Source organism: Rhinolophus sinicus, linkage group LG02 (assembly GCF_036562045.2).
Source record: "Rhinolophus sinicus isolate RSC01 linkage group LG02, ASM3656204v1, whole genome shotgun sequence".
Taxonomy (NCBI): domain Eukaryota; kingdom Metazoa; phylum Chordata; class Mammalia; order Chiroptera; family Rhinolophidae; genus Rhinolophus; species Rhinolophus sinicus.
The window spans coordinates 173,213,323-173,330,642 of record NC_133752.1 but is presented as its reverse complement, the minus strand read 5'-3'; the positions used below and the strand labels follow the sequence as shown (position 1 = coordinate 173,330,642).

General features: G+C 41.3%; 3 protein-coding genes and 1 long non-coding RNA gene across 5 annotated transcripts; 3 read left to right on the top strand and 1 right to left on the bottom strand.

The window, feature by feature from the left end:
* Positions 1-16,394: 16,394 nt before the first annotated feature.
* Positions 16,395-21,929, top strand: CDKN1B (cyclin dependent kinase inhibitor 1B). The gene is made up of 3 exons (XM_019744772.2): positions 16,395-17,765; positions 18,299-18,428; positions 20,594-21,929. The coding sequence occupies exons 1-2, from the start codon at positions 17,291-17,293 to the stop codon at positions 18,418-18,420; spliced, it is 597 nt and encodes a 198-aa protein (XP_019600331.2). The 5' UTR covers positions 16,395-17,290; the 3' UTR covers positions 18,421-18,428; positions 20,594-21,929.
* A 3,483-nt stretch (positions 21,930-25,412) lies between these two features.
* Positions 25,413-65,850, top strand: APOLD1 (apolipoprotein L domain containing 1). Of its 2 annotated transcripts, none has more exons than XM_019744795.2 (8): positions 25,413-25,638; positions 27,292-27,368; positions 29,139-29,206; positions 50,227-50,393; positions 55,217-55,351; positions 59,130-59,197; positions 60,594-60,769; positions 62,093-65,850. In XM_019744795.2, the coding sequence occupies exon 8, from the start codon at positions 62,096-62,098 to the stop codon at positions 62,834-62,836; it is 741 nt and encodes a 246-aa protein (XP_019600354.2). In that variant the 5' UTR covers positions 25,413-25,638; positions 27,292-27,368; positions 29,139-29,206; positions 50,227-50,393; positions 55,217-55,351; positions 59,130-59,197; positions 60,594-60,769; positions 62,093-62,095; the 3' UTR covers positions 62,837-65,850. The 2 variants fall into 2 exon arrangements, with proteins under 2 accessions (XP_019600354.2, XP_019600349.2); XM_019744790.2 differs by having other exon boundaries at positions 60,594-60,776.
* On the bottom strand, positions 41,369-44,513 carry LOC109454298 (uncharacterized). The gene is made up of 3 exons (XR_002138456.2): positions 44,409-44,513; positions 43,118-43,196; positions 41,369-41,756 (listed from the first exon to the last, which is right to left on the bottom strand). It is a non-coding gene; the product is annotated as an uncharacterized LOC109454298 (long non-coding RNA).
* Positions 65,851-77,435: 11,585 nt separating the features above from the next.
* Positions 77,436-89,983, top strand: DDX47 (DEAD-box helicase 47). Its single transcript, XM_019744770.2, has 12 exons — positions 77,436-77,576; positions 78,270-78,363; positions 81,914-82,102; positions 82,357-82,428; positions 82,634-82,752; positions 83,348-83,419; positions 83,565-83,681; positions 84,228-84,374; positions 85,137-85,274; positions 87,259-87,329; positions 87,849-87,978; positions 89,421-89,983. Exons 1-12 carry the CDS (start codon positions 77,493-77,495, stop codon positions 89,550-89,552), a joined length of 1,365 nt encoding a protein of 454 aa, XP_019600329.1. The 5' UTR covers positions 77,436-77,492; the 3' UTR covers positions 89,553-89,983.
* Positions 89,984-117,320: the final 27,337 nt, after the last annotated feature.

Genomic DNA, 117,320 nt, shown 5'->3' with positions numbered 1-117,320 from the left:
ACTATGTCTTCTAGAATCCTCCTTGTTCCACTAACTTGTGGACTTCCCAATTTTCAATTTACACATCATGGACTAAATGTGTGGCATTTCTGCCTCTCTGTTTACAAACGTGCATATATGTTCACACTGTTTTAAGGAAACTTCCTCCACTGCCAACAGTTCTGTCTTTCTAGTATCAAGTGTGCTGTACCGTTATTGCCTTAATTTACCTTATTTCCCCCATCTCCTTCCGACTGCATTACCTTAATTCATTGTCTTGGTCTCTATTTAAAAAAATTTTTTTTAAATATTAGCCCCTCATATTTATTCCTTTATGTCGCTTCCAGTTATCTTTCCAAATACATAAAAGTCATCACCCTTATTTTAAAACCTTGATCGGCTCTGCCACGCCCACTCCTTCACTGCGTGATTCGCTGTAACTTCCTCCTGTCACACAGAATTCACGGCCAATATGTAAGAACGGAGAGAAGGGACGATCATGCAGGTATGTGGAGTTGTGACCGCAAAATCTCGAAGAATGTAGTATTTTGTGCTTGAATCCATCGGATCAGCGTGACCGACCTTTCTCAAGCGCCAAATTTGGTTGGCTATAAGCAGGCAGGAAGTTTTGAAAGTTTTTCGCGCTAAAATGATTAGTTCCACGCAGGCGCAAACGTACACTTGGGGAGGGGGGGCGCTTTTCGCGCAGGCACATCTCGCGTTGTTTGGGGAAGCCGGAGAGTAGAAATGTTTTCTTGCGGCGTTGTGAGGCCTTTTTTTTTTTTTTTTTTTTTAATGGAGCCCAGATGGATTAGTGCTACAGTAAAAAATAACAATAGAAAAAAAGATCAAGAGTCGGTGGCGAGAGCAAATGAGGTTAGTATAACTAGCCGACTCTAGCGGCAGTTCTCTGGGACCAAGGAATTCTACGGACGACTTCTCCGCGAGGCCCCGGAGGCCGCACAGGTTCTTCATAGACAGAAAGCCAGGAATACGTAAAAGCACAAAAAGCCAACTAGTTTATCACCTCAGGACGCAGTGTTTTGTTTTATTTTTGCACTTTTCACTAGACGAAAACATCCCATTGGCTACCGACCAACCACTTGAACATCCAGCTGCCATTGCGCCTGCGCAGGAGTTTGTTTACTAACTGCGGTGACCGCCCGGTCAGGCTTTCAAAGCGCCGGCGTTCACTGTCTTGATGTGTGTTTCATAATGAAAATCATGTTTTCAGTTAGGAACTCGGTTTGGAGGTTAAGAGCAGGGCAGTGTTAGTATAAGTCTGAAGCCAGTGAAAATACCAACGATAATGAAAACTGGAAGCACTCAGAAATCGTTGCCTTCTCAGACCGGTCGTGGAAGGTCTTGATCATGAACTTCACGAAGATGATAGCACTCTAACCATAACTAAGAAGTGATAAGCAGCAACAGTAAACCCCAAAGAGTAGGTAGTACTTAGGTACTACTTAAAATATGGACTCTTGTTATGGTAAAGATGCAAATACGCCTAAACCTGAGGCCAACCTCTAGCAATACTTGCATGATTAAGACTGACTCTTGAAGCCAAGTCAAAAAGGCAGCCATGCAAATTTTGAAACTAAAAAGAGATGACTCTAGAAGCAATAGCCAGAAAAAGCACCAACCAACGAGGATATTTTTAAAAATGGTTTTAAGTTCCCTTCAAAGAGTTTCAAATGGCAAGCTATTATACTTAGAAAATGAGAAGATAGGGTGAAATTTTTTGTCATACATAGGACTGGATCCGTTTGGAAACAAGCAAAAAAAGGCAGGCAAGCTGATTTTTTTTTAAGTATATGGAAGAACTTCTAATGATGCATTTTAATGTTCTCAAAAAGAACCTTAAATAACTAGTCGATTCAGCTAAACATTTATCTTAGAGTTAGATAAAAGTATAGATATTAACAATTTGGCAATTTTATTTGACTCTATTTGTCAGGTTTTAAATGATGAATTTGAAGACTTTAATGTGTAACAGAAGGTGAGATTTTCAAGTAGCATGCCATTAAATAGAGAAAATGAAGACGTGTGAAATGGGGCCAAATTTCCAAGGCTCTGGACGCTATCAGCATCATTCACAGAGAGCCTTCATCTAAAAAAAATCAGCTTCTGGAGTTTTCTTATTATAGTCAATATGATAGTAAAATTTAGTAAATCCAGCAATTTGGATACTTACCTATTTAAGTCAAATTTGTACCAAAGTCAGAAGTGACTTTACTTGTTTCATTTTCTTAAGGTACATTCATTTGGTTGAGGTAAGGCGGTAACCAGTTTTCAAAGACAGGGTTGAATTGACATTTGCTTCATGACTGGCCTTATGGTTCATACAAATCAGGCACACTTAAGGTGAATTGATTCCTTGTTCACCTTAATGATCTAGACTGACTCATAAAGATGGCTTACTTTGTCAAGGAAATCAACAACTGGAAAATAAGCTGAGTACTTTTGTTGCACATGATGAGATGGCTCTAATGAAAATTAAATATAGGAATTGGATGAAGAGTTAATAAAAGAACTGAATCCTTTGAGATGATTTGTGATGCAGTGATGAAAATGGTAGTGTAAGATTGGTAAGTGGTCAAATACAACTTCATCTTTGTTCACTGAAAAAAAATCCTTTGATGAGTAAAATAAACTCACTGGTGGATTGGCTTCCCATTCAATCTCTCATATGACTCAGGAAATATACTTACCAAAATTTCCACAATCAGTAGATGAAAAAGTTACCCATATCATTTCTTTAGCACCATTTGGGCATGTGCTTCCATGATTCTCCTGACATGGTAAAGCAGCAAAAAACTGCTGCCATTTGTATCTACATATTTATGTCAATCTGGGTTCTTAAATTATTGTGACCCCAAGATAAATAAGAGACACCGCTGAACAATAAATCTGATAGGCATTCCCAACAACCTAAAATTGGTTGAATAAACACAATATAATCTTACTTATTAAGTGAATGATAGAAACCTTTTTTCATGATAGATAACTATTTTTAAAATAGATAATAATTTTTTTAAAAAGTATTAAACATATACTTAGGCCAAATAGCAGTGTTTGTGCATGAATACTTAATAACAAACAAAGGACTTCAAAGAAATTTTCTGCTGCTTCTATCTCTGCACTCTTAGATGTTAAGAATAATTCCAGCATTCTTGTTACACCTAAGAAAAGAATGTTTCAACAGATGGAAGGGCATCCTGAGGAAGGGAGTAGGGGTAAATGGGAGGAAGTAGGGGTGAACTTTGGTTGTGAATATTAAGCAGTGCCCATTAAGGACATCTCTGCTGAAGCATTCTTCCTTCTGCTAGGGAACTCCACCCACCCCTGCCTCCCTCTCACCCCCATATTTGTATGGCTGGCTTCTTCATTTCACTTACATCTCTAATAAGGAACGATGCCTTTTCTGTGATCCACAATGTATTAAAGAGTCTTCTGTCATAGTCACAAGATGGCTGCCATAGCTCCAAACATCATGTTCTCATATGAAATGTTCCAAACAAAAAGGAAAAAGTTTAAGTGAATTTAAAAAACAACAACAAGGCTTTCTCTTTGTGGCCTCTCTCTTCTTATCAGGGCCAAAAATTGTTCCCATATGACTTAACAGACTTCCCTTTACATCTCGTTGCTAAAAACTATATTATTTGACTACTCCTAGCTGCAAGAAAGGCTAAGAAAGTATGTGCAAGGAAAATAGGTATGTTGTTTAAAATGGTTCACTAAAAATTACAGGAATTATGGGTAATACAGTGTTAGGAGTGGGTCACTCAAAACCTATGCAACTTTGTTACTCGAGGATCATAAAAATTACTGTGCTAATAAAAAATACTAACAATTAAATCTACACTGGCATTTGTACTCAACATTACAGTCATCCTTTAGAGCTATGCTGTGCAATATGGTAGCCACTAACCATATGTGATTATTGAGCATTTAAATATGCTACTCCAAATTGAGATATGCTGTAAATGCAAAATATACACCAGACTTAGTATGGAAAACAAGAATGTAAAATATCCATAGTTTTTATATTGATTACATGTTGAAATGTGATTTCACCTGTTTCTTTTTACTTTGAAAAAATGTGGCTACTAGAAAACTTTAAATTGGGTATGTTTCATATTTCTAATAAACTGCACTACTTTAGAACCTTTAACCCTGTAAATATGCTTCCTCCTTGGACAAATAGATCCTTGAGGGCTTCTAATTAAAAGCAGTTTCATCAAAATTAAAAATCTGATCCAGAATTTAGCCTTCTTGATCAATCAGCCCACCACACACACATGCACACACACACACACACACACACACACACACACACACACACGAAAATGATTTTACACCTTCATTTACATTGCAGCTTCAGCAGAAAATACTGTGAAAAGCTTAATCAAGCCTCTAAACAAGCCTCTATTTGCATTAAAGGAAAGTACTCCTGAAGAATTTTCTTTTTTTTCCCCCTTAAGGTCTTTATGTTGCTACGGTTTTCTATTTAATTTTGAGAAGGCCCTGATTCCTCAAAATGTGTATGCTGGGGAAAATAATGAAGAAATGTAATTTCTGAATTATATTGACATTATTTCCCCATTTACCAATTGCATATGAGCTAATAATGCTTTTATCTGGCATATAACGCTTTTATTGTGAGAGATAGGACTGCCAGTAGGCAAAAGGGAAGGAGAATTCCAATCTAATAGTTTTAAAGGGTTGGTATATGATTATGGGCTATTTTGGACACTGTCAATGAACAATAACGGAAATAAGATGACTGTTCTAGTCACCACGTTAACATTTAGTAAATTGTCCCATTTGGTTAACTCAATTACCCCCCCTCTCCCAGTTAAAATCTATTGGGTTCTTAAGATTCATGTCAAAAGCAACCTCTTTAGTCACTCCTCTGATCTCTAGAAACTTCATAGCACTTTGCTTATACCATCTTTTTATAGCACACATATTTGGCCTTGTATAAATGTTATTGTCTCTTTGTTTAATTTTTATATATAGAATAAAGCTCTCCCTATTGAAGACAGTGATTATATTTTACTCACTTTTTAGGCACATTTAAGTATTTGTTGAATTTAATTGTATTATATCTATCCTAAAATGATTTAAATAATAGAATATTTCTAAAATTTAAAGTGTAAGTTCGTATTTGATTCAAATCTCTAGTACTTAAAAAAACATACAACAGAACCCCCTGTATAGAATAGTATTAGAAAATCAGATTAAGCAGTTAGAGTATGTACTGGTGGATTTTTAAAAATTTGTTATATGTGACTATGACTAATCCACAGTAAATATAGACCTATCATAAATCTGGATCCACGTAGTGATGACTCATGTTTTATTTTTTATGTTTTTATTTATTAAATTTATTGGGGTAACATTGGTTAGTAAAATTATATAGGTTTCAGGTGTACATTTCTAAAATGCATCATCTATATATTGCATTGTATATTCACCACCCAGAGTCAGTACTCTTTCCATCACCATATACATATTTAGCCTCCTCTTCCCTCTTTTACACCCCCTCCCGCTTACTCTCTGGTATTCAGTAAACTGTTATCTGTGTCTATGAGTTTTTGTTTCTTTTTCTTGTTTGTTTGTTGCTTTCAGTTTTATATCCCACGTATGAGTGACGTCATACAGTTCTCGACTTTTTCTGTCTGACTTATTTCACTTAGCATGATAATCTCAAGATCCATCCATGTTCTCGCAAAGACTCATATTTTAAAAGACTGGTTTTCTGGGTCTCCTTCATTCCCCCCTTCAGTGCCTTTCTCCTTTCCTCCTCTAAAAGTGTTAAACTCCTAATGTTTTCCTTACTTCTCCATTTTGATAATTGCTGAAAACAAGAGCTCAGTAAGAGATGTCTAATTTTTAAGTCTAAAACATCATAACCACATTTAAAAGCCCGAGAAGCCAGCATTCATATTAAGTAATAGTTATGATGAGCTTAGTAACTGCTAATCCTGTCCATCTAATTATATCATTCTTTGTCTCAGTAATCGAGGCATTTGAGAACAATGATTTAATTCTGGTCTTTTCACTTGGGTGTGCAATATACTGACAAAAATCTCATGTTGACTGATAAACTAGACTTAGAAGAGCTTCATTAGTATGACTTAGAAGCAAAAAGAGAATTTACAATTTAGTCAGTCAGTATGCAATTTCCCTAAGTTTTCTATTATTTATTTCCATTCTTATATCATGTTCCTATGCCTTTCCCACTGAGCTGGGAGCCCCTCTAATACTTATTTGTCTCTATTGCTTATTTGTCTCTATGACTCCAGCACCCACATAATGCCTGACACAGTGTAGGTAACCAGTAGATACGTGAGTGAGTGAAGTACAGCTCTGATAAAACAATCACATGTTCCATGTGAGCTTGGTTGGGATTGAATATGTTCTTATATTGGTTATCGAGAGTATCTGTTACATAATTTGAACCAATCTCTGATTAAGTGGTGATTGAGTAAGGTCTTTTGGCTGTAAGAAATAGTCTCCTTTGTTACCTAAGTAAGGCGTGAAATGTGTGTGCATGGGTGTTCACATGTGTGACAGGATCTAAGCCATATTGCCAAGTCCTTAGAACATGGAAAGCCAAACTATGGGGCCCTCAAAGGGCCACATGTAAATGGGAATTAAAAGTTAATTTGGCACGTTGGAGTTGTAGACACCTTTGCCATGGCCTGTATCATTCCAGCACATAGTGACAAGGGGTCCCTACATGTCTTTTCTCTGTATCTGTCTGTTCTCTTTCACTATGACCTTGTGGTTCTTATTGTACTTCCCAGTCCTAATTCTTGAGTGAGATTGTAAGATTGGATTAGCTAATAACCATCTTCCTTCTTTTGGGCAGAGCTGTCTGAACCAGGCCCCATCAAAAACCACAGCTCTTGGTCAAGAGCCCATGCCCTTCCTTGTATGGGGATGGGGCACTTTCTCTTGGAAGGGGCTGTAGACTGATGCGTTCTATGACTGCCATATCTAGGACCCCCTAATAGAATGCAGTGGGAGCGATCTCTTTGGTCTTCACTGGCATGTGTATATTTGCCAATATCTATTGGTTGCTACCTACTTTGTATTTATTTTGTTTAGAGGGTCAAAATTGGCCTCACTGGAGGATTCAAAAAAGTTAAAGACTGTAGATTTATACCTGAAGTCAAGGTGAGTATGTCACAGAGGCAGTGTATGTGTTTGTGTGTGGGAAGGTATCTTTCTGAAAGAGTTAGGTTTAGCAAAAAATGATCAGGTTTAGGCTGATATCTTGACTTTGGCACCTACTTGCGACTGACCATAGACAAGTCACCTTTTATCTTTATTTGTACCTCCTGACTTGTGAAGGGTTACAATACTTTCCTTGACTGCACAAATGATTGCTAAAGCACTCTGCTATGATCAAATAACTGTTAAATTCAGATTATGTGAGTAATGTATTAAAATAATCTGAAAATGTTGAATAGGTAGAATCTTCGCAAATGTAGAGCTCAATTACATGTGGTGGGTATTCAAACTCTTGTGTATGCATTTAGAAGACTAGATCATAAATATGGTTGTAGTTTGGAATGTTTGCAGGGTTAGTTCAAGCTGACAGTCCTGGCCTCGTGCTGCCCTCCTGTGCGGCTGGTCAATTACAGTCCTGCTTTGCAAATGCTCTGTGGGGGAATTACATCTTCTGTCCTTATGCGGCCACAGAGGGCTGAACTATTCTGGATGTTTCTGTTTCTTTAGTAAAGGAAGAGAAGGAAATATTCTGGAACATTCTAGGTCAGAAATGTAATCTCATTACATTTTGCCTGAAGAAAAAAGGCAACAAATTACATTTGACTCTGCAGATATAATTGTTCCACTGATATTGGAAGACCCTAAGCAGATTCTTGAGGTTTGGAGAAAAATACCATTATGACAGCATAAGGAAAGGCTTTTTGCCAAGAATAAGTAGAAATATAACTTCTTGCCCTTTTAATTTGAGAATAATTTATAATAAAGTCTTACACTGTTTATTTCGCAAGTAAGACAGTCTATTATGGTGGGAACAGAAGATACTGTTCTACAATGATTTTCTAAGCAGAACATTAGCCAGTTGAAATATGAGACTCACAGGCAAAGCTAATTCTCAGCACATTCTTCAAAAGTGATTTCCTTTCAAAGAGGTTTAAGGTAATTTGTTGACATGACAATTTTTAGGAATTTATTTAAAAAATAAATGTAATAAATAAATGAATTAGATTGTTTAAATTTATTATGTATTGTACAATTATTAAATTGTATAAATTGATGTTTAGTAAATTTAGGAATTAAATAAATTGTTAAGAAAAGGTATCGATGGAAGCAGTGTGTAACCACTATGAAACAAGTAGAGAAGATAGTTAATGTGTAGCACCTTTTTAATTTGCTTACTCACCCATCAGTCAATTCCCAGACCTCACCCCTGGCCTGCTTCCAGACTGGTTTCCTGATATGAGAACCTAGCTACTCTATTTAGACTAGGTGTATTCGTGCACATTTTATTCATGTGGGTATACAACATGGATATACATGACTTTCTCTCTTTTTAGTCCACCCCAGTCAGGCTTTCATATCCTCCACTCTAGCAAAAGTACTCTTATCAAGAATGTCAATGAGACCTCCATGGACAAATCCAGTCTTCATCTTACTTGACCTTACTTGACAGCAACATTTGAACCACTTGCTCTCTCTCTTCTCCTTGAAGCACTTTCTTTTACTTGGTCTCTGGGTCACCTCTCAGCTCTCCTCCACTCCATTGGTGGCTCCTTTCCAGTCTCTTTGCCTAGATGCTTCCCATCTTCTTGATTTCTACAAGTTGTAGTACCCTAAGTCCTCCTTACTGCTCAGACTCTTCTCTTCTCTTCTCTGTCTAAACTCACTCCCTTGGTGGTCTTATCCAGTCCCGTCGCTTTAATATGATCTAAATGCTGAAAATTTCCAAATTTGTATCTCCAACACAAACTTCTCTCCCCTCAATTCCAGACGTATATGTACAACTGTTTATTCAACATCTGCATTCAGATGTCCCTGGGTGTCTCAAACTTAACACACACAAAGCAAAATGTGTTCATCCTTCAGTCAATCCCATCTCAGGAAATTGCCATACCTTTCTTCAGTTGCTTAGGCCAAAAAGCCTTGGAGTCATTACGGACTGCTCCCTCTCATATACACACTCTACTTCCAATCCTTCAGCAAATGCTGTTAGCTGTATCTTTAAAAACACATCTATCAACTCTACCCTTCTTTCTACCTAAACCACTACCACCCTGGTCTGAGGCAGCATGACCTCTTTTTAGATTACGTCAGTGGTCTGCTAACTGGTCTCCCTACGTCTTTCTTGCCTCTTTGAAATACTTTCCACTCAGCCGTCAAAGTGATCAAAGTTAACCGAAGTCAGATAAAAACTCTGCTCAAAGATAGCTTCCCTTCATCAGAATAAAATTCAGTCTTTATCATGACTAATAACGTTTACATGATTTGGGCTCCTACTTCCTCTCTGATGTCATCCCCTACCTCTCAGTCCCTACTTATTCTATTTCTGGAACACAGAAAATTACATGGTCCATGCCCTCATTTCAGTCAGGTCTCTACTCAAATACCCTTTATTAGAGAGTCCTTTCCAGTTAATATAGCATCTGCCTTCATTACTCTCTGCACCCTCAACTAGTTTATTTTTCTTTTTGGCACTTATAACAACATGACATACTATGCTTATTTATTTGTGTATTGTGTGCCTTCCACACTTGAATGTAAGCTCTATTCCATGAAAGCAGGGACTTTGGCTATCTTTGTTTTCTGCTGTGTCCCCAGAGAGTTTGGCATCTGGTAAGGCCTCATTAAAAATTTAATGAATGAAGGAATTAACAAATATTCATGTGAACAATTATTCAGAGAGTGGTCGGGAGCAGAAAATGGGCAGTTTCCAGGTTTTTTTAGGGGTAAGTTTATGTAAACTGAAGACTGAGATCAGAATTGATGGAGGTTTTCTCCATGTTTTTTCAATGTAAAGAATAGAATGTAGTTAACAACAGTGCATTGATCGTGTGAATTTAGTTTCAAATTCCATATTCTACTCACAGAAGTTGTCCACTTAGGTTCAATCATGGAAATTAGATCACTTATGTGGTCATGAACCCAGGTTTTGCTATTTAGTTCCTATTATTTATTTCCTGTGAAACCAGAAATACTGGTAAACCTGCATTAACTTACTGTATTTTACTTAAAAATGAAGATTTTTCTCTAAGTAAAAATGCCTGATGCAGTTTTTTTTTTTTTAAGTGTGACCCCACTAGATCCATTTTAAACTGTTCTTGAATCCAGTTTCTTTCAAAGATGCTATTTTTCCTTCCAGGAATTTGAATCTCATTTCCCCCAGAACATTCTTTTTATGAATAGTACATTATAGGTAAATTATGCCAATGATGCCTCCAAATCATTTGCAAACTCACCTAGTTATTGCATCTCCTACAAGAATTATCACAATGCACTCTGACTCAGCTTCAGAAGAGCAGGCACACTGTTCCTTGTGCCTTTTTTATTCTCTCTTGTGGCTTTGGAACACTCAGCCTTCTCTATCCCAGTTCTCCATAAGCAAGAGCAGATAATGGCATTTGTCTCACAACTGGGGTCTTTTGGGGATCAAATGTGATGACAGCAGAGAAGCTGCTTTCAAATATGTGTTGTGTTCATCAGGGATGTCTTGAGTTCAACTAACTGAAACAGAAACCTATAACAAACTGGGTTGGAGCAAAGGGGGAAATTGTTTTATATGCACAGGGCTGTTCCATGTAACTTAAGTGCAGGGAGTGGAACCTCATGAACTGCAGGATCTAGAAACTGGGGAGTCTTTGGTTACTAAAGGTTATCTATCTTTCTAAAACCTGTGGTCTCTCTTCTCTGCCCCTCTTCACATGTTCTTTTCCTTCTTCTGACACTACAGTCTTTATCTGCTTTGCTATAACACATGGCCTGAACACAGCTTTCTTAAATAATCTATAATCTATAATCAATCCCAAATCTATATTACATTATTAATCTCTAATTTACAGTTTACTAATTGAAGTTTCTGAGACCTGGTTCCAGATGTTCAGGAGAAAGAATTTGTTTAGCCCAGTTTGGGTCACAGAAACATCTCTCTCCTCATCTTGTCAGCTTCAGGAAGGGAATGGGAACAGTGTCATATAATCTGCTGTCGCTCAGCAGAAGAGGCTAAGGGAACAGACAGAGAAGGGAGTGTGGGACAGTGAATGTTGCACACCTCGAGTCTGACATAAAAACACTGAGAACACCATATGCCTCCTTAGTCCCTTACTTTTGTAATCTTTATCTACTCAGGATCTGACCTGGCCATACGGTTTATGGCACATTTGCAAATATGGACGGGTCTCAGAGAGCTGCATCCCTTCACACTATGTGTCAGAGTCACATCTCCAATATTATCTCTGTTGCCCTCTTAAGGAACGTAACTTCTCATTCTTTCTTTGCTTAGGGATCCAATTAATTTCAATGCATATCCTGACTGTATTAGGCCCAATTCTTAATCGTCCCTATTTCCTGTCTCCCAAACTTTTCCTCTGTATTAGTTAGGCTTGACTGTAAAATGTTATGACAAATGGATGCAAAATGTAATGGATCAACAAAACAGAAATTTATTTTTTTTCTCTCAGATCAGGTCAGAGACCCAGACTGATGGTGGCTCTTTCATCTTCAACATGTGGCTTCTGAGGTTGCACTAGTAGTCACCTTTACAGCCCATGGGAAAGGGGGAAAGAGGCAGAAGTGGAAGGGTCATGTGACAGATTTTTCTGCACTAGGCCTAGAAGACACATACCACAGTTATTATATTCTGTTGGAAAATACTTAATCACCAGGTCATGTCTAACTGCTAAAGAAGCTGAGAAATTTCATGTAGCTAGGCAGCTGTATGCTCAGTTGTATTTTTGAAGAAGACGAGATGGATTTTGATGGACAGCTAGCAGTCTCTATTACATCCTACCTCTCTAGTTAAAATACCCAAGCTTGGGTCCTTAAAGTCATACTCCATTCCTCCCTCTCTCCCTGACACCCTTATCTGTTCTAACTACCTAAGAAACCCCACATTCATTCCTTTCCTTCCTCCACAGCACTGCTTAAGGCTGTTGTATCTCTTGCTTGAGCAAATACAATCAGCCTCCCAAATTACCTCCCTGTGTTAGCCCTGCAGAGGCTCATCACACCCACCCTTTACTCTGCTGTTAGGTGCCACTTGCAAACACAAAGGTCTGATTGTCCAAGACACCTTGGGCACCTTAACAGTTACCTCTCTACTCACTGTCAAGGCTGTGAGCACCGCATACAAGGCATCTACTTCTAAGCCTTTGTAGCTTAGGGGATCACACCAGACTGCCTCCCACTCTCTGTTCCAAACCATTTCATCCTGGTCTTGGGGCCCATACTTCTCTACCTGCTTGCCTCACACCAGTACTCTGCCCAACTTTCAGCTACTTTTGGATTAACACCATGATGGGCTGTCTACCCAGCTTTTCATTTAGCTCTGTTCCTAGAGACTCTCTCTCAGGGTCTAGGCTTGCTCTTTGTTCAGGAGATAAGTTTGCTCAGTGATCATGTTATTATTTTCACCAAAAGCAACATCAGTTCCCATTGCTTATGAATAAAATATTTTTTAATTGCATGCCATTTATGGCCTGCCACTGTCTGATACCATCCCCCAATGACCACCCCTATCAATATATCCCTATAATCTTGACATTTTTCTCATTCTTCAAGATTTGACTCACATGTCACCTCCCCTATACAGCCTTCCTCTTTCTCCCTCCTTCATACTCCATCTTTGTCCTGCATTCATCCATGTATTGTTTTCTACCTCTGTAGTTTTTTGTGCACATGATGGTCCCCTTATGTCTTTGGGTGTATACGCCCTAAAGACAGGGATTGTAACTTGTCATCCTTTCACTCCCCATGCTGCTGAGAATAAGGCCTTGGGGAAATACTTTACACATAGTAAGATCACATCATTCCACGGCTGAACACCTCCTAATGCCCCAGTGGCTTTCCATATTACTCAGTCAGTGACAGAAACCCTCCCTAGGTCTGCATGATTGGATGTTCCTACGACCTCTCTCCCCTTGCTCCTTGCTTCCCCTTGAGCACATCAGTCAAGATCCCACCTCAGAGCCTTTGCATTTGCTGTTCCCTTTATTGGGACACTCTTTCTCCAGACATCGGCCTGGCTTGCTTTCTCAGTTCCTCAGGGCTTCTCTCCAATGCCACTTTCTCAATGGGGCCTTCCCAGACTATTCTCACATTGGGATGCTTGCAACATTCTCTTTCCCTCTCCCCTGCTTATTGTTTCTCCATATCACCTCCTTACATAATATATGCTTTCCTCATTTATCTTGTCTGTCTCCTCTCCCCCTCTACTAGAATGCAAGCTTCATCCTAGTTCAAATCTGTTTGTTTACTTCTGCATCCCCAGGATATAGCCTGGCGTATCAAAGGCACTCAATAAATATTTGTTGAAAGAAAGTAAGATTAAGCAAATTAATAGAAGGTGTTCAATAAATATTTGTTAAATTGAATGAAAAGCATCAGAAACAGATGATGTAAATTCCCAATTTCTAAAAATATGTCGGTTTAGGAGAATAATGAAATTGAGTGAAAGCTGCCTCATTATAAACATCCTAGAGGAAGGATTAAAATTGTGTAATTGTGGTGGGCGGGGCAACTGTCGATGTGTACAGTCGCAGAGTCGCTGGGGGCTGTTCAGCTATCCCCTGAAAGGACTGCAGCTGGGAGGCCCCTAACCCCACTGTTTGCCCAACCACCCTATTTGGACACTGTGTACCACACAGGTGTTTTCTTTTAAGTTATTTTGGTCTTTGCTCCTCTCCTCAGCTTGTGAAGGAGACAGCAATCTTAGGTGGCTTATGTGACACTTCTCAGCTCTCAGTAGGAAACTACCTACTTAAAGTGAAAATGACAACAAAAATATCACCCAGGACTAAATTCTGGGTCTTGGGGAGCAAAGCCCATTTTAGAGCTGTGCCGAATGGCACTTTCTGTCGTCTACCTAGGCTCCGCCTTGTCACTGTTTATCCGAAATGTTTCTCCCTGCCTAACTCTTTTGCAGCCCCCTCCTGCGCGCAGGAGGATGGCGCTCTGATCTCCTGTTCCTTCTTCCCGCAGGGACCCATAGTATTTTTTTCACGCTTCACCACTACTACGGCAGACGCCTGCCTTCTCTTTATTTGCTGTGCAGATCTCCCGTGCCTTGACTGTAAACAAAACACTTTAGATCATAGCAAGGTCGATGTAAGCACAGGCTTTCTGCTGGCAGCCAGACGTCTTAAGGTGGCGTGACTGACTCGTTTACTTTTCAAGATTAACAAAGCAACAAAATGGTGCTGCTGCATATTAACTGAAGAAAGATTCAGTGTGTAAGGGGGTAGAAGTATTACTTTTCCACTTTTATGTAGGCTATTAATTCCATGCATAAAATGAAACTGTGGTAAGGTGTCATACTCTAGAATAGCTCCACTTACATATATGTGGTAATTTGTGTATTAATGCAAGTGAATATGTGCTTACATATAATGTAGAATTCCTGTGTAGCCCAGCAACTTTAAAAATGTTGACAACAATGATCTAATTTCAGGGGTGGGGTATAAATTATGGTACTGAGGCCTACCCTAAGTGTCGAATCCCTTTCCCCCCTCTTCTCCAATCCAATGTTAAGAGGGGCATTAAATGTAGAAAAATACAGAAGAGGAGACTCCCTATTTTGATCCCAGGTGAAATATTTTCTGTCCATCAGGAAGGAAGTCCTAACTTTGAAACGCGTTTTGGGCACTGTCTCCTCGCTGCTCTCTTGAGTATCACCCCTGTCCTTTTGGAATCTGCAATTAGTGGATGGTGATACCAAAGGCCAATGACAGCTGCATTTAAATATCAGTGCCCACAGGCCACATCAAGGAAACATCTGCAGGCAGCCCAGGACACAAGAAGGAGCCATTGTGCATCACTTGTAAGAGAGGAGGACCCACAGATTACAGCACAGGTGAATCCAGACAAAAACTTGAGCCAGTTGGGGCCATCAGAAAGAAACAAAATGAACCAGCCTAAGAGAGAAAACCTGTGGTCTAATCCTGGCTCTGCTACCGACTGGATATGTGTCTCTGGATAGGAACCCTCCTCTCCGTCTCAGTTTCCTCAGCAGTAAAGAGATGGGTGAACTACAGGGTTCCGCAGGTCCCTCCCTGCTCTACCATTCTGGAGTGTAGGAGGTGAGGCAAGCACACAGAGTGGACAAACGATGTAGTTAAGAAAACAAGTAAAAACTCAAACTCATCTGTAGCATGGATGCATAAGACAACATTGCTTCTGTGGACCATTAGAACTGAATGAGATTAGTTTCCAGTAAAATGTATTAACTTTGGCCCAAAGCAAGATTGTGTGTGTTTTGGGGTGGGGTGGTGGTGAGGCGGTTAAAGACCCTTTGAGATTTGTCTGAGATCTGACAGCCCTGCCCATGCTGTTTTAACGTCTGCTACCCTGCTCACGACCAGATTGATAGGTAAATTTCAGGTTGCTAAGGGGGAGCAGAGCAATGCCTGAATAGTATCTGCCGTGAAGACATGGTTGTGGAGGTTTTATAAATCACCTCATAATCTGGACTTCCAGAGTATTTTCACCCTTCAACTACTTGTAGCCCTCTAAAAGCATTCACTTGGCGTCTGACTGTTGTTCTGGGTGGGAGGGAGCAGTGAATCAGGTAGGAAAAAAAGGTGGAGGAAGGAGTTGTAGCATTTGGCGGCGGGACGAAGGTAGAGGAAACTGCTACAATCGGGGAAAGAACTGAAAAATAGAACGAGGAGACGAGTTCCCGCACGCAGCCCATGTCAATTGCCTTAACTGCTTGAGAAGCGAGAACTGGGCCAGGGGTGTAACTTCGCTTTTGGAAACTAAATGTGTCTGAGACATCATCCAAGTTTATTAGGGACTTGGGAGACCAGGCGAGTTTTTGATCTTGAAATCTGACTTTTATTGAGGGAGAGCTTGGGTTCAGAATATACAGTATTATAAATGCTGAGCCTACTCCAGGCTAATTTGTAGAAAGACGTTCGCCCTGGCTTCTTCCCTAAGCCCCTGTGCATCCCCTAGAGCAGCAGAGATCCCAAGGTTCGGGGTGAGCTAACCACTGCTCACCCGGGGCTCTCAGCCCCTCAGCCAATACTTCTCCGCCTCCCCCGCAGTGCGAGAAGTTTGTGCAGCGGGTGAGAAACCAGCTGCGGGCAGAGCTCCCACCGTCAGCCTCCGCCCCCCAGCTGCCCGCAGTGCGGAGCAAACTAGATCGCCACCGAGGCACACATCGAGGGGCCAGCAACCTTCGAGATCTTCTGCTCCAGCCCGTTCGCTTCCCTGGCGAGGAACGCGAGGGAGGTCGGGGCTTCGGGACCGTCGCGCGCCCGCCAGCGCCGCGCGGGGACCAGAACCCAAGGCCCCGCCACCCAGGCCCCTCCCCAGCTTCCCAGCCGTTTGGCTAGCTTGTTTGTCTTATTTTTAATTTCTCCGAGGCCAGCTCGAGCAGGTTTGTTGGCAGCAGTAGACCTCCAGCAATCACGCGACCAGCCAATCTCCGGGCGGCGCTCTCGGAGTCGGCGCGCTCGGGGAGGCGGGGAGGCGGCGGGACCGCGCCGGGGCCACCTTAAGGCCGCGCTCGCCAGCCTCGGCTGGGCGGCTCCCGGCGCCGCGACCAATGGATCTCCTCCTCTGTTTAAATAGACTTGCAGTGTCAATCATTTTCTTCTTCGTCAGCCTCCCTTCCACCGCCATATTGGGCAACTAAGAAAAGGGGGCTCGTCTTTTCAGGGTGTTTTTCTTCCCCTCCCCTCTCCCCACTTTCTCGCCGCCCGGAGACTCCGACGCCGGCAAGGTTTGGAGAGCCGCTCGGTTCGCGGGACCGCGGGCTTGCACCAGCCTGGACTTGGACGGGCTTTGCCACCCCCGCCTCTTGCCTCTCCCCTCCCCTCCCCGCCCTCTCGCTCGCCGGTACACTTGATCCGCGGAGACTTTCGGCTGCCGAGTCCGGGCTTCCTCTCACCCCCTCCCCAGACCCAGCGCGCTCCTGGCGCTCGCCAGTTACTTGTTGGGGTTTGTTTTTGTTGGCTCCTAGGGCAGTCTCAGGACTTATAAGAGGGGTTCGGGCTGGGTCGGGGCGTTTTGTTTTGTTCGGTTTTGTTTTCCGAGAGCGCGCGAGAGGCGGTCGTAAAGACTCAGGAGGAAGATGTCAAACGTGCGAGTGTCTAACGGGAGCCCTAGCCTGGAGCGGATGGACGCCAGACAGGCGGAGTACCCCAAACCCTCCGCCTGCAGAAACCTCTTCGGCCCGGTGAATCACGAAGAGTTAACCCGGGACTTGGAGAAGCACTGCCGAGACATGGAAGAGGCAAGCCAGCGAAAGTGGAATTTTGATTTTCAGAATCACAAACCCCTGCCGGGCAGATACGAATGGCAGGAGGTGGAAAAGAGCAGCGTGCCCGAGTTCTACTCCAGACCCCCGCGGCCACCCAAAGACGCCTGCAAGGTGCCAGCGCAGGAGAGTCAGGATGTCAGCGGGAACCGCCAGGCGGTGTCTTTAATTGGGTCTCAGGCAAACTCAGAGGACACACACTTGGTAGACCAAAAGACTGATGCATCGGACGGCCAGACAGGCTTAGCCGAGCCGTGCACTGGGATAAGGAAGCGACCTGCAAATGACGGTAATGACCCTCTCAAAACCATAAAATGTCTGTCTGGGGCACCGCCTTGCCTGCTTGGGGGTCTTAATCTCTCAGTTTGCAGCGTATTCTGATGTAGCTTTTTGGGAACCCAGTTTCGTAATCTTAGGTTGTGAGTGCTATCTGACTGCTTGTCTGTCTATGATTTGTAAGTCAGAGGCCTGAGATTGTATTATCTGATAATTTCACTAAGCGAAAACATCGCTGTCCCCTCCCCCCCCCCCCCCCCCCCCGCCCCGTCTACACGGCAGTAGGTTTGGACAACGTTGGGATGTTTATCAGCGGCCTCCCTCTTCGCTATGGAGAGAGAGAGCTTTGGGGCGTAGCAAACACTGTTCTGTGAAAACAACCTCATTTTGTGCCCTTAAAGGCCACTCAGAGTGATGGGTCCAGGATTGTGGGTGGAGGTGGTGGGTTTTTCATCCCCTGACTACTGGGCCAACTTTTGTTAGCCATTGTTTTTTTGATAAAGATTACTTGTGTGTGTTCTTTTGAAAATTCCCTCTTGTCCTTAGATGCCTCTCCTCAAAACAAAAGAGCCAACAGAACAGAAGAAAATGTTTCAGATGCTTCCCCGAACGCGGGGTCGGTGGAGCAGACGCCAAAGAAGCCAGGCCTCAGAAGACGTCAAACGTAAACTGCTCGGTGGGTTGATTACTAAGAGCAAATTACTGACACCCGAATTGGGCTGCTGGAACTCGTGGCCTTTCAAACCTCAAGATACCCATCTTAGTTGCTGGCGGATGAGAGCTGTGGGTTGTTATTTTGTTTATATTTTGTGAAGTCGAAAAAGTAGGAATGGCTAGGAGTCACCGTGGGGATACTGTATTTCTAAACAGTTTCCACGTCCTGAGATCATTTTCCCCTGAAACACGAAAGGACTAGAGCAAGTGTTCCAGGCAAGTACTTGTAATCAGGACCCTGTGGATAGTAGGACGGTCAGTTCCTGTGAGCCCCACCAAAACATGTTGGGAACAATAGGGTCTTTCCCCATCTGAACAAGAGCTGGGCTGTGGTCTCAGTTCCTCTTCATGAGAATTCATTTCCCAGAGGTTTAAGTGGAGTAACACATTTTTGGGCCATACATGGAAAAAATGGCAACTGAATGATTACATTTAAATTTTGAGGGCATTGTTAGGTACACATGGCTCATATTTGGTTAATCAAATGGTTAGAAATGTGAAAAGAGAGCTATGTTGTGTTCTTTTATCTTTATCATTTTCATAAAAGGTCATTTTCCCTGTGTTCTTATAAGTTCTGGGGACAGAGAAGGAACCTTTGTATTTAAAAAAAAAAGCCAAAATAGAAAGTTTCAAAATACTAAGGTTCCTACAGAATTTCTGATAACACTAAAGTTTCAAAGCAGAAGTTAAATTAACTCTGCCAAAGTAAGCAATCCAGGAACACGTCAGCATGTGTATGCTAATCTTACTATAACAGGATGATTTGGATATTTGTAGGGGAAATGAATAGTAGATATCAGGGCTGGCAGGATAGGTCTGCCCCGCACAAGGGAAGTGGAGATTTTTCCATCTACTAAAATCTGATCAACACGAATAGCTAATTTGAATAATTCAGCCGCCAACTTTACGTGGATTGGCTATCCATAAAGATCAAAGTACATATTTTTTTCCCCCCAAAGTACGTGTATTAATAGTCTGTAAACATCTTATAGACAGAGACTGGGACTTCTTTTTTTTTTTTTTCCCCCCAAAACACACTCATAGCCTAGCATATAAAGAGATCTTAATACATATTGATAGTAACTTTTCAAATCCTCATTTATAAACATCTAAAAAGAAATGAAAGGACATAGGGATTAAGGTGGGATTCAAATTTGTTGTGTTTTTAAATCACATATGTAACTTCTTTACATACATCTGATATTTTCAGAGCTTATACAAAATGGCATTATAGAACTTCTGTATTATAGCTATATATGTAGTGGGAAAATTGAATAAATTGAATAAAAAATTGTTCTGACGCAACCTTACCATCTGCAGGCGTTGTTGGTTTGAAACTTGTGGCCTGGCTCATCAGATGCGCCAGAGTGAATCAGACCTACTGGATTTTGACCTGGTCCCATTCTGATTTAGAGAGGCATTTGTTAGTAAATATTGCCAGTTCAAAGAATACTAGAAATAGTAGTAAGGCCCTATGCAGAAGCATTCATGTGTATATTCTGCATATGACTAAGAAACTAGAATATTTTGAAAAAAAAAAGTGTTAATAGAATTTTCTTTGGAGAGCCTTTATAAGTTATATTTTCAATTGTTTTTCAAATATAGAAATTTTGCTACTCTTAAGTATTACAGTTTCTTAATTTTCCTATCTCTGTTTTTTTCTACCATGTTTGAGACCGGTTCTCTAGACCAAGTTTTCTCAACCTGTGCACTATTGACATTTTGGGCCAAATAATTCTTTGTTGTGAGAGGCTGTCCTGTGCATTGTCGAATGTTTGGCAGCACCTCTGGCCTCTCCAATTAGATGCAAGTACCCTTTTTCCCCAGTATGACAAGCAAAAATGTCTCTAAACATTTCCAAATCTCCCGGGGCGGGGTGGGTGGTGGGTGGGGGGGCGCAGTATTGGGAACCACTGCTGTAGACAAAAGTACACAACACAGAGGAGAGCAAAAATCCAGTGAAGGAAACGTTGGATGGAGAAGACTACAACCATCAACTATTAGTACATACATTTCTGTCACTCACGTATTTCCCAACCAAGACAGTGACAAAATAATTCCTGAACTTTATTGGTAATGTTATTTTAGTGGCATTCTCCTAATTCTTTCTTCTTGTTTCTTTTGCAGAATTGAGAGTATGTTTCCTTGTTTATCAGATACATCATTGCTTGATGAAGCAAGGAAGATATAAATTAAAAATTTTAAATACATATCCCTGACTCCATGGAATGGACGTCCTGTATAAGCACTGAAAAGAACAACATAACACTAAAATTTTAGGCACTCTTAAATGATCTGCCTCTAAAAGCGTTGGATGTAGCATTGTGCAATTAGGTTTTTCCTTATTTGCTTCATTGTACTACCTGTGTATATAGTTTTTACCTTTTATGTAGCACATAAATTTTGGGGAAGGGAGGGCAGGGTGGGGCTGAGGAATTGGCATGGGGGTATGAAGAGCTCGCTTCAATTTAGAGCAAGGAGAAAAATATTAGACTTGCATGAAGAGAAGCAGTTTGTGGGGAGGGGTTGAATTGTTTTCTTTAAAGATGTAATGTCCCTTTCAGTGAGAACTGATACTTCATTGTAAAAATCCTCCAAATTTGAACACTGGCTACAAATAATTGCTGTTTATTTTTACATGAAGCTATGTCTCATTTGGGAGCTCTGATGATTCCGTTATGTAGCAGCAAATGGCTTTTTTAAAAAAAATAACAAAACTATCCTTCTTCGTGCTCCCCACTAAACCCCTTTAAAATTTGAATTTACCAGTTAATTATTTAGCAGATAGGTAATCACTGCAGGTAATTCTGGGCAAAAATCTGGGAGGTGTATGGGGGTAGTTCTGAATGCTCGGACTCGACCATTTAATTTTTATCAGATGTGCTGAGAAAATTTCTGAATTTTCTTTTCACTTTGGGCTGTTTAGACACGGTCAAAATAATTCTAAATCATTGGATATTTAAAAAAAAAAAATCTGTTAAGTAATTTAACATAAAAAATAATGAAATAATTTTAAATTTAAAACTTTTCATTCTATTTGTTAATTTGTCCAAAGAACATTGTTTTTACAAAAGTGTATAGAAAAGAGTCCATATGTTATAAGTGAAATGGATACTACATCTTTAAACAGTATTTTTACATTGCCTGTGTATGTGTATGAAACAAAACCATTTGAAGTGTACCTGTGTACATAACTCTGTAAAGACACTGAAAATTATACTAACTTATTTATGTTAAAAAGAGATTTTTTTTTTAATCTAGGCAATATACAAGCCAAAGTGGCATGTTTTGTGCATTTGTAAATGCTGTATTGGGTAGAATAGATTTTTCCCCCTTCTGTTAAATAATATGGCTATGCTTAAAAGATTGCATACTGAGCCAAGTATAATTTTTTGTAATGTGTGAAAAAGATAGCAATTATTGTTACACATCAAACAATCAATAAAGAAAACTTCCATAGCTATTCATTGAGTTGAACTATGCTGTACTTTACTAAGCTTGAGGCATTCGACCTGGCATTCTACTCATATTTACAGTAATATAATATGAAGTGACAAATGTCGAGATAATTTAGGCCCACAACTCAGATGATGTTTATATGGCTCTGGATATAGTAGTCACTGTTTTCCACATACTTCTGTATGGGTGGACAAAGCTTTAGAAGTACAAAGTGGAAAAGCCCCATATTCATAGAAATAAGATTGTCAAAGTCTCCATTAGTTTAAATATTTATGTCTTCTAGGATATGAATGTCAGAACCAGAAATTCTTGCATAAGTGTACACTGATCACACATTTGCAAGATTGAAAATGAAAGTAACATTGATGACTTCTCTAAATTCTGTATTTACACATGCAAAGTGTTGTGAGGAGTTAGAGCAATTGTTCAGACCATCTAATCCACACCTCTTGTCCAAAATATTTAAATATATAAGTCCTTTAGAAATTGGCATGCATTCCACACTAATTTAGATAAAAACGGTATTCTTCAAACCAAACTGGTCATCACACACAAATTCCTCAGTGTCTAAATTCCCTGCTAGGTAATCTACCCAACCAAAAACATTAAATAACAAATCTGAGGGTTTTGAGTCCCTGTATCCCCATAGCAGAGAGAGATATTTTTTTACTTAAATAATAATAATTAAAAAAAATTTTTTAAGTCAGATTTACTAAAATGATTCCTGTAATTTCACACTTCAAAAATGTGGTTAAGGTGTAAAAGTAAATTATTTTCTCTAGGAATCTGCAAATGGTTAAATCGAAAAAATCTGAATTTGGGTTAAATTGTTTCCCTCAAATAGTTACATTTACATTGTTGCACCCCAAAAGGAGCTCTAAACAAGATAATTTCAGCGTATTTTGACTCGAAGTTACTTTTTTTTTTTTTTTACAGCAGGGTTGACCTTACAGCTGCCGGGAAGAGAAAAGTAGGTCCTTTGCTGGGCTACATCTTCCAAGTAGACATTATTTTAATTAAAGACTAAAGGGTGTTTTTGTGATTCTATTCAAAACACGCATACAGAGTGTTTTTCAGAAGACACTGAGAAATCAAGAAAAACAATTCAAAACAGGGAGGAAGGAGTTGAGTCAGGAAATAATGAAATAAGATTAAAGTTTCTCTGAGCCAAAATGGGTATTTTTTAAAAAAGTGTCTCTAACAAAAGGGAAAAAATCCTCTTAATATTTTCATGTACCCTATTTTCCTTTAATAAAGAGGCATCTTTAATGTGAATTTTTAGAGATTGCATTTTAGGAGTGCTGGGCCAGGAAGTGGTGGATGCTCGCTGCGCCAGGCACGTTCACCGGAACGCAGTCCCTAAGTCGCCGGGTCGATCCATTACACTCTGTGTCAAGTCTCCAAGTGCGTCCCCGCGATTCCGAGTCCGCTACCCGAGCCAATGCGCCGTCGTCTCCCCAAATGGCCCCGCAGCCCGGCGTCCGCTCCCCGCCGCAGTTGCGGGGTCGGGCTGGCCGGCGCCTCGAGACGAAAAGGCCATCAAATCTGGCTCCTGGTCTGAAACTTGCAGCTCCCGCACGGCCTGGGTCGCTGCGCGCAGTTCCCGCGCCGGGGGCGCCAGAAGGCCATGGAGGGCGGCTGCGCCTAGGCCAGCGCAGACGGGCTGGACGGTTTCTCAGAAACTTGCCTCCCTCATCCTCTCTCCTCTGGGCTAAGAAAGAAGCGAAAGCCCCCATTCCTCTCCACAGACCCTCCGCATCAGTATCCTGCCAGCTCCAGAGCGGTGGGAGGAAATGAGTGAAGGGGAGAATCTTTCTGAATTCGTGGACCCTCCAGGGCAGCAGCCCGCTCCCACCCCCACCCCCACACCGGGCTCCAATGATCCACAGCCCCGCGCATTTCGAAAGGCTTCCCCGCTCGCTGGCGGCAAGAAGGGCCGCAGCGTCTCGCAGAAGGGCCAAGCGCCACCGCCGCTTGCGGGGGTCGCTTCCTCCTTTTCACTCGCTTTGCGAAGTTTCCCCATCGCATCCCTCGCTGACCAGCGCGGGGGACTGGAGCAGGAAAGAACTAGGAAAATGTGGGTCCGGGGGCATAATTGGGGGACGGAGGGGAGCGTGGAAATCAACAGGAGCGGAGTGGGGTGGGCGGCCTTTCGGGCCACGGTGCGCCCACCGCCTCGGCCCCGCGGAACGACCTTTTCTGGCGGCCGTGTAGTGCTGCCTTCGCCATTTCATCTTCATCATCGTTAGTGTCGACACTTGCTCTTAATAAGGTTGTTTAGATTGAAAAGGGTGTTTTAAGAGCTCAACTAGGCTCTCCGATCTGTTTTACAGATTATGAATTTTGTTTAAAAATTTCATCTCTTTCACCTGAGCCACACCCTACGCTCGCTCCCCTCCCTCCCCGCCACATTTAAGGTAAAAATCCTGCAAGCGAAGTGGTGTGGGGAGACGGGAACGAGGGCCCACGGTCATGCTAGAACCCCCCGCCCCCCGCCGGGGAGGAGAATCTCGGGGATCTCGGCTCGCGTGGGGGTGGGGTGGGGTCATCCTCAGTCAGACCCCGAAAATGTGTTTACAGGTAAACTGAAGTCCCTGTGTGTGTCCCCACTCGCGTACCAGGCCTGTCTCGCGTGGGGGCAAACAGAGTAGGCACGAATCAGAAACTAAAAGATACGAAAAGAAATCGCTGCGTGTTGGGCGCGAAACTTCGACGCGCCTCAAAGGAACGTGAAGAAAAGGCAGGGAGAAGGCGAGCGGCCGGACCCGAGGCCGGAGGATTGCATCATTGCAGCTCCCCCGCCAGAAAATGGGCTCCGAACCGCAGCCACCATCATGGCGCTCGCGCTGGGCTGCGCTTCCCGCGCGCCTTCCCGGAGCGCTCGGGCCACGGGCACCGAGCCTCCAGCCAGCATTTTGCAAACATTTCCTCTCGCGCGCGCTGTAGCGCGCGCGCGCGCGCCTATTCCCCCCACCCCCTCCTTCCTTTTGTGTGCTTGTGTAAGTGCGTGCGTCCGTGTGAGTGTGGGGACTGGAGAACTTGAGGGTTGTTTTTTTCCTCTCTTTTTTTTCCCTCCCGTGCTGGTGGTTGTAAACTTGATTGGCATTGGCTGCGCCCACTGACCCCTGCGCCGAGTCCACTGAAGATTTAAGGTGGATCCGAGAGGCTGCAACTACAGGCGGAGTCTCGCACTAGAGCTGGTTTTGGAGGAAAAAAAAAAAAGCCCCAAACCGAGCGCCCGCCGCGTTTTTACGCATCCCCTGCGGTACCAGCCCCAGCCCGCCCCTCCCGCCCCGCACTTCCTCCGCCCACCGCCCGCTTCTTCCCCATTGGCCGGTGAGTGCAGTTTGAATTTTTTTTTTTTTTGATACTTGTTTTCTTGTGAAAAGTACACTACTCAGCTCTTGTGACGAAACCCGTTTCGGCGGCCCAAGGTGTGGTGTTTAGCTGGTTTTGTGGAAGCCGGAGGGAGGCGGGTGGGCGGAGCTTCTGTTTCAAAAATTTCTCCCCGAGTGCGGTTGACAGTGTGCAGGCGGGTAGGGGATCGTGGGGCCGCGGACAACAACCAGGAGAAGCCTCGGCAGGGACAGAGATGTAGTATAAAACGTTAATGGATGTCCAAGGTGCGCCGTTTCGCCGGTTGCTGGCCAGAGGTACTAGGGAGGCGCTGGCAAGAGCCCTGGCGAGGATGCACCTTCCCCTGCCTTGGCAAGGTAGAATTGGGGAGGACGGGAGGCCGACGGTGCCTGGAAAAGAACACCTCACTACCAACAGGGGGAAAAAGAAACAGAAGAAATGCAAATACAGCACAAATGTATTATTTCAGGAGACACCCAGTCAGAATGCATCATATGGCAGTTGATGTCATTTTTACTCAATTTGAAACTAAGTTTTCTGTCTCTGATTTCCAGTAAGGAAAAGGTTAAAAGAAAATCAAGAGGGAATAAGACTTTGAAAGTGTCTTTCATTTCTGGGCCTGAAAATTAATTCTTTTGATAAAGTAGTTTAAGATTGAGGATAATGTTATTTGTATTACAGCCTAATGCACAGAATATCATTCATTAAGTATGACCCAATTATGTTTTATTTTACCGTGAAAAAAATTTTAAGTTTTACCATAATTCAAATTATTCTCCAAATTACTCTATCTCCAGATTAGTGAAGTTAGCATATATACATAGTTTGTTTTTGTCTGTTACTCTTGCTGTGTAGCTGAGGATTTGAACCAGATGTCAGCCTCAGCCTCCAGTCTAACAGTTCCTATGCCCACCTCACCGTCCATTTTTTAGTTCTTAACTCCCCCAATACTTCCTAACTCAACTAACCCCTTAAGATTGGCTAAACCCAACTAAGCTCTTCAAACCACTATAAACCAACCTGTTTGTACTCTTAGCAAGGAATTTTTGAGTTAAGATTGTCCCCCAATAGACTGGCTAGCCTCAGGAAGCAGTGAACTCATCATCCCTGGAAATGTGAGTCAAGCACTAGTCTGGGTGAGGCCTTGATTTGTAGAAAAGATTCAAATGCAGATGAATATTAGGACTCGTGATTTTTAAAGTCTGTTACAGACCCTTGAGATACTATATTTCCAATCTTGGAGTTTCTGGGTTTTGATTAAATTAAGCAGTTTTCCTTGCTCATTACCATTTTCTAGAATTGTCCTGTCCAGTATGGTAGCCAGAAGCCATAGTTGGCTACTGAGCACTTGAATTTGGCTAATCCAAATTGAGATGTGCTGTAAGTGTGACATACTCATATAGGCCAGGTTTCCAAGAATTAGTATGAAAAATAATGTTGAATATCTCAATTTTTATGTTGATTACATATTGAAATGATCATACTTTTGATATATTGAATTAAATAAAAATATTATTAAATTTAATTTCACCTGTTTCTTTTTACTTTTTTTTTAGTGTGGGTATTAAACAATTTCAATTTATAGATGTGGCTCGCATTATATTTTTCTTGGACATTGCTGTTTTAGACCAACACCCATGGTAACTCAAAGCCCTATCTTTGAGATTGGGCGGGTAATAATACCGAGTAGATGGTAAGTTCCAGCTGCCATCCTGGTTAAATCAAGGCCTAAGTTAAATCAAGGCCCAAACTCAGCCTCTGGAACCTTTAAAAAGAATTCTGCCAACACCTAACACCTGCTATTTAATCTTTAACACTTAGCATTGAGTTTGAGCCCAGACTATGGAAATATGGTACAGATATGTCTGATTAAGTCAGACTTGATCACAGCTTTCATATTTTGTAAATAGAGTGACTAGGAAGTCCAATATGTTAGGAATAACTTTGGAAAAAAAATTAGATCCCAAACAAAGCCTCCCCAGGTAACTTTTTACTAACTTCTTCAGCAGACAGGAAGGTGGTGGAGAGATGGGACAGTGTTCTCATTTTAAGATTGTATATCTAACAGAAGACTTCAAATGAAAAGGTGCGTCATATTCTTGGATAAACATGATAAAGATGGCAGTAAATTTATACCTTTTAAATTAAATTTACACCTTTACACTAAATTCTGATAAGTTCTGATCATCCTATTTCATTCCATTGTTCTATCAGTTTCAGCATTCAGGACCAAATTATGTTAATAACTGTAAATTAGAATGTTTTCATTTCTAGTAGCACTAATTCTCCACACCCTAACCAGTCTCCTTTTCAGAATTTTCCTGGCTTCTTTTGCTTGCCTCCCCCCCCCCCCCCATATGAATTTAAAATGAATTTGTCCAGTTGCAAATATAATTTCTATTGGCATTAAAAAAATAATAAAGAGGCATCCTTATCTCACACTTCATGCCAGGATAAATTCCTGAAGGATTTAAGAGTGAAGTGTAAAAAAAATGAAACCATAGACATACCAGAAGAAACTGCAGAAGATTTAAAACTATATAATCTCAGAGTGGGCAAGGTCTTTCTAAGCGTGACACAAAACATAGAATCCATAAAATATAACATTGATCAATTTGATGACAAAAATAAAAATGTTTTGCATGGCAAAACTTGCCATAGCAAAGTGACAAGACAATGACATGGCGGTGACGTTGCACAACCACATGAGTGTCCTTGATGCCACTGAACTGTATACTTAAACATGGTTCAAATGGTAAATTTTACATTATGCCTAACTACAATAGTGAAAAAATAAATAAATACACAACTACTGGCAAAATTTTAAAGTTCGTCCATTTTTCTATCCAAAACAATCTCAGACAGTGTTCTGGGTCCCATCCTTTTGAGATAGACGTTGGGACAGTGGTTTGACTTCAGGCTCTGGAGTCAGACTGCTGGGGTTTGAGTCCCAGTTACCTAATTTATTGCCTGTGAGACCTTTGGCAAGTTACTTCATCATTTCAAGTTTCTGTTTCTTTGGCTATATGTTATATAATGAGGATGCTTATAGCTCTCTCATAGGATTATTAAAGCTATTGAGCAGGATAATGTATGTGCAGTACTTAGCGTAGTACCTGGTATATAATAAATAATTATCAGTATATATTTATAAACAATACAATTAACAGAGACATCCAGTTCTTATTTTGGATTCTCAAGTAACTACAACCAACACTATATTAACCTTGTAAATACGTTTTCTCATTTTTAAATACTGCTGTTATTACCCTTAAGAAGAACAAATGACTTTTTATTGGGCATTTAATAAAGATAATATATTGCAAAAAGTGGCTGAAATGGTAAATTTTATGACATGTATATTTTACCACATTTTTTTTTTTTAAAAAAAAGCTTTAGAAAATAAGGCATTTGTTGAGTTTAGGGCCATCTCTAATTATCTCAGTAAGGCCCTGGTATAGATTTGTTTGTGGTACTAAATCAGTAATACTCACAACCGAAACATATACAAAGACAATGGCAAACTAGGAAAAATGTTTGCAATCCATATATCAAAAGGCTAATTTCCCTGATAAATAGTGTCTACAAATCAATGAGGAAAAGCAAACAAACCAATAGAAAAATAAGCAAAAGCTATGAACACCGTTTTCATAAGAGGAAATACAAAAGGCTTCTAAAATGTGAAAACATGTTCAGGTGTAGTTTGAAACTTTGGGGATACAAATTATATACAGAATACGTACATTTAAGTAACTAGAGTTACATTCGGATACAAAGGTGGCCATTATTCTTTCTTGATAGTTTAACTTTTACTTCCCTCCTTTCTATCCAACCCTGACTGATTTTTTTTTTCCAGCTTCATTGGCGACCGGAGAAGCAAGGAGTTTGCATGTGTGGAAGCCATGACCACCTTTCGAGTTCAATGTAAAATCCTTCTTATCCAAATTGATTGTTGGCTTACTGGTATCACTGTGCTTTACCCTTAGAAGTCCCCTAAATCAGCTTCTTCCTGCAGATACAATGACCTTTTTCCACACATCTTCTCCATTCCTAGTCTTACTGGCCTGTATATAGGCCTACAATCTGACTCTCCCAAATCATTACTTCTGGCTTTGCCTTCAAGTTCTCTATTCTCTTAAAAGCTTCAAGCAGAATTTATTATATGATAAATATGAAATGTCAAAGCAGTAGAGTGAGAGTATATGATGCAATAAATGGTGTTAAGTTATAGCTAACCATGTGGGAAAATGTTAAATCCCTCCTACACACGCATACACACATACGAGTACATATTGTGTTTTATATTATATGCTGTAGGTTGATCCTGATTTAGCAGTTCCTCTTCTACAAATTTACTTTTGGGAAATGATCAGATGTGTGACTAAAGAAATATTCACCAGCATGATCATTGTAAAGTTATACATTAGACTTTACAAAGAAACAAAAAAGTAAACAACCAAGCAACATCCTCTTAGATATAGGATTAAAGGATTGATTATTTAATTGAACCAACCGTAGTATATCCAAGAATGATGCAGATGGCAGCCATTAAAACACCCCAGGTAGCTTTATATATATTAATATGAAAAGTTGTCCATAATATTAAACCAGGCACAACAACATTTATGGTATGACCCCATTTTTGTAAAAAAAAATAGTAAATTCATGTAGATATGCATAGAACCGGCTTGAAAGGTAACCCCTCACATTAATAGTTTCAATTTCTCAGCATAGAATCATGAAGAAACTTTCATTTTATTAATTTAAGTATTGATTGCATTTTTAGTAACAGATTTTAAAAAGAAAAAAACCAAAGATATTTCAAATTAAAAAAAATTATCCTTACAATTCTTTAACACAGTAAGTTTCTTTTTGTGTCTCACATACAGTCTTTCTCCTCAGACATCAGCAGAGAACAAGGCATTTCTGTAATTCATTTCCCCTCCATTTTCCTGTCTAGATAGTTTCAGATATCATTCAATCCATGTATGAATTATGAGGAGTGTATGTGTTTAGGTATATGGTTTTTCTTCCAGGGCACATAAGCAAGGTATAAATATCACCCCATTAACTCAGGGATATCTTAACAAACCATGGAAAATTGAGCCTATTCCATCTTTTTGCCTCATGGGATCCTGTTGGTAACATTATCCCAAACCTCACATTCCTTGATCTTTGGCATTTGGCACACCCCAGGATTTGGCCAGGAATTCAACAGCTCAACTCCCTGCCCATCGTTTAGTAACTTAGGACTCAGTGCGGGGGAGATTGTTTTAAATTTCAAGTTAGCCGACCAATCTTGAGCTGTCACTCTCCATGGGACTGACCTGGGCAAATCTTAGCATCTCAGAAAACCAGGTATGGGAGATCACTACACCCAGTTTTCATTTTACAGAAGAGAAAATTCTAATCCTTGATTTTCTGTGAAGTGGGGAAGTTAAACAAGATGATTTATAGGTTCCTTTTGGCTCACAAGTCTGTGATTCCTAGTCGAGATCACGCAGTCCATCCTTGTAGATCAGGCGTTTTTCCCAGAGAAGCTATATTCCTGATTTTTGGCCACAAGCCACGTATTCACAGGAGTCAAAGGAAGATAATACTACAATCGTGTAGGCTGAAGAGTGAACATTTGTTATCTTACTAGAAAAAAGCACGTGAATGTATAACTGAATGTGTGCTTAGTGATACTACACACTGCTTTGCTGTTGCATGCATACTCCTCGCGGAAGCCCCGCGAAGGGCCAGGCTCCGTGTCTGCAACATGACAAACAGGAGCCTTGCCCTCATGGAGCTATGGGCTGGGCTGTTGGAGGAGATAGACAAGGACTTACAGCTGGAATTATGTAATGGAATTTAGGTGGGCGTTCTGAAGGATAAGTGCTGGGAAGGGACCTTGGAGCTTCTGCTTTATGCGCCTACAAAAGGGTCCAGCTGAGGGGGCAAGCAGGCTCCTGAAATCCAAACTCTTTCCCCAGGCCAGGCTGTGTTTACCCAAGAGAAAAACCTATAAAAATCCATCCCCGTGCAGTGCCTTCTGCAGATTGTTGAAAGTCCCCTATTGTAGTGGCCATCATGCAGGATGCCAAAAAAGTTTGAAAAGGGGGGGGGGGGGCTCACCTGGTAATGGAGGCTGGTAGGCCCCTCTTAAGGAAATGACCTTCAAGCTAAGAGCTGGAGGCTGAGGAGGAATTAACCAGTTGAAGGCAGGAGAGAAAGAAGAGTGATCCGGGCAAAGTACGTACAGTACAAGTGAAAGAAGGTGTTTGTGGCTGGGATGCCAAGAATCGAAGGCAGCAGGAATGGGTGCTATGATTGGCGTGCTGGGAATGTTCAAATGGGGATGGGCGTTTTACGCCATGATAAGAATTTTGGACTTTACTTCAAAGCAATGGGGAGCCTTTGGATAATTGAAGAGAGTGACTTGAGCAGCTTCAATTAAACCTGCTTATTTCCTCATTTTACCTTATTCTAGTCAAAAACCTTAGTCTTGTATTGGGATCATTCCCATAGTATGTGGCAAAGAAAGTTGAGGCTTTTATATTTCCTGGTGAACATACACAATATATATATAAAAAAATGTTTTAAAACCCTGGGTGTATGGCTTTTCAGTAAATGAAGGACATGTGAAGTTTTTGGACCATCAGAACAGATACTGAGCACAATTGATATATTTCAGGTTTTAAAGGAGGACCCAGGCAAGCATCATGGCTGGGTGTCAGGCTGCTGAAGCAGCAGGCTGAACAAGCCGGTGTCACCACCATGCTCCTCCACACCACAGGCTTAGCTTGCAGTCTTTTTTCATTGTCATAAGGAGCCAGTTGCTTGTGTCATTTTAGGAGCCAGCTCATGTTTTCAAAAGAGGGATAATAAAAATGAAAGCCCACGGGGACTTTTGTTGGTTTTTTTAAATGGAAGATTAGTAAAAGAGCGACCTCTGCTGGCTAAACTGGTATAACACCCTAGATAGAGTTGGTCTGTGACCCAGCGAGAAGCTAGCTGTCCTTCACATTTCCATAGGTGTTAGCAAATTGATTACTTGCTGTTCATTTCCTCACCTCTCAACTCAGGTTCTTTGGAGCTAATCTAAGTGACCTATAATTCCCAGCTCCAATCACAGTTGTTTCTGTTTCTGTCTTTAGGAAAAGTCTTAGTCTTTCATAGTTCTCAAAAAATGATAGCTCTCAATATCAGCCTCAGCCAAAACCCAGACCTGAAATAACTCCTGCATTCTATTTTCTTTGTCTCCTTTCTCTCTTCTGCCCTTCACCTCCCCTCATCCCTTCCACCAGTAAAACCAAATAAAACAAACCTTCACTCAAAAGAGTATTGCTGATGGAAAGTGAGAAGGAGGGAACTTATCTCTAGCGTATCCTCTCAACTGAGTGTCCAGGCTTGGGGCCCAGGGTTGGGGTTATACACCTGAGTAGAGTTGTGAAATCCATTAGTATCTTCTGCTGCATTTGCTCAGCCATGGGAATGTGGGTGCACAGCGGTGGAGTGAGGTTCCGAGAATGAGAGACCCAACACTGGAGAATGTAGAGGGTGGTTAGGTAGGAGGAGAAAGGGGAACGTCTCCCTGAGACCTTTGGTTTGTCAACAATGAATGACGAGGATGAGTGCCTACTATGTGCCAGACCCTGGGCCCAGTCCTTTCCATACCTTTACTCTGTTTCTTGCGTTGCCTCTCACTTCATAATCTTAAGAACATCTTTGTCTGGAAAATATATTTAATATATGGTAAGAATTTAGAACAAGACCTGTGTAAAAATAGTAGTAATGTGTGTGTGTGTTTGCTATTTTATTATATTTTTACTCTGGAATATGCTCCAACTCCTATACATGAGAAGAAGCCTTCCTCAGGCTTGCTAGAGTAAGTCCCAAAGTTACTTCTAAAATGACACCTCCAGCTCTCTGGGGCAGAGCAGCAGAGAGATATCTTTGGTTTGGCATGTTGTTGCTACACAGTGGCTCCCATGCCCTGTCTTCCCATGCCTAATGGGCTCTTACTCCTTAAATAGTCATTCTCATACTTTCAACAACCTCTTGCAGATTGTCTAAAGCATGAGCATACTAGTATCAAGGGATATCATTTTAATGCTGTTAAAGGACCTGAAATTATTAACCTCTCCTTTAAGAAAACTGAAGCCCAGAGAGGTTGTCGGTTGTCGGAGGTTACCCACCTAGTGGGCAGCAAAGGCAGGACTGGAACCCAGAGCTCCCAAATTCTTGATGTAACACCTCTTGTATGGCACCCTTACAGTCCTTGGTCTACATTGTGCAACAGATGGTTTTTCCTTATCCTTTCTGCTGCTTTTCTCAGGTTGCCTGTCACCCCCCTTTTCTATGCTCTCCACCTCTTCCTGCTGCACACAGGCAACCCGGAACCATTAGTGCAGACAGCAGGCAGCTTCTCTGACCAGCCTGAGCAGATTTCCCTCCCACTCCTAAACTTATTTATTCCGTTTGGCCCTTGTTAGGGCACTAACAAATCACTTGACTCACAAATTTATCAAAAGATGTTCATAGATTTTTATCCTTCTCTGAGATGACTATTGATCTCAGTATTTTTGTGCTGCTTAATAGTGTTGAGTATGTTTGCATCTGCCTTACGTTTGTACATGCCTTATACTTATTTGAACTCTCCCTGTTCCCTCAGCATAATACAGTGCCTTTTATTGGAAATACAGTTTATTAGCCCAACAGAATAAATCTCTAATTCTGGGAGTTCCAGCACTGTGGCAAGTCAATTGTATAGATATTTTAAAGGAAAGTTTCCTTTTAAGACTTTCAAACAATACCCTGTAGTTTCTAATATGGTACCCTGAGTACACTGTTTACTCAAATTTAATGAATGTTAAATTGCCCTACTTCAGTACAGCCACAGAATTAATTCATTCATGGATCTGGCAGTTATTTTAGGAGTGCTCACGAAGTATGTTGGACTGTGTTGGACCCTGAAGGCATTTGCAGAGAAGTTTGACATCTGCCTGTCTGTCCCCTTCTGTCTGCCTAGAAGGTAGATAAGATGGATGCAACTTGAGGAGGCATCCTTTGTTCCTAAGGATAGAAGGTGCATTGTGGAGCAGAAAGATACAGGAACTATAGGCGATGCCACACCAGCTTTGCATTGCTTATCTCCAGAATTCCTTTACAGAAAAGAAAAATAAACTTTTATCTTGCTCAAGCCACTATTATTTCTGGGCTCTGTTACTAGCTGCCAAATGCAAATCTTAACTGATACAGAAGTCCTTGAGGATTTTTGAGCAAGGCACTGATTCTGATTGGTAGCTATGCAAGAGACAGTTTCAGGGAGGGCAGGTGTTCCGGGGAATACAAAGAGATAAAGTTGGCTTGGCAGGTGGGGACAGATAGTGTGGGGAGACTCTGAATGAGGAGAATACACATCTTGCACAGGGTCATTGATTTTGGTTTTTTTCCCAGGACACCTCTGCTAAACTCCTATTATACAGTGGTCATGTAAATATGTAGTTGTTGAGTAATTTGCACTCTGCTATTGTCAAGTTGCCTGAAAGCTAGGAAGATTGAGAAGATGGGTACTCTTTGTGTCTTAAAAAGAGGCAGGCAAAAGCTGGAACAGGAAGAGTATCAGTGTTACAGAAAAGTGAAGTTATTATGTATTCTGAACTCTTGCAGACATTTTCAAGGAAAGGAACTTTTGTTACATGTGATTGTCTAATCGAGATACATTTGAAATGTATCCTTTACTGGATTGCAACTGTAAATAATATTTTAAAATTATATTTTGGAGTGACTTGCAGGGTAAAGATCATTTTGTATGCTAAAAATTTCGAAAAGGGGAAAAATATCTATTTTGTTAGCTTACGCTAAGCTTCATGTGATCACATTGAGTAATAGCTGTCTTTTCATAGTGAACTTTTCATCTTGAGGTTGGGCAGGTAATTTCACACCTCTTAGATTAGAAGACACTTAATTATTGTTTACATGGGTTATAAAATATGATAATATAGCTATAACATAGCATAGCTTTCCTCTGAACTAGGTGTGCTAACTCAATATCCCAGTCTCTGTTTCCATAAGAATGGGTTGGCAATTCTAAAGTTCCTCCCAAACCTGTCTCGAACAGGTAATTAGAAGCCTTAACACAACCACAAATTTCAAGGTCCCTCAAGGCAGTGGCCTTCAGCCTTTCTCCCTTTGCACATGGAAAGGCAGATGCGCCCTGAATTACCTGAAAATTCTCACTCATTAATTATGTCTCCCCACTCTTTCCCCTCATTTAGATAAAATATATACTGGTATGCTACTGAATATTACGTTGTAACCTGGACTGTCTTGCATATTTCCATGCTTTTTCTACCAACTCCATTTTAAAGTCATATATGATTGATTGCCCTCTGTTAATAGTGGGAAGAAATATTTTAAAAATGATTCTAAATATTAGGTTTTTGAATTGCACCTCCCTGAAGTGCCAAGTTTACATTTTCCTACAATTTTTTCCCCGGGGGTGGGGGGGCAAACACCCACTAGTCTGATAAGCAGATGTTCTCTTTCTACAGTTAAGTAAATAATAACAGTAGCCAACATTTATGGAGCGCTCAGTGTGTGTTAAGCCACTTCTCTACATTGTTTCTTTTAATCCTGATGAAAATTCTGAGAAGTTTCTGTATCGATGAGGAAACGGAGCCTTGGAACTATTGCTCCAGGTCACATTAAACAGCTGAACAAGGGCTCAAATTTAGGTCCTGCTGACTCTCAGCCTCTCAGGATGGAGAGCCTGCCCTGTTATTCTTGTAAATAATCTCAATGAGAAGAAGGCCAACTGGCTCAGTCTGACACTTGATCATTCTCTTTCACTTTATGCCAGATTGGAAGACGGTATAGTGATTAAATATTTCTGGCCAGCAATATCTTGCCATTTATGGAAAAACGATACTCCCAAATCTTTAATAATTGTTTCATTAGGAACAAAAACAAAGCCCCTGCTAAACTTTGGAATGAGTGCAGTAAGGTCTCTGTACTCCACACCTTAGACTCTCCTCAGGCAAGATGGAAAGAACAGTATCACTTTCCAAGTGGCTTTGGGAAGGAGATAAACAGTGGGTGCTACTTAGTTATCATGAGTAGACATTTTTTTGTGGCAGACTACAACTAACATTTTAAGGTTAGGAAACTCCTTCTCAAGGGATGAGGGCCTTTTTATGGCAGAGAAACTCCGAAGGCTCAAGGAGGGAGTTTCTAAAAATATGTATGGGCGTGCCTCTCAATCTCTTTTTGCTTTTTTAGCTCCACGTAGATTCAGGGGTCTCTCAGAGGCCAACTTCTTGCAAGGTGGGTGAGAAGGCTCCTCCAAAGCTTTATATTTGCTAAACTTGTTTGTGTTGGTTTCCTACATGATTTGATTGGGGCGGGCGGAGCGGTCCAGCTTACTTTCGGGGGACATGAGAGCCCAGTGATGTTTGCTAAATTGTTTATTAAGTGAGGGGGTCTCATTTTTAAAAGGTCATTTCTTTTGTGTGATTAAAGAGCTTCCAGGGAAGTTTTCTCATTTATTTGCTTTTCAGTTGCCATTTTGGAGGTAATTCTGTAAAGAATGTTTGAGTCCTAGGTCTTCTTTTCAGCCGTCAGACCCTGGAAAGGCCACTTGCTTTTTCGGTGGGACTACACCCAAAGCTGGGAGTGGGTGGGAGGAAGGTCAGTCTCATTAGTTGAAATCGAAGGCAGTGTTCCAGAGTGGGACATCTGCAATGTCACCATCAGCTGGACCACAACAAATGCATAGGTTGGGTCATTATTTTTGTGTAGGATGCCTAGCCTAACCTGTCTAAGCTTTTGAGGGAAACTGATAACCTCCTCAAAGGTTGTTATTGTCAACTGAAATATTTTATCTGAAAGTGCTTTCTAAATATATTATTATAATGTATGAAAATGGTGGCTAACGGAAGTGCTTCAAAATGTCAGCCATTATTGATAGGAGTGCAAGTCACTAGAATGCCTAACTGGAGGAAGCTGGTGTATACACACATGTGGCAACTTTTCAAAACATATTCCTCCCCTACCCGTTCACTGATACTCTTCAGCATCCAGTGCCATCACTCCCTGTTCTCTGTCAATTTGCATAGTGTGTTCACAGAAACACATCCTCCCATTCAGTTTTAGCAGCTGGAGCATTGCATTTGTTTTCCTTGGCCGTTCTATTCTGTATGACGTGAACATTGATGACACATTATTCTTTACTTTGGGAACACTGAGAACAATTCAAAGCCAAGGCCATGTTGTACCGCTCCTTAATAATCTGATGTAACATGGCCCATGCTGGGAATAATAGGTATGTTTTCTTCAGGGCTGGTGGGTGAGACCTGCTTCCTAGGGCCAGTGCCTCATTCCTAAGCTCAGTATCTCTTGATCAATCCAATGAGAAGCAGGCCCCGTGGGTCTGGTGGAACTGCATTCGTGCTTGGCACAGTCTGTGGCATGATTCTGGGGTCACCTGGCGGAGTTATTAAGACAGCTCCAGTAAGTGTGTGGGCTGTGGCTCTCATACCTGGTGTGAGGTAGAAGTGCCTAATGTAGCTCTGAGGACGCATGTTTGTGCTGAGTTCAGGTAAATATCTAGCTGGGAAGGAGTTCCGTATCAGTCGATTTTCTTCCTTCCTTCCCTCCCTCCCTCCCTCCCTCCCTCCCTTCCTTCCAATAAAAACGTGTTGAGTACCTACTGTATGCTAAGTATTTGAAATGAAAAACATTGTCCCTGCCCTCAAGCTCTTAAGGAGCTCAGAGGTGTGTGTGTGTGTATGCGTGTGAGAGAGAGTGATCACAGTATGATGAGTTAGGAACAATAAAAAGGGTTTGAACAACCTTTTGGGAAAGGACTACTCAGGGAAGGCTTTCCTGGGGAGATGTGATTTTAAGTATTAAGGATAAATAGGAATTTGCCCAAGACCAACAAACAAAAACGTAGGGGGGAGGTTGTCCCCGTGGCTGAGCAGTACCTGCTGAGGCACTGAGGTTTGCAGCCATGTGACTGGGAAACATGATGCACAGTCTGGTGTTCCTAGCGCCTGCCTAGCAGTGTGTCTCACAGAATTAGGCATTTTGTGGATGTGCTCCAGCATTTTCTCTATGGCTACGGTAACTGTCTGCTAACATCTGCTTTCCGTAGGCCAAAATTATTTTTTTGCTTCATGTCATAGTGTGGAATTTTGGAGGATCAGCTGAGCTCTTGTAAGTCAATTCTCTATCTGGAGACAGACATGAGTGAAACTCTGAACCCTTGAATCCACTCCTAGTTGCCTACTGCCACTAAAGGGGAAACATGCAGGGTATACTCCAGGCGAAATCACTTTATATCATTTGAATTTCCTGTTCTGGTAAATAATGGATTTCAAGAGTCACAGCAACCCCTTTGGCCTAAACTAGAGTCAAGCCTATGTGGCTCCCCCCATCTCTTTTGTCATGTACTGCAAGCTATTTCCTACTGATTATCTACAACAGAGCCCTCCCCATCAATGAAAGCAGTCCCCCCGTCCATCTTAGTATGGGTTTGAAAGGATATACAGAACAGAAGTGCAATAAATAAGAGCTCCAAGATAGGAAAAGCCAGGAGTGAGTCACGTGGGAAGAGCAGCCAGAGTTGTGTCACGGCTCCCAGGTATTGTCTTACCTTAGTATCACTGCTGCACTCAATCATTGGCTGGGAGCAGCCTTGGGGAGCGTGACCGTAGCACAAACTCAATGATGGATTGCAGGTGACTTTGGCTTGAGGACTCTCCAGTGGCCTTGCTGAACTCTCTCTAGAGCTGAACTGCAGTCTAAGATGCTTCCACTGTGTTCCTCCCTTCCCTCTCTTTCACTCAGGGTCAGACCCGCATTATGGTCTCATGGCCTTCCCAACCTCTCTTGGCTCCTTCTCATTTCCTCTACAGACATTTTCCCTAATAAATTTCATGCATGTCTAAGTCCATCTTGGTGGCTGCTTCTTGGGGGACCAGGAATAATATTGGATGGAAAGGGCAAAGGAATGTTTTTAGTTCTACGCTCTTTAATACCGAGATTCAAAAGTAAGGCAATGTATTACTTTGATCAAAAGAAAAAGTAAAACAAAAGGGCCAAAAAATGTACCAAGTAAATAAATCAAAAGAAAGCTTTTGAACAATACGATTATTAAAGTTAGATAAAATATGGATAATAGGGAATGAGATACAAGAAAACATGATAATTTTAACATGCATGTTTGCAAAAGCATGACACTGGGTGTGGGGGTTGGGGAGGATAATAAGAATGGAATCATATGTGATGTCACACTGTTTCCTGAGGTCTATTTAGCGGGAGTAGTCTCATTCATCCCTGGTTCAGTCTTGGGTTTCCCCTTTAGCTTGCTAGCTCACCCTTATATAATAAAAATCCTCTCTCACTGTGTCAATTCAGTAACTAAATTGTTCAGTTTGATGGTTACCCAAAACTCAATCTTCATTCAAAGGGGAAACTTCTCTTTATCTATCAGCAGGAATAAAAACCATCCCATGGCCCCTTAAGTTCTAGACAGAACTGGTGATCTGTCACTTCTGCTTTATTTTGTTTGTCAAAGCAAGTCACATGGCCAACTCCAAAGTTAAAATTTGAGAACATCTACCAAATCCTGAGTGAGAAAAAGTACAAAGTTACATGGTAGAGGGTGTGGATAGAGAGAGGAGCAAAAATTAGGGCCAGTAATTCAATCTTCCATAGCACCAAAGGGAGAAAGTCTAATCGGCTTGCTTGGCTCCTGTGTGTCCTTGACCATTCCTGGTGGGCAGGGTGGGGACATGGTAGTATGATGGGCAACTATAATAGGACCAGGTACTTGAGCGAGTAGGGGGAGCTGTTGCCCACTTGAAGGAGATGGTGATCCTGGAAGAAAGGGGGAGAGCTAGACAAGTAAACAAGCAGTATCCGTTACCACACCCTCCATTCCTGTCTCATCCGTCCCTATCATCACGCTTTCCCTTAGGTGCTGCTAATATCTTCTTTTCATACTTGAGTAAATTGGGGTTAAGAGAGGTTATATAACTGGCTCAGGGTGACACAACTTGAGTGATGGAGATTTTTCCATTAAAAATAGATTTATCTGTTCAACAAAGCTCCAGTAATCAAAAGAGTGGTTTTCATAGGGAGAGACACAAAGATCAATGGAACAGAAGAGTCCAGAAATAGATCTACCTGTTAATTGTCAACTAATTTTGGACAAAAGTCCAAAACCAATTCAATGTATAAAGGATCATCTTTTCAGTAGATGGTATTGGAACAAGTAACAACCTTGTGCAAAAAAAAAAAAAAAAAAAAAAAAGAAAAGGAACCTTAATCTATACCTTTCATCTTATGCAAAAATCACCTCAAACTATATCATAAGCCTGAATATAAAATGTAAAACTATAAAACTTCTAGAAGAAAACATAGGGAAAAAAATCTTTGACCTTGGATGAAGTAAGGGGTTCTTCGAGATGACACTGAGAGCATGTTCCATGAATGAAAAAATTCATAAATTGGACTGCATCAAAATTAAAAACTTTTGCTTTGTGAAAAACACTGTTAAAAGAATGAAAAGACAAGCCACAAAGTCAGAGAAATATTTTCAAATCACACATTAGACAGAGGGCTTATATGTAGAATATACGTGAACTTTTAAAACTTACTGATAAGAAAACAAACAACCCAATCAAAAATGGATGAAAGATTTTGAACAGATACTTCATGAAAGAAGATATATGGATGTCAAATAAACACATGAAAATATACTCAACATTATTAGTAATTAGGGAATTGTGAATTAAAACCACAATGAGATAATATCAGATACCTATTAGAATGGCTAAAAACCCAAACCAAACCGAACTGAAAGAAAACAAAAACTGACAACACTAACAGCTAGCAAGGACATAGAGCAACTGAAGCTCTCATACATTGTTTGTAGCAATGCAAAATGGTACAGCCACTTTAGAAAAGAGTGTGGCAGTTTCTTATAAAGACAAACATACACTTACCATATGACCAGTAATCCTAGATGTTTACCCAAGAGAAATGAAAACTTTCACACAAAGCACTGTACATGAATGTTCATTGCAACTTTATTCATAATTACCAAAAATGGGAAACCCAAATGTCTATCAACAATCGAATGGATAAACAAACTGTGGCACATCCGTACAACGGAATACTACTCAGCAATAAAAAGGTAGGAACTATTGATAACACACAACAATATGGGTGGATCTCAAGTGCATTTTGCTAAGTGAAAGAATCCCAAACCAAAAGACTACAGACCATATGATTCCATTTACATGGCATTTTCAGAAAGGCAAAAAGTAAAGGGGTGGAGACCATATGAGTGGATGCCAGGGTCTTAGGGTGAGGAGATGTGTTGACTACATAGAGGCAACACCAGGGCATTACTTGGGCTGATGTAACTCTTTTGCATCTGGATGGTGGTGGTGATGGCATCATACAGCTGCTTCACTTCCTGGTCAAAGGAAGGATGCACACATTTTTCCAGTCTAGGGAACTAATAGTGAAACATCTTAACTTCTGCTTTCTGATTAATTGAAATAATCATATCTACAGGTTGAATTCTCTGCAAGGGATTTTGACAGAGCACCAGTTGGAAATTTCAGAGTCACTGACAAGCTTAGATGCCTAGAAAATTCCATCATAGATAAGATGTGGCACACAGAACAATGGCTCTCCAAAGAGGTCGACACCCTAATCACTGGAACCTGTGACTGTTACGTTAAGTGGCAAAAGAGTCTTTACATGTGTGATTAATGGTAAGACCCTTGGGATGGGGGAATAGTTTGGATTATCCAGTTGGGCCCAATCAAATCAAACAAATCCTTAAAAGCGAAAAACAGAGAAGCTTTCCAGCATTGGTCAGAGGGAGACATGACTCTGGTTACTCACTCTCCCCAATCCTTGCTTTGTTTTTCTCCATAGTACTTATCACCATTTGGTAGGCAGCATCCTGGCTCCCCTAAGATGTACGTGTCTTAACCCCCACAATCCATGCACATGTTATGTGACATGGCAAAGGGGAGTTAAGGTTGAAGATGGAACTAAGTTTGCTAAAATGCTGACCCTCAAATAGGGAGATTATGTTGGATTAGCCCTGTGGACCCAGTGTAATCCCAAGGGCCTTGAAAAGTAGAAGAGGAAGGCAGAGTAGGTCAGCGTGAAGTGATGAGAAGACTCAACCTGCTCCCTCTGGCTGTGAAGAGGGCGGAATGGGCCATAAGCCACGGAATGGTGATGGCCTCTAGAAGCTGGAAAAGGCAAGAGAAAGGCTTCTCCCCAGAGCCCAGAAAGGCACACAGCCCTGTCAACACCTTGATGTCAGTCCAGTGAGACCTGTATTGGACTTCCAGCCTACGGTACTGTTTGTGTGGATTCAGGCCACTACGTTTGTGGTCACTTGTTACAGCAGCAATAGAAAGCTAATACATACAGAGCATGTATTATTCTTAAGGATGAGGAGGAAGTGTTAGGAGTAGGGAACTGCTTGGCTTCCTGGGTGCTCAACCTTGGACTCTACGTGGGTGATCTGTGTGTCCACTTTCAGAATCAGTCTATGGCCACAGGGATCGGTTGTGATCCTGGCAATAAATCCGAGGGGTGTTTATTGAGTGTAATATTTACTGAGTATTAAACTGCACTCCTGGTGCCCGTGCCCAGTGTTCCTGAAAACCCTTTCTCAGCTCCTGGCCTCCTCTTGCACAGGTGATTTGGCCTCATTTGAACCCAGTTCTATGCAGTGTCTGCCCCTGCCTTAGGATCCGCGTTCCTGGTCGGCTTTCCCTTCACCGGCTATCACGGCAGACTTGTGCTTACCTGGATGCCATATTTGCTTCACGCCGACACAGCGTTTTCTTCCCTCCACTTACTGCCTGCTTGGGATTTTGTTTTATGCCTGTGGGACAGAGGGAAAATGTTTTAAAATGATGTACTGGCAATACCTCCCTTCTTGTCTCTGAGGAAGAATGAATGCTTTGTGTACTCAGCTCACTAGAGGGCCTTTCTTGAGTTAAGCAGGGTATTGGCAGTGAGGGGAATTAAAATGCCAAGAGGAGACCAAATTGCTCAGCTCACCACAGAATGAGGGCGATACTGGGAAGAAATTTTTATGAGAAGATTGAAGAGAAGAGAAAGTAGAGATGGATGAGCTATAAGCCATAGAACGTTTGAGGAAAGAGAAAGAAATCCAAAGAACATTTAAAAGGAAGGTTTTCTATATCATGTGGAATGTAATGGTCTCTTTGCCTCCCTAAGAAACACTCAGTAAGTGTTAGGTTTGTGGGATTTTGGAGGCATTAATCACTGAGATGGGCCTTAAACTGAGGCTCCCAGCCCAAATAGTTTCAGGTGGTGAGAGTGAGGAAAAAGGGAAGGAAGGATGCAAAGTGGTCTTTCCAATACTAGCAGACCTTTCAGCGGGTGTGTTTGCTAAGTACTCAGGAATTCTTCAGAAAGGTTGTGGAAAGAAACTGCACCAGGATAATCCAAGAAAGAGAGAAAGAAGAGGGCATTTATCTGCCTGCTCCCTGCTGTCTCCTTTTCCTTGGCCAAGGTTTATCCTACACAGAGCTAAATTCCCTGATCTCCCAGACGGTGTCATCTGGCTGCTCTGTGACCACTCAGGAAATTAGTTTTACACTTTGTAGTGTGGCCATTTCATTCAAGTCTGGAAGTGGGAAGAGCTTCATGTGGGTGGAGCATAGATAAAAGTAATAGAAGGGGCAAGGGGAGGGATCTGAGAAGGCTGAAAACATTTATCTCTGTGATTGAGAAAAACTTTTGTTTAAATCTTGCCCCAAATTGTGAATCAGGTTTTTAAGGGCATGGCTAATAAATGTACAAACTTAAGTGTTTTCGTAAAGACATATGGAAAACTATTTAAAAGAGTGGGAAATCATCCCCTAATGCTCATTGATAATACCTGATAAATCTTACCCGCAGACCTCCAGATTATAACCATAGCACCCCAGTCCCACCCGGTAGCAGCATCTACTATCTTAGTTTAATAAAAAACAAGTTATTTAGTTAAAATCAAGTTATTACCCACGTAATACCTACATGTATTTTACTAGTAAAAAAAAAAAAATTCAAAAATTCAAACACTGACCTTCCAGGTGAAGGGAGTTACATTCGTGTAACACCTGGTTTTTCTCTGCCCTTTCTTAACTCTGCCCTGAACTGAGGAGGGCATGATTTAGTTGGCAAGTTTGGGGAAAATGAAGTGGGCATGCTCAGCTCGTTCCCGGCCCCTTCCCTTTTTGGAATCCAGCCAGTACAAAGTGTGCTCTGGGGCAGGCTGCTTCCCCCACCCCTGACAAGGCAAGTCGACTTTGGACCAGAGTTGTTGCAGCTTATTCTGCGGCTTACTGTTGGGAAACTCTTCTGACTCACATATGAAACGGCATCGTGCAGCCCAGCTTTGTAAGGAATTAAGTAATAATTTGGCCTTCTTCTTCCATTCCTTTATCTTATTTCTTCATTTGTTTTGGACTCAGAAAAGGAGGGAGGGTGCTTTTTATTGGGTGTCCCTTCCGTGTTCCAACATTTGATGCATTTGGCCAGAAAATTGATATGAAAGAAATCAGGAGCACAATTAAGGAGAAGTAAATGAATACACACAGAGTGAGGGCGCCTTCTGGAGTGGCAGGGGATTGGCCTTGGTCCTGCGGTCTTGTTCTTGAGTGTGTGTACAGGGCATTTCAATCTTGGCCATGTGGATAGGCTTCTGTTGGGCCAGGTAGGCCTTTATGGTGGAGCAGTTGGCTCTTAACAGCTGTGGCCTGGGGAAAAAGACCTTAGAAAAGCCACTCAGAGGCCGTAAGAGGGCCTTGGCACGGGCACAGGGACCAGGAGAGGGCCTTGCAGGGGCCAGCAGGCTGAAGAGGATTTAATAAACAGTTAGAGCTGAGGCAAGGATTCAATTATAGGGAGAAATAAACAGTCTTTTCATATACTGTCCTTTCAGATATTAAAGGAGTGGGAAAATATTTGCTGTTTTTAAACCATGGGGCAGCTGGGTACTCGGGACCACAAAGCATTAGTGAGAGATTAATTTTCAATGTGCTACTGCTAGGGCTAGGTGGGTAATGTAAACAAACAGCCCAAATTTTAATTCCTTGTTCATGTTATTTTGAACTTACTTTAAGGGCAAAAGAGGGCAGGGTGGATGGACTGTTTGCATTCATGTGGCTCACGGATCGTTCCCTTTCCTGGAACCCAAGACTGCTAGAAACTGGTTACTTAAATGTGATGGAGAAACCCTCCGCAGGTGATGGTTTTCTTAGGCCTCAGGAATTCCACAGAGGGAGGCAGGGGAAACAGCCACGGCAGCACAGGGTAAAAATGTTCACTCGTTCGTGTGGGAGCTCTGTTACTAGACAGAGTTCACCTCCGTTGCAGCGCTGCCGGGCAGGCACCAAAAGATCAAAGGGGACATGGGGATGAAAAGGCTTTGAATTCTGGGTGGGAAAGCACAGCTCCGCAAATAAGGTCTGATGATGGAGGATGTTGCCATTGCACGTTTCTAAACTTTGCAAGAAGGCAATGCCCCCTCAGGTGCTCTGCCTGAGAGAAGAGACAGTATCCTGAGTGGAGCTTCATGGAAATGGTGACTACAGGGTGCCACAGTGCAGGAGTTTCCCTGTAGCTAGCACAGATTTCTCCTAACTGGATTTTAATTCACAGGCGACAGATTCCGGATTCTTGGTAGCAATCAGTTGACATCTTGGTGAGGCTGTGGTCTCTACAACAGTCTTTGACCACACAAAGTACTCTTAGCAACCCAAGTGACTAATTCTGTGTATATTTTGCTTGGCGTGCCTGCTCGGAATTCACTTGTTTTATGAATATGGTGGGTGGGGAACTAGTACTAGAATCATGTTGCATGTTCTACTAAAGCTATAGACTCTTTAGAGGGAGAGAGAAAAAAGGTACATTACAGACTTGCTGGTATTATTGTTTTCTAACTTGGAGAGTCTGTGGAAACTGCCCCCATTCCAGTGAGATACAGCTTACGCTGCAGTTGCTGAAAGATCTCTGACTTTCTCTGAGGCGTTGAAATCCCCTCCAGCTGAAACAGAGCAGAATAAGAAATTGGGGAAGATGAATTTTGGATTTTAACTTCCTTGAGTTTTAACTCACAAAAACAAGATCATTTTGTTTTAAACGTTACTTTCCTTGAACTTTAATGTCTCATGATTTTGATTTCATTTCTTGGATATTAATTTCTCCCTGGATATTTGATGAAGGGAAGAGGTTTATGTTAAAAACTTTTTTCTGAGCATTATTGGCATTTTGTTATTGAAGTTTCATGTGCATATTATTATTGAAATAGTGTCCTTTTGTCATTTAATCTCATTGCTGGCCCTCTGATGTGCTATGTGGACAATATGGATAGGCATAATAAAAATGGGTAATAGGAAAACGAATAAAATTTCAGCCTTGGCTACAGGATGGCATTGAATGATTTAATTAATGCATTAGAGGGAGCTATTTTGGAACCTTTCAGGAGCAAAATCTCCCTTGCTCACCAGTATCCTGAGGAAGGTACAAAGTTGATTGATGTAAGAGGGAAGGGTCGCCTCATGAAGGTGGGGCAGGACTACCTTGTAGGCCACTGAGATCCTCTCTTGAGGCTATCAGACACACCTCTGCTTGACGCGAGCTTAATAGCTAAATGAATGGTTTAAGAGAACAAGAATCAAGGGAATATTAGTGGGGAATCATTCTTAACCAATTCTTGGTATTACTTCCTGTCATAAGCTGAGTAATGGTGCCCCAAACATGTCCACGTCCTAATTCCCAGAACCTGTGACTACATGACCTTATGTGGCAAAAAGAGCTGTGCAGATGTGCTTAAGTTAAGGATCCTGAGGTGGGGAGGTTATCCTGGGTTATCTGGTTGGCTTGCTATGATCACAAGGGTCCTTATAAGAAGGCCACAGGAGGAGTCAGAGGCACACAAGAAGGTGATGTGGTGACAGAAGCAGAGATGGGAGTGACGAACCTTGGAGATGGAGGAAGGAGCCACCAAGTCCAGAAATACAGGTGACCACTAGAAGCTGAACAAGGCAAGAAAACAGATTCTCCCTCAGAGCGTCCAGGAGGCACCAGCCCTATCAATGCCTTGACTTTAGCTCGGCTAAGTGGATTTTGGACCTCCGACCTCCAGAACTATTAGAAAATAAATTTGTGTTGTTTTAAAGTAACTATGCTTGTGGTAATTTGTTACAGTGGCAACAGGAGATGAATTCATCTTTCAAGTGAAGGAACTCGATTTAGTATATCTTCTGTGTTCTTGGAGGCGGTGATTTATCTGATTGGTGCATTTGAAATAATAAATTGAGCATGATGGGCTTGGTTTCATTCTCTTCTTTGGGAGCCAGTCAGCCCCAGAAAATGCAAGTGCTACTTCTTGTAGGGCAGGATAATACCCCTGTGATGAGACCTGCCTGTCGGTGCTGCTGGGCGTGGCTGGTTACGTTTATATAATTGTGTGGTTCAGTATCAGAAAGCTCACTTGGCTTTCATGCGAAGCTAACTCTCCCGCGGCTTTTATCAGGATAAGTCGATATTGTGGTCTCCACTGACCACTTCTTTGTTTTATGTCTCTCTTTGTACATAACTCAAATATGGCAAAAAGGTGCATTTGAAGATTCAGTAGTCCCCCTTATCTGTGGTTTTACTTTCACGGTTTTGGTTACCTGCGATGAACCGCAGTCCAAAAAATATTAAATAGAACATTCCAGAAATCACAATTCTTTTTCATAACCAACAGATAAACAAAAAGTTTTAAACTGTGTCGTTCCGAGCATGATGAAATCTTGAGCATCCCAGTCTTCATCCTGTCTGGAATGTGAATCATCCCTTTGCCCAGGGTGTCCATGCTGTAGATACTTACTACCCATCCTTTAGTGACTTAGTAGCTGTCTGGATTATCAGATTGACTGCCGTGATACCCCAGTGCTTGTGTTCAAGTAACCCTTATTAATGCCTCATTGACATAACTTTTATTACATTGTTCTATTTCTTGTTATCGTTGTTAATCTCTTATTGTGCCTATTTTATAAATTAAACTTGATCACAGGTTTGTACGTATATGAAAAAACTTAGTATATGTAGATAGGGTACAGTACTAGCCACAGTTTCAGGCATCCACTCAGGGTCTTGGAATGTATCCTCTGTGGATATGGGGGGCTACTATAGTCGAGGAAAAAGTAATTCCCGGGGCCGGCCTGGTGGCTCAGGTGGTTGAAGCTCCGTGCTCCTAACTCCGAAGGCTGCCGGTTCGATTCCCACATGGGCCAGTGGGCTCTCAACCACAAGGTTGCCAGTTCAATTCCTCGAGTCCCACAAGGGATGGTGGGCTCCGCCCCCTGCAACTAAGATTGAACACGACACCTTGAGCTGAGCTGCCGCTGAGCTCCCAGATGGCTCAGTTGGTTGGAGCGCAGGCTCTCAACCACAAGGTTGCCAGTTCGATTCCTTGAGTCCCGCAAGGGGTGGTGGGCAGCGCCCCTTGCAACTAGCAACAGCTACTGCACCTGGAGCTGAGCTGCACCCTCCACAACTAAGACTGAAAGGACAACAACTTGAAGCTGAATGGCACCCTCCACAACCGAAATTGAAGGGACAACTTGACTTGGAAAAAAGTCTTGGAAGTACACACTGTTCCCCAATAAAGTCCTGTTCCCCTTCAATAAAATCTTAAAAAAAAAAAAAAAAAAGTAATTCCCATCCTATCCAAGCCATTCCAGAGCACAGAATAAAATGCAAAGCTGTGTGATATGAAATATGCCTGGCTTATCTCTGATATCGGGACAAAGACAGCACAAGAAAAAAAACAGGCCCAATCCCATATAGGAACAGAGAAGAACTGATCAGTCACTCAATAAGTACATTTAATTTAGACATTCTGAAAGAGTAATGCACCATAACAAATTACAATTTATCTTAGAATGCAAGAAGAGTCTAAAATAACATTATTACCTAAACATCAACAGATTTATTCAACAAATATTTATGGAGCTCCTATTACATGCCAGGTACTCTTCTGGGAGATGGGAAAACAGCAGTAAACCAATAACTTTTTAAAAAATGTTTAAATTAACTTTACTTACAAAACATATCATAAGAATCACAATTCTGTAAGTCTTCCATTTGAGTAAAGATATAATCACTTAAGTAATAGCAATTCCCTAAACTAAAAATGAGCAACAATTCAAAATTAATTTTGCAAAGAGATTTAAAAAAAATCTCTTGTTCAGTAAGATGTTTGATTGAAAGCTGAATCAACCCTGAAGAGAACCCAACATGTCAAGATATAGGGATGATAGAGTGAAATAGTACATGGGAGAATAAAATGAGGTAAATGTTTTGGTGGATAGATATTTCTCTTTGTGCTAAAGGATGCGGTAGGCCAGGGAAAAATTCTTTGGTGGAAAGGATTCTGGGATATTCCATGATTTCTGGAGAAGCAGGAGGGAGAAGAGGCCCCCTTGGTCCACCAACAAAGCACTGTGACCTGGAGAATGAGGCACGTGGTGTTAATTATACGTGTCAATGTGGCTAGGCTATGGTGCCCAGTTGTTTGCTCAAACACTAGTCTAGATGTTGCTATGAAGGTATTTTTTTTTTTTTGATGTGATCTACATTTAAATCAATAGACTTTGAGTAAAGCAGATCATTCTCCATAATGTAGGTGGGTCTCATCTAATCAGTTGAAGGCCTTGAAAGCACAGACAAGTTTTCCAAAGAATTGTCTACTCCTGTCTGAATTTCTGGCCTGCAAATTGCACTCAAAATTGCAACATCAACTCTTCCCTGAATGTCTAGGCTGCCAGCCTGCTTTACAAATTTCAGACCTGCCCTCCCTACCATCGTATGAGCCAATTATTTAAAAGCAATCTTTCTCTCTCTATTTATAGATTCTGTTTCTCTGGACAATCCCAACGAATACAAGGCAGAAGAACAAAGTCTGAGAGCGAAGAGGAGACTCTGAATGGAGAGGTGTAAAAAGATCTCCTCTCAGATGAAGCTGACCCTGTGGTGAAGAGCTATCCAGTAGAATATGCTGCCAGCTGAACAAGTCCAAGTGAGTGCATGGATTTTGATTTCTGTTCTAGAGCTTTTCCCTTTCTTATAATGCCAGCAATCGATTTTCTTTTTTTTTTCTCGATTCTTTTCTATCAAACCTGTTTTATCACAGAACACAGAATTGGACCTGTATGGCTTCTCTTCAATAGCCTCCAGATTTGCTGCTCCCCGTGACTCTTTATGAAGGCTGGCATCTTTTCAGGATAACTCTAGGCCCTATCTATTTCTTAATATGGTTAATCTTTTCAAGAATGTTTACATTTTCCTTCAATTCGTTTATTAAGTCATATAGTGAGCCTCCCTTCCTTCTTCTACAATTGCTTTTTGTACAGTTTTGTGGTATTTTTTTATTGTGGTAAGATACACATAACATCAAATTTAGCATTTTAACCATTTTTTCATGTACAGCTCAGTGGCGTTAGGTATATTAACCACATTGTACAATGTTTTACAAGCCTGGCTTAACTCTGATACCAACGAGGACAAGCACAGCACAAGAAAAGGAACAAGAAACTTGGTAGAGCAGACTGGCAGGCTACAAATTGGTAGAGCAGACTGGCAGGCTAGAAATTCAGGGAAAAGTTGATGTTGCAATTTTGAATGTGAAATTGGCCGGCTGGAAACTCAGGCAGGAGTGGACATGGCAATCTTGAGGCAGGTTTGCTTATTCTTTGGAAAACTCCAGTCTTTAGTTTTAAGGTCTTCAACCAATTAGACGAGACCCACCCACATTATGGAGAATAATCTGCTTTACTCAGAGTCTATTGATTGAAATGTGAACCACATCTATCCATTTCCATAATGGTTTCATCATCCCAAACAGGAGCTCTGTACCCATTAAACAAAAGCTTCCTGTTTCTTCCTCCCAATAGTCCCTGGTAACCACTATTCTACTTTCTTTCTATGAATTTGCCTAGTTAAGATACCTCATTTAAAAGGAATCAGACAGCATTTGCCTTTCTACAGCTGTTTTTTAACTGAGTAAAACCTTCTCTAAAACAAGATAACTATTAAAAAAAAAATCCAGTAATTGTTGCCCACACCATCATCTCCAAGGAAATTCGAAGAGATTGGACCCTGAACTCATATTTCCAGGCAACAAGGCTCAGTGAAGAATTAGCCCCGGGCTCCTGCTTCTCACCCACTCTTTCAATAGTAATGATTTACTTCACTTCACTTATTACTGAAAAATAAAGCACAAATTAGAAAACTGCACAGGACAAATTATTATAATGAGAATATATTTGTAACCACCACCCAGGTCAAGAAGTAGAATCTTGTTAGCCACCCCAGAAGCCCCTCTGTGTGTCCTATTCCCCATCTCAACTCTCTTCCTTCCTCCAAAGTAACCACTCTCTTGACTTTCTTGAACCACTTTATAGAGATGTAATTCACACACCATACAATTCACTTATTTAAAGAGTATAATTCAATGGTTTTAGTGTATTCACAGAGTTGTGCAAACCTCTCCTGCCTTTTATAGCTCTTCCTTGCTCCTAGTGGTAAAGTTCATAGAGGAAAGGCAGGATAAATCCTTGCTCTGTCCTTTTATTTACCAGTTTCCAGGATATTGCATTAGTTTCCTTCTATCCTCCAAAAGTGACCGGTTAGTTGGGGGGGTGCGGGGAAGGTTTGTTTTCTGGATTTAAAAAAACCCATTATGAACTCATGGTTTTATATATGTTTGATGGATTTCAATTCATTGCAATTATTTTCCTTGGTGAAGCTCTAATTGTCCCGCTATCTACCCAGCATTGCCTCGTGGGTCACTTTGACACAACTCTAGTTGTCTTGGATAACTTCCTTGCTATCTGGTATGATGAGCTGATATAAAGCCTACACAGCCTTTAGCAATTTAAACAATGTGGTATTGATGTAGGAATGGACAAATAAATTAATAGAAATATGGGGACTTAGTAAGTCATAAGGTTATACGGTGGACATCTGTTTTTTTTTTGTTTTGTTTTGTTTTGTTTTTTGCTGTCAGCACTTATTGTACTTTCTACAAGGAATAGTTTTCCAGAATTTATTTTGGATACTACGCCTCATTCATTCAGTTTATTGAGAGGGACTGACCCCATCATTAGCTCTAGTTGCTGCCTCGATCGACTTAAACGAATCAGCATATCCAGTCAGCCTGTCCACAGTGACCAGTTTAGAGATGGGCATGACCAGAGTCCATGAAAGACAAGAAGATGGGGCTTCTGGGAAAGATGTTGGGATAGTCGGCCTTCCATTTGGAAGAAGATACTAAATTTCTACTTCTTACTATTCACAAATATTAATTGAAGTGGTATTAAGAGCCTAGAAGAGTCTATTATCATTGTTATTAGAAGATACAGAAAAGCAAAAAGCCATATTGATAGATTCATAATTTGGTTACATGATGTGAGGACCACAAAACACCAGGAGTAAAATTAAAGCAAACTGAACGGAAGAAAAAGAAAATATTTGCTACATACATAACAAGAATTAGTATCTATATCATAGTAAACCTTCTATATGTGGATAAGAAAAAAAAGCAACACAATAGAAATTTGGGCAAAAGATATGAGCAAATAATCCATATAGGAAGATATGGGCCCCAAACCACTGTAAGCATCTGAAAAGTGCTCAACCTCACTATCAAGGAAGTACATTTTAAAACTGCAGCACAATATTCCATAGTATGGATACACTAAAGTTTAATCATTTCCCTACTGATGGAAATTTAGATTTTTAATTTATTATATTCAGTGCTCAATGCACATCTCTATCTTGCCTCCTTGAACCCACCCTCCTTTTTGAGGTATTCAGCCTTGTAAACTTAAATCTACAGTGTGATAGTCAACATCTTGGTTTCTGGGCGCCAAAGAAAAGTTATATAGTATGTGAATGTATTCTGAAACTTACCGTCAGAATGTTTTTTGGATTTTTTTGCTTAATCATGTGCTTAATCTAGTATACTTACGGACTACTGAAACTTTTCCTGGTCAGATTAGTTCAAATAGTCAGAAATTGTTCTCTTTCCTTGAAATAAAGCTGATCGAAGGATTACATTGTCTGAATAGCTGTAGGATTTAGAAATGCCCTTATAAAGACTTACTGTATTTTTTAAAAAATCCATGATTTCTTTGGATTAATGGTCTAATCTGCATGTTTTACTGGAGCTTTACTTTTTTTGTTTTTTAAAACCAGAGCCTCACTTAGCTATAGCTTGTTTGTTGCTCATTAGATGTAAGTATATTCCCGGGAAAGGAAATTGTTGACTCTCGGCCTAGGAGGGAGAGAAAATATTTCTCAAATTCAAAATATGTATGCCATTTATCAAGTTCAAAACATGTAACATTCCAATTTTAGGACTCTCTCCTACAGAAAATACCAAGTGTGTACACACACATACACACACATACCCAACGCAAGGAGGTTCAATGTAGCATTGTTTCTAATAAACAAGTCAATTGAAAATATGATAAATGTCCATCAATAATGGAATGAATAAATCAACTGAGACCTGTCAATACATTGAGTGACAGCTATGAGTCTCACCTTGGAAAAATGTCTGTATAAGAAAGGGTCCTGGCAGGAAAAAGAACTCACCCCAGGTGTTTCAAGTGGCGAGATTTAAGGAAAAGTTTCCTTATAAGAGGTTGAGCAGTGTTAAGCCAACAAAGAGGAGATGGGGAAGTACCTACAGATCGCAATGGAGGAAAGCTATTACCATTCTTACAGCTTACAGTACATAGGAGAGGAAATATGTAAACTGGAGCCCAGTGAAACTTGAAACCATAGAGTCAGGGCCATCCAGTGGAACTATAGCCAAAGAGGGATACAGTTACTGCAAAAGACGGAGCTGAAGTGAGGGAAAACAGGAAAGGAATACTCTGACTTCTTTCCTCTCATGCTCCAGTCTCTTGCTGGTGCTTCTCATTGGCTGAACCCAATCGAAAACTTCCGGCCAGAGAACCTGAGTGAGGCGGTCCACAGGAGTAAGCCTGCTGGGGCACAGAGCAGGCCAGACAGAAAGGGCAGAAAATGATCTATGGGGATAGAACCACAGACTCAGGACTCAAGCGCCATGTTTTCATTCTATACATAGAGATCTACCTTATAGAAACCACTGCCCTGTTTTTTCAAAGGTCATTTAACATTTTTTTTTTTTAGCATAGAAAGTAAGGGCAGAAATAAATTTTAAAGTGCTAAATTTGTAAGGAAAAAGGGTGGACTACAAAAGTTATTTTTTCACCTAATTCAAAAGCAAGTAGAGTTGAAAACCCAATAAAGAAACCATTTGTTAGAAAAAAAGCAACAACAAATAACTAGGGCAATAACAATCAACTTTCAGGGTGTTGGAAGATACACCCTTGCTTCACTATCATGTTTAATGTGAAATGACTGAATTCTTCTATTAAAAATAGGCTTTAAGCAAAGTTAAAAAAAAAAGAAAACCAATATTCAACATTCTCTTGCCTGGAAGAGACACACTAAAAATGAAGCTGTTCAAGTTGTCTAAAAGTTGAGGGAGGGCTTAAGACTTATTATGGCTCTGTATGTATGAAACAAGCAGATGTTATAATCCAGGTTGCAGTGATTGTTGTATATGTCTGAGAACTTGAGAGATAATGACTAAGCCTGGGAAAGGGAGAGACAAAGGTGATAGTTTCCTGGTGTCCTGGTAGATAAAAGAATCTTCATGGCTACCAAAGGGGTGTGGACTCAGCTGCAGTCTTTCTGGCACCAGAGGAAAAGGCATATGGTAAAGAAGATATGCTGTAATAAGGCCCATGGGGCCAACGCTTCTATATTAATGATGTGATGTATGTTTCACCCATATCATCCCAGGTGTTCTGGTGTGCAGGTGTGCATACCTGTGGAGGAGGAAGTGGAACAAACTTAAACTGACTTCAGTTGATCACAGTGGGAGACTGAGGCAATTGAAGAGTTACCAGTGTCAGCTTTGTCCAAAAGAATAAGCAAGTAAGAGTACATTTTTTTCCAGAAAAAGAAAAACGGTGATAAATTCTCCCTTTAAAAATAAAAATCCCATTATGAAGCAGTGATTTTCAAAATTATATCCTGCTGAATTAAAAACAGGTACATTGATCAGTGAAAGAGAATAACATTTCTAGAAGTAGATGTGAACAATGGTAACAAATCAATATGACAAAGACAGCAATAATACATCTATAAAAGAGCATGTTGCTATTTTATTAAAATGATCAGCCTGGAGAAGAATTAGCTACACTCCCACCATGCACTATAGTAAACTTCAGGTGGATCAAATTAGATCGAGAGGTTTATTGTGGATGTTTTCTTTTCCTTTTCCTTTTTTTCCCCTGAGCATCAGTTTTCCTCTCCCTAATATGCCACCCCCACTATAATTTCCTAATATGAAATGTTTTCTCCCTGACTATATGTAGCATTGGTGGGAGGGTGAAGTTCTGGTACCATCTTTCATTTGGAAGCTGAAGGTGATTCACGCCCTTCCTTTCTTTATCCAGTACAGTCAGGGGGTGGACACTTGACCTAAGCTCAGCCAACCCAGTGGTCAGTCCTAGAACTTTGATTCTTAAGCTGACACAAGGACAGGAAAGAACAGTGGTTGGTCATTGGAATCTAAACAGGCTCTTCCAACTACAAAACAGCTGCTACCCTCCTATCTTTGGTTCTCCAGAATTTCCTTGGTCCCTTCCCATTCTCAACCATGTTCCCCCAGAATCATAGCAATAGTTTGTTTATACTAGTCAGAGTGAGATTCTTTCTACATTCATACGGGGGCACCAGAGAAATAACTGAGGAGGAAGAGAGTATATGAGATGATTGGTGGTTTCACATTCACCTTGGAATATCTCCCCTCTAAGGAAAGCACTCTGGTAGATGGTCTGATGATTTGCATTTCTTCCTCTTGCCTCCCCCATGAGAGGAGTACACTTTTCTATCCCATTGATGTTGGCTTGGCCACATGACTTGATTGAACATAGAATATAAGTGGATATGATGGGTACCATATCTGAGCAGAAGTTTTAAGTATGATTTGCCAATTTTGCTTCTAAAATATGTATTTTATTTTATCTACTCCATTCTTATACCAAACTGCCAACACTGTCCTAATCCATGACAGTCTTGTTCATTTACTTCAAGAGCCTCCTAACTCTTCTCCTGGCTTTTAGCTGTGTACCTTGAAAATCCATCCTTCATACAACTGTTAGCGATGTCACATCTAACCCTGTAAGGTCATAGATTAAAAGCCTTCAATGGCTCCCTCTGCCCTACATGGCATTTGAGAACCATCATGACTCGCCTCCTACATACCTCTTCAGCCTCTTCCTTACACAGTCCCAGTTTCCCACTTTGTGCTCAGCAATACTAAACTGCCTGAAGCATCCTGGACACTCCACCGTGCCTTTGTCCATTCTGTTCATTTAGCAGGCCTTCCTCAGCCTCCTAAATTTTGTCCAAATAATTGCTATTCAATTCTCAAGGTTCAGCTCAGTATCACTGCTTCCAGAAATTCTTCCTCAGTACTTTGTGGGTATGCACTTTCCCTGGGCTTCTTTAGTGCACATACCTGTGGCACTTTGCATATTGACTTGAAATGATTTGTTCTGCATCTTTCTCTCCAATGGACTGTCATCTTCTGGAGGGCAGGGATGGTATCTTATTCAGCTTTTTATCCTTAGAATGGAGGATAACGTCTGGCACACAGTAGGTACTCACTACATGCTCGTGGAGCTGGAATAAACCAAACAAAACTTTGAGCAGTCTCACAGCCTGCAGCTGAGATTATTACAAAGCTAATGACATTATAAATTGGTTCTTCTGGAAAGTAATATAGCAACGTGGAACCAAAAGCATGAAAATACTCATTCTCCTTCATCTGGTATTTTTCCCATTTGTGAATGTTTCCCCAAAGAAATAATCCACAGGGGGGAAGTTTACACAGATGTTCCTGGCAACTCAAGTTATAATAGGGAAAAAACTGGAAGCAATCCAACTGTCTAATATGGAAATGACTAAGCAAACAATAGGATTATTACATAGCTATTAAAAATGACAAGAGGTGAGGACTGTGTCAACATAGAGAAGTGTGTATCTGCAGGAACTTTAAGTGGAAAAAAGAACACAGAGCAATGTTTAAACACTAGTGGTTAAGGATGTATGTGTACATTAACAAAGATTGTAGGCCAATCTGGAGAAAAGAAAATGGCTGGAGTTCAGTGTTCACTGGGTCTTATTTTTCCTGTGCAATTCTATGAGTTTAGGATAATAATAGTTGAGATGTCGTGCGATGTAGATATCCTGAAAGTCCTCTGCAGAATAACGGCTGTAAGTTTCCTACCAGATTGTATAGTACAAGAGATAATTTCATGCCAAATTCTCATCAAATTATTATGAAAATAATGGCATTTCTTCAAGAGAACAAAGTGCTTTTCTTTAGCTTAATTCAATAAGCAATTTGAGAGCTTAAGTATGTGCTGGAACACTTACAGTTTCATGAAATTGACAAAAACATGGGCAAAATCCTCAGATGGATATGTGTTATTACTTTAACTTTTATTTTTTTGAGTAATTGTACACATTAGGACCTATTACAAAGGAAAGTCTCAAAGACCTTTGGCCTAAACCTCACATTCATAAATTGTCTTGATTTTACACTTTTGATGTTGTCTCCTAAAGGGGTTCTATGGATAATCACTGAGCTATATTGATAAACATTAAAAGGAAAAAGTCGTCGTCATATAATGCTAAACTTGTGTCACATTGCCACTATATGACACATAATTCATTATTACACTATGAATTAGTATTTTATAAACCCCGTGGTTATCTTGTCAATAGCAAAATACTGACATTGCAAGATATACGCATATTACATTGCAATTAAAAGAATTAAACCATAAGTTTTTATATCTTATTTTAGAATTTCTTCATTTTTTGTTAATTCACCAAGAGCCTCAAAATAAGGACATGGCCCAGGCCTCTCTAGATCTCTAGGAGGTCCCGATCATCATTATCACTTCATCTTTAAAAAGTAATAGTATTAACCAGGGACCCAAAATGAATGGGTTGTTAATAACATAACTGTATGAACACCTAACTAACAAACTGCTATCTACTAGCCCTGTTGTTCCTGCTGCTGTGTAACTAGTGGTCAGAAAATTCACAGCTTCTAGAGCAGTGGTTCACAACCCAGATGCAGGTCAGAATCGCACATACATTTGCCCAGACACCACACCAGACCTCCTGTTTCAGACTCACCAGGCCTGGAGTCTGGAGATCCCTGTGCTTAGAAAAGCTCTCTTCCTCTCTTCTTTGTTGCACTGTATTTCCTGTGGATCCAGGACTCAAAATTCAAGCTGGTACCATTAATGGCATGGTTTAGCTGCATCCTGGATTTAATAGCTCTGAAGGTTAATCTGAGGGTCACCCACCATTTTCAGTGCAGTCTCTCTTAGGTAATGTGTTACAAGTGCCCCAAAAAACAAATTAGAAAAGAAGTTTGAGGGTGCTGTGTGTAGACTTCGTGTGTGTGTGTGTGTAGGGAGGAACTGCCCACATAAAATTTTTGATTAAACTATCTTCAGTTATTCTTCACATTTCTTATTGTGCTTAAATAGATGAAAGTAAATAAATGCTGTCAAAAGTGTCATGTTTGTGTCAATTTTTGTAAATAATGCGAAGTACCAAGTTTTACAGTCAGTAAAACTTCAACTAGCGCACACTGTCAAATGACTGGATTCTTTTTGCTCCATAGAGAAACAAATATGAAGCAAATTGGTATACAACACAGAGAAAAACAAATTCCTCAGAATATGGCATGAGGTGAGTACACATGCTGTCCATTCTCCTATACCTTCTACTTTCTCATCCTAGCTCTGTTCTATGATTACTGATGCTCTAAAGATGATGACCCTCTCTGTATCCCAGCAAATGCCTCATCCATGAAATAAAGATTTAATTGTATCCATCTAAACCCAACATACACATGTCCGGGGAAGTTGGAAGAGCATATGGGAACCGAAGAATCAGGGTACGGTCCCTCCTGGCCCACAGCCTCCCCACCCTCAGTTCTGGCTTACATCCCATTTGGAATGATTATGTCTGTGGGGACAGAGAAAGATATTTTCCCACCTCTTACTTCAAAAGTGCAGGTAATATTGAAGGCATCTTGACTAAGGTTATATTTATTCTTTGAGGAGTTATAACCAGAACATTTGGACTTGGACCAAATTCAGAAAAATCAGGTTCAAAAGGACCATGATTGTGAGTAGTAGCAAATGGCCTGTGTTGATAAATACAAAGTACAGTTATAAAGGTGGGGAAGTTAATTGTGTTTCAGAAAGATATGGCTGTTAAGACTTTCCAGGTGAACCAGAGAGTTGAGACAATAATTATTTAAGTGAGAAACAAATTTGGCCTTCCTTATTTGAATGTAGTGTTAAAAGGATGATGTATTTGGGATCCTGTGGTCAGAGGCTTCCAGGCTGAGCTCCAGCTACCTATGTGTATGCCCCAGAAAGCATCCACAAACGCTGTACTCCCTTTTCCCTCCTGAATTATTCAGAGAACTGCCCACGCTTCATTAACCTGGGGATAGAATCCGTTCATTTAACTGTTGCATGGGCTACAATTGCTACTTAAATGAAAACCCGGGAAGGCGAATCCCGGCTGCTGTTGAAAGTGTATAATTAGCTCCCTGTGCAGCCTGACCCCACAGATTTTTCTGACGTATTTGGCCTGCAGTGTGCCCTTTCTGAGACCTCCAAAATCTTCTCTCAGCTGGAGATGCCCCAAACTGCACGCAGCACTTCCTGTGGGTGTGGCCTTTCTGGGTTTTTTAAGGCTTCATGCTGATTGGATCACATGTTTCAACCACTCAAAGATTCACAATGCTTTTTAAAATACAGGAGTGGACTTAAGTAACTATATCAAACATAAGAGTTGTCCCCTGCCCGTCCCCTTTTTCTTTAAAAAAAAAAAAAGACTTTATAATGGTGGCCTCTCAAGAAACACTATAATTGGTCAGCCTGGGGTGCCTTTGATGCCCTCCCAGATAACGTCATTAGCTATTCTCAGGAGAGGAAAGGCAGGGTATACCCCCTGGGAGAATGACAACACTTGTTTCAAGTTGGGGAAGAGCCTGCAGTTCTTTTCCTGCGTTTGGGGGAAAGCAACAATGTTCATTTCCTAAATACGGGATGTACTGTGTGCTTGGCAGGTCATTTTCCACCATGTCACATCCTTCTGGATGAAGGCAGCAGGAGCCAGGACAGGAAATGGCAAATTCTCAGAATGAGACAAGGCTTTCCCAGGGCAGTCATTGGTTCTCTGAAACTATAAAGCATGCTCATCCAGAAACAGCCTCAGATTTCTCTTTCCTGGAGATAGCCAAAAGTGAGTGGTAAGTGGGGAGCCTAAAGGGATATTATCTGAAAAATAGCTATTGGACTTGTAATAATGGGTTATATATGTACATATATCCTTGGTCCATGAGATATTTTGAGTGACTTTTTCTCATTTTGCTAAGAGATGTCTTTACTTGGAAATTTATTACTGGTGGGTGGAATTTTGTAGGCATGCAAGTAAAATTAAGACCTAGAAGTCAGTAGACCAAGATTCTAGACTGGGCTCTGTGAAAAATCAACTACATCTAAAACTGGTCTGTGTTTCAATTTCCTCATCTTTCAAGTGAGAATAATTTCTGCTCTGATATCTCACAAGATTGAAATGCTCTATTTCCATGGCTTATTTGCCACTTTTAAGAAGTTCCTATTAATGATAAGTACAGTAGATATGAAGATGGGAATTTTTGGCAACTAGGAAGGATGTACTTTTATCCAAGGATATATAGTTTTCTTTGTTAGTCATCTGCAATTGGCTTCAATTGAACTTGGTACAAGGTAGCCCTCGATGAGTTGTTAAACAAAAAAATTGGAGCCACTTTATTTTATTCAACTGTTACTCATTTTTAAAAGGAAGCTTTCTTAATAAAGACAGTGATATTAATTTAATATAATTTAGTTTTAATTAAGCACCCATCAAAGAGTGAGACCTGATGAGCTTGAGTTTGAATAAATAGTGCAAACCACATTTTAGGCTTAATTCTAAGATAAGAGCCTGAAAGAATAACAGGTAGAAGGGTTGCTTCAGGCAAGCATCTAACTTAGATTAGTTTCTTACATTTGATAGACAATGTGAGTTTTGAGTTTTTGGTGACATATTTTTCACTCATCAGTGAGGGGGAAAAACTGTATTGCAAAACTGTTAAGATCCAAGTCTTCATGTCACAAAAGGACTTTGTAAACGGGTCCAACCTACCACTTGTAGTGTTATCTTTCAAATAGAGCAGAGGCCTGAGTATTGCAGTAGCTTTCTAACATCACCACTCTCTCCTCCCTGAGTTTACATCTTATTTAACATGTAGTTAATAAAGTCCATCCTTAGCGTTCTCTGGGAGAAAAGCAGAGGATAGCAATATTCTTATTTGCACATGTGGATTTAAGGTCCTGAAAATTTGTGAAAGTTGTCCCAGCTTACAGAACTGATCTTTGAGAACTTGACACATGACTCACTGGAAAATGACCCGTTTCCCCTTGTGTGAAAGTAGCTGTTATATTTAACTTTTGCCAACTCCCCGCTTGCGTAGGCGAAGCCGCGGGCGGGAGCCACCATTAAGCACGGAGACTGCGGGCTAACTGCGTGTCTGTGTCCCTGCAGGGCATGGAGGCGCCGGCGGCCTGGGAGCTGCAGGGCACCGATGCGCTGCGGCGCTTCCACGGTCTGTTGCTGGACCGCCGGGGCCGACTGCACGGCCAGCTGCTGCGCCTGCGCGAGGTGGCCCGGCGTCTCGAGCGCCTCCGCAGGCGCTCCCTGGCGGCGAACGTGGCGGGCAGCTCGCTGAGCGCGGTGGGCGCCGTCACCGCCATCGTGGGGCTCTCGCTCAGCCCGGTCACCCTGGGGGTCTCGCTCCTGGCATCGGCTGTGGGGCTGGGGGTGGCCACCGCCGGAGGGGCAGTCACCATCACGTCTGACCTCTCCCTGATCTTCTGCAACTCCCGGGAGGTGCGGAGGGTGCAGGAGATCGCCGCCACCTGCCAGGACCAGATGCGTGAGATCCTAAGTTGCCTCGAGTTCTTCTGCCGCTGGCAGGGCTGCGGGGACCGCCAGCTGCTGCAGTGCGGCAGGAACGCCTCCATCGCTCTGTACAACTCCGTCTACTTCATTGTCTTCTTCGGCTCACGTGGCTTCCTCATCCCCAGGCAGGCCGAGGGGGCCACCAAGGTTAGCCAGGCCGTGCTGAAGGCCAAGATTCAGAAACTGGCAGAGAGCCTGGAGTCCTGCACGGGGGCTCTGGATGAACTCAGTGAGCAGCTGGAGTCCAGAGTGCAGTTCTGCACGAAGTCCAGTCGTGGCCACCGCCTAAAGACCTCTGCTGACCAGCTCTCAGCGCTGTTTTTCTGAGAACATCCTTTCCCCTAATGACCGAGGCCAGAAACCATCCCCATGGGATGCTCCAGATTTGTAGGTCCCTCAGGAAAACACCAAGCTGCGTTAGGAGATGAATGCAAAGGATGAGAAAAACTTTTCTTGAAGTGTGTGTATGGGGGGGAGGGGTCCTCACGTCCCTACTTTTCCCATCACTGTGACATCCTGCCTGGGGTTGAGTGCTAGGGACTTTTTACTTGCCCTATCCTAGTAGGATATGTGACCTGAAAACTAGTTTTCCTGTATCAAAACCATTCAGGCTTCACATCATTGGGCACTCCTGTTTTAAGTTCGTGTGTGATCCCTGCCCCGGTGCCCTTGGTTTGAGCCAAGGCTGGAGAGGGTGTGCAGACATGGCCAAGTCCTGATCCTCTCCAAGCCCCAGTAGGCTCTGAGGTCCACGGAATGCCTGTGAAAGGAGATATTAACTTTAAAACCTCTCTTCTAGAGTTTCTGAGTATGAAAACCTCCAGAGTCCAGAGCAAGCAATCTCTGAACAGTGTAGGAGGGTTCAGGACCCATGAGAGGCCCCTCTGCTGACATGCTGTCCCCACTTCTCAGCTTATGCACTCACAGGTCCAGCCTAGGCATAGTGTGGACCTCCCTGGATGGCTTCATGTCCAGACCTCCAGGTTATCTGGGGTGGTAAACCAACCAAGCAGTCAACTAAGTGCTGCTCCTTTGCAGGAAGAAGCTGAGGAAAGGAAGATGAAGTGACTAATAGCCTCCTTTACTGACAGCGTAGTGTAGAGAAGAAAGCAATGGTGTTGAGTTAGACAGTCCTGGGTTTATTACAGACTTCTTCACTACTGTGTGATCTTAGCCACTTAATCTCTCTGAGACTTGGCTTCCTGGTCTGTAAAACAGATGCTAAAACCTCATCCTGTTGTATTATGTGAGATCAAGGGCCTAGTCCAATGTCCGGCTCACAAAGAATGGCCGCTGACAGCATTAGCATCACCTGGGAACTTGTTAGGAAGCCAGATTCTTGGGCTCAACCCCTCACTTACGGAATCAGAAACTGCAGGTGGGGCCCAGCAAACTGTATTTAAACAAGGCCACAGGGTGATTCTGATGCCTACTAAAGTTTGAAAACCACTGCAACAGATGTTAGTTTCTGATCCCCTCAATGAGCTTTCACGAAGTCTCATGCCCTCTCTAGGAGCCCCATGGTCTTCAGAGTCATTCACTGAAGGTCAAGAACAGACTGTGTCCCAGAAGTAAAAGAAGAATGTGTGTGCACACTGGTCATTGCATCCTGAGGCACTTTCCCATCAGGTGAACTAAGGGATGTAACATAATAAGCCCTTTAGAGGGCAGTGTTGCCCACTCATTGTATTATAGAAACTGGTACAGAAAGGAATGTGAATTTACTGGAACTTGACCTTTATTCTTTGAAAACTGCCATGCCATGTATTTTTTAATTTATTTTAAGTTTTTTTTATTTAACTACTGTTTATTATTTGCATTTAATTTTATTTAATCATCATATTTAGAAAATAATAGGAATTGCAAGTTTCTGAATGGGAGACTACTGAGGCTCTTTTCAGATAAGGCTGAGTTTGACTTTCTGAGGCCAGGCATGAACTGGAAATAGCATCGCTCTTCTGGAATAAGTCTCTCTCCTTTCCACGTGAAGTACATGTGGGAAGTCCTGAATAGAGAGACCAGAAGACGAGTTTAAGCTTCTAAGTGGAGGCTTGACTTCAGGGATACAGAAATGATGCAAATATATTTAACCTGAAGGTACTTTGCCAATAGATAACACTTGACCTGAAAAGAGAACCTATTTAGTTCAGGGGGAAAAACCCAACTGGGGCATGTGAAGGAAGCACTTAGACCTTGGAAGCCTGATGTCCTGTGAAGTTGTGTCTTATGGGTGATAGACAAAATAGCTTGTGTTATAGTGGCAATATGTCATGTTTTCACTTTGAGAAGTATAAGAAATCTGTAAGCTGTCTCTGAGAAAATACTTATAATTTCCTCAATTTCCATTCCTACCACTATAATGTTGAAAGATATGTTGAAAAGTCTTTGGGGCCACACACGCAAAACTTGGCTGTATTATTTAATTATTTAATATGCTTCGAATTTTGCCAGTTTCCTTTCATGCTTCCCAATGATGGCAGGGTGTCTGAGGAAGTATGACTTCAGTCCTAGGGGAGGGGTTAGTAGTTCTATATTTTAATTTTTCCTATAAATTGCAATCAATCGATATCCTGGTTTATTTTGAAGTTGGTACTGGTTTCTTTTTAAACTGGTGTCATTTCCTAGACTGCCTTGCATTTTAGATCATCAGAATGTACTTCACATTGTCGTTTGAGTTATGTCATAAAGGTACAACCACTCCTTAACTCCATCTTTTATTAATGCTTAAGTTAGAATTATATTCTTCCAACGCCTGAGCTGTTCCCTAGAAATAAACTGGGTACTTTAGGCAGCAGCAGCAGCAGCAGCAAACATTTCCTGTCATTAGGATACTTGAGTGTCTCAAAGTCCTAAACTCCTGAAGTTATTTCAGTGGCCGACTTTATATCTAAGGAAGAGTGCCTTTGGAACAATATTTTGCACATAGTAGGAGCTCAATAAGTGCATCTGAATAATTTAATGAACTGCTTAGCTATATTTATAGGAATTTATTGATAATGGACTGTCCATCCTCTTACGTGTCTTTTATTAGGACTGGTGCCTCTACCAGGATTGGTGCGTCTACTCAGGCCTAGAGACAAATATTTCTTTCTTTCTTTTGTGGGAATGTGAATAAGGCTTTCCTTAAGGCTTTCATCCTATAAACAAACAGATTAAAATGGTATGTTGTAAAGGAAGAAGGGAGAAGGGTATTTAGATCATAAGTGTATTTTAGACAAATGTCTGAGTTTGAGAAATAAATATGTTTGTACTAAAGGTTTAAGTGCTTCTGTTAATTTCTGGGGTTTATAATTGTTTGGATTGTTTTCTTTCTCAATAAATGAGATTTATTTGGTTCTACACTTCAAGGATTCAATAAAACTAGTTACATTGTGCTCTGTTTTAAAAAGTAATCCTTAGCAAACAGTTCTGATCCTAACTGCTTCTATGCATTTGCCCTCAGGCACCTGTCATTTCCAATATTGTAAATGTCAAAGTCAAAAATATTTACCGGGAGATTAAAGAGAGAGAAGAGTGGTGTAGAAGCCACTCTAGATCAGATATGTCAAACAATCAGTTAACTTGATATATTTCTCATTCAATACCATGGTGTGAAAAGAAAGTAGAGGGAATTGAGACATTAAGATAAAGACATTGTGCAGCGATAAATAGGGCTACAGTTAAATGCAGCAATTTTTGAATTCCACACTTTTTCCCACTGTAGCAAAATTAGTTCTTTCCCTTTGTTGAAATAAATTGCCCATTTCTCAGACTTTTTGATCTTTCTGTAATTAATTCCCTAATCTCATGTTTGCCTGTGTATGAATTAGCAACTTAAAAAAGGGCAGATGTTTAATCATTTTTACTTAGAATATTCTGTATCTAACTGTACAAATCAATTTTTAAAAAGCAATCAACTCATGTACAGGAACACTCTTACTACCTAGAAATCAGAGTTCCAGCAGTTTCAAAACCTAACATAATTACAACCTGGGAAGTAATCAAAAGGAAACCTAGAATCAGCCAAATTAGCCTTCACAAAACCTAGAGAGAGGCAGACAGAAAGGGTGAGGGGCAACATCTATATTAGGAAGGGAAAATTTTCCCAGAAACCTCTAGGGAACTTTACCTTGCAAGTCACTGATCTTTACCACCACGCAAGGCAGGCTGGGAAATGAGCTAATTTTTAGCTTAGAATTGGCTGATCCCAGTATACCTAGGATTCTGTTTGTAAGGAAGAAAAGGAAGGTAGACATTGGGGAGGGGGTCCAGCAATCCAAAAACAGGGCCTATAGTGGTTGGTCTAGTCTGTTAAGAACTGCTGCTCTCAGGTGATCTCCCTGTCTGAGTGCCAGCCTCTGAGTCTCCACCTTGGAAACAGCCCTGGGTCCGGATGTGGCACTGTTAATGAGTGTGCAACCAAAAAAAAAAAAGGCTGTTGGCAGGATGGTGACTGTTTGCAAAGGCCAGCCACAAACTGGAATCCTATTTTTGCTGAAGCATATGTATTCCTGTCATAACAAGTATCCTTTTAGTTAATTGCAATAAATCTCTCCTTGTTGAGTTGACAGGAGTTAGGATGTTACTTTTTGCTCCTGGCAAATTCATAAGAAAGTAAACCCTGCTGTGGTCTGGAGTAGGACAAAGAGTGAGCCTTAAGATATGGAAATAATCCCTTAGTAACCAGAGAGTTGTTAGGAGAGGGGAAATCATGCTGATGAAGCAAGGCCCCTCTAGGGGCCAGGAAGGAACTTTAGGGACCCTCAGCACCCCCATCCTGACTGGCATTAGCATTAGGTTGTGGAAATAAGGCTCTCCAATGTGGTCTTGACTGCAGAGGTACAGCTTGTCTATACGAAGCTACACCTGCAGAGAATGATGTTTAATCCCATTTTTATTTCCATTGTAACACGAGGGATGGGAGTGCAGGCAGATCTGCCATCTGATTTGCCCAGAACTTTAGCAATGAGTCACAGCCAAAGCCTCTGCCTCCCAAACACACAGGAACAGTCATAGCATGACCTATTCCAGCATTTGTGTGGATACAGTTGCCAAGTTTACCAACATGGTTGTAATTAGGAGAAGGGTTTTGTATAGCTGGAGTTGGCGAGGGACACTGATGTCTAAAACCTTTCTTTTAGGCTAAAAAGTTATTTTTCCAGGTTCCATGGTTGATATGCAGACATCTGTTCTGTCTTCACCTTGTTATTAAAACTGCACTGTCAAAATGCCATTGAGGAACAATACTTAGTTCAGTGCTTACATAAAACAACATTTAAATGAACATAGAAAATAAATGTAGATATTTAATGATAATAATAATAGCTAACATTTACTGAAAACGTATTAGGTACTATTCCAAGTACAATTTCACATGTATTATCACATTTACAAAAATCTCATAAGGGGGACTCTATAATTGCTCCATATTATTAAAGAAAATAAGGAACTGAGAGGTCACACAGCTAGCAAGAGTTGTCCCAGGATTTGAGTCCTGGCTGCCTGACCCCAGAGTTATGCTCTTAGCTCTTGTGAGAATAAGTTATTTTCCAACGTAAAATAATAGCTCATGAAAGTGACGGCATTAATAACACACTGAGAAATTCATTCATTTATTCATTCACTCATCCAGAAAACATTTATGGAGTACTCACTCATCTTGTCCCGCCTGTTGTCATTTGTGTGTGATACAGACAGGGGTCAGATCTTATGAGCCTAACAATCTAGTAATCTAGATAGGGTAATCGTATACCAGTAGGTTAACCAATAAGAAATTAAAATGTAGTCTTACAGATGGCTAGTATTTGCAAAACAACAATGGGGGTGCGATTTGAAAACGATCAAACTTCAGCTTTGATTAGAAAAATTTGTGCGCAGATATTTTGTAGTGCTGCCCAGATACCCTAAACATGGCAAGATTCGTGTGAACAAAGCACCTGGGATGGAAAGACATGACGAAATAGAACTTTTTGTTAGCTGCTGATATGCTTAGGAATGAAGGTATCGACAGCGGTCACACAACATGAATAAAGGAATTACTGGCTCAACAGGCCTTTCCAGATCTTGAATGAAAACCTCTGAAAATGAAACTTCTTAAGGTGATTCCATCGAAACTACCACTGAACCTGCTCTTGGGTTTTCTTCTTGTTAGGGGTGTGTCAATTTCAGTATGACAGCTATGCGCTAAAACTGCTGGAGACTTGTCGGTGATGAGACAGGTGTGAGTAGGAGTAAGTCGTTAGGTATCAAACAACTATTCAAAATAATAATGCTTTGTCTGTGGATGATTTGTGTTTAACATTGTTACCTGAGCTTTTGCATACTTAACCCTGGGAATCGTTGGACTCTGATTCTTTCTAACTTCTCTGTAGGCATTTGATATTGTTGACTCCCCAATTCTGAAAAACACTTTTCTCTCTTGAATTCCATGATCTCAGCCTTTCTTGTTTGTCTCTTGAGAGCTTTTCTTCCTCCTCCATCCCTAAACTGCACGCGTTCCCTGAGCCTCGGACCCCGGTGGCTTTCCCTCTCACCTCCTGTACATAGTCCTTCAGGGAGCCTGTCTCGTCCATTCCCAGTGTCTTGGCAATCCTGGGTTGGATGTTGCTATGGATGAGACCAGCGCTAAAGCATTCTCTTAGGTCAGTTTCAGTTTGTTGGGTTTTAGATGAGATGAAAACAAAGGTGACGATCCCTGACTGAGTAAAGCAGGTTGCAGGGAGCCTGTACAAAAAGGAAAGTCTTGCTGTGTTCCTCCCACCCCTACCGCCTCATTGGAGCGCTACATTTGATTTCAGCCAGATGTGTTCTTGCTCTTATCAGAATCTCTAAGAGCAATCTGCTTGTGTCTCTTATACAGACTTAACACATGATACCCTTTATCAGAGATGTTTGTGTCTACCCCAAGGCTCTTAAGGGCAGAAACGATATCTCAGTTATCATTAAGCCTGCCCATGGTGTTTTTTCAGCCCGCGCCGCAGGAGATGCTCCATAAGCATTGAATGAATGGACAAATGGACACGTACTCTTGATCCCCAGGGATATACTGGCATTGCATCCCAGCACATCTAAAGCTAAAAGTATGCTCGCCCCGTTTCAGAACCCGTCTGCCTCAATCAAGATGGGCGGCATCAGTATGCCAGTGTCTCCCTTGAACTCTCATTGTGGTCTCCAAATCTTTCTGTTCTTTATTTCTCTGATAGAGCTTTGCCAAGATATATAGCCTTTCCATGAAATGTCTCTCTCATGCATTTTGATCCATTCCACGGCTACCGCAACCCACCTAGGCTTTTACGCCCTAACACCTGCTACAACCGTCAAGCTGGTTTTCCTGATTCCAGGTTCTTTCTGCTCAAATTCATGCTATACTCCAATCATTGATTCATTTACATAAATCATGGGTTTCCCTGTATTCCAATCTAATGGAATGTGTGCCCTACCTAAAACTGGACTGTGAATTTGAGTACCCACCCCAGCGAAGTGCTGAATTCCTGTAGTGTTTATGGTGTTTTAACAGTGTATTATGATGGGTGCTATTGTGAAGGGCTAAGATGAACTTAATTCTGTGGTTTTAATGGAAAAGTAATGATGTAGTTTAGACATTTTACAAAAAGGGCTGAATCAGGAAGAAAATGTCCAAGGGTGGATGTAGGGGGAAGCCTTGGGATGGAAAGGAAGGTGGAAAGCCGAGGGAGAGCAGCCAGAAAAGGCCAGATCAGGCCATCACTGGGTGGGTATCCTCCATGAAATCGCAGGCCTAGTGATTCTCAGTGATCGGGAGAGGAAAATGAGACCATCACACACCACCAAAGCAATCTGTTTCAGGACCTTTAGTGGTGAGAAACAGAGCAGAGAGAAAAGGTAGTTCTATATTGAACCTGATGTCCCAACTCCACTTAAGAGGCTCACCACCTCTTAAACGTATGGGGTTGGCATAAAACACACACAAGCCCAGCCCTAGGCCAGCACTAACTTCCTTGCCAAACCTGTTGCATTTCGTGGTTGAATTACAAATCTATGACGCTGACAATGAACTTCCTGACCTCTGACAGCTTTCCTCCTCAGAGTAGCCTCCTTTGTCAGGGATGGTATCTAAAGAGGGGGAGACTTCAGAGTAATCTGTGGTATCATTTCCCACCTCTCCAGGATGACCAGTTCTGTATGCTCTCTCGGGAAGTTGGTAATTCACATTTACCTCTCAGAATAGGATGGGAGGACACAATTTCCTTTGGCGTACAGGCGCTATTAAGAGAGATTTTTCTTTTGTGTACTACAGTCAAGCTGGACCTTGTCCCCACCCCGCTGACTTACATATGGAAAGCTGCTGGGCTTCTTCTGTCTTTGTCAGCGTAGAGCAACCTTGGCCCAGGGTAATAACCTGTCTCCAGAAGCTCAGTTTAGTTGACTACTTTCTTTACACATAAGCATATGACCTGCTGCTTCATCTCTTCTTTCTTCATCCCCTCGCAAACACACTACAAATCTACAGACAAAGATATTCATTCAACAAAATATTTATTGAGTACCTCCTATAAGCTAAGTATATTTCTAGGCACTGAACATACAGTGGTGAACAAAACGGTCAAATATCTCTGCTGTCATTGAGTTTGTATTTCAGTGATGACAGGGAATGCAGACATAAGAAAGAAGTAAATAGCTAGTTTGTGAGATGGTGTGTATTTGTTTCCTATTGCTGCTGTAACAGATTCCTCCCAACTTAGTGGCTTAAAACAACACAAATTTATTTTCTTATAGTCAGAAGTCTGACGCGGACCTCACTGGGCTAAAATAAAGGCGTCGTCAGGGCTGTGCTCCTTTCTGGAGGCTCTGGGGGAGGATCTGGTTTCTTGCCTTTTCTACCTGCAAAAGGCTGCTGTGTTCTTCGCCCCTGACCCTCTTCCTCTCTCTTCAAAGCCTGCCATGCTGGGTTGAGTGCTACCTTCACTGCATTACTCTGCCCTCATCTTCTGCCTTTTTTTTTCACTTTTCTGGACCCTTGTGAATACATTCAGCCCACCTAAACAATCCAGGATAATTTCCCTATTTTAAGGTCAGTTGATCAGCAACCTGAATTCCATCTGCAACCCAATTCTCCGTTGCCATGGAACTTGACATGTTCACAGATTCTGGCGATTTGGGTGTGCACATCTTCAGGGGCCAGTCTTCTGCTTACTATATATGTGCTGTGGAGAGAAACAAAGCAGGGATGGGAGGGAGTGCTGTGGGGGAAGGGTTGCAAGGCCTCAATTCAAGGTGACATTTGAGTGAAGACCTGAAGTTGGTGTGGGAGGGAGCCATGCGGGTATCTGAGGAAAGAGCATGCCAGGCAGAAGGAGCAGAAAGAACAGGCTCTGAGGCAGAAGCATGCCCAATATGTTGAGGAAACAGTGAGGCCAGCCTGGCTGGAGGGGAGTGTGGTGTGGGCGATGAGTTCAGAAGGTGGCCGGGCCTGAACATGTAGGGTTGTATAGACTGTTGTAAGGACTTTGACTTTGACTCTGAGTAAGATGGAAAGTTATTGAAGGTTTGGAGCAGAGGAAGGAGCTGATCAGTCTTCTGTTTTAAAAAGATCCCTTGCTGTTATGTTGAGAATTCACTGCTAAGGGGTAAGAGCGAGGCAAGAAGACCAGTGAGGAGGCTATTGCAGGAAATCCAGGTGAGAGATGTTGGTAGCTGAGAGTGGAGAAAAGTAGCTAGATTCCAGATATATTATGAAGGTAGACCAACGGGAGGGTGGGAGAGTGAACTTCTGGTTTTTACGTAAGAAGAAGGATTTGCACTGGAAGACCTCTGCCCATCATTGAAAAACTGTTCAAAAAATGTTGGGCTATCACCAAGCAAATGAAATGTCCAGGATAGCAGTTAATGTTTTACTTGTTTAGTTCAAACAATTTGGTATCAAACTCCTTATATTTAAAATCACATGCTTCTATTGGAAAGTGTGGCTGGAAGCTGCTGTGTATTATACTTATGTCATAGTGACAATAGTATCTGGATTGCCAAGGAATTGTATATAAACATCTCCATTTATAATAATTTGTTGTTTTTTAAAATGTGTATGCATTAAAAAACAAAACACAACAACACTCGTATGAAAGGAATATAAAATAACCAGGAAACCAAGAAATGAGACAAAGCTGCCCTTTATTACCCATGCCATAATATGAAGTGACCTTGAGACACTAGTCTTTGCAGTTTTCTCTGTAAGGTTTATAACATAATATTTGAATTTCCTGCTTGTTGTTGACTTCAGGGTATACCCAGTCCTACGTATCTTATTTATATCTTAAGATCATTTTTGTCCTTTTCACTGTATTCTCAGTGTGAGGCACCTGATTTTTTTAGGTACCGGACATAAATATCTCTTATCCTAAAGATCCTTGGTAGTGGACCAGGGGTTCCAGCTAATGTTCAAGGGGCCACATGGCAGGTACGGTAGAGAAGTTTGGTTTACAGCCATGCTGAGCTGCTCCTAACCACGGCCTGTGGGGTGATGTCCATGTTGGTCCTAACTATTCAGGTCCCTACCTATACCTGCAGCTTCATCATAAGTGACCACTTCATAATCTCTGTGAGTTCCGTTTGACTTTTTCCACTGCAAGGCCTAATCTGGAAAGTTTTTTCTGTCTGTAAACCACTCCCTACTCTCCATCTTGCTAGTAAGAGCTGTACATCTTTTAGTTCTCAGTTTCAAAGTCACTTCCGCAAGGAAAGTGTCCACGATTCACAGAGAAATGTCCATGATCACACATTGCTCTAGCATCTTGCTTTCCTCCTTGGTACCACTCATCTCACTTGTGATTGCTTCTTTGGGTCTGTCCCACTTGATTGTGAGGATTTGTTTATTATTATTATTTTTAAAATAGGCTGCCTCCTCCACTGGAACATAGGTTTCAAGCTTATTTGGGAATCCTAATGTCTGGCCATTGGTCTGTCACTGTGTCTGAGAATATTTGTTGAATAAAAAAGGAAACAAATACAGATTTTCTGTATTTTAAGAAAACTTTAAAACTAAAAGCAAAACGAAAAAGAAACCAGTAAATAACCAGGACTAGGTATCCTTTTTCCCTGGACATAAATTGGGATAACTAAATTAATTTGTCAGTCAATTCTCCTTTTTCTAGGTTCCATGTAGACTGTCCTTTTCTCTCCACCTCATTATTACATCATCAATGTCCTGTTTTCACTAGAACATACATATTTATAAGAGATGATAATTCATAAGTTAAAGATAATTGTCTGAGTGACTAAAAGTTGCATCGGTTCCTTCTTGATGAATGTAGAGCACTTTGCTATAAGTGAATGTTCTCCGAAACAGATTGGAGGTCATGAGATTTCTGGGAGGTTTTTGAGCAGAAGCTGACTGATAAAGGATTCTGGTTTGAGTCCTCCGCAGAACTCTAGTCCCTTAGTGTAAGGGCTCATTTTACTTTTAGTTCAGGGGCACCATTATCCTAACATGCTCTCACCCCGCAGCAGCCCACTGTTACAGGCCTGTTGAAAGCTTCCCCAAGGTCCTCATGCCCTTCCCTATCCACCAGACACGGTACCCTCAGTGCCTACAGCCCATCATGCTTCTAGAGGCCCCCAAGAAAGGTTTTAATCTGTTTTAAAACCACAAGAAAAAACTGAACTTTGAAATAAAAATAAAAGTCTTAAGCCATAATGTTGATGTATTTGTGTTTATACCAATGCAGTTGTAAACTCTACTTTTTCATATTTTTTGTGAAGGAGGGGGCCCACGAAGGCAGAAGTACCTAGGGCCTGTGAAAACCTGTCAGAGTAAGATGGGGTCAGACCCTTTGACCTCTCCTTCTGGTGCCAGTATATAGTTTCAGGCTTGCTTTGCTTCCCCACTTGAGTGTTTATTTGGATTTCCTCTTTAACCTTCCTCATTGTTCTGAAAGTACAGGATATGACACGGCTCAGTTACTAGAATGGACCTCTATTATTTCCATGACCCGAAGGTGAATATCCAAACTATTCCAAATCTGTAGAAACAGTCAAAAACAGACAATCCTCTCAGCGGATGCAGGTTTTTCTCTTTGGAACCCACCTGTGGTCACCCTGTCGGTCTCACATGAATCCTTTCACTGAGGTGGCCTTGGTTAAGGCCCAAACCTTGCCGGTGCCCTGGACCAGGGAATGGAGGGACGCTTCTGCGACCGTCATTGCCATATCCTCTTGGCGTCCAGTGGCGCCTCAGGGGCTCTGGCACCAGAGGAAGTTTTAAAAATAGCCAATGTCTGAATTATCCAAGAACAAACAGAAAAGATTTTTGCTTGACTAAAATGGACAGAGTTTAATATTATAATGCCATTGAGTGATTTAAATCAGTTTCCCTTTAGAGCAGCACCAGACCCTTAGAAATCTTGTGATTTTTTTTTTTCTTTCCTGTAAAAATTATAACAAAGCTCAGGTAGTTTTAGACCCTATATTACATACAGTTTTATAGTCCTTCCAATTGTTTCCACCTGGGTCCGGGTTTCAGGCCTCTTAGCTCTGCTTCCTCTCACTCCCCAGTCATGTCTTTCACCTTCTTTCAGCACTTTTCATTTCTCATTCCACTCTCCTAGATGAAATCAGAGAATGAGTCTAAGGGAAGCAAAATAAATACGTTAGCTGCTTCTGTTTTTACAGAAAAATCTGTGTGGCAGAGGAATTCTGCATGTGACTATTCAGGAGAAAGCTGCTTGTCACCAAAGCGATGTTTTCTTCAGTAAAAGCATTGCTCTGAGCCTCGAGAGGCTTGGATTCTATTCTTGTCTCTGTGACCTTGCTGTGTGACTTGTCTCTTTACCCTCTGGGACTCGAGTTCCTCATTTGTCAAACTAGGAGCACAAATTTCCCAGCAGGTCTACAAAGCCCAGTACTGGATGAGGAAAAGCCGAGCTAGTTTGATAGACTTTCTTTGGGACAGTCAACTTCTCCTTATCTCGAAGCCTATTATCCACTTTAAACATCCTCTAAAATGGCATAATTCCCAGTCCTCGTAAAATGGAGAGCGTACCCATGAGGGACAGCTAAACAGAAAGCCAGAGAGCCTTAGACTGTGTTGGCATGAGCATGTGCTAGTGACTGCCTGAGGGAAGCAATGTCAAGGTGACCTCTTCATTTATACAGTGTGTCTTCTCTCCTTTTCTTTTATTTGGAGTAGACAGATGTAAAAAGACCAAAGTTCCCAGACTATTCTGCGGGAGTGTAATCTTAAAGATGGAAACAACTTCACTCTCTAAAGAACCAGTGAAGTCCTTCCTGATCTGCCATCGTACCTGGTCACAACACTTTGCTGAGTTGTGATTCATCCAGAAAGCAATTATCAAGCACCCATTTTTATGTCAGGCCATGTGCTTAGAGCTGGGGGCATAAAGACAATCTCTTGCCTCTTGGGTGATCTCCTTTTTCTATTCTTTCCTCTCTACTACAATTTGTCTCCATAAGGACAATGGTATTTAAAATACCTAGATCATATTACTTCCTGCTTAAAACCCTCCAGTGGCTTCCTTTTGTATTCAGAATAACATCCAAACTCTATACCTTTTAGTCTAGAGTCCTGCAGGGTGTGAGCTGAGCCTACTTCTCTGACCTCACCCCACCTTGTTTTGTTGTTGCAGACACTATGATTCCTAAATGAGGGCCTTTTTTGGCGAGGTGGTTGGAAGGCCCTCAGGCACACTGAATTTTTTTTAAAAAATTTTTATTTCCCAATTACAGTTGACACTCAATATTATATTAATTTCAGGTATACAGCATAGTGGTTAGACATTTATATAACTTACGAAGTGATCCCCCCAATAAGTCAGGCACACTGCGGACAGTGCTCAGGTCAAGGCACATTGTCATCACAAGTGCCCTTTCTTGCTTTGTATACGTGTCGTCTTTTATCCTCAGTTTCCCAATTCCTCTCCTTCTACTAACAACCGTTCTAAAATGTTTAAAGTGTATTTTTCTGTTTGTATGTGTTTCAGCAGAAGCTGATATCTTGTGGGCATATATTTTAAATGTACACGATATATTTTATACTTTTCTCACTCAAAACGAGGTTTTTGAGAGATAGCCATATTGTTATGGGCATGTTTGTTCACACCCCGTACACATTTTAACTCTCCACTCTCCCAGTGACAGACAGCACTTGCTTCCATCTCCCCACCGAAATACTGCTGCAATGAACACCCCAGCACCATGTGAGAACCTGCAGGCTGGGCCACAGGAGGGTGTTTGCTGGGCACAGGGGGTACAACATACTGACTGAATTTGCCTCAGTGGTGGCAGACTGCTTTCTGGAACAGCCTCACCAGCTACACACTCTCAGGCCCTTTGCACTCGCTGTTCCCTCAGTCTGAAATTACTAACTGTCTGCTGGGCTCTTAAAGGGACTTCTGCTCATCAGCGAAGTCACAGCTCAAATATCACTGCTTCAGAGAGGTCTTCCCCAGTTTTGCCGTTATGCCCACAGCTCACCTCCCCACGTTACTCTCCATTATTTTTACTTCTGTTACATCACAGCACTTTGCACAATTTGAAAGGATCTATGATCACTTATTTATTATCTGTCTTCTTCACGAGGGCAGAGGTCGCCGTCCTGATCACTAAACGTCTAGCATAGCCTTAGCATATGGTAAGCACTCAACAAATACTTTAATAAACGAATGAGATTATAATAAATAGAACTATGATATCAACCTGTTTAAAACTCTGTGGTTAGAAAAGCGAGGAACATAACGGGTGTGAGAGGTGAGGAAAGCTTTTTAAAAGGGCCTAAAGGGCAGACTGGAGGCCCTGGTCAGCCGCTTCTGTACTGGACTCAATTCCACAAGTCCACACGCTTATATGCAACCCTAACTTTTTCACTACATTTCCATGAAGGCGCACTCTCCCGGTCGGCTGGTGCAAAGCCCGGCAAGCCCACAGGGGGGCGCCCAGAACACGCCTTCAAGGGAGAACTACGACTACATTTACCGGCGTCCCGCGCGCCGCCGATCCACTTCCGGAGCCTGCGGACGACATGGCGGCGCCCGAGGAGCACGATTCTCCATCTGAAGACCCCCAGCCGGCGGTGGAGGAAGAAACGAAAACGTTTAAAGACCTGGTGAGAGGGGATGACGCTGGCTTCTTTTTGTACTGCTAGCGCCAGGCGCAAGCAGAGACCGGTTGCCTTAGGTCCCAGCTGCTGGAGTGCAGAAACAGCGGGGGCCTAGCTTAGGTTTCTGGTTTCCCCCAGGATTTCTGAAGCTCGAGTTGCGGACGCGCACCCTTAGCATCTGAGTTTGGCTGGTGGGAGGGCTGCCGGTCCTGGAGAGCCCCCATTTGCGCTCTTTTTCGTTTTGGTGTGGCGATGTTTGTCTCTGTCGTACTTGGCGGCGAATCGGCTTTTAAAAATATTTAAAATTTTTATTTAGATATTTTGGGCTTTGGAATACGATATTAAACCAGGTATGAATTCTGACCTAGTCTCAATAGAGGCAACTTGTTACCCCTCTGTGCCTCACCTTCCGCATCTGCAAACTGGGGACAATACCTCATAGAATTGAGGATGAAATGAAATTATACATGTAAAGAACTTGGCTTTGTCTCTGGTAAATGGAAGGTGTTCGTTAAGTCTTGAGCTACTGTCATAGTACTTATAGAGCAGACTGAGTAGGAGCACAATAGAGAATTACTGTTTGAATCCAAGTGTAAGGAATTCACATGTAACCAGGAAGGTGGCTCTGACAATCATTTAATTAGGAGAAAGGCAAGTGTGTATTGTTCTTTGCTAAAGCGTGTTTTTCTGAATTCTAAGGGTGTGACAGATGTGTTGTGTGAAGCTTGTGACCAGTTGGGATGGACGAAGCCCACCAAGATCCAGATTGAAGCTATTCCTCTGGCCTTACAAGGTAGGTTAAAATGAAATGTGTGGCCTGGTACAGACTGAATACGGTGCTGTACTCAATTAAATACTTAGCACTTTTGAGGCATATTTCAGTGAAATAAAAATACGGTCACTAAAGATACAAAGTTTGTGGTTTATTGGCCTTTGAAAAAGTACTCCAATTACTGAGCTTACTTTCTATAAGGGGGTTTAGTGTCTGCAGCAGATGCTGGCTTTAAGGGAGCAGTGGATTAAAGTGTGTTAACAAGAAACTTGTTAGAAATTATGAATCAGTAAGTGCAGATTTACATAAGGGTGTCTGGGAGCTAGGTTAGTATCCAGAGGTTTTGAGAGCTTGTGCTGTGAGACATGTTTATCAGATTTGCGGAAGAATGTTTAAAGTGTTGGCTGATGGGAGTGAAACTAACAAGATGAACTTTAATAGGAATACAGGTGAAGTCTTATTCTTAGACTTCCAAAACTTCATAGGACTTGGGTGGGTGGTAAAGAGACCCAGAAATGTTAACTGAAATTTATTAAGATTCTCAGAGAAAGTGAATTAGTCTTATCTATATTATTATAAGAGGAGGGTGACATTTTTGGGGTTTCTTATCCCTTTGAGAATCAAATAGAAAGATTTTCTTCTCAGAAAAAGTGTGTAAATATATCTACACATAAAAATTTCCCCTTGCCCTGAATTCCTCTCCCACAAGTCCCAGGTTAAAAACTCCCGAACTAGCTTTAGAGAGAGAACAGTACTTTATTTTGCATTGTTTAGAACACACCTAGAATACTATCAGTTCGGGTGCCAGTTTTCAGAGACCAACTGAGCAGCCGTAAGTGTGGTGTAGTATCAAGAATAGCCACAAATAGTTAAAGGAAGTGAGTGCATAGTCTGGAGAAGAGTAGAGTTAGGGGGTAAGATGTGATAATTGGCTTTAATGATTTGAAGAGCTGTCATGTGGAAAAATAATTAAGTTATTCTGTGCAATTCCATTTGTTTCTTCCATAAATACTTAACTAAGTAGCTGATACAAGTATAAAGCACTGGGAATTAAGATTCCACCCTCTTCAAGAGCTTGCAGTCTAGTAGGAAACAATTATAAATTTATTACAAGGTGAACAGGGACATGAGGAAATTACATTCAAAGTGCACTGAGGGAGTAGAACAGATTACCTCTAATTGGAACGTATTAAAGAAAATTTCTTTCATTTTTTTGGCAGGGGAGGTTGGAAAGACATTTGAGCCAAAGCTTGAAGACTGAATAGGATTCATACATGTACATATGATGGGAGGGGAGGACTTTTTGGCATAGGGAACGGCATGAAAAAAGCCCAACGTGGCTGGAAGACGTGGGGATAGGTGGAGACTCGCAAGTACTTAACAGAGTGGTGGGAAAGATCGGTCAGGTGATGGGGGTTGGATCAAGAAGGACTTAAATGCTGGGTAAAGGAATTTGGTCCTTGCTCCATAGGCAGTGGAGCAACTTTAGAGATTATTTGTTAGTAGAAGAATGAAATCCTTAGTTATATCCTCGAAAGATTAACCTCAATGAAAGAAAGAAAGATTAATCTCATAGCTGTGTAAGGTAGCAGGTAGGAGGTCACTGCAGCAATTTTGGCAATAAATAATAGCTAGGGTAGTGGTAGTGAGAATGAAAAAGAGAAAGTGATTTAAAAAAAAAAGAATCATCATCATTTTATAACCATATTGTTGACGTGGAAGGCAGGGGGTGGGGAAATCTCATATTGCAAGGTTCTAGCCCTGGTGTTTAGAACACATTATTGATGTACCAGTGATATAAAAAGCAAGCATAGGAGGAAGAGTAATTTCAGGAAAGATGAGTTCAGTTGGGAATAATTTCAGGTATTAAAGAGATTCACTTGATTAATGCATCGTTGGAATATAGGGATTAAAGCTTGAGTGAGAGGCCAGAACTGGATATAGACATCGTGTCCAACGAGGTTGTAGCTGAAAACTGTGCAAATGGGTGAGGTTGCCAGGTGAAGGCGAGAGAGGATAGAGAGGAGGATCGGTAGAGGGTTGACGATCATGAGAGTACAGTTTCACACAAATGAGGTCAGGGAGAGTGTTTCAAGGAGGGGATAGTAAACACTATCAACTTGTTTAGAGAAGTGGGGAGAGTGAGGACTGTATAACGGCCACTAGTGGGGAAGAAGTCGCAGCGGTCAGCAGTGCCAGGGTTGCTTTCAAATAACAAAAAGAAGGGCTGGTGCATTCTGACTTTTTCTTGCTTAGCCTGTGATGTAGGTGGGATGAAGGAAGGAAAATTCGGTGGTTTTGGTAATTCTAAACTTATTCATAACGTTTTCAGTCAAAAGTTTGTATTTAATGCAGAGAAAATAGGACTCAGTGAGAGATCACCAGGGATTTAGTAACTGACATAGTCACCATGGAAAATGTATTTATTCTTATTCTTGAGCTTGTTTCACTTTAATGAGCAGTTTGCAAATGCTTCACTTGAATCTATAGAGTCTGGCCCAAAGCAAATGATTTAGCTAAGTAAATCTAACAAAGCTTTTCTCTTTGTTGTTTTCTCATTCTCACTTGTTCCTATCCTCACCGCCTTGCCTCAGTTCAGACCCCCATCATAGCTCCTCTGGGATCCTAACTGAGCTCTTTCCTGCGTGTTCCCCGTTCTGGTTGTGTAGGTTTTAGGAACAGTCATGTTCAGGTTAAATTCAGGTTACTTCAGGGAAAGGGTTTATTTTCGGGTTAATGTCTAAGTAAGGCAACCTCAGCAGTTATACAGTCAAGGAAGCATGGGAGCCTCAGCCGGGGGGGTCTTCTCTCAGTAGGAAGCTGCCCACTGGGCACTGTTCTAGTGCTCATGGCTTGGGAGTTAATTTCCAAATCTTATCAGTAGTGTCTTGATTGGAGATAACCATGGGGGCCTATTCTTAAGGAGTTACAACATTCTTCCCTCGGAAGGAGCAGTGCGAATGGTCTGCACTGTTAAGCTCCTTTGCTCCTAGGGTTTATCTTCCTACAGAATAGCATTGGTCATGATACTCCTTGCTTCAAATCCTTCAGTTCCTCTCTTAGAGGAAGACATAAAACTTAGGCATGGCATATGTGTTTCCTTTCTAGCTTTATTCTTCTTCCTTTCCCTCTTAAGACATCTGTGTTGCAGCAACATTGTACTTCTCACTCTCCCTAAGCAAGCTGTGTGGGCGTTAAAGCCTCCATCCTCCCTCGTCATACAGGAATGTGCTTCCTTTCCTTCTTGGCTTGTTTCTGGATTTAATGTACCCATCACCTCTGTTAGCCTTTCCTGACTCCTTAGGGCAGTAAGTGACTCCTTCCTTTGTGTTCTCACTGTATTTTGCTTTATGTTAAAGTCCTTATCATGTTATAACGTATTTGTGTATCTCATCCCTGGATTTTGAGCTTATCTGGGGTAAAGACCATGTTTTCTGTCTATTGAACCTTCCTCTCCTCCCAGTTCATCAAATATTCAGTGTCTGCTTTGTGCCCAGCATTGTGTCATTTTAGAAAAAAGGGGGAAATGCAGAGAGAATTTCTTTGCTAGTAGCTGTTTTCTTTCTTCTAGGTCGTGATATCATTGGACTGGCGGAAACTGGCTCTGGAAAAACGGGGGCCTTCGCTTTGCCCATTCTGAATGCGCTGCTGGAGACACCCCAGCGTTTGTTTGCCTTAGTTCTCACCCCCACCCGTGAACTGGCCTTTCAGATTTCAGAGCAGTTTGAAGCCCTAGGATCTTCTATTGGAGTGCAGAGTGGTAAGCGTCTGAGAGGAAAGGAATCTTAGGGTTTCTTCACAACGACAATGAGTGTGAAATGAGAGTAGAAGGAAGTATTTTAGCACAAGTTTATTGATCTAAAAGAGCTGATTTGGTATTTTAGCTTGGGGGTAAGTGGTAAATTTAAGGGAAGAAGAAATTTAAGTAGAAATCCAGTATTGGCTTTAAAAGCTGTCCTATGAACTGTGGAAAAATTTAAAGATATCTTTTCTATGTTCTTTTTATTTCTGTAGCTGTGATTGTAGGTGGAATCGATTCAATGTCCCAATCTCTCGCCCTGGCAAAAAAACCACATATAGTAATAGGTGAGTGATTAACAAAGGTAGGACACTGGCAGTGATGAATTGGAGAAAATCTACCAGTGTTGGGTGTAACTTACTTGGTGTGGAAAGACTTTGAAGAATGGATTTTTGTAATCCTGTTTAATTTTGGGGGGAGGGGGGAGGCTTGGTAACTGTCTTTCTTTTTTCATGGTTCCTAAACATTGCTCTTGTCAACCTTTCTCGGTAGCAACTCCTGGTCGACTGATTGACCATTTGGAGAATACAAAAGGTTTCAACTTAAGAGCTCTGAAATACTTGGTCATGGATGAAGCAGATCGCATACTGAATATGGATTTTGAGACAGAGGTGAGCTCTCAATTTCTTTCCTCCTCTTAGAGCATCTCAAATGCCCTGTTAACAAAACTCAGTTCATTGCACACCTGCTTTATGTGGAGCAGTGCGCCAGCATCTGCCGATCTAAGCATCTCTGCTGCCTTTTTTCATTCTCAGTGCTCTTCCCCTTGGCAGTGCTTCAGCATCCTCTTTAGAACATAGTCTGGCTCCGGTTTCAGAGATGAGAAATAGCAAAACCAGATTTTCTTTTCCATATAATTTGATTTAGACCTTTACCGTAAACCTTGAAATACCTGTTCTCTTTGATGACCTTACTCATCATAGTTTATCTAATTGGTTAATACTTATTCTTGACTTTTCTTTTAGATTAGTTCTAATCTACTAATCTAAACTGTTCTTTTCCCTGAATTGCTTTTTTTTTTTTTTTACACAGCATCTGGTGTGGTATCAGATAGTAAATGTTAGCTGAACTGAATTGAATTTTTGAGTCCCCATCTCCCCCAGTGATGTATTTAGTTTGTTGCTCTATTCTCTCTCCTTCACAAAGAGGATTTGCAGGTGACCCGTCTAAGTGTGAAATTGCTACCCTTTCCTCTTCGTGCCTTAGGTTGACAAGATCCTCAAAGTGATTCCCCGAGATCGGAAAACACTTCTCTTCTCTGCCACCATGACCAAGAAGGTGACATTTTCTAGCACTTCTGTTTTCTTCCTTATAAGAATTGAAATGAAATTAAATTAAATGAAAACAATAATAACAATAACAATAGTAAAAATAGAAGGGGCTTTCTGTTTTCAGTGTACAATACCAGGTTTTTTTCCTTTAGGTGCAAAAACTGCAGCGAGCAGCACTGAAGAATCCTGTGAAATGTGCTGTTTCGTCTAAATACCAGACGGTTGAGAAATTACAGCAATATTATCTTTTTATTCCCTCCAAATTCAAGGTAAAGTGTTTACTTTGATCATTCCTGCCTCTCCCTCTCCTTCCTCACCAAAGCATCTGAAAATGTGTCAACTCTTGATTAGCTAAGAGCTGTGCTACAGATTGGAGCCCTTGTTTGTTCTAGGGCCCGTGCTGTGCTTATAGTTATCGCTGATAAAGTCAAACATTCTGGGAATTCACAAATTAAATAAACTTTCATAATGAAGTCATGATATAACTCCTGCCCAACCCCACCCTCGAGGTAGTTTTTCTTGTGTGTGCTTATTATATGGCTTTTTTGTAGTCGAGGGACCCTAGGCTTGTGCTTTGATGGAAGGACTTTTCCTGGTTGCTGAGCACAGATCTCCTTGTGCTTGGCTTCAGGCTGTATGTGGAATTCATGGTGAAGAGATGATAGTGCCAGTTAAGGAGTGCAGAGGTGGCAGCTGGAGGTCTGGATGGTGGCAAAGCAACAATAGGCTGAGTCTTTTGTGTAATTTATATGCCCAGGACTCCAACCTTTTCTTCCAGGTTCAATTACATATATTGTTTTGGGTTTGTAATTTAGGATACCTACCTGGTTTATATTCTAAATGAACTGGCTGGAAACTCCTTTATGATATTCTGCAGCACCTGTAATAATACTCAGAGAACAGCTTTGCTACTCAGAAATCTTGGATTCACTGCCATCCCTCTCCATGGACAGATGAGTCAGGTACAGATTCTTTGGCGTCATTAGTGGTGGACGGGTGGCATGAGAAATAAACATAGCAGTAGATTTATGCAGTAACAACACAAGACATTAATGCATCTTCCCGTAATTGTTCTGATTTTGTGGGCTTTGACGTATTGCTCTGGATGCCTGCTTCCTCCATTCAGGACAGCAAGAGGCCCAGATCAGGGTGTCCCATGGGCAGTTGTCTGGTGTGGGAATGGGTCTCTTTAGCCCTGCTGGTAATACCGTGTTTCCTCGAAATGCAAAAATTAATAAGAACTGGTCTTATTTTAACCTAAGACCGGGTCTTATATAATATAATGTAATATAAGACTGGGTATAATACAACGTAATGTGATATAATATATAATGTAATATAATATAACATAACAAGATAATATAACACTGGGTCTTATATTAATTTTTGCTCCAAAAGACGCATTAGAGCTGATGGTGCGGCTAGGTCTTATTTTCGGGGAAACACAGTAGTGATTCTCTGGCCTCTAATGACTTTTAATAAATAATTTCCCAATTATCTTTCTATCATGTCAAGTAATCTCCACTTCACATTAGTATTTTCTAGCCTTAGTCTTAAATATTTTTTGTTGCTTCCATGTTTCCTTTTGATCTGTGAAGTCCAGTCTGGACTTAGGGGGAAGAATCCTTTTAAAAATTTCTGTCTCTTATTTATTGTGTCTAGTCCATTTGTCTTGGATTCCAAGATTCCCTAATTATTTTCATTTCTTTCCTTCATCATCTCAGAGCAAGCGCCTAGGATCCCTTAATAAATTTAAGGCAAAGGCTCGTTCCATTCTTCTAGCAACTGATGTTGCAAGCCGGGGTTTGGATATACCTCATGTGGATGTAGTTGTCAACTTCGACATTCCTACCCATTCCAAGGTGAGTTCTGTGGCTGACCTGACTTTCTAGTCCCAAAATGTATTTCTTTCTTTCTTTCTTTTTTTTTAAATTGAGGTAAAATTGAGGTATAATATTATGTTTTAGGTATATGACATGATTCAATATTTGTATATTGCAAAATTATCATCTCAATAAGTCAACATCCATCACCACACAGTTAAAAATTTTTTTTGTGTGCTGAGAACTTTTAAGATCTCTCAGCAATTTTCAAATATGTAATACAGTATTATCAACTACAGTCACCATGCTATACGTTACATGCCCAGGACTTAACTTATTTTATAACTGGGAATTTGTACTTTTTGACTCCCCTTTACCCATTTTACTTTCCCACTCTCCACTCCCCACCTCTGGCAACCACCAAACCTGTTTTATGTATTGGAGCTCAGTTTTTGTTTTTGTTTTTAGATTGCATATATAAGCAAGATCACCATATTTTGCCATGTATAATGCACACCCACATTTTTGGCCCAAACTTTTAGGGAAAAAATATCTTTCGTTTTAATTTTTTAATTAAAAATTTTATTTGTTTACATTTAGGTACTTGTTTTTTTGTATTAAAGTAATTTTAGCATTTATTTTTTAACATATTATGATACAAGAAATTTTATGTAAAACAAGTAATCACAAAACACAAGAGCACATACAAGGTACAAGAAATTTTATGTACCGGTAATAAATTTACGATATTTATGCATCATAGAAGGCCAAAAAAATCTTCATCGTTGGAAGTCCGTCGTAAGTTCAACAAAACCATCGTATTCTAGGTATCATTTTGTATAAGAATGTCATTGATTTCTAGAGTTACACTTTTAACTCATAAGCATAAATAAAAGAATTAAAAACATTTATATAGATACGGAATTAGTACTACCAATGTATAAAGTGCATCCTTATTTTTCCCTCGCAAATTTGGGCAAAATGCACATTACACATAGCAAAATACAGTATATGGTATTTTGTTTGTCTCTGTCTGATGTATTTCACTTAGCATGATGCCCTCAGGGTCCCTCCATCTATATTCCCATAAATGGCAAGATTTAATTCTTGTCTCATTGCTGAGTAATATTCCATTATTTCCAGAGTGTATTTCTTAATGAAATGTTTTCTGTCTTTCCTTAGTTACGACATTTTTGTTTTGTTTTTGGTCCTTGATTTAGTCAAGTATCAAAAACTGGGGAAGCTCCTGATTTATTCATTCTCATTTTGCACATGTCTGGGGATATAATATTAACAAATGTGAATAAAGACAGAGGTATTCGATCCTCACAGTCATAGGGACAGATGCAGCACACAGTCTCATTTCTTTAGAAGTGACAGTTTGTGGTTCCTAGTGTGTCTCAGGATTTCTCAACCTTGGCACTACTAACATTTGGGGCCAGTGAATTCTTTGTTGTGGGGACTGTCCATTGCATTATAGGATGCATAGCAGCATTCCTGGCCTCTACCCACAGGTGACATTGTGGCAATCAGATACGTTTCCAGACTTTTCCAAATGTTCCCTGGGGAGTACAAAACCGCCTCTGGTTGAGAACAGCTGGTGTCTCTTGGCTTTGTACTTAACTGCTGTAGACACAGCGCTGCCTCACTTGACTGCTGCAATAACCACATTTCTACCCAATTTATAGATAGACACTGAGGTTCAGAGAGCTCGTGTGACTTGCGGACAGTTGTGTAGCTGGTGGTGATAAAACCGAAGCTTTGACCCAGGTCTGCCTCTGATCCAATGCTAACGCTGTGTAGATCTGTCTCTATAGAGGAAATGAAAAAATGGGGTTCATTTGGTACTGCAAGGAGAATAAAAAACATGAAGTAGATTTATCTCAACAAATTGCCCAATCCGTTTTTCTTCGTGTTCCAATACAAATCTGTTTTCTTTCAGAGGTTTGCAATAAGACTTTACGTACTAGTTTTTTAATTTATAGTCCATATAACTCAAATTTATTGACCCTTTTTGTTTCAGGATTACATCCATCGAGTAGGTCGAACAGCTCGAGCTGGGCGCTCTGGAAAGTCTATTACCTTTGTCACACAGTAAGTAAATGGGACTTCAGGGGCAGAGTTGTGTAGAGAAAAGAGCAGACTGACTTGGAACCTGACTCTGCCATTTACTATAATAGTTACTTAACCTCCCTCACCCGATTTTCATCATTTTTAAAAATGGAAATAGTAATACGTACCTAGCAGGGATTTCATGAAGATTAAAGATGGGAGATATATATGTAAAAGAGCTAATGTAGTATTTGGCATATACAAGGAAAAAGCAACCCTCTTATTTCTTTCAACTGCTAGAGCTGGAGAGCAATGACCTTTCCCTCAACTCAGAGAGTTAGAATAAACTATTTCTGATTTTGTTTTTAAAGGAACACATTTTGTGCACCCAAGTCTTTCCTGGGAGTCAAGACTATGTTGGGTGATTTTCTAATGGGCTGTGTGCAGACAATTGCATTTAATCAGTGTTCTGAAAAGGGACAATAGACTCCATACAGTTTGAGAATGGGCTGACATTTGCATTGTCAGTCAACCAAAGCCATGCCGATTTTCCTTCTTCAGATATGATGTGGAACTCTTCCAGCGCATAGAACAATTAATTGGGAAGAAACTGCCCGTCTTTCCAACACAGGATGATGAGGTTATGATGCTGACAGAACGTGTGACTGAAGCCCAAAGATTTGCCCGAATGGTATGCAACTTATTGTTTCACCAGCTTCTATGCAAATGCTATTAACTGTGTGCTAAAAACTGTATTGCATTAATTCTAGTAAACTGCAGGCGCTGAAGAGTAGTTTATTCCAAATTTAAGATGAGCATGCTAAAGAGAGATGGAGGTCCATCATTAGGCCATACAACTTAGTGGTTGAATCAGAGTTTAGACTCAGTCTGACCGCAGTGACCACATTCTTAGCTGCTGCTTGTGTTTTCACACATGACAAGGAAACCTTTGGGCTTGAGATCAGAAGACCAGCTGTGAGCTGGGGCAGTGCCTGACCTCTCAGAATCCGTTCCTGACCTGTGAATTGGGAATAATACTCACAGGGTGGTTTTATGAGCACCAGATAAGCTGCTATAAACTGCATAGTTGCTAATGGTAGCAACCATGTATTGGAGATAAGAAGATTCTAAAGGAGAGTGCTTGTAAGTGAGTGGTCTCTGCTCCTCGGAGTTCTGGTCTGAGGGATGGGAAACGGGTGCCTTCTGAGTAGCTGAAGTGTATACTTGTTTTTGTTTTTCTTCCAACATGGAATTCTTTGTTTAGTATTTTTGTTTATAAAAGTATTGCATGTGCATTGGGGGAAGATTCAGAAAATATAGAAAAGATTAAAAGCGTGAGTGAGACAAATAAGCCACCTGCCACAGAATCGCTGGTAACCTTTGGCTGTTTTTTTCCGTTAGCTATAATTAGACTTTATCTAATTTATATGATTAGCAGCTTTTGATTTCAGCAAATATGGATCCATGTGATCATTTCATAATGGTTACAAAGAATTCTGTTATGACTATGTAGCATGATTTACATTGATATGTTTTTTCAGATTTTTTTGTATTTTAACTAGTACTGGCTGGGATGAACATCTAGGATATATAGCTTTGTATACTTGTCTTGCTTCCTTAGAATAAAATCCTAGAAGTAGAATTGTTGGGCTGAGGTAGATATATATATATATATATATATATGTATATATATGTATATATATGTGTGTATATAATATATATGTGTGTGTGTATATGTGTGTATATATATATATATATATATATATAAATATAGTTAAAATTCGAATTTAGACAGAATGCCCCATTACCCCTTTAGAAAAGCAGTACCAGTTTATATTGTCAGCGACAGGATATGTGATTGTTCTCACGCCTTGACCAGCACTAGGCATTGCCATTCTCTTAAATCTTTGCTAGTCTGCCATGTGAAAATAATAGCTTATTGTTTTAATTTCCATGTCTTTGATTACTAACAAGGTTAATATTTTTGGGTATTAGAATTTTGGTTTTATTCCTTTGCCAATGTGAAGTATTGGGGCATTCCTCAGTGTTTGATTTTCAGCAGGGGAGACCAGGATGTGTCAACCTCAATGACAGTAGTTCATTTTTGACCCTGTCCTTTGTGTTTTCTTGCAGGAGTTGAGGGAGCATGGAGAAAAGAAGAAACGTCCACGGGAAGCTCCTGGGGACAACGATGACACAGAGGGTGCTATTGGCGTCAGGAACAAGGTGGCGGGAGGAAAAATGAAGAAACGGAAAGGCCGTTAATCTCTTTTATAAAGACTTGTCTGCCTTCTGTTCTGTAAAAGGGGATTAAAGAAGAGAAAGAAATCTCCTCCAACAGAGTTCTTCGGACTGAAATCTGTCAGAATTATGTCCAGAACCTGCTCAGCCGATTCAGTAGTTACTCCCTTTCCATGTGTTGGAGTTTCATTCTGCAGAATAGTTTTTGCAGTGCTCGTGTCAGATGATTACTGTTCAGCTTTGGTTCCCTGCTCATGACATGAGTAGGAGGTGCTCTGTCACTTCACACAGACCTTTTGCTTTTTTCAGCTACACATCAAGATTGAAACACTTGACCTGTAATTATAAAGGAAAGAATCTTCTCCATCTATAAAATGGTGATACTTAAGCAATCTCAGCTTGTGCTTCATTAGACTGAATGTGAAATAATAAATTTAAATATTAATTTTAAAAGATTCAAACTTCTTGAAGACCTTATAGGTTAAAGGACTATAGACTTAACTAAGATCTTGTTCATAGGTAAGAAACTGACTGTGGCTGTTACAGGGCAAATTCATTGGTGTCCTTAATTTAAGATAAACGTTATTTATGACTTTAAAAATTAATCAGCAAAGGAACAAGATGATGGATGGCTTTGAAAGGAAGTTCTGCTTAAAAGGAGGTTGGTTGTATTTTCTTGGGGATGGAGCAAAGTCCATAAGTAAGACTATAGTGTCTCTTAGATTCCTAAATAGATTCACTTCCCTGGCTTCTCGGCTTAAGCAGGTAGTTAGGAAGACTAGTTCTTACATAGACTCTTATCCCCAGGTGACTAGAGTAAAATCAGGAAGCATCACAAATACAGGGGAATCTCAAGACTCAATTTCATCCACTGTCGTTGGTGCCCACTGAACAATATTTCCTTTCTTTTGTCCCCATCTATTGGTTGATTTAATTCAGAAGATGTAAAGCTGGCCATCAGCTCCTGGGGAGGAAGTGGACATGGTCACTGCAGGGACCGGTGGGGTCGGGGGGAGTTGATGGACATCAGAAACGACTGAGCTTCGCCATCGTGTGCTCTGACGGCTTTTGCACATGGGAGATGTCTAATCATTTTTATTGAATATAGCAGTTTTATTAGAAGAGGGCGTGTCTGAAGCGGCAGAACCAGGTGAAGCGATTCCAGTGGCTTAAGATTGAGAATGAGTTTTGGCAGAAGAGAAACTTTCCATGTTCATTGTAATGGAAAAGTGCATGGTTCAAGGATTGTGTTTCTTAGAGTCACAGTGTCCGCTGAGAAGTGAAAAGTAGATGTCAGTAAAATTCCCTGGTCGTCAGGTGTGAACTGTTGATTGCAGGAAGATCTTTGTAAATATAGGGGTAGGGTGCTTTCTGCCACATGTATCCTACGATGGGTGCCCATGGATAAGGCATTTAAAGTTAATTGGAACCTAACACATGGCTTATTTTGTTGTTTAGTTTGCTCCGAATTTCTTTGCTACCCATTATGGTGCATTTGAGTGAAGGATAAATTAGAACAGCCAGAAGGCAGTAAAAAAGGAGAGGCAAATGTTTTGAGTGGAGGCCAGACTTGTGACTATTTGTTAGGAGTTGTGCCTACCACTGGAAGCTAATTCTCACTAATGTCACATTTTCTTAATGTGACTCTTCAGGGTGGCTTAAAATAATGGCAACTCTCTCTGAGCCAGTGGGTGACAGCAAATAGATGGTTGCTGTTTCAACTCAGTGGAGGACCACAGAAGCAAGCTGAAATTGAATTGGGGTGTGGGTAGTGGGTAAGATGGATGAGGAATTATCCTGAAGGAGTCTGAACTTTCTAAATACGCAGGGTCTCTCACTGAGGGTCTGGACCCCTGAGGTATGTGCATATTTCTGGGGAGACTAAAAAGCTTAAAACTGCTCTAAAGCCTAGTTGTTGTCTCTAAAGTATATACTTAATTATGCTTTCCTAGGCTGGGAAGATGGGACATTATGGGGAGAAATGGGAACAGTGTGTCTTCAAGTGTATTAGTAGGTCCAGCCCACAAACGAGTCCCAAACAGAACAAGTGGAGATGTCTTTGTGAAGGGCATGAGGCACAGAAATAAATGAATGTGATCCATTAGTAAACGAGGACACCTTTGTGGGTTTGTGCCGTTATTCAGAGCTATTTTTTTTTTTCCAGATTAGTAAGTGGAACATTTTATTAGATGCTCCACAAAGAATAACATATGCATAGCAGAGCTGTTATGCTCTCTTATCCTCTAAGGCAAGGTTGTGAAATCTTGCTTCTGAAACCTTTATTGAGGTGTGTATTAGTTTCCTAGGGCTGCTGTAGCAAAGTACCACAAACTGGGTGGCTTACAACAACAGAAACTTACTGCCCCCCCAGTTCTGGCGGTTGAAAGTCTGAGATCGAGGTGTTGGTAGGCCATGCTCCATCTGAAACCTCTGGAGAAGAATCTTTCCTCACCTCTTCCTAGCTTCCGGTGGTTGCTGGCAGCGGGTGTTCCTTGGCTCATGGCAACATAACCCCAATCTCTGCCTCCATCTTCACATAACCATTGTGTGTCTTCACGTGGCCTTCTTACAAGGATACCAGGCATTGGATTTAGGGTACACCTGAACCCAGTTTGACCTCATCGTGACTATTAGGTTGGTGCAAAAGTAATTGCGGTTTTTGCAGTTACTTTTAACCTGTTAAACCGCAATTACCTTTGCATCACCCTAATAATTACAGTTGAACCATGAGCAACATGGGTTTGATCTGCACAGGTCCACTTAACACTCGGATGTTTTTCAATAAATTAACAGTTGGACCTCTATCCCCAGGTTTCGCATCTGTGGAGTCAACTAACTGGATTGAAAACAGTATTTGCGATCCAGGGTTGGGAATCCATGGATGTTGTGGCCCAACTGTATGCTTTCTATACCATTTTATGTAAGGGATTTGAGATTCTGCGGATTTTGGTATGGGGGGTGGGGTTGCCTGGAACCAATTCCCCATGGATACCAAGGGACGAGTAGTTAATTTGGGGGGGAGTCAAAGTTACATGTAGATTAACTTTGACTTGGGTAGGTTGCACCCCTAACTCCTGTGTTGTTCAAGGGTGAACTGTATATCCACAAAGAGCCTATTTCCAAACAAGGTCACATTCTGGGGTCCGGGTCGATGTGAACTCTGAGGATACACTGTTCAACCCAATACAAACTTTGTGGCCTCCTACGCTCTTTGGGGTTGAAGATTGCATTGTGGAGTAGAATGGTAGAGTTGATTACGAGGAGAATGGAGAAAAGGCAGGAGATAGGTTTTAGAAATGGTGGGAGGGGTAGAAATATTGATGTTTAAACTGACCTCTCTTAAATAAAATGTAAGTTGTCTTTGCAGTCTAGGTACGAAAGGCTCTAGTTTAGGAGTAGGGAAGGAGACCTCTGCCCTTTCTTCTACTCCCTCCCGTCTGGGCATAATTCCTTAGTTCGCTTTTCTTGATGTAAGAAACAGCTTCAAACAACCAACCAACCTCTCACCCTTTCCCAATGGCAAACAACCTGACTTAAGACTTACAGCGCATATTCAGTAATCATGTAATGCTGGCCCAGAGAAAAATTTCCCCTTATTTCTCACCTGAATCATGCAGCCACTTTATGCAGTATTCATTGTATCATGGATTCATGATACTAGCTAGCCTGGTTTTACCTCATCTGTACAGAGCGAAGGTGAGATGAAGAAAACACCTGCGCCTTATGAAGGGTTCCTAGGACCCAGTGAGCAGGTTTCAGTTGGAGAGGCTATTCCAGGCGTCAGGCCCAGGATTCCAGGCACTTGAATTTAAGGGCACTCTGAGGGAATTCCAGTGGTTGCCAGGAGGGGTCTAGACTCAACTAGATCATGATGATTCTCAGCCCCTAAAAAATGTAATGAATATCCTACAACTTGGCTGACTGTATCACGACATCTGGCTTAACAGCCAGTGTTTTCCAGCTTCTAACCTGCAGATATATCAAAAAAATCTAAATCAGATACTCTGTCTTCCCCACGTCCTTCCAAGGCCTGGGAAATGGGACCAGAATGAACCACAGGCAGTGGTATTGGTTACAGAAAGCGAAGGCCTCCAATTTATCAAAAGCAGGTAACAAAATAACATCAAGAAAGTATGTTCCAGAGACTTGAATACAAAATTAGAGAATTTACAAGGAGTTTTAATCCACCTAGTTCTTAAGGTGAAATCTAGCCTGAGGGCAGATAATGAATCAGGGTGTGAGTCACCCCACTTTGGCTGGAATGACAAGAGACCCAGACCTTAGCACTAGAGATTCAAGGGTTACCCACACCCACATTCCTTTTCATGCCTCACCTGTCCCAGGTATGCAGTAAAACTCCAGCTAAAAATAACTGCAGAAACCTGAACTCTGAGAAATAGCACTGAACAGTCTCACCTAGAGGAAAGAGCTGATTCGTGCCAAATGGAAGAGACAGGAAGAAAATGGGCTCATGTAAAGACCATGTAATCTCTAGGATGTGGGCCCCGATGTCTGCTCGTATTCTTGAAGTTTTTATCTGCTTTTAGTTATCCTTCCACTTGATACTTTCCACAAAATACTGCCCTTCATGAACCTGTGGATGCCATCTAGGAGCTGGCCGAAACCAGAGGGATGGGAGAATTCAGCGAAGTGCGGGGAAGTGTTAGTCAAGAGACCTGTTCACTCTGTTGCTTTGTGATCTTGTGTGAGTGTTACTGAACCTCCAGTTCTCTGATTTGTTAATAGGGAAATAAGACCATCTATCTCTATCCATCTCACTCAGAATCTTGAACCTAGTTTTATTTTATTTTTAAATTCTATTCCTTCCATCCCTTCCTCCCTGCTACACTGTTTCCCCGAAAATAAGACCTAGTCGGACCATCAGCTCTAATGCGTCTTTCGGAGCAAAAATTAATATAAGACCCGGTCTTATTTTACTATATATAAGACTGGGTCTTATATTAATTTTTGCTATAAGACCGGGTCTTATATTAATTTTTGCTATAAGACCGGGTCTTACATTAATTTTTGCTCCGAAAGGAGCATTAGAGCTGATGGTCCAGCTAGGTCTTATTTTCGGGGAAACAGTTTATCCCAGCACCTGTGCCAGGTATGTGGAAGACAATACAGAAGAGAAAAAAGGCAGATGCTGTCTTTGCCGAACTCTTAACTGGATCAATCTTAGCATTGTGTTGTGATCGTGCTAGAGAGCAGCCCTGCTTGCCACAGCTCATTCACAGATGTAACTAAGATCTTGCAGGGTCCAGCACACAGGGAATGTTTAGTATTTGTCATTTTCTGAACTGTACTCTGTGTCGACAGCTTTACATGTGTTGCCTCTAGTTCCTTGAACAATCCTGAAAGGTGGATATCATTGTTGCTATTAGGAACTTTGGAGCCAGACTGTCAGATCTGCTCCTTACTAGCTGTGAGACCTAGGGCCAGTTAGTTATTCAACCTCTTTGTGTTTCAGTCTCCTTATCTGGAGAAACGGTAATATATCTACCTTACAGGGTTGTGAGGTTTAAATGAACTGCACTGTGTGGCTCATCGTAATGATTAATAAGTGTTAGCCATTATAATTATCGTTATTATTACTGTTATCACAGATGAAGAGTGGCTGAGTAGCTTGCCCAGGTTGTACAGGTGTCAAGGGCCTAAGTAAAAATTGGAAGCCAAATTTGGTTTCATGCCTCTATACATACTGTGTACACTATGTTTATATGTGTATAAATTTCATGTTATGTTATTCAGTAAGTGCTTATTGAATGAATGATTAAACCATCATTTATAATATATTTTTTTCCTTTGGAAAAATATCTTCCGCATAACAAATAAGTGTTACACAAGGAGCTTTCAGACTCCAACCTCTTCACATAAGTCAGGGAGCCAAGAGCGAGAACATGACATTTTCATTTCCACCACTAGATGGCAGAAGGAAGAACAGCTACCCCTGAAGGGGAAGTTTTCATTTTGAGCGGTGATTATTAGTGAGCAGTGACAGACGCTGTGGCTGATTTAAAAAGCTCTTTGTGTAATGTTTGGCCCACAGTGACGAAGGGGTGGGGGTCAAGGTGGGTATGAGAACTACTTACAGGTATTTGAAGGGTGTCAGCCTTCAAGAAGATCTACTAGGTTGTCCCAGAAGATGGAGACTGGGAAAGTGAAATAAACTGAAGTTCAGATACAGTAAAAGAACAGGTTGCGTTCCACTATTATCTCTTCTTCACCGTCCCATTCAGTGTTTTCACCTTGTCTCCTACAAGCAGCTTTGTTCTTTTCACAGTCTCTCCTTCTGGGATTTTGATGAAGCCACTGCCCTCTGCTTATGCCCTCCCCCAACCTTCACCCCAGTCTGTAACCTAGAAGTACCGTTAAATTCTCAGAGACCTTAATCCCTTTCCATTGTCTCTAACTCCATCAAGTAAGCTTCGTCCACAGCTCTCACTGCTCCATCAAATATGCTTGGTGCTAGTCAGCTGGTGAGCCATCTGTTTGTTGGTTCTGTCCTAAAGACAAGTCTTTCAGCTCCAAGTGGTGGGGAATTGTCCCCCTAGTGCTGAAAGAATATTAGCCGCAGTCAGGTGTGGTGGTCAGAGATACTGGGCTACCTCCACTCCTCTGTTTCTGTGCTGGCTCTTTTCTCCCAACATTCCTTTTGGGGAGGAGTCTACTCCTGCTCCACACCTGACCTCTTAGGAACTCTCTAACCCAAGCTATTAAATCCAATGCCAACTCCCAACCAAAATCCTTGTTTTCTGGATGAGTCAAGAGAGTGGGGACCATGAGAAGGTTTCTTATTTGATGTATTTGTCTTTGTACATTTGAAATGGTTTGCTTGTGATTCTTTCCAATAAGGCCGTGGAGAGCCTGCTGTGCTAAGCATGGCTAGGTGCTTGCCATCCAGTATTTCATTTCCTGGAGGAAATGAGTCATTTCTTGAGGAAACACTGAAAAGCTTGTTTGTGATATTTTAAAACCACAGCCTGGTCATTCCTTATTCTGTTTCTTCCTTCATTTCCTAAACTCATCCATGGGTGTTCAGGAACTTTGCAGGGTGGACTCGCTTGCAAAATGAAGTAGAGGTGTGGTCGCATCAGAGTTAATCTATGGCTTCTGTTTCTAATTCACTGATTTTGGTGGAATTCAAAGGCCTAGAGGTGAGAAGCAAGTGGGAAAGACGCCCTGCTCCCCCAGAGTTTTATATTTTCACCAAGTCTGGAAAATGAGTGTTTGACATTTGGACTCTACCATAATATTCATGTGGAACCTCACACAAAATCAGAATGTTAGGGTTTGACGGGACCATGGTGATCAACCAGATTGTTCATTTTCCCTTTGAGGATACATAAGGGAATTATGTGTATGTTTATCAGTTTGTGTATATTTTATAATGTGTAGGTTTGTGTATGTGTTACAATGTGCTCTTGTGGTTATAGGTCTTTAGAGAGATACACTAAAGTAGACTCTTAGTCTTCAAAAAAGTTCTAGTGGAATTTTGTTTATAATACCTGCCCAAGGAAAAAAACGTTTGCTTTTCAGGACTAGTGTCTTACAATTGGAGTCTCCTTTTTGAGACTAGTGATGAAAGATGTTCAGGGACAAAAGTGTGTTTTCAATCACCCTGGTTAGTCTAACTAATTTTTCTAATAAATGCCAGTGTTGTCCCCAGCCAGGTTCTAAGTGCTGTCTCGGGACTTACTGTACAGCTAAGTCCAGTTTCTTATCTCACCTCTTCAGCATTTTATCCAATTCATGTGTGATCGCCAAGGGCATCCTGGAAGGAGGCAGAAAGCCCCATAATGACAATTTCAGGCTGAGAAGTTTATGTGGGAATGGGAGAAGAGAAGCCCGTGTTTATATTGATCACCTGGGGAGGGTGGAGGGAGAGAAGTGTATCATGTAAGATTTATAGCCGGACATAAACTTCCGAGTTTTATGGTCCTCAGCAGCAGTACAGTCATTTCCTGCCCCTTCTCCTCCACTCTCCAGACTCCCTGAGTCACTCACTGGCCAGAGGCCTGCTCATCTCTTCCCCATGGCCTAGAGGAGTGGTTTCCGCAGTGAGACGGATGCATCTGGGGAGTGCCTGACAGCTTGCTGGGGTGCGGGAAGAAGATACAGAAGTTTTACTTATGTTTATTTTCACTCATCCTTTTCTAATTTCTATTTTTGTATATGTTTTTTAATGTGCATAAGTATTATAATAACAATTTAAAATAAATATATACAAAAATGGAAGTATATTTAGAATGTTATATTAAATAAGGGTACACCATCAGGAAAATTGAGACTAAAACCCTAGGAAATTATTCTGACAGCAGTCCTTTAAAAGAATTACTTTTATGTTTCAGCCTGAAATTAATTTTCCAACAAAACTTTGATATAGACTTTCTTTTAAAGACTTAAGCTTTTTAGAGCAGTTTTAGGTTCACTGCAAAATTGAGTGGAAGGTGCAGAGGTTTCCCATGTACCCCCACCCCCCCACACACAGCCTCCCCCATTACCAACACCCCCCACCAGAGAGGTGCATTTGTTACAATCAGTGAACCTACACTTACAGTCACCCAAAGTCCATAGTTTACCCGAGGCTTCACTCTTGCTGTGGGTTTGGACAAATGTACAATGACATGTATCTACCATTATTGTATCATGCAGAGTATTTTCACTGCCCTAAAAATCCTCTATGCTCGGCCTCGTCATCCCTCCCTGCTCCGCCAAACCCTGGCAACCACTGGTATTGGTATTGTTACCGTCTCCATAGTTTTGCCTTTTGTAGAATGTTGTGTAGTTCGAATCATTACAGTATCTAGCCTTTTAAGATTGGCTTCTTTCACTTAGTAACATGCATTTAAGGTTCCTCCATGTCTTTCCATGGCTTGATACCTCATTTTTTTTTTTTTTTTTTTTTGCGTTGAATAGTATTCCATTGTCTGGATGTATCAGTTTAGCTATTCACCTGCTAAAGCACGTCTTGGTTGCTCCCAAGTTTTGGCAGTTTTAAATAAAGCTTCTATAAACATCTACATGCAAGGGTTTCCCCCCACTTTTTCTAATGTGGTAAAGACTCATAAAATGTACTATCTTAACCATTTTTAAGTATACAGTTCTGTGATATTAAATAATTTACATTTACATTGTGCAACCACTACCACCATCCATCCCCAGAACTCTTTCATCTTGTAAACCTGAAACTCCTTACCCCTTAAACAGTAACTCTCCATTCTCCCCTCGCCCCAGCCCCTGGCAACCACCATTATACTTTGTCTTTATGATTTTGACTAAGTATCTCATCTAAGTGGCATCAAACAGTATTTGTCATCTTGTGACTGGCTTATTTCAGTTAGCATGGTGTCCTCAAGGTTCATCCATGTTGCAGCATATTGCCGAATTTCCTTTTTAAGGCTGGACAATACTCTGTGGTATATATAGACCACATTTTGCTTATCCATCCACACTGGGGTTGCTTCCATGTTTTATATTGTGAATAGGCTGCTATGAACATGGGTGTACAGATATCTCTTCAAGACCTGCTTTCAATTCTTTTGGGTATATACCCAGAAGTGGAATCTCTGGATCATATGATAACTTTATTCTTAATTTTTTAGAAGCACCAAACTTTTCCGTAACTGTTGTACCGTATTACATTCCCACCAACAGTGCATAAAGGTTCCAGTTTCTCTACATCCTTGTCAACACTGTTGTTTTCTGTTTTTCTGATAGCAGCTATCCTAATAGGTGTAAGTGCCAAACTCATCACAGGCTTAGTTTGTTCTTTTTCTAGTTCCTTAAGTTGTAAAATTAGGTTGTTGATTTTAGATCTTTTTTTTTTTTCCTTCTCCATCACTTTTCTTTATCATGTCATTGTATTTAAAGTAGATTTCTTATAGGCAACATACCGTGTTTCCCTGAAAATAAGGCCGGGTCTTATATTAATTTTTGCTCCAAAAGACACATTAGGGCTTATGTTCAGGGGATGTCATCCTGAAAAATCATGCTAGGGCTTACTTTCTGGTTAGGTCTTATTTTCGGGGAAACACGGTATTATTAGGTGTTTTTTTTTTGTCTACTCTGACAGTCTCTGTCTTTTAATTGGTGTTTTTAGACCATTCACATTGAAAGTGATATAGTTATGTGAATGATTATCATGTGTAACTGTTTTCTGACCATTGCATTTTTCCTTTGTTTCTATTTTTATCTTCTCCTCTTTTGGCTCTCTCTCTCTTTTTTTTCTTTTTCCCCACTTTCTTCCACCTCTCCCCGCCTCACTCCGGTTTAAGCCGTTGTTTCTCAGTCTAGTTGTGTAGGACACAGCTCCCTGGCCCATGCTGGTGTTATGAGCCTTGCGCTACCCCTGGCTGAGGCAGTCGGTCTCCAGTAGTTGGTCGGCCACTCACAGCGGCTCACGGCAGCTCTCGCCGGCTGCCAGCGTCTCATGATGGCTGCCGACCTCAGCGTTAGGAGCACAGCGCTCCAACCACCTGAACCACTGGGCCGGACCTTTTTTTTTTAATGTATTTATAGCTATACATTTCCCCCATGACACCATTTTCTGTGCATTTCATAAGTTTCATTTTCATTCATTGCTAAGTTGTGTTTTCATTTTCATTCATCTCTAAGTATTTTCTAATTTCACTTGTGAATTCTCCTTTGATTGATTGGTTGTTTTAAAAAAAGTATTGTTTAGTTTCTATAATTTTGTGAATTTTCCATTTTGTTATCAATTCCTAACTTTATCCAGTTGTGGTCAGATCATACTTTGTATGTATACTTTGTATATCTATGTTTTTAAATCTATTGAGACTTAATTTGTGGCCTAACATATGGTCTATCCTGGAAAATGTCCCCATAAGCACTTGAGAAGAATGTGTATGTTGTTGTCGGGTAGCGTGCTGTGCATATGTCTGTTAGATCGTGTTGTTTTACTGTGTTGTTTGAGTCCTCTTTTTTCTTATCTTCTGTCTGATTGTTCTGTCCATTACTGTGAGTGGGGTATTGAAGTCTCCAACTGTTATTGTAGAAACGTCTGTTTCTCCCTTCAGTTATGCTAGTTTGGACTTCATATATTTTGATGGTCTGTTATTAGGTGTAAATGTTTATAATTGTTATATTTTCTTGGTGTATTGAACTGTTCATTAATATATAATGTCCTTTGTTACTTATAACTTTTTTTGATTGAAAGTCTTTTTTGTCTGGTTATTAGTATAGAAACTCTGGCTTTCCTTTGGTTACTATTTGGATGGGATATCTTTTTTCATCTCTTTACTTTCAACCTGTTTGTGTCCTTGGATCTCAAGTGAGTCTCTTGTAGACAGCATACTGTGTTTCCTCAAAAATAAGACCTAGCCTGACCATCAGCTCTAATGCATCTTTTGGAGCAAAAATTAATATAAGACCGGTCTTATTTTACTATAATATAAGACCTGGTATATAATATAATATAATATGATATGATATGATATGATATGATATGATATGATATGATATGATATGATATAATATAATATATAATATAATACAATATAATATATAATTAATATAATATAATTAATATAATATAATTAATATAATATAATTTAATATAATATAAAATACCGGGTCTTATATTAATTTTTGCTCCAAAAGATGCATTAAAGCTGATGATCCAGCTAGGTCTTATTTTCGGGGAAACAGGGTAGAGTTGGATCATGTGTTTTTATCCATTCTGCCAATCTTTCTCTTTGGAGATTGTCTTTGGAAGGTTTAATTCATTTACATTTAAAGTGATTACTATTAAGTAGGGACTTAGTTCTGTCATTATGCTATTTGTGTTTTATGTGACTTATGGCTTTTTTGTCCCTCATTTCCTGCATTACTATCTTCTTACATGTGTAGTTGATTTTTTATAGTTTAATGTAAATTCCTTTATCATTTCCTTTTGTGTATATTCTGTAGTTTTTTTCTTTGTCTTCACCATGGGATTAAAGTTATAAAACTCTAATTTGAATTTATACCATCGTAATTTCAATAATATTCAAAAACTGCTCCTTTACAGCTCTATCCCCACCCCTTTTGGTTTTGATGTCACAAAGTACATCTTTATACATTGTGTGTCCCAAAACATAAGCTAATCATTCTTTTAAGTGCATTAGTCTCTTAAATTATGTAGAAAACAAGATTTGGAGTTACAAACAGTTATATTAATACTAGCTTTTGCACTAATATTTTTTTCTTTAAATGTATTTAGTCTGTTAAGTCAAGTAGAAAACAAAAAGTGCAGTTACAAACCATTGTTACAATAATTACTAGCTTCTGTAATTGCCCAGGTGTTTACCTTTACTGAGATCTTTATTTCTCCATATGTCTTTGAGTTACAGTCTAGTGTCCTTTTATTTCATCTTTCAGGACTCTTTTAAGCATTTCTTGCAGAGTAGGCTTAGTGGTCATGAAGTCCCTTAGCTTTTGTTTATCTGAGAATGACTTAATTTCTCTCTGACTTTTGAAGGATGGCTTTGCTGCATTGCATATAGGATTCGTGGCTCACAGTTTGTTTGTTTGTTTGTTTTAGCATTTAAAAGAGTTGAATTGTAGTTAACATACAATATTATTTTAGTTTCAGGTGTACAACATAGTGATTCAATATTTTTATACATCATAAAATGATCACCATGATGTCTAATTACCATCTGTCACCAAAGTGATTACAGTATTATTGACTATATTCCCCATGCTTACATTACATCCTGTGACTTTTTTATTTTATAGCTGGAAGTTTTTCACTCTCAGTGTTGTCCACTCTGAGCCTCCAGCAATTCATCAATTAAAATTCAGGCTTTCCTACCTATCAGCACTGGTTGGTTCCCACAGTGGTTTCTTCTTTTGAGTCTCCCCTCCAGGAAGCTGTGACTTCCTCTATTCTCCTCTGTCTCTCTAATCTTGGGAGCAGGAGCTTGACATGTATTCTCATCTGTCTTACGTATCCTAGAAGTGTTGATTTTTCACTGTGTGCAGCTTTTTACTTGGTAGGATGGAGTGGTGACTTCCAAGCTCCTTACATGTGGAACTGGAAATAAGAAAATATAAGCCCAGCTTTACATTTTTAGGCTCATAGGTTGTTAGAACTGAGTATGGCTTCCAAGTTATGGTTTCAAACCAGAGATTTTCCTCCAGTTACCTAAGAGCTTACCGGAGGTATATGAGCTATTTTCGCTATTTCTAGAGCCTAATAAAAATCTTATATTTACTCAAAATAAGACTGCATAGGTCAACTTAAAGGTCAAGTGCTTTGTGTTGGTTAGATGTATCATGTAGTTGGAGTGGTCCCCTTATGCCGATCAGGAGACATAGCTTGTAGTTATGGGGATGGAGTTGACATTTGCTATTTTTTTGACTGCCCAGCCTCCCAATCTCCCTTCTATTTTGAGAATGAAATGGGGGACACCATCCCACATCATGATCCTGGGCAGCTCTAAGTTTAGGTCTGAGACGTTCCCCAGGCCCAGCTCTTCAGAAATGTCACACTTTGGAGTGAGTGTCTTAAAATTTTCTAAGTACCCCTTCGTCTTTGTGTCTGTATATTTCTAATGTGTTTCTCGTAAACAGCAGCTCCTTGGGGGTTGTCCTAGTGTAATAATGTCTGTTTTCTAATTGGGTGCGCTAGTCTATTTACATTTAATGCATTATTTGATATGTTTAGGTTTTAGTCTAACACATTGGTTAGATGCTATTTGTTCCTTCTTGTCCAATCTATTGTTTATTTCTCGGTTTCTCTTTTTCTGCCCTCTTTTGGGCAAATTGAATATTTTAAAATATGTCATTGACTTTTTAGCTAAGCATCATCTATTATATTTGAGTTTATAAGTATTTTTATAAATATTTTTAGTTTTTCACAGTCTGCCTTTAAATAGCATTATTCTACTTCTCAAACAATACATGATTCTTGTAACACTATAATTCTACTTACTAACCTCCCATCCTTTGAGTTCTTGTTCTCATCTGTTTTACTTCTATGTGCTCTCTACTGTGTAATAGGTTGTTACTGTATTCTTTAACAAACAATAGCCTTTAAAAAATGTATAGGTGTCTTTTATTTTTAGCTTCATAGTTTAGCTTCATAGTTTTCCTCCAGATCTGTGCTTCCATCTGGGATCATTTCCCTTAATCATTTCTTGTAGAGCAGGTTTTCTGGACGTGAATTCTCCCTGCTTTTGTCTGAAAATGTTTACCATCATGTTTGAAATATACGTAGATTTCTAGGTTTACAGTTATTTTTTGTCTTTAAAGAAGATTTCTGTTATCTTCTGACCTCCACTGTTTCTGATGAGAAGTCAGCCATAGTTCATAATTGTTCTTTTTTCTTTGAATACTTTTAAGGTTTTATTTTCATCTCTGATTCGTAGCATGTTGACTACGTTGTGCCTAGGATTGGCTTCCTTTGTATTTATCCTGCTTGGAGTTTACTGATTATTGGTGCAATAATTCCTTTATCAAAGAGATGAAGCACTATAGGCACTAATGCTCCCAAATGGTTTATTGTTTAGTTATATGACCCATTTCCTAATGGTTTGGTACATTGAACTTCCCCCCACTTCATCTGCCTCCCCCTACCCCCACACCCATTCAAGCCTTAGTTTCACAGTCTAGTTGTATAGGACCCAGCTCCCTGGCCCATGCTGGTGTTATGAGCCTTGCGCTACCTCCGCCTGAGGCAGTCGGTCACCGGTCGTCAGTCGGCTGCTCACAGCAGCTCACGGCAGCTCTCGTCGGCAGCCGGCTGCTGGCCACTCACGCTGGCTGTCGGCCACTCTCGCTGGCCACCGGCCATTCACGGTGGCACATGGTAGCCTGCGGTAGCACACAGCAGCCAGCAACAGCAAACGGCAGTTCACAGTGACCTCCAGCTGCTCAAGGCAGCCCAGCTCCAGGGAGAGCCGTTGTTCACAATCTTAGGTGTGGAGGGCGCAGCTTACTTGCCCATGTGGCCTCCTCGGTGTTAGAAGCACGTGCTCCAACCACCTGAGCCACCAGGCTCTCCCTGAATTTTTGTTAATTATCAGATTCAGGGTCCTAGGCTGATTCTGCCTCTGTTCCAGACACCCCCTATCTTCCCATCTTACCTCCCCCTTATCCTCTGGTCTGGGAATCATTCATATTTTTTTTTAATGTTTAACAGCTTGTTGAGGTATCATTTGTGTAGTAAAAAAAATCACCCATTTCAATTGTACAATTTGGTGAGTTTTAACGTTAATGCAATCATCACCATAATCCAGTTTTAGAGCACTTCCATCACCCCAAAAAGTTTCCTTGTGCCCATTTGCTTTCTGTTCCTATTGTTTTCTTGTATATTTTTTAAAGAGGAAAAAAATGTGACTTCATACAGCTGTTTTCAATTCTGGTCATCCTATAGGTGGCATCTTCTTTTGCCACACCTTGTAAATCAGAGACAGGTTTGGCTGGTGTCAAAACTGAACCTGGGATTACCACCCTGTTAAATGGTGCGTGGTGACCCTCCCACTTTGCTTTGGAAGAGTTACTTAACCGATGCTAACAATACTCATTTATCTCCTCCACCTCTCTGTCAATTCAACTTGGAGTGGTTTGGCTCAGTTTCTTTTTCATACCCTGAGTTTGGAAAAATGCTAAGGCATAAAGTGAGGATCTCTTCTGCAAGTCAGAAGCCAAAATAAATGCAGTGATGCCACACTGAGGTTTTCTAATTTAACTTTTATCAGATGCCAAAATGCACAAAGTACTGTACAAAGCACAGCATTAAACCGAGTCATTAGCTACCGGGGTGCCGTGGGAAAGAGGCCAGGAAACCTAGGAAATGTATGGCACTGCCTCACCCCGTCCCAGTGGCTGAGAGCAGTTAATATGGACAATAGCTGTGTCTCACTTCTACACTGGGCAAGTGTTGATTTCTGATGAGAGTTCCTTCTTTTCACCTCTCGTTTTCCTAATTAGGAAATTACGAATGGAGAATTCGGGTGATTTGCCTTAAACTTTTAGCTGGGTGGAGCAGAGCATGAACTTGCTTACTGGGCAGCTCACTGCTGCCTGTGGTGCAGGCCAAATGCAGGTGAGACAACGAAGGAATGGGGAAGGCGAAGGGATATCCTGCTCAGACCCGAGGCTGGTGGCAGGAATCACAGTCCTCTCTATGACTTCGATGACATGATTCTGCTACTTGTGGGTTGTCACACTTGGTGTTTAAACTCTCTGCACTGCTGTACCTTTCCTTATTGTCCGATGGGGGGAATAATAATAATATCACCCTCACAGAGTTGTTATGAGGATTAAAAGAGTGAATTCGTGTACATCGTAGCCACTCAGTAAATGGTAACTCATGATGATGACGATGCTTCTGGTTTCTGGGTCCTGAGAAGTTTCTGTCACCCTGGCATCTGTTCTTTGGACCACTGCACCCTGAAGATAAGTGCTCACGATCAGAGCCAGAGTCCCTTCCATCTCTGTTCAGCAGCCCACATCATGCTTCCACCTTCCTATGTGGTCTCCGTCATTCAAAAGAAATGGAGTAGGTGCAGATCGAACTCTGAAGAACTACTCAGTCAACAAATATTAAGATCCGCAGCTTGTTGGATGTTGGGAGAGCTAACAATTTTTGCCTTTAAGAAGCTTTTGGTTTTAATTGGAGGGTTAGAATTAAGAAGTGCACAATGAAAGGCTGGTTCAAGAAAATTAAAGCGGAGTACTGATTACATGGTATAAGCAATTAAAGAATAAACCAATAGACAACATGATACTTAAGAGGTAATAATAAAGTAACGACGGCTAATATTTCTGAGCCCATGCTATACACTGTGTCTCCCCGAAAATAAGACCTAATCGGAAAATAAGCCCTAGCGTGATTTTTCAGAATGACATCCCTTGAACATAAGCCCTAATGCGTCTTTTGGAGCAAAAATTAATGTAAGACCTGGTCTTATTTTCAGGGAAACATGCTTTTCTAAGTGTTTTATGTGCATGGTTTAATTTAATTTGCACAGTTCTCTAAGGTAGCTGCTATTAATATCTTTTTTTTTTTCAGAAGAAGGGAAAGCTCAAACAAGTAGCTTGCTCAACGTTACACAGCTGGTAAACTGAGGAAGGGAGAACACAAATAATACAGAGTAAATAAGTTCAGAGGAGGCAATGTGTCAACCCAAGGAGATATTTGTCACTAATTCTGGTCTTTTTCCAGAGTTCCCCACTAGAAGAAGCAACCCTTTTCAATCCTCAAAAAGACAAAGTAACTAACCCACCCACCCACCACCCTTCAGTGTCTTCCCCTTGCTCTTTGGAGGAAGGAAAGACAGAACCACTTAGCATGGCTTCCAGCAACTCTTCCACTTGTCTTCCCTCCCCCAGTCCCTAAACTCCTGCCTGCCTCGGGGCCTTTGCACATGCTATTTTCTCTACCCGCTCTTCTTCTGCCCTCTTCACCTGTGCAAACCAGCATCCTTGGCAATATGCCACCCCACCCTAGTACTGCAGCGGCCCCTCTTTCTAGGCACTCAATCTGCTGTTTCTACTAAAGGGTCAGTAGCTAGGGCATAAGCTTCCTGATTGCTGGGGGATGTCAGTGCATTTTGAGCCGAGATGTGGAAGACAGTGAGAATGGCCTCAGGCTCTTGCAGGTGAACCCAAATATCCTTTCACACATCCTGACCCCACAAGGACACACTCATGATCATCCATCCACCTCCCCCATCCCCATTGTGCAAGCAGTAGGGTTAATCGCTTTAGAACAACCCAACTGTCAGTGCAAAGGGTCAATGGCCGGGGCTCATGAGTGAGCACCAGCCAAACTGCTGCCGGTTCATTTCTTCCTGAGAGGCTCCACGCAGAACACTGCGCACACTGATAGCAGCTGGGCTCAACGGGAGCAGAACCGGTTTCTGCCCCTTCCCAAAGCGGGGACCAAAATCCTGGGCGTCCTCTCTCCTTCCGTTGTCTCTGCCACAGGGCCTGACCCGTACCAGCCAGAATCACAGACACGTCTAAGTCAAATGGTAGTGCTGCGTGGGAGATGCCCAGAGCTTTAATCTGCTTCACTAGTATGTTTGTCTTCACAAAGGCAGCTTGCTGCTCTCATCCCCAGTCCCACACACGCCAGAGGACATAAGGGACAGAGGCACTGTACCAGGTGGGAAATAAAAGTCCTTCAAAATCCCCAAATCCCTACAAATGTTCCTCCTTTACATTCTGAAGGGTTGGATAGGCTTGCCAAACGTAGCTTCTGGGATAATCCACATCTTCCCCAACCAAACGACTCCCAAAATCTTATGGCGGTGCCTGGGCCTCATATTTTCTGTGGGTTCACGTCCTATTTTCTCCCTCACAGATGTTCCAGCAAAGCCTAGCGTGTCCAGCAGCAGAGACAAGTATTCACATGTTAACCTTATATCATTAGTGCAGTGGGCCTGTTTTACTGATTTGGAGAACGAACGATCCCAGACATGTTGTGGGGCGGTGCAGGTAGCCTTGGGGGAACACTTGAAAGGTTCATTATTGTCCCTCCCACATGAAGGCAAATGGACCTTATCAGAAACTTGTGCTTGTCAGTCTTTCCACGAATCTCCTTGGAGATGAAGCACTTTGGCAGGAACAGCTTTGCAAAAGCATCAGAGTAAGACAGTAACTATCTGTAAATAACAACAGACTTAAAAATGGCCATAGTTAAATATCTGGTGAGAGTTCACACACACACACACACACACACTAAATGATACAATTCACTAAGTTACCCTTTCCAATCTTAGGCAGGTTGACCACACAAAATTCTTTACTCAATATCCCTTTTCCCATGCGCCTCTCCAACTTCCCCAAACCTTCTGCAACTGTCACATACCTTTCAACTTTTGTCCTATCTTATTTCTTCTTATTTTGAAATAATCAATTTACTTTGGGACAAAATTACTTTCTTTTACCAAAAAAAAAAAGAAGAAAAAAAAAAGTCCTTTATATCTTTCCTTATGTTAACATAAGAAACGTCCAAACCTCGAGAATTTTTGTAAGAGTTTATTTGAGCCAAACTGATGACATATGCTGTGGAGCAAGAAGATCTCAAAGGCTCTGGAAAATAACAAGTTTGAAGCCTCTTTTAAGCATTTGAAATTAAGGAGGGAACTAAGGAAGACTGTATTATAGGCTAGTTAACAAGACTGTACTTTCTTGAGGGTGGTTGGGGTTTATTTCAAAGGTGTATTAATCTAGATAAGTAGAAACAACGGACAGAGATTGCTTAAGGGAAAGGTAAACCTTTTAAGTAAAAGCTTACATGCCTGGGGCATAACTACCTACTATGACCTTCCCAGTTAGGAACTTATGGTCAGGTCAGCCTGTGAGGTTCCTATCCTTAGAACTCTTATTGCATCCACGCGTTCCCTCAACAAAATTGCATCATCTTTTTTCATACCTTCTTTTACTGAAAACATATCCTACTTTTCATACAGTTTTTTTTCTTTTTCATCCTTATTGTTTTCTAGTAGTTTTGTAAAAAAAAACAAACAAACAAAAAAACCTTAGCTCTTTTACAAATCAGTTTTGACAAGGGACCTGTCCACAGCAGTCTACATTTAAAAAAAGGTCTCTCTCTCTCCCTCCTTCCCTGCCCCACTCCCTCCAATTGCCTGGGTCCAGCTTGTGGGTCAACCTGGCTGTCACATTGTCTAGTTGACCTTCCCCAACAGTTCTCTTCCTCGTTCTGGTGCATTGAGATTTGCATTTCTTGCTCTTGCTTCACCCACAGTCAGTGTTGTGGGTCTGTGAGCCCAGTGGTGCTCTGCCCGTGTATGCCCGGGATGAACAGTCTCTTGGAGACCACGCGGGCCCACGGAGCACCTTCCTGTGGCCCTCCCTCTGAGGTTCTGCATGCTCCGTGCCTGCAGTGGCCTCTGCAGACTGCGCTCCCGGTGCACACCTGCCCACCAGCCTCAGCTCACCTGCACCCTGGAGAGGTGTTTCCTGCTCACCTAGGGATTGTGAACCAGCTCTGTCCTGGGCAACCCAGGGACCTTCACCATCCGGTAGGCTGCAACCATTTCTCTTCCAGTGAGACCTAAAGCCCAGCCTTTGGGATGGGGCCTCCCCTCCAAGTTTGTCTTTTCTTGGCTATTTATTCTCCCTCAGCTCTAATGTATCCTTTAGAGTTCTCTTTACATCTTATAGTTACGCTTCTATCATAGCTTCATAATTCTTTACATTAAACATTCCTTGTTTAAATTACTGTGTGAACCTCCTAACCCAGACTGGTTGATATGGGTCCATTCTCTCTTTGACAGGAAGCTAAAATGCAGAGCCTTCTTTTTTACTAGAGAGGTTCTTTGTCTGCTGACATCTAGCTTGATCTCCGGATTGGAATTCCTGTCATCCACTAATTGCAAATATGCAGTTAGTGTCTTGCCGGGGTCTACATGCCTGGCCCTCATTCTGCTCCAGTTACTGGATAGTTATCTCAGCTACTTTGCCTTCACATGCTTATCGTACCTTTCAAAGGTTATTCACATATTTATGTAAAGATTGGAAGGTAAACTCTGTGTGGCAGTGAGAGTCTTCTCTCAAGCCAGTTGAGTCAAGCCATGCTTTTCGTTTCTGAAAAATACCATACCCCATTTGTGGTACAAATACTATTAAGCAAGGTATTGCATGCTGAAAAGTGGTTTCAGTCAGAAGTAACTATATTGCTTGTATCACAGGGTGGTTATGGGAAGGAAATGAGATAGTTTAGGTAAAGTGCTCGGCCTAGTTTGGGCATGTTGTATGTACTACTGTGAGTCCTTTTCATTCATTCATTCATCCATTCACTCATTCATTCATTCAACTTATACATGGTAAGCAGCTACCATGTACCAGGTGCTATTATTAGCATGGTGATATGAAGATGAACAAGATTCATTTTCTGCCCTCAAAGAGTGGCCAATCTAGTCTCCTTTTTAGTACACACCAAAGTATAAGGAATAATCCTTCTCTTCAATGTCTCCCAAAGATATGGGCTTTCAAGTAAATGGAATATAATTAAAGATTTAGTCATAAAATGTACAACATGGAGGTAAGTTCACATGTCTAGAGAGAATTTTCTGCTGTGCTGATTTGACGTGAGCTTTGACAAGCCCAGGTTATCATTGGGCCATTTAATTTTTTCATAATTACCTATAAATGTATTTATTTAGTCACATGTGATATAGATGTTATGTATAAAATGTCACCATATAGCAGGCTATGTGATAAACATTACAAACAGTACTTAATTTCATCCTTATAACTGTCTTTTAAATGAAGCATTATTATCCCTATTTTATGGGTGAATGAAGGTGATGATGCTCAGGCTGTTTGAGAAATTTTCCTTAAGTCACTCAAAAAGCAAGTGCAAAGCCAGGATTCAGAGAACTCCACCTGACTCAAAAGCCCATGCTTTTGTCAACCACACCGTTCTGCTTTCTTTTGTTGATTTTCAGCTTGGTTGTGCCAAGGACTGGACTGTCATCCCCTCCCCCTCTCCACCACCCAGATTCATCACACTGTGCTCTACTTGCCTGTTTGCTTGACCGTGTTTTCCATTAGACTAAGATTTCCTTGAGTGTAGATGCCATCTATTGTTTACCACTCTATCCCCATTGTTCTGGTTGTTTATTGCTGCTTAACAAAACCACCCTAAAGATTAGTGGCTTAAAATAACAAGTCACAGTTCAGTGGGTTTGACTGGACCTAGCTACCTGGTTCCCCTCTTGGGGTCTCTCAGACCGCTGCAGTCCGCTGGTGGCGGAGGCTGGTGTTACCTGAAGGCTCAACCAAGCTGGACATCCAAGGTGGTTTCTTTAGGACATATCTGGTACATGGCCTTGGATGGCTGGAACAGCGAGGGTTGGCTGGGCATCTGTTTGTCTACGTAGTTTTCCATGTGGCTGGCTACCCTGGCTCCCTCACAGCATGAGGTACTTCTTACATCGTGTCTGATTTGCCCCAGAGTGAGCATTCCAGGAGATTTGAGTGGAAGCTGCCAGGCTTTTTATGACCTAGGCCCGGAAGTCACTCAGTATTACATCTACCTAATGCGAGTCACAAGGCCAGCTGAAATTCGATACGTGAGGACACTACGTCAGGGCATGAGTATTGGGAGGCGTCATTCATTAGGGATCATTTTCGGAAACTAACTGCCACTGAGGGGAGAGGGCATTCTGGGAAGGGAAAGCTCAGAGGAGGCGCTATGTACGCGGGGACTCTCAGACGAAGAGTAGGAGTTAGCCAAGTGAAGAAAGGGTGGGGTGGGAAAGAGAAATGATGAGAGAGGAAATGATCTTCCAGGCAGAGGGAACTCCCTGTAGAAAGACTTGGAGATAGAAGGAGTGAGGGGATGATGCATGATTAGTTGCTGGGTAACCCTGGATAATTATCTAACCTTTCTGCATTTTGGTGTGAAAGGGAGATTATCATAGTTATTATCTAGTAGTGTTGTAAAGATTAAATTAGTTAACACATGAAGAGTTCTTTAGAACAATATTTGGTACATAGAAAATAATAAGTGCTGGTTATTGTTAGTGTTATACAGGGAAACATGGCTGGAATGTTGGACTCCGGGTGGGGAAGGGAAAGATATGAGTCGGGAACAGTAAGTAGGGTCCAGAGCACAACTTTGTAATTATACAAAGGTGTTTGAATTTGATCCTAGAGTCAATGAAGAGATGTTGCCCGTTTTAAGGAGAGAGTTGACCAGATTTGGGATCTTAGGATACTCTCTATGCTAAAGGTCTCTAGAATGGAATACTTGGGGAAGGAGAAAAACTAGCGATAGAGATCAGTTAGAAGTGATTGTAGTTTAGGAGAGGGACACAGTGGCCTGGCCTGAGGTTATGGCAACAAGGATGGAGAGAAGTGGACCTTCTAAAGGTCACAGTGCTGCTTAGTGACAGAGCAGGGACTGGAGCAGCTGACTAATTACACAGAAATTTCTTGCCAGGAAATTAACCTTTTTTACTTGTTTATTTAGGTACGAATTTAATATGAGCTATTTGATAGAGACAGGTAAGTAGTTACAAGTAACTGGGTAGGGATGGGCAGCTGGGAGGTACGATCTCCATTTTCATTGCTTATGCCCGCAGTTACTAATCATAAATAGATATTCTCCCATTAATCACTTCACCCAAGGGAAACTCAGCAAGGTGAGTGATTTTCTTTGAAGGAATTGTTTTTTGTTTTTCCCAACTCTACTGGAAGGGTCACACCCCTCTTCTCCTAACTGTCTCATCTATTCTTCTTGGGTCACACTGGAAGTGTTTATTTGCTTTTTCTGGTTTATTTGGCACGTGAAACCCTAGTAAGCTCTGACTAACTACTCTGTTGGGGCACCCTTGGCCTTTCAAGCTATATTTCTCAAACATTCTCTGTGAACATAGGTTGGTCATGGAGCCCACAGTTCTTAGAAAAGTTGGAAACAGTTGATCCCAGCCTGCTACTTGTAGGAGTGGGCTCTTGAAAAGACACTTTTGAGGCAGCAAGCATGGCTGCTGGAACCACAGGCAAAGAAGGAACCTGGTGGTGTTCTCATCCACTGAGTTAGGGAACCCTAAGGTCTAAGATTATATTCTAAATGACCCCAGACAGTATCCACTCTAATCTCTTCTCTTGTCCATGAGCACCCCACGCTTGTTCATGATTCCATATGGGATCAGAGAGTCCTATGTCTTTAGAGTCCGACATGTTCTTCAAGGTACAGCTCAGGTCCCAGCTCTGTGGGAGCCTCTCCTCACTATTCCAGCCTGTGACTCACCCTTCCACTCACCCCTGCCCTTTGAACAAACACAGAGGAAGAGTAGGCATCGTATAAGTCACACTTACTCACATGCTATGTGTATTGTACTCCCAATAGGGTGCTACTCTTAGCCTCTCCCAGCTTTACTGGAAGTCTTAGCAGTGCTGATGGCTTTTCCTCCTTTGTCCCTACAACACCTCTCAGCATTTTCAGGCAGCCTCTGTTGATTGAGAGATCCAGAAATGTGGAAGATGTCTTAGCCCTAATTTACAGATTGAGAAGCTGAGGAGGAAAGGGTTAAGTCACCTGCCCAAGGTTCTGAAGGTTGACATTTATCCAGGAGCTAACCAGGAACAGTCCCAAGTTAAATATTTCACATACATTTGTGGTTGAATCTTTCCAACAGCCCTAAGAGGTAGTTCTTACTACCCGGATTTCACCTCTGAGGAAACTGAAGCTTAGGTTTTTAAATAACTCCACCGCGTTTAAGTGCCAAACCCACCAGAACTAAAACCCAGACAGTCTTACTTGTAGCTGCTTCTTATTTTCAGCACTTCCTACATTGTAACACCCATTTACCTTCCTGTCTTCTCTACGAATTAGACGATTACCTTCTCTAAGGGTAGGTGCCATGCTTTTGTTTTTATTTTCATCTTGGTCACCCCTGGACCTCGCACAGAACCCGACGCCTACTCAATGTTCAATAAGTGGTTGTTAAATGATTGTTACATGAATAAAAAGCCAATGATAAAGCTTACTTTGAGTGCCGGTCAGTACTGACTCCCTGCGAAGGCTAGGTTGGTCTGGCCCCTGTCAGAGTGGGATCTCTCGGAGTCTCTGTTCTGCTCAGAGTGACACCGTCAGACACCTGGTGTGAGGAGCAGCTTCCTTTGAAAGCCCCATGGGAGGAGGTTGGAGCTGAGGTGAGCACACAGCTCCACTGGAGAATGCAGGGAGCCTTCAGACCTGCAGGGCTGGACCTCCCTCTGCCTTTCCTCTGTGCAAAGAGATCTGGTTTCAATCCACAGAAGCCATGACAGAGTGACCATCATTCTCAACCTATGGTGGTGATGAAAAGTCCAGACTCTGGCTAGAGGCTTGGGGTGGGTCCTGGCTCATCCCCTGGCTGGGTTTGTGACCTTGAGCCAGTTATTTAACCTTATGAAACCTCGGTTTCCTCCATGTAAAGTGGGGATTCAAATAATGCCCATTTCAAGGGCTGTTGTGAGGATTAAATGAGAAAACGTGTGCGTGGCCCTTCTCACAGCGCGCAGTAGATGGAAGCCATGGTTATCGAAAGAGTAACAATAACAACCTTGGGCAGTGCAGGGTGCTTTGCCAATTGCTCTTCAAATACCGGGTCTCAGGCCTCTGTGTTCCTCCTCAAAGGGCCTTCCCAAGGCAACACCGTCAAACAGTGGGAGTTTGTTTTCCAAGTCTTGCCATTTTTCCCTCTCTGGCTTCCTGGTGCAGTGTCTCTTCTGTTTCTACCTATAGATCAGGCTCCCAGGGAGAGCTCAGTGGGACAGCTGGACAGGGCAGAAAGGCAGAAGCCAAGTAAGATGCAATCTCAAGTGAAGCCTGCAGAGAGCAGCCTCTGCAGGGCCTGTCAGGTAGTGGGATGGGGAGTACCGTGTTTCCCCGAAAATAAGGCCTAGCCGGGCCATCAGCTCTATTGCGTCTTTTGGAGCAGAAATTAATATAAGACTGGGTCTCATATATTACATTATATTATATGAGATCTGGTCTTACATTATATTATATAAGACCCGGTCTTATATTATATATTATATTAAAATAAGACCAGGTCTTACATTAATTTTTGCTCCAAAAGATGCATTAGAGCCTATGGTCCAGCTAGGTCTTAGTTTCGGGGAAACATGGTAAGTAGACTTGAGCCTACCTGAGACAAGGAAGTTGGAGCTTTCATACTCCTGCTTCTGTACTTGCACCAGTCAGTGGTCAGCCAGGCTTTGTTCAGGACAAGGGATAGGCATTAATTCCCAGATACTGCTCACCAGTACAGGCAAAGTGGGTCCCCAAGGGGAAAGATAGTTGGCAACCATTAGGAGAGAATTGGATTACAATTTATAAACAAGTTATGAATAATAATAACCTAATGACTGGATTAATATACTAGCATTTCAAAGCATATTAGCATTTCAAAATAAGACTCTTATGGCCCACCCTCGCTCATTACCAAAGGCTGCTTTCATTTAGCCAGAAATGGGAGTAGACTTTAACTTGTCTTATAATGTGCCTGAGTTCTGGAACCCCTGCTTGTAAAGTGCCCTCCACCCCAGCCAGGGTGTTTGCAATGCAAATTATCTTTCTCACTCTGGAGAGAGGGGCCTGGGCATTCCAGGAGGTGTTTTGACTATGTATTGTTACTATCACCGAGTTGGGAACCGTGTTTCCCCGAAAATAAGACCTAGCCAGACCATCAGCTCTAATGCGTCTTTTGGAGCAAAAATTAATATAGTACGCGGTCTTAAGACTGGATATAATATAATATAATACCAGGTCTTATATTAATTTTTGCTCCAAAAGACGCATTAGAGCTGATGGTCCGGCTAGGTCTTATTTTCGGGGAAACATGGAAGTTAGTGCTTAGCACTCATAGGTGTTGGGTTAGTAGTTGTTGAGCGAATGCCTGTGGGAATGAAAGACAACCCTCTAGAGGGACAACATATATTAAATGTCTTCTCTGTTATGTCTGGTCCAAACTTATTCTTCAGCTCATAGGTCATCCCTACTGTGAAATCTTTCCTGCCTTCTTTATCCCTCCAGGAGAAATTGCCCTCTTTCTTTTGCACTGTGCTTATTTACTTCTTTGCATGTAACTCACTATACTGTAATCATGTGCTCATATGTCTGTTTCTCCTATTAGTCTGGGAGGGCCTCTAGGACAGGACCTCCCTTATCCATGACCTTAACTCCAGAGCCTGGCTCCAGGTAGGATAATACATGGTGATTGAATGCGTGAATGAATGAACCAGATGGCTAAGCCAGATGTCTGTTGTCTTAAATTCCAATATGATTATATGTACACGTGTGTATGCTTAAAATTGTTTATCTTGATGACTCCCTTCACTCAAGGCAACTGTAGCCCAGGAAACAAATTAAATAGTTGACTTAGAAGGGGTAACGGTAAGTGAACACCAAATGCACAAGGCTAAATAAGAGATCAGTCAGTTCCTGGGCCTTCCAACTTAGTCACGCGCCTTAGGTCCAGTACCATAGACAACCACGACTTTTGTTTGAGTCCAGAGTGATGCTCCATGACCAGAGGAGAGAGTGAAGGTGGGTAGAGCCCTTCTGTTCCACTTGGTTACGGCCTGCCTCCATGACAGATGGTAACGGAGAAAGGAGACTTCGTTTTTGTATGTGCTTATACATTAGTTCTGTTTTTATGTTCATTCTTTTTACAAAGTATCTTAACATCTGGGGATTTATCTTAAATCTGTAAAGCAATCATTCTTAACCTCTAGTGAGTTGAAGAACCTTGAAATTCTCAGAAAGATAGGAAACTTCCTCCCTGAAAAATGTAAAAAGACATTCACGAACTTTCTAGTTTTGAGAGTTCAGGAGCCTCCTTTGTGTAGAGATCTTTGTGTTGCAAGGTTAGTACAATGCCCTCACACAGGAGGTGCTTAATTATGTACCATCGTGTTGAACTGAACTGAGTAATGATACTTGCCAATGGAAACAGTCTTGCAAAAGAGAGACAGGTGAACACCTGATACCATGATTCAAGGTCTTACAGGAAGACATCTGCAGTCTACCAAACTGAACCAAACCCTGCATTCCTTCCTTACCTGACTTACTAATACTTTTATATTTACAACAGGCTCACGTGCTGGCATAGGTCTGGTTTCCACTTAAAGTGCCCCAGGGTTAACCCATTTAAACGTATCTGTCCTGTATTTCTTGCCATGAACGTTTATCAGCTTCTTCCTGGGAGGCAAAAATGATTGAGATGATGGATATAAAGCACGTAAGGCAGTGCCTGGAATAAGAAAGTGCTCAACAGATGTTAGCTTAAAACAGAAAGAGAGAAAAAGAAC

Excerpts from the sequence above, each read along its gene's own strand:
- CDKN1B (XM_019744772.2), top strand. The coding sequence starts at position 17,291 with ATGTCAAACGTGCGAGTGTCTAACGGGAGCCCTAGCCTGGAGCGGATG. Across the intron at positions 17,766-18,298 it reads GAAGCGACCTGCAAATGACG|ATGCCTCTCCTCAAAACAAA; the intron begins GTAATGACCCTC and ends TCTTGTCCTTAG.
- APOLD1 (XM_019744795.2), top strand. The coding sequence starts at position 62,096 with ATGGAGGCGCCGGCGGCCTGGGAGCTGCAGGGCACCGATGCGCTGCGG.
- DDX47 (XM_019744770.2), top strand. The coding sequence starts at position 77,493 with ATGGCGGCGCCCGAGGAGCACGATTCTCCATCTGAAGACCCCCAGCCG. Across the intron at positions 83,420-83,564 it reads CTGCCACCATGACCAAGAAG|GTGCAAAAACTGCAGCGAGC; the intron begins GTGACATTTTCT and ends TTTTTCCTTTAG. Across the intron at positions 83,682-84,227 it reads TTATTCCCTCCAAATTCAAG|GATACCTACCTGGTTTATAT; the intron begins GTAAAGTGTTTA and ends TTTGTAATTTAG.